Source organism: Martes martes (assembly GCF_963455335.1).
Source record: "Martes martes genome assembly, chromosome: 14".
Taxonomy (NCBI): domain Eukaryota; kingdom Metazoa; phylum Chordata; class Mammalia; order Carnivora; family Mustelidae; genus Martes; species Martes martes.
In genome coordinates, this window is record NC_137902.1 from 256,100 (window position 1) to 388,775 (window position 132,676).

The following is a 132,676-nucleotide window of genomic DNA, read 5'->3' on the forward strand; positions in this document are numbered from 1 at the left end:
AAGCAGTGAGGGCATCTCAGCTCGTGACCATCTGGTAAAGCTCCCTGTGGGTAAGGCAAGGCCAGCCAGTCAGGTTCATTGGGCCCCAGTCGAGCGTGCTGGTTTGCAAACTCTCTGTGGCTGCCATCGAGCCCCCACAGCAAAGCAGAGACTGGGGGGCCCCAAAGCTGAGAGAGTTTGCTGCAGGGCCCTTCACAGAGGGGGTCGCCAGCATCAGCCAGTTGTAAGTAACTTGTGGAAACACTTAAGTGACTTTGTGTATCTGGTAGTCTTTGCTGCGCCCTGGGTTTTGATGGGAAATTCAAATAAGCAAATGGAGTGACTCTGACCGGGTGCCTGGTGGCCCCTGTGTTTTGCAGCTTGGTGGAGGCTGTGAACTTGCTATGATGTGTGACATCATTTATGCTGGAGAAAAGGCCCAGTTTGCACAGCCGGAAATCCTGCTAGGAACCATCCCAGGTAAAGAGTGATAACGTCTCGGGCATGAACTCTCCCAGTCATTCTCCAGAATCTGCCCATGTCTCAGGAGCTTGTGGCCTCTTCCAGTCACAGACCAAACCGTGCAGCTTGCCTGTGACCAGGGACCCGGGCTGTGGTCTGCGCGCTGGATGGTGGCCGCCTGTCTGTGCCCATTGCTCCCCCTGCCGACCAGCACACTAAGCCCCGGGGACGCAGCGGCGCTCAGAGAGTGGCCCCGGGGGCCTCAGGTCCATGCAGACTCCTCTGATGACTGCCAGAGTGTGTGTCAGACGCTATTAGGGAAGGCTGGCCATATACCGCATTGTCACTGCAGTGATGCCTGCTTGTGACCCTCAGTTCAGCAGAGCAGGGAATCCGATCCCCCACAAGTAGGGTGACAGGAGCCATGGTCAGACAGTAACTCCTCTGTGCCCTGGGGGCTACCTGATGAGAGCTCTGGGCTTATAGCCCCACAGGGTCTCTGCCCTGCACGTGGAGCCTGGAGCCCAGGGCGTCTGCTGAGCAGCTGTCAGGTCAGCAGAGGGTGTCTGGGTCAGCCGAGGATGAGCACAGCCCTGTATGACGCTCTGCTGGCCGCTGGGCTCTCCCCGTCCCAGGGCCCAAGGCCTCCGCTTCACTGAGGCAGCGCCTGAGTCTGTTGGGTTGTGGGTGTCTCCATCAGGTTGTCCCCTTGGCTCACCTGGGCAGCCCGGGGTTCTCTGTGGGGCAGACAGCGGGGCCTGGGTGTCACCGTGGGGCGGGTGGACGATGGGGCCTCAGCGTCAGTGTAGCCACTGATGGGGCAGAGCTCTCCTGTTCCAGGTGCAGCAGGTCGGTTGAGCAGGAGGGTGAGCGGGGCACGTGGAGACCAGCACTGGAACAGAAGGCCACAGTCAGAGCGGCTTGGGAGGCAGAGCCTTTGCTCTTGCTTCAAACTCTGGGGGGAGCAGGCCATGATCGGAGGCCACCCCAGCTGCCCTCCAGGTTGGGCTGGGCCAGGGTCTGAGCTGCAGGGACCCCGTGTGCTAGGCATGGGGCCCAAGTATGAAAAGGAGCCTCGCCTGAGGTTTCTTGGGTGGCCGCCTCTCTGCCCACCTGCCCCACCCAAGGAGCCCGTCTTCATCCCTCAGAATTTGCTGGAAGCGTGTCCGTGCCATCTGGGCTTGCACTAGCCATGAGCCAGCTATGACCGGTAGCCCTCTGCCCCTGCAGGTGCAGGGGGCACCCAGAGACTGACCCGCGCTGTTGGAAAGTCACTGGCCATGGAGATGGTTCTCACTGGTGATCGGATCTCTGCCCAGGACGCCAAGCAAGCAGGTGTGGGCCAGGGCCACCCCACGGAGCCACCTGCATGGGGAGCTGAGTGGAGATGGTGGTGGGGGCTGCGTCCAGGTGTGCCCGTGGGCGATGAGCACGGTCATCTTGGGTGTCCTGAGAAGCCAGGGAACAAGTGCCTTTGTTTTTCTTTGGAATGCCACACACACAAGAGTAACTAAAATATACATCAACTTCAAGAGTCAAAACATTCCTGTTTCCCTAGCCCAACGTCAGCAGTAGGGGATCTCTGAGACCCTTGCAGGCACAGCCTGTCCCTGCCCCAGGGGACCTGCTTTCCCTCCCTGTTGGGGTGTCTGTAAGTGCCTCGTGGCCCCACCTCAGGGACGGTGTGGAGCCTGCATCCCCACAGCCCCTAGTTGGCCCCCAGAAGCCCCCAGCCCCAGGAGCAGCATTGTGACTCGGAGAAGCACAGTCAGGACCATTTGCACACCTATTTACCTGTTCGTGTTTTAGGTCTCGTAAGCAAAATATTTCCCGTGGAGAGACTGGTCGAAGAAGCCATCCAGTGTGCTGAGAAAATCGCCAGCAATTCTAAAATCGTACTGGCAATGGCCAAAGAATCCGTGAACGCAGGTAGGGGTTCTGCCAGGAGGAGGCGTTGTGCAGGCCGGCCGGCACGGGAATGGTCAGGAGCCGGGCTGCTGAGCCATTTTTCTTAGGCCACCCTGGACCGAAATCGGGAGGATTGTTAACGTCGGGATCCTGGCTTTTTGTAGAGTTCGGGTCTTTGGTTGCTTGCTCATAGACTCTCCTGAAATGTTCTGAATTGTCCTTGGTATTAGGACCCGAGAGAGGAGCCAGCCTGAGGGACAGAGAGTGACAGGCACTGGGTGCAGGGGAATGGCCGGGAAGGACAGGACGGTCCCTTAAGTAAAGGCGGTCTGGCTGCTGAGAAGCCCGGCTCACCTCTCGGATCCTGGTGGAAGATACTCTCTCCTCAGCCAGCAGTTGTGCCCGCAGCTGGTGGCCGCACGGGCTCACGGGACACCAGTGTGAGCCGGGACGGGGACCACGCTGCTCCCTGTTGCTCTGGACTCTCCGTCCTCTCTCTTCCGGCACTGCCTCTCTGAGCCGTCCCGAGAGCTTCTTGAATCTTAGTGTAGCAGATTGTGCTCAGCGTTGGGGGAGCGCTGCCCAGGGCCACTTGTTGAGAAGGCCGTGAGCCCGGGCTAGCTGCTGAGTCGCTCGGGTCTGTGTGCTCTTCTGTGGCTGCCCCCTCCCGGGCAGCCACCAGCCTTTCGTTGGCTGAGCTGGTGTTTGTGACGCATCCACAGGGATGAGCAGGTAGCATTTGCTTACACGGTGGACACTGCCATGCGCGGAGACGGCCAGCGAGGCCATAGTCAGAGGCCTCACCTCTCGCCCCAGGTGCTCAACCAAGAAAGACCCTTCACCTTCGCTGGCAGGACGACCCAGAGCAGGGGTGTTCTTGGTGCCCGGGACTCTGTTCCGGCAGACTGTTCCTCTTTCGGGTTTTCATCCTTAATTTTTATGTCTTTTAAAACATACTTCTGGGGTGCTTGGGTATCTCAGTCCGTTGAGCACCCGACTCTTGGTTTGGGCTCAGGTGATGATCTCAGGGTTGTGGGATCGAGCCCAGGTCCAGCTCTGCACTCAGCAGGGTGTCGGCTTACGACTCCCCCTCTGCCCTTCCCCTGCTCGTGCATACACATGTTCTCTTTCTCTCTCAGAATCTTTAAAAAATAAAACCCATGTCATTGTGCAGGCTCTCAGGTCCAGTTGTGATTACTGGACAGAGTTAGCCTCCACACCCTTTGCTCAGTTCCTTGTGCCGCTCCTCTTAGGGCCATGGGGGTCACAGCCAGGACGGGGCCTTTGAGAAGGGGGTGCTTCCCAGGTTCCCATCCAGATCACGGCGAAATGAAGGTTCACGTGGGTCAGTGGGGAGTGCTTCCTGTCACCATAAAAGAAGTTGGACGTCCCCACATCTAACCCTCGCTCCTGACTCCAGAATTCTCCTTTTCAGCCTTTGAAATGACGTTGACAGAAGGGAACAAGCTGGAGAAGAAGCTCTTCTATTCAACGTTCGCCACCGTGAGTAAACGTTCGTGCTCCGGCCGTAGAAATCACTGGGAACGTCCTTGCAGGTGTTTTCATTAAATGCCATTTCTCTTTGGTCAAACTGTTCGCTTTCCCCATAGCCAGATCAGATGTGTCCTGTCCACGAGCATGATTTTTGCAGATGAGTCCAGTGTGTAGAAGCTCACGAGTACCCGGGGTGACTTCCTGCTGCGTGAGGTCTGACGACTCACACGCTCAGGCAGCGAGCGCTGACATCACGTGCAGCGCATCCGCGCCCACGGTGTCGGTGTTCTGCATCACGCCGCTTACCTGGAGGTCAGGTGTATCCTGACACTGCCTCTGAGGCTTCAGGTCAGGGTTTTCTGGGATTTGCTAGTCCCTGAAAGGGAGTCCTTGTGAGTCATTAAAACCCACCTCTCCATATCAGAAAGTCATGTTTAGGTGTTTTGTGGAAGAGAGTAGAAATGACTTCAGCTGTTGAAGTGAAGGTGCGTGTGTGCATGTGCACACCCAGGGGATGAAGGCGTGAGTGACCCAACCAGGTGCGGCTGAAGTTCTCGGGGAATGAGAGTTTATCGGACACACAGTTTAGTGGTTCCTGAATGCTCACACCTAGGGACTGGGAGGGGCATGTACAAATGCCATTTCCAGGCCAAGGTCACGGAACCCAGGCGGTTCTCAGGTTTCCAGGTGGTCCCGATGCAGTGCCTCCCGCCCGTGCTCCCCCACTCTGTGGAAATGCAAGCTTTTGAGGACCCCGGCAGATGGAGCAAACCCCACAGACGGCCAGAGCCCCACGCCTTGACTCTCTAGGAAAACGTGACCGTCCGTCTCCTGTTTTCCGTTTCCCACCAGGAAGACCGGAGAGAAGGGATGACCGCGTTTGTGGAAAAGAGAAAAGCCAGCTTCAAAGACCAGTGAGCACCTCTGTCTCTGCCTTGAGCCCTCTGCTTACAGACAAGTTGCAGTCTGACCGTCTTAGAAGCAGATAAATCCTTCTCCTGTAAAGGGCCGCGTAGGGGGCACCAGTTTCTCTCCGCCAGTCGGGGCTCTTGCTGCCCGGGGCGGCAGGCCGTCTTCTCCCAGCGGCCGTGAGAAGCCACGTGGGGGTGTGTTCACGCTCTGACCAAGCCTGTTGTTCTTAATCAGAAATTACGGGGGCGCCTGGGTGGTGCAGTGGGTTAAGGGACTGACACTCAGCTCAGGTCATGGTCTCAGGGTTGTGGGATCGAGCCCCACGTAGGGCTCTGCTCAGCAGGGAGCCTGCTTTAGGTTCTCGCTCCCTCTGCCCCCCCCCCACTTATGTGCGTGCACTCGCCCGCCCACTCGCTCAAATCAATAAAAATCTTTCTGACAGCTCTGCTCATGAGCCTTTGGTGGTGTGTTTACATCTTTACTTGATTTCAGGCCCTGAGAGAGAGTTCAGTGCCAAACACTTCCTTTGTTCAGTGAGCGGCGTTGGGCTGGAAGCCTGTCCCCGTGTGGTCACTGTGTGTGGTCACCGTGCAGATTCACAGCCGGTGAACATGACCGCTTAGAGGGTCATGCTGCCGACGACGTGGCAGGCACTGGGCCTCTCTTCCCTGAAGGCCAGCGCACGTCTCTCTTCAGACTTCTGTTTCGTCGTGCTAGACCCCAAGCAAACCCGTCCATCGAGTCAGTCCTCCAGCACGCTCCCAGGTTAACCGTCGTTAACAGGTGTGTAGCTTTCTAGATGCTTCGTGCACACACATGCAGACACACACGGGATAGCTGCTTTCTTACAGAAAGGGATTGTGCGTCCACGCCTCTGCACAGCGCACTGACCCATTACCTTCTGCTCCGGACCCACAAGGGCACCGTCTCCTGTTTGCCCACCATCCCATCATCGTGGTGAAGTCTGAAACATAAAGCTCACTGTCTTAATGGTCTTTAAATGTCCAGCTCAGCGGCACCACAGCCGTCCCCACCATGTCTCCGTGCTGCTTCGTCCCCAGAGACACTGTCCCCATCACATGCTAACTCTCGGCCCCCTGCAAGCCCGGCGTACCCTCTGTATCTGGGAATTCAGCGCTACCGGACAGGCCATCCGGCTTGCTTTTCGTTGCTCAGCATTGCCCCTGTGAGCATTCCACTCAATGGCCCAGAAGTACATTAGGGCACAGGAATGTCCTTTATTTATTTATCCCCGTGGTGTTGGACATTTAGGCTGCGTCCAGTTCCTTGTTACCGGCACCGTTGCGGATGACTCGGCAGTGGCCGTTCTGCGCATGAATCCTTGCACTGAGGTGCAGACATGTCTGTAAGATCTGGAGAAGCGAGTCTGCTGCGAGACAGGGCCACCCGCGGTGGGGACCTGCCTGCTCCGCCCCATCAGTGGCCGTCAGCAGGGCCCCTCCCCTGGTTCTTCTCGGGGCCAGGCTGGCCGCGTTTCCAGGAGCGATGTTGGGACGGCTTGCATCCAACCCTCAGGTGTTTGCTTAAATCACGTGCCTAGACCTGGATCAGAGCTATGGGAGGCCCTGGAACGCGCGGTCTGCGAGGCATCCACTGGTTCCTGGTACCCAGCAGAGCTGTGCTCACGGCTGTGACACAGTGCTGTTTGCTGTGGGGAATTAACTCCACTGGCTTCAGACTCTGGCGGGCCAACTGCATCCCCTGATCCCACCTCCAGGGCACAGGGTGACCGGGGCAGCGGGAACCCCAGTTCCAGGAAGCCCCGTCCACCTCACCAAACATCTGCCGCTGAATTTGTGGCTGAGCCCAGCACATCGCTCTCGACCGTCCGTCTCTCCCGGCCACGGAACAGAAGTCTGGAGCGCGGGTCAGAGACCATCCTCCTCCTGCTTGGGAGGGCTTCATGGGTGCAGGGGCTGTCGCTGTCCCAGGGTGGGGCCCATCAGAGTATCCTCAGACCCTCTAAGGGGAGGTCAGGCCATGTGCATCTCGGCCGGCAGCCGCTGGGCACCAGGGGTCCCAGCCGGCTCTTGGCGCTGGTGCAGACGGGGCAGGTGCGGGCTGACTGATGGGCCCGCGTGAGGGGCGAGGCCGACTGCCATGGAACTCCCGTCCCTCACCCCATCGGCCCTGCTCTGTGGCGATGACCCCAGCTCTCAGGGAGAACCCAGGCCTCTGTCTCAGCAGGGACTCCACAGTAAGACCCGGACCTGGCTGCTCCGAGGGCTGTGCCTCAGAGCCCTCCTCCCTGGAGAGCCCGCTGTCCCTGAGCTCAGTGGTGCCCTGGGGGCTCCTGTTAGGGATCCCACCCACTCTGTCCTGCAGGAAGGTACACCAAGTAGTCCAGTGACGGGAACGCAGCGGAGATCCCAGGGCTGGGGTGGGGCCCCGACTGTGTACCCTCCCCCGCCCCCAGGAACTGAGCTGAACGCACCTGCGTTTGAGAAAGACCGGGAAGCACCGCCAAAGCTCTGGCTCCGAACCAACTACGTGCTCTCGCGCCATTCTTTGCACATAACCCTCAGGGTCTTGAACTGTGTGACACTTATTACGGAAGTAGGTACAAGAGGATTTGGGTGGCGTGGCTTGGGCTCTCCCTGCGGGTAGGTTGTCAGAAGGCTGGGCGTTCTTCCTGGTGACAGGTGTGGAAATACTCATTGATTAAAGCCGAATGCGGGGTGCCTGGGGGCTCAGTGGGGTAAGCGTCTGCCTTTGGCTCAGGTCATGATCTCAGGGTCGTGGGATCGAGCCCCCTGCTCAGCGGGGAGCCTGCTTCTCCCTCTTCCTCCACTCATGCTTGCTGTCTCTCTGTCTCAAATAAATAAAAAATATTAAAAAAAAAAAAAAAAAGCTGAATGCATACCTAGGGGTTTGTGCCAGGTGACATACAGCATATCCTAGATTCCAGTGCCAAAGGAGGACCTGAAAGGTGGGCTTCATTTTTCACGTGCCTCGGGAAGTGGCCTCTAGCATTTGATTGCACGACGGAGCCCCAGAGTTCTGCGGAGCTAGTTTTGATGGGCCCATGTGACACTTGGCTTCATACCCTTGCCTTAGCGGTGCTCAGCCAGAAGCCAGGAGATGGTTAAACCCTGAATCCATAGGCAAGAGTCTGTGTGCCTCAGAGGTCTGGCTCCAGAGCTGGGCAGGGACAGGAGCCCACCCCCTCAGCCTGGACCCGGTACGGGGGCTCCGGGTTGGGTTGCTGACTGCCCTACGCAGGACAACCCCAGGGCCCACAAACCCCACAGCGAGGTTCCCACCCCCTCTGAGTTTACGGACCTCTGGCCCCATGTTGTTTGGGATTTTGATTTGTTTTTAAAGGGGAAACCTTGGCTTCTGACCTGTGCCACTTGGGTGGCCCCCTTGCAGGCTGGTTGCCCTTCCCCCTCCCCGTCCCCTGGCCAGCTCCTGACTCTACTCTGCCCAGCCAGGGTCCTGCGTTCCTGGCCCCGCCGGATGCCAGGCTGCTTTCCAATGGACTCCCTTGGCCAGTTGGACTCCCAGGGCCCAGCAGGAAAACACAGAGACAGCTTTACCTTCTTCAGGTTTTTGCTGTAGTTTTGTGGTTTCTCGTGTACAAAGTCTTCCCAGGAGTGGCCTGGCCTCCCAGCACTTCCTGTCACCAAAGGGCTGGAGGCTGTGACAAAGCACTGACCACACAACCCTGAGTCCATTTGGGAATAAAGTGGAAGAAGGTGGGCTCCACAGGGAGGGAGCCTGGCCTTGGCTCTGGGTTGGACTGTCTCCTGCTGGGCCGGTGTGCCAGGCAGCCCCACGAGCTGAGGCCAGGGCCCGCTGGGTCTGCAGGGTGAACAATGAGGTTTGGTGGTGGGTCTGTAAGCAGGCTGATAAGCAGGCCGGCACACGTGTGGGCACCTGCGCCGCCATCTGCCCTCCAGCCTGAGTGTGGGAGAGGGACTGGAAGAGAGCAACCGAGATCGGAAGCCGAGCACAGTGTTGGCAGGGCTTGTGGCATCCATGTCAGCAGGGCCCAGGAGACTCCTGGATCCGTCAGCCATGTCTGCACAACTGTTCCTGAACTCAGTAGCTCAAGGCAGCGGTCCTAGCTGTTCTCACAGTCTGTATGGGTGCCAATGGGTCAGCTTGTCTTCACCTCACTGTGTCTGGGTCCTGAGTTGAAACCTTCTGACCAGTAAGTCACTCGTCTGTTGGTTGATGCTGCCTCCGCTGGGCCTAGCTGGGGCTAAGGGCCAGAATATCCATAGGGAGGCTCTCTGGGTGCCCTAGGCTTCCCGCCAATACCGTGTCTGGGCTCCCTGGACAAGCATCCTGACGAGAGAATCAGGAGGAAGCCATACCGCCTTTTATGACTCAGAAGCACCCTTTCCAGCACATTCTTTTGGTTGGAGCAATTACAAAGGTCCGCCTGGTTCACGGGAAGGGAAGAGAACCATCTCTCAGTGGAACGGTGCCCATGGCCCTCCAGGATGGCAGATGGAGTGTTGCCACCATTTTTGGAAAACAGCCTGACAGCCTGTGGGGTGCACCTCCGGGCAGGTGAGCATCTTCCAGCAGGGAAGTGGTGACACACAGTGGATAGGAAGGCACGGTATGGTTCGTGGTCCCAGCATCCCAGATCCCAGGTCTCCAGGGACAAGGGTCCAGCAGGTGGGGGCCTCTGGCCAGCTGAAGGCAAGGTGCGCCCTCCGTTCAAGGGGACGCGCTGTGGACCCAACCCCCACCCCACCCCCAATCTGGACACCCCTTCTTGGTGGGGTGGGGGGTGGGAAGGTCCAGTCCTGAGGAGGACGGGCAAGCTGGGGCCCCAGGAAGAAGAGGTCAGGTCACTGCTGTCCTGGGATGGAACACGGCACCCCACTCAGGCGAGGGGTGTCAGCAGGTTGGCGCCTGGGAGACAAGGTGGGGACCCCACAATAAGGCGCTCCCCGCACACCAGCTTGGCCCGGAGGCGGCTCCTGCCTGCCCTCCAGGGTTCCCTCCAGGGCAGGCCCGTGGCTGTCCTTGCGAAGAATGTTGGTGAAGAAGTCGGACGGGACTGGCCACCCGCTCCTCCAGGGACCCAGAGGGCTGGGGTTGGAGTTGGGGTGGGGGGGGTCAGCGAGGCCTGGGGGCGTAACTGAAGGGTGATGGGGAGGCCGCGAGGGGCGGCAGCGGGGAGCTCGGGTCTGGGACCAAGCGAGGGACGTGAGGCCCCGGAAGACGCCTGCGGGGTGTCGTCCCCGCCCCCGGTCAGCACGCGCGGGCCGCAGTCCTCCGTGCGTCCAGCCCTTGGGCTGCCGCGAGGAGACCCTCCCCACAGCCCGCTCCTGCCCCCAACTCCTGCCCCGCCCCTTCCGTCGAGGCCCCGCCCCTTCCGTCGAGGCCCCGCCCCTCCGCTCCAGGCCCGGAGATCATGGTGGTGCTAAAGGGCGTTCCGGCGCTGCTGTCCCCCGAGCTGCTCTACGCCCTGGCGCGGATGGGGCACGGCGACGAGATCGGTGAGGGGCGGGGACAGGGCCTCGGGACCCCCACCCTTGGGCAGAAGCCGGGCGAGGCGCGCGCGGGGCCCCCGCCCCCCCAGGCCCTGCAGGGGTCCCGACCCAGACTGTGCCCCCAGCCGGGGGCGGGGGGGGGGGCGGGTGACGACTCCCCAAGCCCGGAAAGAGCCGGGTTCTGGGGTGGAGGCCTTGGTTTGGCCGCCCCGTCCCACTTCCCAGTAGGACACCCCCCACCCACATTCTTTAGGAAACTGGGGCCAAGTTGGTTGGTGGCCAAGCCCCTGCCCAGACCTTGGTCGGCCCCAGGCGGTCACGAGGACGGTGGCCCTTGGTCCAGGCTGCGCCGTGTCCGGCAGGTCCGGCCCCTCCCCCAGCCCGGCTTTCTGGGGGCCCCGGGGCCAAGTTCCCAGCTGCGGCCTCAGGCCCAGTGCGCAGCTCGTTCTCCAGCCCCGCTCCCAGACGGCCCCCAAGGGGCCACACCCCTTTCTCTGGCGGTCGGCCTTTCCTGGAGCCCTGGACCTCGGGCGGGGCTGCACGGGCGGCGCCCCAGGGGTGGAACGGGGCGGGGGTCCGGAGTTCTGCCCGAGTCCTCAAGGCACCTGCAGCTTCTCCTGCTCTAGGAAGCTTCGTCTCCCCGCCCCCACCTCTGACGAGAGGCGTCGGGGAGGGCAGTGGGCGTGGTCTACCGTGTGCTGCAGGTGCCCCGAGGTCTGTGCCCCCCCACGCGGACCCACCCGGGGATGTCTGACCGGGTTGCGTGGCTGTTCAGTTTTCGCAGACGTGAACTTCCCCACCGCCTCCATATGCAGGTGTGGGCCGGAGGAGATCCGCGCGGACGGTGAGTCGCCGCCCTGGCAGGGAGGGGTTAGGCTGGAGGCGCAGTGCCCCCAGCTCTGCGCTCCCCAAGTGTTGCCCTGTGCCCCAATTCCCACTTACACCCCAGCACCCACCGGTGACCGGGGAGGCCCCCGGAAGTGACCCTGGGCCTCCCGCTCCCTCTCAGGCACCTCTTGGTAGCTCCTTGCAAGTGGGGAAACTGAGGCCCAGTGGCTTGTTGGCTGGCTGAGCACTGATGCACCCCTGTTCCCCACAGCCCAGGTCAGGTGTTTAGCTTTTACTCTGCTATAGAAATCCCGGTACTGACCTCACAGGCTCCGGGTGCCCACGTGCTCTGTCTCTGGGACCCTCCGACCCTCAGGGGTGGGTGGAAGGCTTGACTTGGAGGGGCCTGGAGCCAGGGCCCCAAGGTGGCGGTAGTAGCAGTTAGTACCAAGAGCAAGGGGATGGGGGTGTGAGGACACCAGCGTCCTGCCCTGTCCTGTCCCGCCTGGGCTGGCACTGGGCTTGGCTGTCCCCCCACCCTCAGCAACGCTCTGAGGGGACACAACTCTCCCTGCAAAATCGAGGCCACTGAGGCACAAAGATGTGAAATGTGGGGTAAACCAGCCCCTCTGGACAGTGGGCCAGTGGTCTGAGGCCCGTTCAGTGGGCTGCTGACTCCAGACCCAGTGACATTGGCTTCCACCCTCTGCTGAGGGAGATGAGCCAGCCGTGCCTCGGTTTACACCATGGGCCAGAGGACCCAGCACACTCTCCTCTCCAAGGAGGACAGGACAAGGTGGGCCATGGGAAGGGCCAGAATGCTGGAAGGTAAGGAGCGGCCAAGCTTCCGAGTGTCCCACACGCCCTGCGAGTTAGTGGACACAAGCGATGAGGAGTGAAGGCTGCGCGGACAAGTCTAACCACGGGGAAGGGCCGAGGAAACAGCAGAAGAAAATGCACTCGGCACAGCAGGTCCTAGCCGCAGGCTCGTAAGATGACAGCCGATTTCCGTCCTGTCCCCAGCCCCGTATTTCCCCGTTCTGTACAACCAGCACAAGTCCCTTTAACATCGAGAAACCAGCTCCAAAGGATGACAAGGACGTCGGGAACCAGTGGGCAGCCGGGGGCAGCCTGGGACAGAACAGCCTCTTCCCAGACCCCACTATCCTCGTCACAGGAGAAAGGTGGCCACCCAGGGCTCATCTGGGGGTGCTGGGGTCAGGAAAGTGACCCGGGTGCCCCTCCTGGTGGATGAGTAGGGGAGATCAGCACCAGGGACCTATGAAGTACGGTCTGGAGGGCAAGGTGAGCCCAGGCCCGCGATGGTCACAGGTGCTGTGGCAGGGAGATGCCAGTGCGACTCCAATAAGTGTCACCAGGCGGGCAGCTGGGGTCTGCGTCCCCCGCCCTGTCCCGGGCCCGAGGCCATCCTAGCTGGCCAGCTTGGTGAGGCCCAGGGTAAAAGGGGTGGACAGGCCCGGAGGGCAGGCGGCACTGTGGGTGGCTGGGTGGGACAGGGCTCCGGTCTGAAGCTGGCACTCTGCCCTAGGCCTGGGCATTCCACAGCTCCTGGAGGTTGTGCTGAAGCTGCTGCCACTGGACACCTACGTAGAGAGCCCGGTGAGTGCCTGTTGCCATGCTGCCCCCTCCCTGCTCTGGGCCTTGGTTTCTTCTTGGTCAGACCTCGGAGGACCCCTGAATTGTCCTCCAGTGGGAGGGAAGCCGGGACCAGGGCAGCTAGGTGCATAGGCCGCGGAGCTGAGCCCCCTCTGTCCTAGGCTGCCGTCATGGAGCTGGTGCCCGGGGACAGGAAGATCGGCCTTCAGACCCCGGTGTGGAGGAGCTACGAGTCCATCCTCCTGGAGGCTGGCTGCGCGGTGAGGCTGCAACCCCACCCAGGGGGCTCTCGGGGACCCTCTGCACCTCTGTGGAGGCCAGTGGGAGTAACACACAGGGCCCCAACCCCCCCTACAGTTGTGGCTCACGTGCTCACCCTCCACAGAAGAGTGACCCTGGGGGTGTGGCTGTTCCCGGCCCCCAGCCTCTCACCTCTCAGGTCAGGGACCCTGTCGTGGCCTGGGGTGCATCACCCACCCCAGCCTGTGTGAACGGAGCCAGGGGCAAGTGAGGCACCCCTGGCCCCTGTCTTATGGCCGGAAGCCTGGCCTAATGCTGTGTGTCACCCCTACACTATGAGAGGATGAACCTGTCCTCCGGGACCTCCCACCGACACGTCTTGGGCAGGACCCATCGAGGACAGGCCGCCCGGGACTCCTGTCCTGGGCAGAGGCCCCTCTGCCCTTAGACCAACTCCAAGAGACACAGAGCCCCAGGCAGCTGGCCACCACAGCCCCCTGTGTCCCTGCCTGCTCAGTCCTCACAGCTCAGAGGCTGAGCATCCTTGGGACCCCAGCCAGGAGAGCCAGTCGTGGAGCTCAGAGCGGCCGTGTCTCCTCATGCTCCTGGCGCCTGCTTGGGCCCTGAGGGTTTCTGAGCAAGGCCCCTCCACCGTGCTGTTTTGCCTTCCAGAGCACCCTGGCGAAGATAGAGAGGTTTCAGTTTTATGAGCGGGCCAAAAAGGCTTTTGCTGTTGTAGCAACTGGGTGAGTTCTGGCCGAGTCCGTGGGGTCCCTTTGGGTCCTGCTGGTCAGGGTAGCTTTGGCTGAGACTGTCTGGGTCTGGGTCACAGGGCCACTCCCCGTCCCCCCGCTCAGCCCCGGCCCCCCTGGGAATAGGATTGTCGAGGGATTCGCCTGAGGACTGGTCCCTGGACTTGCCTATTGGGTGGGATGAAAGTGGGCGGGACGGGTGGCAGAGCGGGGGACCCAGCTTGGTGCTCAGCTCAGTTCCTTATGCAGGGAGACGGCCCTTTATGGAAACCTCATCCTCAAGAAAGGTGTGCTGGCCCCCGAGGCTCTGATCTAGGCCTGGCGAAGACCCCTGGGCCCAGAGAGGAATCTGCATCTCTGGGCCAGACCATGGACAAACCGGCCCTGTCCTGCTCAGCCCAGACTTCCCCCAACTGGGGACCCCGGGGGCCAGGCTGGTCTTTGGGGGGCAGGGGGAGGTGCTGCTGACGGGGACTGGGACTCACCCAATTTACGACAATAGTGTGAAGTGTGGTGACTCGTCTCTGAAGTCAGAGGTTTCGACAACAGCCCCGTCCTCACAAAGACTTGTTCGGTGCCGAACACGAGGGAGGCCACTGGCTCCTCAGAGCGCCCCCACCCCCGTGCATCCTCAGGTAGGAAGGAAGGCCTCTCTCCTCCCTAAGGTCCGAGGCAGGTCCCTGGGTTCGGGACAAGAGCTCACATGAGTAGAGGTCCTCTTGTGAGGAGACCCCGCGGAGGGCTGGGCCGGGGGGCCACGACTGCACTGCGAGAGCCTGGGGGTGGGCAGCAGAGCTGCCCAGGGCCCTGAGTGGAGGGGGGTTCTGCAATCAGCCCCAGAGCTGGGGGGTGCTGGGCAGGGGTCATTCTGGGTGCTGGGGAGGGTGGGGATTGGTCATCTGTTCCCCCTCTCCAGTGGGTGAGTGCCTACTGAATACACAGGAGCCTGAGCTGTTCTGGGAAGTGGGCTGGTGGGGGTGGGGAGGTGAAGGACAGGAGGACGTCCCTTGTGTTGTCCAGCGGGCAGAGGGCCAGACTGCCCGAAGGCAGCACACGGAAGGGAGGCTGTGATGGCTTCGGCATGAGGCTTGGGCCGGGGCTCAGGGTGGGGGTAGCCTGCCATCACTGCTCTGGACCCCAAGGTCTCCCCAAACCTTCCCCTTCCCCTCCAGGCCTTCCTGTAGCCATGCGGGTGCTGTGCAGAAGCTGGTGTGAGGGGTGCCTGGGCCTCTAGGCCCCTCAGAGCCCGGGGCTGGTGTCCCAGGTGTCACAGAGAACCTGGGGGGCAGGCAGGCCCACTGGGCTAGGGGTCCAGGTCTCAGCCTGACCAGGCCCAGTCATTGCCAGGGCTTAACCTCAGACCCCTGACCCCACGGCCACCTCTAGCCACACAAAGGCCTTGCTTTAAACAGCTTTATTGAGACTTAACTGACCTATGATAAGCTGCACACATTCCAAGTGTACAGTCAAATGCCTTTGGATATTGTCTACACTGGAGAGCCTCTGGCCACTGCCAGTGTCCTGCTCACAAGGCTCGCACACCTCAACGGCCCAGCCCCGAAGCCCCAGCTCACCCCGCCTCCCCAGGCACTCTCAGCCACGTGGCTGCACCCTCGGGCTGGAGGAAATGCCCCTGGGGAGTCCTGGCTCTGGTGACGCAGGGGAGAGACGGGGCTACAAACCACCCTGGTCTGCCCAGGGCCGAGGCTGCCACTGACCTTGGATCTGAGCTGGGCACCCCCAGATTGCTCAGAGATGGCCACCCTTGACCTGACCGGTGCAGGGGGAATGAGCTACAGGCCTGCTAACCCCCGTGCGTGCCATGCGGGATGCAGTCTGGGGCCTCCCCGGGCACCTGGCTCCCTGGATCTGGGGCAAGAGCGGGTGCCGGGTACACAGTGGGGAGGCTGGGGCCCAGCCTGCCGCTGTTAGGGCAGGACCACGGACAGGTCATGGTCCAGTCTGGGATCCCTTCCACGGTGACATGAAGATGGCAGTGCCCTGGCCTGCTGGCACAGTGCCAGGTGGCGAGCACAGGAGTCACTAGGGAGAGCCTTGGGGCATGGGCTGCCATCCAGGTGCTCAGAGGGGACCCACGACAGGACACGGACCCACCCTGGACAAGCCTGCAGTCCCCGGAGCAGCCGCATGCCTCAAAATCGAGCCCTGGATGGCCTCTGCCCGGAGCTCTGTCCGTCCTAACCAGTGGAGGGGCTCAGGCCGGGGCGTGGAAGGCGCTCCAGGCTTCCCTCCTGAGGCAGAGGCGTGATCGCCACACACAAACCCCGATTGCCTTTGCACGCATACTCGACACACGTTCAGGACGTCAAATAGCCCCAGTGAGCCTGAGCCTGCAGCCGCAAGGTTGGGCCGTGCCCTGGGGTCCGGCCCCTCAGACAGCACTGGACAAGCACCCAGAGAATGGGGAGGACCAGGAGCCTGGGCCTGAGTCCTGCACCGCCCCCCAACCTGAGCCCCTGTGCACCTGAGCACCCAGCGACACACCCTCCTGCTGTCTTTTTTGGGCCCATCTGTGGGGAACTGACTGGTCCCAACCACTGACCTCTGCCATGCCCCGGGCCCCATCCCACCATCCAGGGAGGAGGCCTGAAGGGAGCTGATCATCCCAGGAGCAGGGGCACTGGGTTGGGGGAGCTTTGGGGGCTCTTGGTGTTTGGAGACAAGCCTGTGGCACCAGGAGGACACAGGCTTTTCCTTGTCCCCGACAGAGCAGGCTAGGACCATGGTCACTATTGCTGAAGACACATGTGGCCTCCACCCCTACGAGGTTTATTTTTCCAGTTGGGGAGGGTTCAGGGCCCCCCGGAATCCTCCCTGGGGTGGTAGATGTGGTCTCGGTCCTCCTCTGGCCCTTGAAGCACCTGGGGAAGTGACAGTACCCAGGGCCAAAGCCCTGCCTCATCCTGGGCCTCCCTGGCCTCCTCGGGCGCTGGGTGGTACAGGTCATCACGGTCCAGCTCAGGATCCCACCTGGGGCTTGGAACATGGCCCAGGGCGTCCTCCGTCCCTGCCTGGGCCTTGGTGCCTAAGGACAAGGAGGTGGGACGGAAGCAAGTCGACTCCACGGGGGCTCCGCTGCTGTGACCTTGTGACCTTGCCCCCCCTCCCACCTGGTGCCCACCTGACCTTGCCGTTTCTGCCACGTGGCCGCGGCAAGGTTCGGTGCCGCTAGCAGCCCCAGGAGCAGGTTGTCGGTTTTCAGAATGTCCACCCCACGGGCGCCCCAGGCCCTGCGAGCAGAGCTGGGTTAGGTCTACCTGTGCAGGAGGAGGGAGGAGCCAGGAGCCCCGCCAGTGAGGGTGCCCACCACCTTCTGAGCAGCCTAGAGGCTCTGGGCAGGAGATCTAGTGGGAGGTTGCTCCCCACCAGGGTCCTTGGTGGCTCTGTTCCATCCCTCGCCAGCGGCCCCGGGGGACCCCCGGACAAGCGCCATGGACCCCTCCACCGCCCAAGAGCTATGGCCAGGCAACCTCCACGGAACCCAGACCCGCCAGCCAGGCAACCGCCCCCTCTCCGCCACATCCCTGAGCTATAGGGGCCCAGGAAGTTCAGAGCGTCCCTTGGGAGGCGTCCTAAGTGTGTCCCCTGAGAAAACATCTTGGCCCAGCCCTGCATCGTGGAGACCTGGAAAACTTGGGCAAGAGCTCCCTCCTGTCCCAGAGGCCAGGCCTGTGCAGGCTGGGGAGTGGCTGTCTGTCCTCTGGCCTGGCCTGGCCTGGCATGGCCCTGGGGGAGAAGCCAGCCGGGGTTGCCTCATGAGAGTGCAGGGAAAGGGGCATGGCTTAGGAGTGCCTCTGCGGGGGGGCCCCGGGGGGCCCCTGGGTGGCTCAGTGAGTTAAACTTCTGCCTTCGGCTCAGGGCATGGTCTCAGGGTCCTGGGATCAAGCCCCGCATCAGGCTCTCTGCTCAGCAGGGAGCCTGCATCCCCCTCTGTCTCCGCCTGCCCCTCTGTCTACTTGTGATCTCTGTCTGTCAAATAAATAAATAAAACATATTTTTTTAAAAAAAGTGCCTCTGTGGGTAACTATAACCCTGAGCGTGGGGGTGGGGTAGCCATCCTGGAGGCTGCTAGGAGAGCTAGGGGATCATTCTGGAGCACCCCCCCCCCTTGTAGGTCTTTGACAGATCCCACATGATCCCATGCTGGTCGGAGCAGTGCCCCCTCCCCGAAGCTGCTGGGCAGGGCCTCCCCCGATCCACAAACACCCTTAGCCTAGAGGGTTCCCAGAAGGGGCAACAGCAGGGGAATGTGGCAAGGGCTGCTGGGGACACTCACTCCTTTGTGTCCCGCTCAGGACCCCCGACTTGGCCTTTGGTCTTGATGAGGACCTAGAAGAGGGAGGTCACAGGTGTGGGGTCCATGGTCAGAGAACACCTGCAGAGAGATGGCTCCAAGGCCCCCCCGGACCATACTTGCTGACTCCACCTCACCCTCTGGGGACAGGATTGAGGCCCTGTGTTTCCTGAAGAGACAGGGCCACCCCTGGGGCTGCGTCTGCCCACCCCTCCCTGGCGGATGGCCTGAGGGAGGAGGGCCAGTTCCTCTGAGTCCAGCCCTCTGTGGAGCCAGGGGAGCACAGGGCAGTGAGTCGAACATGACCCTCGGGGAGCCGTCGCTGTCTGTTGCCGGAAGGGGGTGGGCTTCCCCTTCCCTGCCCTCCCCGGTGTGCAAGTCGGAGTGGTCTGGACCCAAGGCGGGGTAGGTGGGAAGAGGGCTGGGGAGACACTGCCGGACACCAGTTACGTGCACGGATGACACCTGAGCGGCATGCACGAGGACGAGGAGGAGCTCGGACTCACAGGGCACATGAGTGTCATCAAGGGCCCCTCCCCGACCTGGACCAGCAGGTGGCTATGACAGGGGCCACTCCCGCTCAGCCTGAGGCCCTTCCTGGTGCCCACAGGGCCACCTGCTGCACTGGGTGCCCTTTCTTCACTTTCCAGGCCGGTGGGGCGGGGCTCGTGGAGGAGCACACGTACCTGGGGCAGGGAAGCCGGGTCTGCCTCCCCCAGCAGCAGAGCCAGCAGGCCAGTGACCAGGAGGAGCCTGAGGGGACCAGAGGGGACAGTGAGAGGCAGGCCAGGGCTGCCCCTACTCATCAGCCTCCGGACAGGACACCTAGGTAGGCAGCCCGGCGTGCTGGCAGCTTGGGTCCCAGCCAGGGAGGCCTGGGCCAGGGCCACGGGTGGTTTCATTGTGTCTCCATCCCACAGACCCAGGACACACAGGCACAGGGGTGGGACCGCCACAGGCCCACACGTGCTCCCAGGGCCCCTCAGAGCGGGCGCCACTGCCCCCTGCACCCAGCACTCTTGACAGACCCTCCACTGCGAGCTCGGGCCGCCAGGTAGATGTGATGGGCCGTGCGCTTCCCTGGCTCCCGGCATCCGGGCTGGCAGCCGCACACGGGCACACGCCCCCTTGGGCACAGAGCAGCGAGGGCTCCCAGCACCCTAGGCTGGGTGCTGACAGGCTAGGACCCGGGGCAAGATCTCAGAGCGCTCTGTGTCCGTGGCACCCGGAAGCTGTGCCCGTGGCTCCCTCAGGGCCAGACCGCCCCTTGCTCGTCTCAGAGCTGCGGCTGGACGGTGGTGCAGTGCCTGGGCAGGAAGGCCGGGAGGAGGCGGGCAGGACGGGGTGCTCTTTCCAGACACATTCAACTTGACCCCTAGGGTAGCCAGGATGGCCAACAGGGGAGAGGGGCCAAAGACCAAGCCCCAGGCAGGGAGTCTGAGGGGCCATGGCCAAAGGGAGGTGACACAGAAACACAGGACAGGAGGACGGACCCAGCTGTGAAGGTCCTGGACGCCTCATCCAAGACAGGAGAGGGGAGGATGGGAGACTGACGGGTGCCTGATTTGTGTGTGTGCATACGTGCCTGTGCGTGTCTGTGCGCCTGTGTGCATGCGTGTCTGCGCGTGCAAGTGTGTATGTGTGCACTATGTACGTGTGCGTGTGTGCGTGTGTGCATGGTGTGTGTTCATGATGCATACGGTGTGCATGTGTGACAATGTGTATGTGTCTTGTTAAAAAACAAGACAACACGCCCAAAATGGAACCGCTCACCCCGAGCCCCAGGTCACCAACCCGAACCCAGAACTGGATCCTTAGAGCAGTGAGGCGGGAACGGCCCGGTCAGCCCTGGGTGGGTCACCTGTCCCCCAGGCCCCTGCATCCGTCCCCTAAAGAAAAGTCACCGTGCACTGACCCACCTGCGTTTTGCTGCTGTGACGTCCTCGTCCCGCCCCCTCCTGCCTGTAATTCCGTGCGCAGCACCTCTGAGGGCCTCCTATCTGCTGGGTGGGACGCCCGATTCTAATTGATTTTGCCCAAATGAACTCAACATTTTAATATGCCTCTGTTTATCTTTTAACAGTCTGTGCACACAGGGCTCTTCCTGGCTCTCCAGGGAAGGGTTCTTTCTGTCTCTGCAGCTGGCAGGGTGGCAGGCCGGGCAGGGCTGGGAGGGGCCGGGGAGCCCCGGGGGTCAGCAGGGGCCTCAGATCAAGACTTCCTACAAGCTGCCCCTCCCTCCACAGCCACAGATGCCGGTCCCACAAAGACCTTTGCCTCTTCTCCAGGTGGCTCAGCACTTCAGGGTGAGGGTTCCTATGGACACCACGGGAGCCAAAGGGCGGGGGCGTGCCCTGGACTTCGGGTCGTGGACCTGGTCTCGTTCAGCTGCCCTGTCTCTCCAGGGCACCACCTCCCAGACAGAGGCCGGCTCCCGCGCCGGCAGGGGCTGCCCCTCGGACCCGTGCCTACGTTTCTGGACTCCACACCACCACCGTTGTGTCCAGCTCAGCCAGGGAAAGCACCTCATGGGAGAGGACGCTGTGGGGCCAGGGACCTGGGATCCTGGCTGTGGGCCCCCTGTAGGCCTCTCTCCAGGAGGACAGCTCTGGATTCCAAAGGGCTCCCAAGGCCCCCAGGCCACCCAGTGACCCACCTCTCCACAAGGGAGGTATGGCCTCTGGTTCACACCAGGGTTCCAAGGGGAAGCCCCAGAACTGAAGGACAAGGGGAGAGCACTGGCTAGAGGAGGAGGGAAGGGGACCCCCACAATGAAGGAAAGAGGGGACCCCTGCTTCCTGGGTGGTGTTCCCTCAAGGGACCATCTGACCCCCGCCCTCAGCCCCTGACAGCCTCCAGCCTCCTCTCTTGATCCAACCCTTTCTTTCTGGCAGTCACAGACCTGGTGCCTCCTCCGTGCCACACACAGGGGTGATTCCTTGCTGGGTCAAGGGACCCCAAGGGACAACTGTGCTCTCTCTTTCTCATGGAGGGCCCAGGGGTGGCCCTCAAAGCTGGGGTCTGGATGCAGACCGCAGAAGGGCCACAGTCACTGGTAGCTCCGGACGGAGAGCTCTGGCAGCCCTGGGTACCGCAGCCGGACACTGGACTGAGGACAGAGAGCCACCCCCGCCTGCCCGCCTGCCAACCTCCCCACCGACTCCCTCCCCTGCAGCCAGCCTGAGCCAGGAAGGAGGTGCCCCAGGGGCTAGGGGGGTCTGGCTTCAGGGGCATCAGGCATTACCTCCTCATGATGGAGTTCCCTTCTCGGTGTAGACGGTGCTCTCGGGGACCTGTAGTTCCAGACCCAAGCACACAGTGACTCGGACACCTGGCCCTGTTCCTCCCCACCCAGGTTCCTCGGGGTTTTATGGCTCCATGTGGGTGTGTCCAGACAGAGGTCAGAGACCAGGGATCCCAAATGCAACGGCGACTTGTTCTACCCAGCTGGCTCCCCAGCTACCGTCACTCCCACGGCCCAGCCCACACCCATGACAGGACGGATCCGAGGCAGCGGTGCCTCCTACCTCAGCACCCATGCTGGACCCTGCACGCCCCATGGCCCCTCCTTCTGGCCACCCACCTGCAAAGTGTTCTGACGTTGCAGGCCCGAGCTCTGCGACCCGGGGGCGCCGGACCCCAAACTGGGCTGCCTCCTTGGCTAGAAGCTGGAAAACCATCCCCTGCCCTTTGCGCACTGGCATTCGGGGCACAGTCCCCCTCCTGGAGCCGGGTTTGCTCGAACACAGGCAAGGGACAGGGCTTCCCACAGGTCGGAGTGAGAAACGGCTCTGGACCGAGGCCCGAGGCCCAGGTGCAGCTGAGAAGTGGGTGCTCAAACAGGCAGCTGAGCCTTGGGTCAGAAAGGGGGGTGCCAGCAGCCTCCTGGAGGGCGGTGGGCACAGAGGCTCTGCGGGGACACGTCAGGGAGGCAGCCCCAAACATACCTGCAGGCTCCCAGCTGTCAACAGAGGGCAGAGCCCCACGGACCGACTGAGCCCGGCCTCGAGCAGTGTAGGCACAGGAGGGACCCCGGGAAGCCAGGCGGCAGAGCCAGGGAGGACAAGAGACCACGTGCGGTCAGTGCACACAGCACAGGGGAACAGTGCGCAGATCCGGTCTGAGGGAACCACTGAACGCCCATCACCCCCAGGGGGAGACGCCAGAATCCAAGTGGCTACGATCCAGTTTGGGTTTTGTTTCTTTTTTTAAATGAAGAGAACTGATTTTTTGAGCAAATTTAGGTACAGAGAAAAATCTAGCAGAAAGTAGAGCCCTCACCCATCCACCCGACTCACCATTTCCCCACCATGGACACGGGGCATCAGCATGGCACCCTTGTTCCCTTGACAAGACGATTAAAACACGTATTTTTCAACCGAAAATTACAAGACAGGCAAAGAAACAAGAGAAGTGTGACCACAATTAGGGGGAAAGCAGGTAATGGAAAGTGTCTCTGAGCGGACCCGGGTATTGGGCTTTGGGAACAACAGCCGAGCGGAACCTGTCACAAAGAACTAAAGGGAAGGATAGTGAAATGTCTGAAGTAATTTCAACAAACAGAATTTTTTAAAGAATCAAATGGAAATTCTGGAATTAAAAAACATAATCACTAAAACTTAAAAATTCACTAGAGGGTTTAGTAGAAGACACATTTAAGCATTTAATATCTTTAAGTTAGATCCACTCTTAAAGACGGAGCGATAGAAATTGTCCAAGGAGGACGTCATAGGAGGCCAGTGTCGCCCTGACCGCAGAGGCAAAGACATTACAAGGAAAAGAAAAGCATAGACTAGTATTCCTCATGAACACTGACAACAAATTCTTAATAAAATATTAAAACACATATAAAGGAATTTATTTTAGGAAGGCAAAATTGATTTAATATTCAAAAATGAATTACTACGTTACAGTATACTGATAAAATGAAGGACAGAGGGGCGCCTGGGTGGCTCAGTGGGTTAAGCCACTGCCTTCGGCTCAGGTCATGATCCCAGGGTCCTGGGATCGAGCCCCGCATCAGGCTCTCTGCTCAGCAGGGAGCCCGCTTCCTCCTCTCTCTCTCTGCCTGCTGCTCTGCCTGCTTGTGATCTCTGTCTGTCAAATAAATATTTTAATATTTATTAAATCTTAAAAAAAAATGAAGGACAGAGAACACATGAGCATTTTAATAGACGCAGAAAAGGAATCTGACAAAATCCAATTCCCACCTATGATAAAGGCTGGGAACTAGGAACTGTTCTAGGAACATGCCTGATGAGAAGGCATGTACAAGACACCGCAGCAAACCTGAATTCCGTGTAGGATGGACAGCTTTCTCCCTAAGACTGGGTTGGAGATGAAGACGCAGCTCTTCGGCGCCATACAGTCGATGCCAAGCAGTGCGGCAAGAGAAGAAAACCGCTTGAACTGGAATGGAAAAGTAAAACCATCTTTATTTGAGGAGGATGTGATCCCATATTTAGAAAGTTCTAAGGAATCCAAAAAGAAATCACTAAAAATAAATAAACGAGTATCAAGATCTCAGGATATAGGATCAATGTACAAAAATCAGTTGTCTCTATAAACTAGCAATGAAAAATTTTATTGAAATTATGGGAAAAGTTGATTCATAATAACACTGGAAACAATGAAATAATAAGAATAAATCTAATGAAGGAAGCGCAAGGCTTGTGCTGAGAGCAGCTACAGACCTAAACACCCGTGCGGGACGCCCGGGGGCGCAGTGGGTTAGGTGTCTGACTCCTGATCTCAGCTCAGATCTTGAGCTCAGGGTTGTGAATTCAAGCCCCACACTGGGCTCCATGCTGGGTGGAGCCTATTTAAAAAAAAAAAACCAAAACGCATCATTCTTTTAAAAAATGCATCATTTTTAAATGTAAAAGCTGAAATTATAAAACCCCTGGAAGAAAATAAATGAGAAAATTTTCATCACTTTGGGTTAAAGAGTTCTTAAATACAACACCAAAAGCATGGTACGTAAAAGAAAAAAATGGATGTTGGACCTCATCAAAATGACCAACTTCTGCACTTCAGTAGACACCACCAAGAAAGTGAAAAGACACATCATAAACTGTGAGACACTGTTTGTGAATCATCTATTTGATAAAGGACTTGTATCCAGAATATACAAAGAGTTCTTGCAACTCAATAATAAGACAAAGATACCCAACCGAAAAATATTCGGAACATTTGAACAGGTATTTCACCAAAAATATATAAGTGGCTAATAAAACCATAAAGAGATGCTCAGTTAGCTTCATTAGTTATTAATATCATTAGTTATCAATAACTAATTCGTTATTAGAATCAGGTTCAAAACACAGTGCGATATCACTACATGCCCACTAGGTCAGTGTTAGGGCAGAATTGTTCCCCCCAAAATTCCCATGTTGAAGTTCTAATCTTCAGCACCTTAGAATGTGGTTGTATTTGGAAATGGGATCTTTAAAGAGATAATTAAGTTGAAATGGGGTCCTCTGGGGGGCATCTGACTGGCTCAGTCAGGGGAGCTTGCAGCTCTTGACCTTAGAGTCCTGAGTTCAAGCTCCAGTTTGCGTGTAGAGGTTACTTAAATGAATGAACTTGAAAAAAAAAAAAATGAGGTCATATGGGTGGGCCAAATCCATTCTGATTAGTGTCCTTGTAAGAAGAGATGAAGACAGGCACACGCAGAGGGGAGGCCATCTGAAGACAAGCCAAAGAGAGAAGCCGCGGAGGAAACCAGCCCTGCCCTTCGGATGGGGCTTGAAGCCTCCAGCATGGCAGGGAACCAGGTTCCCATGGCGTAGCCACCCAGTCCGTGGCACTCGGTCATGGTGGCCCTAGCTGACGACCGCCGATGGCTCTCTGGCTATTAACAAAAAGACAATAACAAGTATGAGCAGGAGGTGGAGAGAGTGGAACCCTCATACATTTCTGGTGCGAATGTAAAATGGTGCAGCCCCTTTGGGAAAAGGTTAGCATTTTCTTAAAACTTCAACCTAAGCTACCATCTGGCCCAGCAATTCCACTCTTAGGTACCTACCCAGGGAAGTGAGGCCAATGTCCACACAAACACAAGTAGGACGTTCCCTGCAACCCCGTCTACTGGAGACAAAGCTGGAGACCGTCCAGGTGCCCACCGGTGGATAAAAGGGGCCCAGCCAGACCGTGGCTTTATTCACATTTTATTCAACAGCAGAAGGGGCCAGTCACGGGTAACACGCTGTTTTCCTCTTTGCTGTCTTCACGGCTGGGAGCCGGGGGTGTGGAGCCTGACCCCAGCCAGGCGGAGCGCCGCACTCCATCGCTGGACAAATGCCTACCGGGCGCCTTCTCTGAGGGGGCGCGGCGCAGGGGCTCGGGCACAACGGTGCCCCAGAGGGACAGGCTGGGCCTGGGAAAGCTGACGGCCCAGGGGCTTCGGGCGCTGAGACACGAGGAGGAGGCCTTCCTCTAGGGGTGTGAAGGCCAAACCAAGGCAAGAAGGAAAGTCTGAGCGCCTGACCGAGGTCGGGGGGTGGGGGGTGGGGGCAGCCTGGATACCTCCAGGCCCAGAAGCCGCCCACGCTCAGCGGGCCAGGGTGAGCGCTCCCCTGCAGTGAGGTGGTGTGAGTGTGTGATGTGCGCGTGTAGGCTATGCCCCCCCCAACCCCGCACAGCTCCAGTGGGGGGGGCGCAGTGGCAGCGCAGCGGTGGCAGCAGACGCAAAAGCTCCCGTCCCTCCGCCCGCGTCTCCCGGGCAACAGCAGCCTCGGTCTCGCCTCGGCCCCTCCCCCGCCCCGCCCCGGCTGCGAAGCGTCTGGAACCGCATCCTTCCTCCGCATCCTCGTCCTGCGACCGCATCGTGCAGCAGCTGCCCGTTGGAGCCGCCTGTGAGCCATTTCCACCTTTCTCCTTGTGGAGCGGGGGCAAGGGGGGCTGAGTGTGTGCAGGGAGTGTGCATGGGTGTGTGAGGTACGTGTACAGGTGCGTGTGCGGTGCGTGTGCGAGATGCGTGTGCAGGGATGGGGGGGGCACTGCGGCTGACCCAATGGCGGCCAGGTCGAGCCGGGGTCCTCCCTTGGGGTCTCTGCTGATTGGAGCGGGGAAGCTGTCCGCAGGCCTCCCGGAAGATCGGGGGCCTCCGCGGGGTGCGCCACTGCCTGGACCTCCCTGAAGAGCCGTAGGTATCCAGCCTTGCACAGACCCGACGGCTGCCCGGATCTCCGCACAGTGGGGCAGCTTGGGGTGGGGGGTCGGACTGCTTAGCATCAGCGCGCCCGCCGCGGTCCGAGAGAGCCACTGGGAGGTGGGCGTCCCCGAGGTGGGCGGGGGGTGCCGGTTCCAGAATCCGTTCAGCTCCGTCTGAGGGTGGGAGAGAGCGGGGGCAGGGGGGAGTGGCGGGGGGGGTGGCGGGGCGCGGAGGCAGAAGGCGGCGGAGGAGCCAGACCACGGAGAAGCTCTGGGGCACCGACAGCGGGGTGGCCGTGGCGGGGGCGGCTGAGCGGCGGCCAGGAGGCAGGCCGAGGGATATTTCTCCAGAACCACCTGCCGCAACCCCTGGACGCGGGGCCACAGGTGGCTGGTGTGTGGGAAGCCAGAGCTGGGGGCAGCCCTGCGCTTCTCCTCCCAGGAGCCCTCCTCCCAGGGCTGCGCTCGCAGCTCATCTACCCTTGAACCAAAAGCCGAACCCAGGACCGGCCCAGGGCTGAGGCTGGGGCGGGGGGTGAGTAGGGGCGCGGGGGCGGAGGCGTGTGCTCCGCTGGCTTTCAGCAAAGCACGCAGTGCCCCGCGCTCCGCAGTGACATGCACGCTCCCGACAAGCGCGGGACGCTCGTGCCCAGCCCGCACAAGCCCGCGCCCCTGCGCACGGGCGCGCGCCCTTCTGCGTGACGCAGCAGACGAGGGGGGCGGTGGACGCGAGTCCGCGACCGGCGGATCTGCCGCGGGGTTTCTGTAGTGCGCTCAGCTAAGGGCCCTCGTCCCGCCTCTCCATCCATGCGTCGGTCCGTCCGCACAGCCTCCCCACCTGTCCCGTGCCCCCTCCCCAAACGTCGGAGAGGAGCATGCACCGCCCCCACCCACGAGTCCACGGCGGGTGGGAAGCAGATGAACCGCTGGAGAAGACACTATTACAGCGCAGGGTGGACGTGGGGGGCAGCGGGAGGAGTGGGGGCGAACCCCTAGTCCACGGAGTTCTGTGTCTGTGAATGAGCCCAGCCAGCCTCCCCGGAGGCCCCCATGACTCAGCAAGGGAGATGAATTCGGGGGAGGGGGTCGCACACGCAGCCCAGCCCCTTCCCCAGCATTCCGCTTGGGGCACGAGGCCTGGAACCAGACGCGGAGAGTCCAGAAGGCCCCAAATGGCTCCTTTCCTTCATGAAGATGTGTCATCCCCGGCTCCGTTTCCATGGAAACCCGCGATGACGCAACATAGACGTCACGCCTTGTCGGAGGCGTTGGAGCTTAGCTTTGGCTCGCAGCGGACCCCAGAGGCGGAGCTCCTGGTAGGAGGAGGCCTCCTGTGGGGAGACTGGGCAGACCCGGGCCCAGCCTTCCAGCGGGCGTGGCCGCCAACCCGAGGCTGGCGGAGCTGCGGGGCTGCGGGGCGGTCGCACGCTCTGCCCCTCCGCGCTCTCCCCTGCAAATGGCAGGCTGGACTGGTGAGCCGCGGGGGCAACGCCGCCAGAATGCCCCCAGGCCCCTCGCACTGGAATGGCACACCCCTCCCGCCCCTGCGGAGCTCCGCTGCAGCCCTGGGCACTCGCCGCCCCTCGCCCCGCCCCTCGCCCCGCCCCTCGCCCCGCCCCTCCCTGCCGGCCCCACCGCCGCGGCACCTGGCCGGCGGCCGAGCCCTTTTGCTCCTCCGCGGGAGAGCCCGACCTCCTCACATTTGTACTCCGATGGCTCCGTGTCCGTCTCTGCCTCACAGAGAGGGGACCTTGTCGCGTGGTCCGCGTGAAGAATAACCCACCGCCCGCCTGTCCGGGGCAGGTGCGGAGGCGTCCGGGAGTCCTCCCCAAGCCGCTCCCCTGCCAAGCCCCACTCTCCAGGGAAAGTCCTCCAGCCAGGGAGTGGAGTTGGGGGCGCTTTGCTGCCCTGTAAGGGCCCTGGGCCTGGCGCGTAAATCCAAGGAAGGGCCCCAGCTCAGGGCCCTAATGGGACATTCCTCCCCGGCGGAAAGCCCACGAGGGGGGTGCCCCCTCTTGCCCAGCCGGCTGCATCTCGCAGGGCCCACAGTATGGCTTCTGCTACCCGCGCCCCCCTGCCCCCCACAGCCCTGACCTCCCTGCCCAGCACTGTGCACACTCTCCATCCTGGGCCTCTCTCTGCTCTGGGTGGGAGCTCCCCCTCCGCAGTTCCGCCCTGCTTGTCCTGGTGTCTGGGTTGTGAGAGGCTGGGTCACCTCTGGGCCTGGTGGGCACCTGTGCTGGGGGCGGGGGAGGGGGGGCTGCTACAGGGAGAGGTGTTTGGGGCAGAAGTTCCGGGCTTCAGAGTCACAGCAGTCTTTGTAGGATGGGTGCAGGCGGTGGCCAGGAAGGGGAGCACAGCTCCTGGGGCTCTGCCCTTGAGTCCTCAAAGGAAGGTAGTCGAGGGACGACCAGGCCACCGTGGCCAAGGGGCTCACCTTCTCTGTTCAGGCAAACGTCAGGGTCCAAATCCTGGGGGAGGGTGTGGGGTAGCTGGGCCTCTGCCACCAACCCGCTGTCCTTTAGTTGTTGGTTTCAATCATTTGGAACAATTTTTGTTGTGAAATACAATGACTGTTCAGAAGAGGACATAAAACAGACGTGCAGGGACGCCTGGGTGGCTCAGTTGGTTAAGCAGCTGCCTTCGGCTCAGGTCATGATCCCAGCGTCCTGGGATCGAGTCCCACATCGGGCTCCTTGCTCGGCAGGGAGCCTGCTTCTCCCTCTGCCTGCCACTCTGTCTGCTTGTGCTCACTCTCGCTCCTCTCTCTCTCTCTCTCTGACAAATAAATAAATAAATAAATAAATCTTAAAAAAAAAAAAAAAAAAAAAAAAAAAAAAAAAACAGACGTGCAGCCTGATGATTGAAGGTACGTGCTCCCCAGTCATCCACCATCCAAGTGAAGACTAGAAATCGCCCCCTCCCTGAAGCTGCTTCCCCCCCCAAGCCCCTCCCCCAGACTCTCCAGACTGAGAAGCAATGAATTCCTCTGGACCCCCAGAGTGCATGTCCCTGATTTCCCATGATTCGTTCCTAAAGGTTATGGTTAGAGACGGCTTGTTCTTGAACCTGCCTTTGTGCCTGGCTTCTGTTGACCTCATCTGGTAGGCTTTGGGGCTGTGCTTGCCCACAGCTGTGACCCTTCACTGGGTAGGAATGCCCCCAGCCATTTACTTGCTTTCCTCTGGATGTTGCGTGGTGGTGAGTACTTCTGGGAACAGCGCTGCTCTCCACATTCGTGCGTGCCCCGTCTCTTTGCTGGGTGACCGCCTGGAGTGAGGGCTGGTCACAGTTGGACACGTGTGGATTATGTGGGTCCACACCACCTGTGTGGCATCTTTTGCTCCTTGAGCTCTCCTGGACTTGGATGGGCTTTGGTGTATCTCCTTAAGCTGGTTCTAATTTGTCTCCCTCATGGACTAATGAGGGGGGCAGCTTTTTAGTATTCATGGACATTTGAAACCCTTCTCTGTCCATTTTCCAATTAGGTTTCTCTTTCTTTCTCTTTATCAGCTCGAGCCGTTCTTCACACACTTTAGACAGACATCTGCCTGTCCCAGCTTCCTTGGGTGGCTGTAGTGCACGAGCACAAGTGGGTGGCTTAAAACAACAGACATTTCTTTGACAGGCGCTGGAGACAAGAAGCTGGAAATCAAGGGCTGGGAAGGGCTGTGTTCCCTTTGAGGCTCTAGGAAAGGATCCTTCCTGCCTCTCCCAGCTCTGGCAACCCCAGGCATCCCTTCGCTTGTGAATGCTTCCCTCCAATCCCTGCCTCCTTATGACCACCTCCCTGTGTGTGTCCAAATTTCCCCCTCTGTAAGGACACCAGTCATTGGGTTAGGGCCCCTGTAATCCAGTATGACGTCATCTTCACTTGATCTCATCAGCAAAGTCCCTGTTTCCTAGTAAGGTTACACTCACAAGTAGTGGGGGTTAGGACCTGAGCATTTCTGGTGGATGAGCCTCAGGTCCCTTGCCACGACATGTTCCAAATATCTTCTCCACTCTTGCTTTCTGTTTCCATTCTTTGAAGGCTATGTTTTGATAAGCGGGAGTTCTTAATTTTAATGTAGTCCTCTTATGGTTGATACTTAATTCTCATCTTGAGGAACTCTTTCCCTCCCCCAGACCAGGGAAATATTCTCCTGTGTTATTTTCAAGATGCCTTCCCCACTGAGGCGTACCCACCTGGAGTAGATTTCTCTGTGTGCTGGGAGGCAGGGCTTAGGTGCCCTGTTTTCTGTGTGGACATCTGCTTATCAACAGGTGGCCGTGCCCCCTGCTTTGCACAGCAAAGCATGGTTCACAAGTCCGTGGGCCATGCCTGTGTGTGTCACATGGGCTTTGTGCACCAACATCAGCACCACACAGACGTGTAAGCTGGATGCCTGCAGAGGAGCCCCCCTCTTGCTCTTTGACAAGATGTCACACGTGTTCTTGTCCCCAAAATCATGATGTTTGGCGAGTTCACACACGCAGAAATTCTGCTGGGCTGTCCACTGGCATTTATTCATCCTACAGATACAGTTTGGGGGAAAAGGACATGTTTAAATTTGGAACCTTCCAAAATCCATGACCGCTTTGTTCCCCACTCATTAAGGAAGTTGGGTCTCCTTTCGTCTTAGTCAATGATGTAGTGCCTGAGGTCTTTCATGATTTTCCATGTGGAATTCCCCCATTTCTCTTAAATCTGCTCCTGAGCATTTGGCATTTCCAATACTGTTTAAATGGAGTCTTTCAAAAACTTATTTTCTAATTTTCGTCACCGCTACATAGAAATATAACAACTCCTAAAAGCCTTGGACGGACCCTGCTGGACTCTCCCTCCAGTCTTGGTCACGGGTCCGCAGATTCACGTGGATTTTCTACACGCGTGACGTCTGACCCGTGAGCAGTGACAGTATCACCTGATCTCCTCCGGGCCTTATCGTATCCGCTTTTCCTCCCTTACAGCTTGGCTCAGACCTCCAGCACCATGGTCTATAGAACTGATAATAAAAGGCCTTTTTATCTCCTTCCTCATCTTGAAGGCAAAGCTTTCACTGTTCACATGCGATAAGGGTTGGTGTAGGGATTTTTGTGGCTGGCCTTTATCAATCAGATTAAGGAAGCCCCTAGAGTGCTAATAGACTTTTAAAATAATAAATGGATGTTGAATCTCGTCAAATACTTTTCCAGATATTATTGAAATTAATCAAATGACTTTTTAAAAAGATCTTATTTATTTAAGAGAAAGAGAGGTGGGGGAGGGGCGGGGGAGAGAGAATCTCAAGCAGACTCCCCACTGAGCAGGGAACCAGATGCGGGTCTCGATCCTGCGACCCTGAGATCATGACCTGAGCTGAAATCGAGAGTCGGACCATTAAGCGGCTGAGCCCCCCAGGCTCCCTGGGGTCATTGTCGTTGAGCAAGGTAGCTGCTCTCACGATATGCGCTAGAGCCTGCTGGCCCGGCGGAGTGTGCCAGTGTTGAGTGTCTGGGCATTCACCGGTCAGAGACACCACTCTGTGCCCAACTCTGGGGCCCATGGGGGACCAGAAGGCGGGAAGGGACAGAGGCCCAATTTGACCTGGGAGGGGGGCCTGTCTGTGCATGGCCTCCCTGCTCTGGCGTGATAACACAGAAACTTATCAAGAGAATACAAGTTCTTCTGGGCATCCTACCTTTAAGTGTCCACTGGGGCCAGCCTCACAAGCTCGCATGGACGTCTGCTAGGTGGTGAGTGGGCAGTGATGTGTGTCTACCTCCAGACAGGACAAGGACCACCGCTCACCATGGTGAAGTTGGGTTGCAGCTTCTCTGGCAAGCCGGGCAAAGATCCCGGGGACCAGGACGGGGCTACCACGGACAGCGTCCCTCTGATCAGCCCCCTGGATGTGAGCCAGCTCCAGCCGCCTTTCCCTGACCAGGTGAGGGCCTCGGCTGGCATGAAGGGCCGTTCCAAGCCTGCCCTGGGAATAGAGGGCCGTGGGCTAAGGGTTATTTAGATGTGGTCTCCCCCCCAACACACGGGAGAGCAAGCAGAGGAAGGGCTGGGCTGGGCCAAAACCCTAGTTGGCTACAGGCTCTCTGTGCGAACTGGTCAGCTCTCCAGCCGGTCACCCAGAGTCACCTGTGCACTGTGGGGGACTGGCTGCAGGCGACCGTCAGGACTCACATGCCATCTTGCAGACAGTGCCCAAATCATGGTGCCACCCGGCAGGGTCTCAGCAAGGAAAACGCCTTCCCTGCAGGCCTGAGGCAGGGTCTTTGGGCCGTGACTGAGAGAGCGCAGCTTTTGGAGGAATCTGGAGGAAGCAGGCCCAGCTCTGGAGTGGCCCTGCCTCACCCTACCTGCGCTCTGGAGTGTGACCATCCCCAGGCGTTGTCCCAGCAGGAGGGCAGGCGGCAGCCATCTGGACCCACGTCCGTCAACTTTCAGCTGGGCCCCCCCACCTCTCCTAGCAGGGAGAGCTGACACCCTTGGAGCTGAAGGCAGCCAGCAGACTGAGGGGCTCCATCTGTGGGCCCTAAGGCCGCCATGGCCCAGCAGGCACCCAGCATCCCTCTTCCCCTAGCCTTGGCTTGTAACCAGGGGAGCCTGGCCCACTAGACGGTCCTGGCGGCTGGTCAGCACCCACACCACTGCTGGGCAGCGGACCCCTGCACCCCCTCCTAGTCCTCCCAGTTTAGGGTCTTCCTGGGTCATCTCGTTCTGCAGGTGGTTATCAAGACACAGACAGAATATCAGCTTTCCTCCCCGGACCAGCCAAAGAAGTTCCCTGACCTGGAGGCCCAGAAGCTGGCCTGTAACCACCCAGAGGAAGGGCGCAGGGTAACCGCCCCCCACCCCGTCCCATGCTGCGCCGTGGTCACTTCCAGGGGGAGGCAGGGCAGGGGAGATGGGGAGCGGCAGCCGCAGGCATGGAGCCCAGACGCCAGCCAGGTCGGCTGGGGGCCCCTTGCTCACTCCCCTGCTCTCACCCCAGTCAGAAGCCTTCGACCTGCTATAAAGGGGGTGAGGGCAGCAGCTGCCTTCAGAGGCTCTGCCCAGAGGCAGTCTGGGCCGCCCCTGCTCCTGTGGGGCCCCCGTTTTTCCCAGGGGCTCACGTGTCTCTTCCTTAGTGACTTGGGTCCGGTATGCAGTAGGGAAGGTCACTTCTGCCGCATATCTGGCTAATACTTTTTTCTCACTAAACGACGGTTTTTGATATTTTTTTAGCATACCATTTCTAAAGCCGCTCGTTTTTCATCAGTGAAACCTGCTCCCTCTCCTCTCCTCCCCTGCTTGGAACTAGAAGCACCCCGGCCCCCAGGGGCCAGTGAGCCCCTGATGGCTGCCGCGGCCCTCGCAGGGCTTCACAACCCCCTCCACGGCGTCCTTCTCACCCGCCCCTGCAGCTGCCCACGGCGCGGATGATCGCCTTTGCCATGGCGCTCCTGGGCTGCGTCCTAATCATGTACAAGGCCATCTGGTATGACCAGTTCACCTGCCCCGACGGCTTCCTGCTTCGGGTAAGGCCTGGCGAGCAGCGGGACCGCTCGGGGAGTGGGGCAGTCCAGGCCTTCGTGCGCTGCGATGCCGCCCGCGGGCGGCGTGGCCCCGTGAAAGCCCGGGAGGTGGGCTGCCTGCCCTCCCCCACCAGGGATGACCCCCTCCGGCGCCGCCCGCCGCCCCTGACCCGCCCCCTCCCGCAGCACAAGATCTGCACCCCGCTGACCCTGGAGATGTACTACACCGAGATGGACCCCGAGCGCCACCGCAGCATCCTGGCGGCCATCGGGGCCTACCCGCTGAGCCGCAAGCACGGCACCGAGACGCCCTCGGCCTGGGGGGAGAGCTACCGCGCCGTCAAGGAGGGGCCCAAGGCGCCCACCCAGGCGGGCGCGGCGGGGGCGGCGGCGGCGGCGGCGGCGGCGGCGGCGGGGGCGGGGGCGGCCACCGAGCCCCCCAGCAAGGTCTCCGCGCAGGGAGAGAAAGAGGCCGCGGGGAAGGCGGCCGGCAGCGCCCCGCCCCCGGCCCCCCAGTGATGGCCTCGGCGCCTGCAGCCCGGGTAGGTGTGCTGGGGGCCGGGCGGGGACTGATGGAGGGCGTGGGGGAGGGGCGCCCCGCGGCCTAGAAGCGGAGGGGCGGGGGGCTCAGCCGCGCACTTCTTCCCACGCAGGTGGGCGGTGGGGGGTCACCTGCCCGCCTCGCAGCGCCCGCTCTCGCCCCTCCTCCCCTCTGTCTCGGCAGCGCCCCGCCGGCACCTGTGACCGCCCTCGCCCGACGCCCTCCCATGCTGTGGTCGTGCCCCTGCTTCCAGGACTCCTCGCTGATGCCCCTGCCCCCCAGCCCGAGCTTGTAGCTCTGTTGCTTTTCTCCAAGTAAAGATTCACATCCGCCTGGGTCTCGTGTTTCTCCCGCGCATCCTCCGACCCGCGGGCCTCGTTCCTGCCTTCCCAGCCCTCGCGGGAGTGAGCGCGGGCGTCGTGTGTCCCGCGACTGCCCAGAGGGACCCCGGAAGGATCCCGAAGAGCTGCGGTGGAGGGGCAGTGAGCCGGCCCGGGCGCCAAGACCCGACGCGCCCCCGCCAACCCCACTGGGCAGGAGCGGCTGAATTCCCCTGTTCTGGGCAGGCACCCGCGTGTGGTTCCTGACCCCAACCCAACTGCCGCTCCCACAGCAGAGAGTCACTGAAGAAATGAGCGGATGCATGGATCCACGGGGCCACGGAAGAGGGGATGTGAGCCCATTCCTGGGACATGAGAGGGCTCCCTGCTCCCAGAGCACCCCCATCTCCCATCCTTCGGAGCCAGAGAGGAGGTGGGAGGTCCCAGGGTGTTGGAGTTGGCAAAAGTCTCTTTACCCAGCCCACGGCGCGCCACCTCCCCCTCTGCTTCAGCCCTGTGAAGCCCGGGGCTGCTCCGGCCTCGCTAGGCCTGACCATGGCCCCTACTCCAGCACCTGTCCTCCTCTGAGGGCTTTGATCCTAGGTCCCGATACCCCACCCCCGGTGAGAGGTGAGCTCAGGCCCTAGCACTAAGCGCTGGGATGGGGGTAGGGACGACAGCCTTGGGAGCTCATGCAAAAGAAACAGACAGGAGAGAGACAGGCTTTTTCAATGGGGCCACCTAGTGTTGGGTGACATGGGTCAGAGTCCTGGAGGAGGCCCCCCTTGGCCCTAATGCCGTCCTGTGGGGGGACACAGGGCCGGGCACTCAGACAACGTGGACCATCCAGCCTCCAGACCAAGGAGGCAAGGTGAAGGGTCTGAGCAGCTTTGGAACAGGGGGCAGTGACCAGGAAGCGAGACGGGTGTTCAAGGTGTTCCGGGAAACCACGGACACACTGGAGGCCAGGTGGGGGGCATGGGGGTGGACAGGTCAGGGCTGGGCTGTGAGTACTATGTCCATCAGCACTGGGCTCCTGTCTGTCCAGCCAGCCCTCCATCCATCCAACCACTCACCCGCCAATCATGACCTGTCATCTGTCCCCCTTTTCCCGTCTTTCTCTAGCAGGTACCAGCTCTCTATCATCTGGCTGAAGTGCTTCTGAGCCTTGGAGAGGAAGTCGCCTTTTAACTCTTAAATAGCTCAGTGTGGATTTCCCAAGAAGGGCGTGTTCTTACGTCACTTCGTGCCATGGTCAAAATCAGGAACTTAACTTTGATACAATACTCTTATTTAATTCTTGTACCTTAGTAATATTTTCCCAACTGTCTCAACAATGTCCTTCATAGCAAAAAAAAAAAAAAAAATCTGGCCTGGGATGCGGTCCAAGAGCCCGGCCACATCCTCCTTACTGGTTTCTCCCCTGGGGCAGCTCAGTCTGTCTGTCGTGACCTTCACGGTGTGAAGCACGCAGGCCAGGTAATCTGTAGACTGGCCTCAGCTCACATGCGTGAGGCGTGTTGTTTCGAGCAGCCGGAGGCTGCATCCCCAGGAGTGATGCCGTGTCCCCCTCAGTGTCACATGGGTGTCACATCAGGAGCCACGTGAGGTCTGCTTGTCCACCCCTGTGGTTAACTTAGATCACTTGGCTAAGGTGGCTTTGATGAGCCTCATGACCTTACCATTTGCCCTGTGGAAATTAATACACATTTTGTGGGAAGATACTCTGAGACAATGTAAACATCTTGGTCCTCACCTCCCTCATTTAGCATCCACTGACAATTCTTCACGAATTTGCGTGTCATCCTTGCGCAGGGGCCATGCTAATCTTCTCTGTATCGTTCCAATTTTAGTATATGTGCTGCCGAAGCGAGCACATCCACTGACAATTCTTGTCTGACTCAGTCATGCTGTATTTTCCAAGTGGTGATTGTCTGAATTCAGCATTTTTTCTACTCTTAGCTAGGTGACATTCTATTCGTTTACCATAAAGAAAAGCTCTCGCTTCTCCCCTTTCATTTTTGTACATCAGTGTGACCCGCTGATTCCCATCTTATTCGATCGGCTAAATCCATTGTCATTATTTGTTTTTGTGTTCACATGTTCCAGATCCCGCTCAGGGAAGTCAGTCTCTGGGCATTTCCTAACTTTCTGGCACAAAGATGCTCCAGGCTTGACTGGTGCTACCGGGATCTGGGAGCCGGTCGTGGGCATTCCTTCGGCCCGCTCGGTGCATTGGGCTGGTGTGATCTATGTGATATATGATGCATGATGTTCACAGTCACACACACACATGACCTACATTTCCCACCTCTCCATGTATCTGTGTATGCACATATACACACGTGCATGGGTGTGTGAGTGTGTGTGCATGCACAGATGCAATCCCCACGAGTCCATACGACACGCACAGACGATACCTGTAGACTGTGTGCGCGAACCATGTGCACACATCTCCATGACTTCGTAGTGACACCTCTAATCCCAACCCCAAAACGTCAGGTTCATTCTAGTTCCCCCCTCCCTTACTGATAACTGCCCCTCCAACGCAGAAAAACCTGTTCTCAGTGTATTTGCTTAGGGTTAGAATACATGGGCGTCCTTTTCAGAACTGGTAAGCCATAGCATGAGTCTCATACGCGCAGGACTGGCGTCGGGGCCGCTCTGGAGTCTGTCTGCAGTTTGAGGGCAAAATTGTAGTCAAACCGCTGTGCTCCTCGCGTCCCTGTGGCTGTGCTGTCCCACTGACACGCTGCGGACTCACTATCGCGGCTTGCACTCTGTTTCTGGGTCCTTCCCCATTTTACTGATTTTATCCTACTATTTAGTATGTAAAACATTAACAGGATTCTGACAAGTGACCGGCTCCCTCCTGCCCCTGAGGGAAATCAGTTTCCCATTTTATTTGTCCCATTTGACATTTTTTCACTGTAAGGATTTTTCCCCCACGCAAAAGACAATCAATTTTCTGACACAACCTGGCCGACATCAACTCCCCAGAACTAGCACAGACCCCACAAGTGGAGGCCTTGGTCTAAGGAGCCTGCCTGATTCCAACGCCGTCACAAGCATCAGGTCTTTGGGCCACCCACATTTCCGTCCCACTTGACTACCAAGTGGGGGCATCACGTCTTGTCTTTGTTATGCCCCAATAACGGGTCCGTAATTAAAGGAGCGAGACTGATACAAAGCGAAGGTCAAGCAAAGCTTTATTTTACGTCTAGCATCAAGAATCTAACCGAACGTTCGGGGCCGCACCTCTTACAAGAGAGGGCGACCCTTCTCTGTTTCACAGTCTAGCTTTTAAGGGCAAAGGCCATGCGGTCGGGCCTGGCCACGCACAGGTGACCAATGAGATTGTAACACACACAGGAAACTCCACAGTGATGCTAGGTGACCCATTGAATTACAATTTACCCTAGTAGATATTTGAACCAGCCTATTACACCTTGATTAGGATTGGTGCCCAAAAGGCTCCCAAAAGGCAGGGCCCATACTCCTTGGTAGCTAGGGTGACAGTATGCAACCCCCCACCGATCGGATGTCTCCACCTGGCCTGACCCACCCTTGTATCTGGGCTTTGTTACCTGGAGCTGGTTTCCGGGACTTGTTTTTAAGTGAATCCCCTGGGGGAAGGGGAGCAGGGACAGTTTAAGGGTTAAACAACAAGGTTATTGTTTAACCTCAATGAAAGCCTCTGGCTAAAATATAAAAATATACAATAGGTCCTCACAGTCTTGCGATTTGATAACTCAGTAGCACGACTTAGAGAACTCCGGAAAGCACTTAGCGGAGTACTAGTTTGTTATAAAGTACACAGGTCAGGGAGAGGCACCAGGTGTGAGCACAGGAGCAGGGCCCTGCCTGCACCTGCGAGCTCATCGGAAGCCCCGATCTCCTTGCCCCAGAGCCTATAACCCGTGTTCGCCCCCTCCGTCCCACAAGTCCGCTGCGGGGCTGGAAGCCACGTCCGGAGCGGCCTCCGCACCACCTCGACCTATGTCCTTCGCATAAACTCCGGCGTGGCTCTGAGTCACGAAAGTCACCCGGTCTCTCGGGAAATCCCTAGTTTTAGGAGCCCTGCCATGGGCAAGAGAACAAGGGCCAAGAACACTTTTTATTTTTATTTTTCTCCAAGCTTTTATTTATTTATTTGACAGAGAGAGAGACCACAAGTAGGCAGAGAAGCAGGTGGGGGTGGGGAGGGAAGCAGGCTCCCTGCTGAGCAGAGACCCCCCCCCCAACCATGTGGGGCTCGATCCCAGGACCCTGAGACCATGACCTGAGCCGAAGGCAGAGGCTTAACCCACGGAGCCCCCCAGGCGCCCCAAGAACATTTTTTATTGCCACGCGGTCACTTCCAGGCACTGAAAATCACTGGCCGCCGGGTGTGAGCGCTCTGCTGGTTCCTGACCCGGCAGGACGGCCCCGCCCCACGCCCCGCCCCACGCCCCGCCCCGCCCCGCCCGACGCCCCGCCCCGACGCCCCGCCCCACCCGACGCCCCGCCCCACCCGACGCCCCGCCCCGACGCCCCGCCCCGCCCCGGGCTCGGCAGGCGGGCGCCGTGAGTAACCTCGCGTCTGCGCTCTGTGTCGCGCAGTTTGACCTTCGGCGCAAGTTCCCAGGCGCGGCCTTGCTGACTTAACGTTTTTCACTTCACAGAACTTACGGTTTACACCTAAACCGGGGTCGGGAGCGCTCCTTCCCCTCGAAGCCCTTCCAGCTTGAGCAAGAGCCGCACCGGCGCGCGACAGGAGCAGGACGAGGTCCGCCCCGCCGGCGTCCGTCCGTCGGTGCGCGCGGTCCCGGGAGTCCGCGGGCGTGGGCACTCCGAGTCGGGCGGATGGGGTCCGCTGTCGTCTCGCGAAGGGGCGGCCTGGGGCGGCACAGGAGGGCGTGGCTTCGCAGGGCGCTAAGAAGGGCCGCTGTTTGCCCTGCCTCGCAGACGGGTCACTCGGAGGAAGTCGACCTGTCCATCGCCCTTGCCCGGGGAAAGAGCCCCCGTCTCGGGTCTTCCGTGTCGTTAAGGGGGGGCAGGAGCATGTCCCGGGCCTGCAGGCTCTGGAGGGCCTTCAGCTCCCAACGACCCCCAGCCGGCCCGGGGCTGCGGGGTCTGTCCTGAGCCCCTCCCCCGGCGTTCCCAACCCTCCGACCTGGGAACCCAGTTACTCGTGCTCCGCAATCAACGCGCTGTTAACTGCATCGCCTGATACATTCAGTCTCTGCTTTTTGAAAGACCTTTCACGGACATGTGGAACGTGATTGATTAGGCGTCCCGGGTATTTCCGGCTCTGACCCTCAACGGGTAGAGCGCAGTCCCCGCGTTCTGAACATGGTGCGGACCTGCAACCCGCCCAACAGGCCTCTGAGCGTTTGTAAGCTGCTCGGCGTCGGACACAACCAAGTCCGAGCGAGTCAGATCTTACACTGAAATTCTCTCACGTGGCTAACACTAAAACCCAAGGTTATTGCGATAACATGTAACCCTTCAAATTGCGAGTTACTGATACTCCTCAGCAGGAGACAACAGGACTTCAGGGTGTTCCCAGGGCTGGGGGCAGACCTAGCCAGGGCTGCAGAAGCCAGCGCCCGCAGGGCCACCGGGCAGGCCTCCCGCCCTTGGCCTGGCTCCTTTCTCAGGGTCCCTTAAATTTTGCTCTCACCCAAATTTTACAGAAACCTGTTATAAAAACTCTTGCACAAACCAGAGGCCCTGGACTGCAACCCCATGTTGTTGACAGTGTCAGATAAAATGTCCAAAAGTTACAACAATTCTTCCACAAACAGACTGTGTCCCAAGTTCACGGGCTCCCTGATGCGGGTCCCACGGGATGATGAGATTCAGGGACCATGTGAGAAACTGTGTTCAGGGGGAGAAGAAATCCTGGACTCTCGGTTCGAGGTCAAACCGGGCACAGTCACGCACAGGGCACCGTGGTCTTTGGGGCCGGCTGTCCTTCTCCTGGACACGCCGCAGGCCCGGGGTGAGTCCTCTGTGAATTAATGCTGTGTTCGGGCCAGGCGGCCCTGGGCAATCAGACGCACAGTCAGCCCTGGTCCTCTGGTGCACATGTGAGGGGGTAATTTAAGCAGGACGTGAGTTTGGCTGGTGTGGCTTCCCCTGTGAACCAGCGGGAAACAGAGCGAGGCACCCCGTCAAGGACGGCGTTCATGCACGTGCACGCACATGCCCACCAACCCCATGAGGTTCACTGCGGTGCACCTACCCCCACCACCCGCCAATAAGACTCTCCCCAGTTCCTATCACCTCCTCCCATCTCTTCAGGGCAGCTCTCACGGGCAGCCCTTGGACACCACCCTCAAGGTCGTTTCAAGGTTACATGCCTCTCCCTGTCAGACAAACACTGAGGGCCAGGCCTGGGCATTCAGGGGCGGGATCCAGCAGGTGAGGGCCTCTGCTCAGCCGGTCATCACCCTCCCAGAAACAGACACAGCAGCGTGCCCGCTTATCATCCTGGGAGCACGGAGCCTCCCAGCCAGCCACCTGCCAGCCGCTGCTGAGCAGAAAGGGGAGCCAGTGCAGGGGGGAGTCAGGAGGGCGACCCAGCTCACAGGGGTGAGCCCACACTGCAGTCGGCTGCAGCGGCTGGAACCTCTTAGAACTGCAGGCTCCTGGGGGCCTTGCAGTGGGGCCCTGATGTGGGACCCACAGTGAGACCTTCCGCGTGTGACCCCCTGGTGAGAACCTGCCACGGGACCCACAGTGGGACCCTGAGGGGCTGCATCTTGAGGAAGACAGCGGAACACAGGCTTGTCCTCCCTCGGAGTCCTGTAATGTGGTGATGCTTCCAGGGCCCCCTTCGCACGCATGTGCCACACATGCACACAAGTGCACACTCACACACATGCACCTGGGCAAGGCACACGCGCATGCACGCTCACAGTTGCACGCAGACACGCACCCATGCATACTCACAAATGCACACAGGCAAGGCACGTGCACACATACATGCAAACGTGCGTGCACGTGTCCTCTCACTCTGGCCCCTCCCCCAGTGTCCCAATGGCAGATCCACAGAAATGTTCTCTGAAGGAGACCGTTTCCCTGGGTGGGGCAGCGGGGGAGGCAAGCAGAAGGTGGCAGGTGTCCTGGGGTGTTGAATAGGGCTCCTTGAACTGGCCAGAGTTAGACCTGATGCATTTTTTTTTTAAGATTCTATTTATGTATTTGAGAGAGAGCGCGAGCACGAGCAGGGGAGGGCAGAGGGAGAAGCAGACTCCGCTGAGCGGGGAGCCCGACAAAGGCCTCCGTTCCTGACCTGAACCACAGGCAGACACTTCACCAACGGAGCCTCCAGGCACCCCCGATCTGACGAGTGTTTGGAGTAGACACCACCCCTCCCCGCCCCCACCTCTCGCAGGCCAGCAAGGCCATCCGCACAAGATCCCAGCCAGAGCGGACCAGACACCCCCTGGGGAACCCGAGGATGACTCCGGGCCAGAGGCCAAGGGCCCCACAGGCTCAGCCTCCTTGGCTTTCCTGAGCCCACACAGTCTGAAAGCCGCTTGGATGTCCCACAGCCAGAGTAAAAGACCAACAGTCCTATAAAACGGTTCATTTAGGCATTTTCTCTTTATTGTGTGCACAAATACGTTATTTCATGACCTTAAAAATCATGGCCTTTGAAGGGACAGGACTTCTTTGTCCTCTCTTTTTCGTCTGTCTGCTGTCTCTGGGCCGCACGGCACAGCGCTGTGGGGTGGGGAGATCACCATCACCACGCAGTTTGCCCGAGGAGCGGGGGCGCTGTGTGTGTGTGGGAGGGGTGCAGCTAGGTGCAGCTAGGCCTTGGCTCGCAGACCCCCAGGGACCGTCCCCAGACAGAGCAGCAGCTGGCACAGCCTGTAGTGGGCCTATGAGGGCTATGTGTGCCCTCTGGGAGTTTGGCCCTGGCCTAGAGTGGGTATGGATGGGACTGTTGGGTCCTCATCCCATGCCACAACTGTGAGGGCTGGAGGGTCTCCATTGCTCCTGGGAGGCTCTTTCTCGGCCTCGGGCCCAGACCAGGTACCCTGCTTTGGACATCTCAGAGACCAGGTGCTGGCGCCCCTTGGAGTGGATCCTGGTGCCAAGCACTGCCCCCAAGAGATTTCTGGCACCCAAATCTCACCCCAGTGAGCCCTGGGGTTCATGCCTACTGGGCAGCTACTCTTGTGACCTGGGGTCCTACCTTGTGCCTTTCCTCACACTGTCCCCTTGCCCAGAGCCCCTCCCTTCCCTGTCCCTCAGCCGGCTGCCTCTGGCCAGTCTCCTCCCTGTGCTGTCATCACATCACATCACATCACATCTTTCTCACCAGGAAAGATGAGAACAGGCCAGCCTCCACGCTCCATTAACGCGTGTTAAGCGTGTCCAGGCTGCTGGGTGGGGACTTTGGGTTCAGCCACGGACCACGGGATCTGCTGTGCTTCCACGAGAGAAGTTGAAATAGAGAAGTCTGCCTCCGGCGGGTCCTGGGGGTGGTGCGCGCCTGCCCGGAGAGGCCACGCCAAGGCGGTGTGGTCACGGCCTGCTCGGACAAGGCAGGATCACAGCCCCAGGGTCTCTGGGGGGCGTGATCTGGGGCTCCTGAGCTGGAGCCAGACTGGTCAGCTCGAACCACAAGAGCAGGGTTTTGGGAAGGTCCGTGGGGTGGAGTGGGGTGGGGTCCTATCTAAGGGGCACATGAGAAGAAGACCTCTGGAGGCAAGCACACGGTTGACCATAGGGCCGCTCAGGGGTCAGTGAGGGACTTGCCGCCCTGTGGCTGTGGTCTGGGGCCCGAGATCTCAAGTCAGCAAACCAGCCTGAGCCAAATACTCAGCAGAGCGGCACCTGGCCACGGGCCCAAGGGCACCAAGGGGTGCTGGGGACATGGGCCCGGCACCGACTTCAAATCTAGCGGGAGATCCCCTGCCACCTGCACGTTTAGAGACAGATGAGCCGAGGCTCTGGCAGTGCCCCCCATTTCCAAAGTCCGGCCCTAGCTCTCTGCTGGAGCCGAGGGACCTCTGTGGAGCCCAGCTGACCCTCACGTGGGCGTGGGCATAGAGTGTGAGGGTCTCACCCCCACCCAGGGCACAGAGCAGAGGGGGCCGTGCCGTAGTGTCCCCTGTTCCGACCCCGCAGCCAAAACCAGCTCGCGTGTTTCACGTTCTTGTGTGCAGACCGCACTCTGTCCTCATGGCGAGAGTACCTGCAGATGACCAGAAAGCCCCGGGTGGGGAGTGGCGTCTGAGCTCAGGAGGCCGGCCTTCCGGGTGGGGGGGTGAGGCTGGAGAACGCACCACCCGGCTATGGCCACCCTCCTCTGGGAAAGGGAGGCTGCGGACAGGCGGGGGCAGGGAGGGAGCAGAGACCGGGGTCTGACCAGGTGTCCATGCTGAGGACACACGCTGGCCTTCTCATTCCCAGCCACGGTGGGGCTGCGGCAGGCCCCCGCGGGCTCCCAGAGTCGATGGCATGAGCACAGGCACGTGTGTGTGTGTCGGCGCCCTGACGGCACAGGGTGAACGGCCCGTGGCCGTTGCGCTCGGCCTGGTGTCCCCACACACCGCCAGCGTCCCCACGTGTCCCAGGAGGAGGGCCAGGTGTCTGTAAGAGCTGCTCAGGGGAGGGCCACAGGGAGTCGGCGCGTCTGCCCTGGCGCCCCCGGGACGCTAACCCGCCCTGCCGGCAGCAGCAGGGATGAGCTCTTCCCGAGGAGCGGGCTAGACCCGAAGGGGACCTGCTGCCTCCCCAGCCTGCTCTCAGGTAGTCTCGTCAAAGAGCCTCTTCCCAAACGGTCGGGCCAGCTGGGCTGACGTGGTCACTCTGCCTTCAGAGCAGCCCGTGGGGCCGTCGGGCCAGTGTGAGGGCTGTAGGGCGAGTGTCCTGACCAGACGTGAGGTCCTGCGTGCACCACCCGGGCCTCGGGGAGGCCACGTCCACAGGGCCAGCCACGGCCCCAGAGCCCCTCCGGCCGTCACACGGGGTTAACCCCAAGACCCTGGGGTTTCTTCAGCTGCAGAGACACGAACTGGCAGAAGCACAGGCCCAGGTCCAGGTGGCCCGGAGCTCCCTGGGCGTCCTCCCAGGCGGGGAAGTGTGCGTGGGCCACGCAGCAAGTGTAGCTGGACGAGAAGCGCAGGAGGGCCTCTCGGAACAGGGCCTCGCCGTCGGGGGCCTGCAGAAAGACCCGGCGGCAGTCCTCCAGCAGCACGTACACGAAGTGGAGCTTGTTCATGGTGTCGCAGCCCATCAGCAGCGAGTGGGGCGCCAGCAGCAGGTTGGCCTCGCCCACCCGGCGCGCCAGCTCCCGCATCTTCTCCCGAGAGAACCTCCGGAACCAGCACAGGGCGTTCACGCCCAGGACGGCGAGCAGCGGGCAGAAAAAGCCCGTGGCGGACACTAGGTAGAAGCGCTCGGCCGGCGGGCTTCTCTGCAGCCCCAGAATCAGGGGGAGGGTGAACGCTGCCAAGGAGAGGAAGATCAGGAAGATGCCCAGCGGGACCCTGCAGCCCACGTATCGGAGGCAGGACCTGGGGGACCGCACGCCGTTCAGGATGCCCAGGGCGTGCTTGTAGACCTCGGGGTCCTCCAGCACCTCCTTCAGGGGGTCAGGGACGACCAGGGTGCTGAAGGACCCCACCTTCCACGAGGGCAGGCTATCCCTGTTGATGCAGCTCAGGCTCAGCAGGGCCTTCCCGCTGTAGAGGGCGGGGGCCGGGCGCCGGGCGGGCAGAGCGCGCTCCAGGCGGTGGCTGGCGTGGCACAGCAGCTGCCCCAGCTTGCGGTAGAAGCGGCCGTCCGTGGCCTCCAGGTAGGTTAGGTGGCCGAGGTGCAGCGGGACGCGGCAGGGCCGCAGCAGGACGGGGATGACCGGCTTCCTCTCCAGGCAGTAGCCGAAGAGAGACAGGTCGGCCTCCAGGAGGCACCACCGGCTCTGCACAAAGTCCTGGCTCAGCACCAGCAGCACTTTCTGGCTCTGCTGGATGCACTCGGCCATGTTCTCCAGGACGTTCCGGCCCGGGGTGAAGTCCCGCTCGTGCAGGCAGACCCGCAGCCCCGGGAGGTCGGCCTCCAGCCTGCCGATGAGCCCGCGCGTCCACACCGCGTCCATGCTGCTGTAACTCACAAACAGGTGGAACTTCTCGCCCGGCCGCAGAGGGGAGACGGCCAGCGCCGCGCCTTCGTCCCCAGGGCCAGGATCCATGGATGCCGCCGGGAAATCCACCGCTGGGGAGCTGCCTCTGGTCTCCGGAGAAGGAAGCCGCCCTTGGACTGCAAGAGACGGAGACAGACTGACCCGGCGGGTGGACGACAGCAGACCACCCGCAAAGATGGGACTGCGGTCCACGGTCGGTGGCCACCAGCGCAGAAGCCACCGACTGCCCAAACCACTTGCCAAACCGCCAGGAAATGGTCCGTGACGGTGAGCTTTCCCTCCCAACTCAGGACCCACTGGAGAGCCAGCACATGCCCTTTACCAATGTCAAGGACACCCGTCTTCCAGCCCCTGTCCCCGGCTTCTCCATCAGGGCACCTGAGCCCCCTTCCCACCATGACGTCTCCCACTCCCCTGCGTGCCCCTCGGTCTCCGCCACACACACACACACACACACACGTGTCATGGGACCCCCAGTTCGGTGAACTCCGAGGACTCAGCCTTGCCGTTCTCATCTGGGGGCGCTTCCTTGATGTCCACAAGACGTCGGCTTTGAAAGGCCTGGGGCACACGGTGGCTACACCTTCCTGTCCTTTCTTTCTCTTCAGCGGTGGCTCATGTGTTTAACTGGTCGGGAGGGGCTGCTGTGGACTGGATGTTTGTGTCCCCAGACTCACGTGTGGAAGCCCCGACCCCCAGGTGATGGTATTGGCAGGTGATGAGGGCAGGAGAGTGGAGCCCCATGGATGGGGTGAGCGCCCTCACCCCTCCAGCAGCGAGGATGCAGGGGCAGGCCCTGTGCGCAAGCCAGCAGGTGGCCGCCCCAGACCCTGAGCGCACTGGCGCCCCAATCCCAGAGCGCCGGTCTTTGGGAAGTGACCGTCTGTTGTCGAAGCCCCCAGACTGTGGTGCTCTGTCCCGGAGCCCGAGTGGACCGAGTCAGTCCTCCTCCGTAATGCGCGCTGCGGGGAAGGCCGTCACACTCTCCAGAACGCGCTAGAACTCTCTCCGCGCGGCTCCAGGGCCACACGCCACTTCCTACTGCTCTGACTCGTGATCAGAGCACGGAGTCGCTGCTCGGCCACCGGAGCTCTGCCTGCCGTGTCAGAGGAGGGTCACCGAGCACCGTCTTCCAGGACTCGCGGCTGAGACTCTCCCCCATGCCCGCGGCTAGCTAAGGTGACCCTGCCCGGAAGCTCTGCCCACTGCAGCCCTGCACACCCATGTGGCAGCTGGTTTGACGGACAGCGTCATGGGCACACCGTGGGCCTCGATGCCACTTGGCCAGGCCGTCGCCAAGGGAGACCCCCCCCCCGCCCCGGTGAGCGGGAGCAGGAGAGTCAGGAGGACCACCGGCGACCTGCTCCGGCAAGTGCAGGAAGAAGGAGCCCGTCCGCCCACTCCCTGCTTCCGCAGGGACCCCGTCCCCACCTGCTCTCTCTGGTCACTGGGAAGGAGGCACCCACGTAGTGGTGATGGGGGGGACGCATCCCCCAGCCCAGCCCAGCTCAGCATGGGGCTGGAGCCTTCGCACAAGGCCACAGTGTCCACCTTCCTGCTGGCAAGCCCTGCCGCAGGCTGTCCCCCAAGCCACCCCCCTTCCAGGTGGCACCAGCACCCAAGGACTGTGGTTCTGGAGCACACAAGTGGAAAGCCTGGTTCCCCCACGCTCCCCCACGCTCCCCCACGCTCCCCCACGCTCCCCCACGCTCCCCCTAGGGAGGGCTGGCCCCCCCTTCTCTCACCAGTACCCTGCAAGTGGGTAGTAAGGACGGGCCCTTGTCCAGGAGAAGCCGGCCCCTGCTCCGTGGCGGTCAAGCTCTGTGACTCAGACACCGTCCTGGGCCCCGGGCACCTGAGGAGTGCGGACTCTGGGCCCGCTGGTTCCTCACTGCACTGTCCTCCTCCTCGTCCTTGTCCTTGTCCTCGGGGAGGCCTGGCCGGCAGCCAGGGACCCTCCCCCGGCGCTGTCCCCAGACAGAAGGAAGTTTGTACCCAATACCTTCTAGAAGCGTCTCCGATGAAGCCCAAGTAGTGGGAAACCGAAAAAAGGAAGCAAATTGAGGAAGGCCCCTCCTGTGGGAGGGGGATGGGTGGGCGGGGGCAAGAGGCATAGCCCTTCTGAGAGCAGATTCGGGCTGGAACTCTGGGGTCTGGAGATCTGAGGCTCTTGAATCTGTCTGAAAGCGACGCTGGGTCCTTACAACGCGACTTCGCCAGACCCACTGGGCTTGCTGGCTGCTGGGCCAGGCCCTCCGGCCGGAAGACGTGATGGGAAGGACTGGCCAGGGGCTGGGGTGGGAGGGCATCCTCCGTACCCGCGGGGCCGGCCGCACCCTCCGAGAGAAGGTCCCAGATGCTGCGTGGCCTCCCCAAACAGCTGCAGGAGGCTCAGGTCACCTCCCTGGCTCCTGCCCTCTCAGGCCAAGGGGACACAGCAGCCTGGGAGCTGCACCCCCCAACACAGCTTCCCGAAACCCCCCCCACACCCCATCACTGGCTCCTTCCCCAGTTCTACTCAGGACCCAAGGGAGTAGCCATCTGTGTCCCTCCGGGCCCTGTGTGCTTCCCCAAGACCTCCTCCCCCTTGAGCCAAGGGTGTGTCCCCAAAGGCTGGGCTCCAGGCTCATCTGTGATCACTTCACAAACGGCTGTTCACACTCCTGGCTGAGGAGAGACTTGAGTGCACAGACCCTGTCCCGTGATTCCTGGGAATCCAGCCGACCCAGGGCCACGGGGCTCCGGAAGCAGGCGGAGCCGGTGACGCCGGCACTCACCGCGGACGGCTCTGGGACACAACCCGCTGACCACGTCCCCCGAAAGGCGTGGAGAGAGGGGTCTGCCCTGTGCGGACAGAGTCCTGTGGGACAAGGTCACATGCCCGGCTGACAGAATCCTGCCTGAAATGACGGCACTTCGAGGGATGCACACGTCCAGCATTGTCCCTTTTTGGAGGATAAAGATGTTCTTTTCTTTAATTTTTTTTAAGAATTTTTTTTTTTTTTTTTTGAGGGAGCCTGGGTGGCTCAGAGGGTTAAAGCCTCTGCCTTCTGCTCAGGTCATGATCTCAGGGCAGGGAGCCTGCTTCCCCCTCTCTCCCTGCCTGCCTCTCTGCCTTCTTGTGATCTCTGTCTGTCAAATAAATAAATAAAATCTTTAAAAAAAGATTTTATATATATATATATATATATATTTTTTTTTTTTTTTTAAATTTGAGAGAGAGAGAAAGAGCAGGCACACAAGTGGGGGTGTGGGGAGAGGGACGGGGAGAAGCCAGACTCCCGGAGCCGGCTGTGGTGCTGGGGGCTTCAGGGCCCACTGGGCTGGGTGGGGGGCGCTCCTGGGCTCGGGGCTCCATCCCAGGACCCTGGACCCGGGGCTCCATCCCAGGACCCTGGACCATGACCCCAGCCACATAATCAGCTGAGCCGCCCAGGCACAATATGAATTAGATTTTCACAACTAGTCCTTCGAGGGGCTCACCCCTCCCTGCTCACCCTGCTGCCCTCCCACAATCAGATGGGCACGCAGCCCTCACTAACACCCAGTCTTCTGAAGCAAGTGTGGCCTGGGGAGGAGAGGGGCAGAAGCCTTTGGCCTCCAGCCTTAGGTTCCTTCTTCTGGTGGGCAGCGGCTCATGGGGCTCAGGCATGGTTTCCATTTGCAGGGTGCCTGGAAGGAAGGGAGGGAAGAAGGAGGGAGGGAGGGAGGGAGGGGGGAGGGATGGGGAGGGGAGGGAAGGAGGGAGGGAGGGAGGCAGGGAGGGAAGGAGCAGAGGGAGGGGGGAGGCAGGGAGGGAAGGAGAGGAGGGAGAGGAGGGAGGGGGGAGGAAGGGAGGGAGGGGGGAGGAGAGGGGAGGGAGGGAGGGAGGAAGGGAGGCAGGAGGGATGGGGAGGGGAGGGAAGGAGGGAGGGAGGGGGGAGGGTGGGAGGGGGGAGGGAGGGAGGGGAGGGAGGGAGTGGCAAAGACCGACTCCAAGGGAAGCCACTCAGCTCAGCCCCTGGGAGACTCCAGGGCTCTTTGCTCCTGTGACCTGTGCCCAAGAGTGGGGTGGTGGGAGTCTCACGCCCATGCCCCGGGCGGGGGGGGGGGGCGTCACAGTCAGAGCCAGAGGGTGGCCCTCCTGCCAGAGCTGGGTGGGAACCCCCTGACAGCTGGGGCCAAGGGCGCAGGGGGTCTGGGGCCCAGAGCCCTCCCGGCTGCACAGCCACTCGCACTCCTGGGTCCTGCAGCATTTGGGGACACCCTCCGCACTTTCTGCAGTCACTTACCCAGGTCTGGGTGGGTGCGCTGGTCCTGGACTTCATTTCCCCACCGGAGCCAAAGGGAAGACTGAGGACTTTTCCATCCCCACCCCCCCCACACACTCACACATACTCACACCTGGCCTGGGTCGGCGGGGCGGGGTAGGGGGGAGTGTGGGAGTGGGAGGGGGGGGTCTCAAACGGACCATCCCGTGTCACACACTAACTCGGCTTTCCTAGCAGACAACTCTTCTCCAAGGCCCGTTTGCTCCTAACCCTTAAGTGCCACGGGCAGGGTTCCCACAGATCCCTGGGGTCTCGGGGCTGCGTGACGCCCCCTGACCTCCCAGCCCCCAGGGTTCTGGTGTTTGCCCACCCAGTTCTGCAGGCCCCCCGCTCCTCTGGGCGTGGGAGTGGGGGATCCTGGGGGCACCCCGGTCCTGCCCCCCTTCCTTGGGCCTGGGCCCGCCCATCCCACCCTGACTCGGGGCAAGACACTGGGTGTCCAGCACCAGGAAGAGGGGTCCGGACAGGGGAGGGGGAGCTGGGGAGGCATTGGGGTCCACACAGCACAGCCACTGGCAGGGCGTGGGGGGTGGGGAAGAGAGATGCTTGCACCCCTGTCCAGGGAAGGTGACCCTCCCCGTCCTTGCCCTTCTGGGACACTTCCACCCCTCCCCTGCCTCAGGTCACGGGTCAAGGCTGCTCACTGAGTGCCCCCCCATCCGTAGCCAGGGAACCTCCGAGCAGTGCTCCGTTGTCCTTGGGGCCTTGTCAGTGACACAGGCAACATTGCACTCATAACCCGTCAACGGCCCAGGACAGGCATGGCTGCCTGAGCGACCCCCTGGCCTGCACCCGGCTCGGTTCAGGCCCCCCGGACCTCAGGGACCCCAGAGAGGGCTTCCCTTCCCGACTCTGCACCCTGCCCTGGGACTCTGCAAGCTTCCCAGGGACCATGAGGCTCACTTCTCTGTGGGCTGCTCAGCTCCCGACAGGGGACCGCCTCCTATCTGCAGTCCCACGGCAGTCCCACGGCGGTCCCTCTGCACCATGTTCCCGGTCCCCTCACAGTCCCCTCGCCATTTGACAGTGATTGATCGTCAAAGCCCCTGGAGATGGGAGCAGTTAGGGAGAGAAGAAGAGGCTGGAGGGGAGTGGGCAGCTGCCTTTGGGGCAGTCACGGGCAAGCTCGTCCCTCCCGCAGGCAGGGACTGACCCAGGCCCTGGGCCTCCTGGGCCAGTGCCGGTGGCTGGAAAGGAAAGCCGCAGGAGGGAGGGAGGAGAGAACCCTGTGCTGGGGGACGGAGGCAAGAAGGCAGGGAAGTGGCTGAGAAGGTAGTCCTCAGGCTGTTGGCTGGAGTCTGGGTGGCTGCGGCCCCTCAGCTCCCCAGGCCCACACAGGGACACTGAGGGCCTCTTGCCTGCCCTTCCAGCCAGACCCGGCTCCGGGTCGCCCCAGCCCTGAATGCATCTAAGGCCACCAGCCCTCGTGCACCCCTGAGCCCAGTCTGGTGGGAGAGCCGAGTGTAGACATGACCACATCCCAGGTTCTTGGATAACCTGGGGGCCCCCCACCCACGTGTGTTAGTGGGGACAGAGTCCGGAAAGCAAGCCTTTGCTCCCAACCCTTGAGACCAGAATGTGGAGGGCTGGGACGATGAGGCAGGGTGCTGCCTCATCGGGGTGGTCCCGCCCAGCAGCTGGCTGTCCTGTCCCTTGGTGGTCACACCATCTCCTGGCCCATGGCTATCAAGCGTCTGAGTTAGGGCTGGATCGGGGGAAGAACAGAAGTCCGAAGTCTCCCTGCGACTCTAGCTCCGCACTTACTATGCACGTGGCCCTCGGACAGAATCTTAAACTCAGGGGGCTCAGCTGGAAAGGGCAGATGCTGCCTCTCGGAGGTCAAGGGCAGGGCTTTGGCCAAGCAAGGTAGCCGGGCGCTTTGTTCGACCACAAGTGTCCGGGGTTTTTGTGGTTGTTGTTCTATCCGATATGTTGCCCACAATTTTAAAACGAGCAAGTTGGCCCCAGCACAGGTCCGGGGGAGCCCCTCCTTCCCAGGCACTGAGGGAAGTTCAGAGTCAGGTCGGGAGGCAGGGCCTGGCCAGAGGGCAGCTACGAAGCCCCCAGGGCGGGTCTGTGGTCCGTGGGAGTAGAGGACACAGATGCCTCTGCTAGGACACAGCCTCCTGGGCCCAAAAATGTGTCATCCCATAATGTTACTTATAAGATGGCACATTCCCCACAATGGCCAAACAGTGGGATCAACCCAGCTGTCCAGCAACGGAGGAAGGGGTCAAACCACACAATGGAGAGTGGCGCAGCCTCCGATGAACAGCGAGCAGCACGGCTGAGGCCCGGGAAGCCGCAGGCAGAGGGAAAGGGTCCGACGCAAAGACACAGCGTGTCTGCCTCTGCTTACGGTGGTCTGTGGAGCAGAGGAGGTTAGCGGCGGCCGGCGGCCGGGCCCAGGGGGAAAGGGAGTGGCAGCTCACAGGGGACGGGCTTTTACCAGGACGGGACAATCTTCTGGAATCAGAGAACCGGGACGGCAGCACAGCCCTGTGCATACGCTGTGATCCACTAAAGTGCGCACTTTAAATGGCAAATTTGATGTTCTGTGTATTATAGTTCAACTAAGACAAACTGAGACGGCCTCGGGAAAGAGAGCGCGGAGGCAGCGCACTGAGAACTCAGGAGTGGCGGGCAGCCTCGGGGTGGCCAGGCGGGGAGGACGTGCCACCTGCAGGAGCCGGCCAAGCCCTCTGGAGCTTTGTGTGTTTTCTTCAAATACAGCCCGGCGAGCGCCTGCGTCCGGGCCTGGGACCTGGGCTGTCGTTCTCCTCCCCTCCCCTTCTGATCTGGAGAACCAGAGGGTGAGCCAACACCATTCCGCTGCCTCTCGCTTCCCATCCCCCTTGACCGCTCTCTCCTGAGCTTGGTCCTCGCCTCCCCTGGAAGAACAGGCGGTTCCCCTCCTTCTTCCCCATTAAGGCTGGACCAGACGACCTCAGCCCTGCTGTCTGAGCCTCTCTGAACAGTGTCTGGACAGCCACGGGAGTCTCCTGGGTGCGGTGGGACCCCGCTGGCTCCAGCAGCGGCTCCTCCCCTGCCCCTTCACTCCCAGGGCCCCGGCCGTGCCAAGTTCTCCATCCCCGTGTCGCGGCTCTGCCACGCCTCCATCCCCTGGGCCGGGCGCCCTTCCCCTGGTTGCTTCCAGGTCAGGCTCTGCGTTAGGCTCCCACCGGCATCTCACATGCCCCCCAGCAGCGCCCAGCTCCTGCTCCCGGCTCACAGGCTCACCTGGCTCGGCCCCACCAGATGGCCAGCGTCCAGGGCATCTGTGTGTCCAGCCCCAGTGCAACCGGCCGGCCAGCAGCACGTGTGTTTGCGGAGGGAGGGAGAGAGGACCCAGCTCTGCTCAGCCCTGCCCACGACAGGCTCCTCCGCCGTGACTCAGCCGTGGGTCCTGTGTCCGTCCCAGCCACCCCAGAAGGATCCTTGCTTCAAAGGGCTCTGACGTGGGGATGGAAGGGGAGCCCCTGCCAGGTAAGGGCCTCCGAGGGACCAGGATCTGAGACTGCCGGGCACCACGCTCCACGCCGAGCCGAGACCCAGACCCAGAGAGCCTCTGCTGGAGGGAAGTCCTCACGTCTGCACGGCAGGCTCTGGGGCCTGCCCCCCACCATGGCTCAGACAGAGCTGCCTCTCACTTTGGGTGCACCCCAGCGTTCACTTCCTCTCCTGGGTCAAGGCCGCGGCAGGAGGCTGCCCTCCAGCCCTGCGTCAGACATTTCCTGCCCGGCAGCCACCAGGCAAGGCCTCAAGTTTCTGCAGATGGGGGAACCCTGGGCCCTGGGTCCCCTGGTGGCTGGTGGAAGACGTGCTGCCCGTAGCCTGGCTAGCTTGGCCAAGGTCACTGGGGTCACTCGGAAGGCCAGGTGTCCTCGCCAGCCACAGCCGTAGGAACAGCGAGGGCACCGTGTGGTCACAGCCCTGAGGCCCCAACCGTGGTCCTGGGGAACAGGGGAGGCCCGAGGCTGAGGGTCTCTCTCGGCACCGGCCCCTAGTCCTTCCTCTCGGGGAGCCCTCTCCAAGGACTCACTCCGAAGGTTCAAGGACGTCTCTAGCCCCACTGAGGTGCCACGAGTGTGTGCGGCCCCGAGTCCAAGGAGGGGGCAAGAAGAGGGCCGGCGCAGGGCGTGTTCAAGGCCTTTTCAGGGGGCCCCACGCAGCCCAGTGCACCCCCAGCTGGTTTCGTCCCAGCCGGACGGCTCAGGTCTGGGGGCGGGCTGAGTCCAAACACCACCTTAGCAAAGCCGGAGACAAGGCTGGGGAGCCTGCTAGCCTGCCGCTGGGCCGGGCTGGGCAAAGCACACCAGCAGCCCCCACGCCGCCGCTCCTGCTGCACAGAGAGCGCCCCTCGCAGCCCACCCGAGGGCCTGTGGGGTCCGCGCGCCGGGCCAGCCCCGGCGCCCACGGCCCCGTGCTGGGTCTGCCCCTTCCCGCACACCAGCAAGGGGGAAACACGCCTGCCTCGTCGGAAGCTGGGCTGTGCCCACGAGGGCAGGGCCAGCTCCAGGGGCACCCCCTCCCCAGCGACCGCCCCCACTAACGGCCCTGCCTTGCCCCCCAGCCCAGATTCGGTCCCCAGCCCTGCTACGCCTGCGGCTCTCCAGGCTGGGGCGGCCCTCCCGCCCGAGGGAGCCAGGTGCTGTCTGCCCTCCGGCTTGGCTGGCAGAGCGCCCTGCCTTCTCCGGGCTCTGTGGCCCCCGCGTGGAGATGTGTCCTCAGACTCGGCGCCGGCAGCCGGGTGCTGGCCAGACAGGGCTCCCGGGGCTCCGTCCCCGACTCCGGAGCAAAGCTACTCAACAGCCAGGTCTCCTCCCTCCCATGACCCCCTCCCCCGCATGCCCTCGGGAGGTCAAAGGTCAGGGGCGTCTTCAGCCTACCCCAGCGACCGAGATTAGGTGCTTCCCGCCAGCCCGCAGGAAGTGTCCCGCTCTCCGGTCCCTTTGCTGAGCGGGAGCCTGGAAGTCAGACCTGACCCTGTGCTCTGCCACCAGACCCAGAGGAAAAGCTCACACCTGCTCTGCCCCAACAAAATATTTGCTTTGACCTTCTAGACGGAGAGCAAAGTCTGACGCAGAACAGCGCCGCGGAGCTGGGCCGGCGCAGAGTGACGGGCCCTGGGAGCCTGCGGGCCGGGAGAGCCCAAGGGCCGGGAAAACCCGCGGATCCAAACCTATGGGTCTCCGGCTCCCAGCTGCACAGGAAGGCTCCCCGAGGCCACAGCAGCTGGTAGGATCCCAGGGGAGACTGGCCACCTTAGGGAACGCACACAATCCTCCTTTCTTCCCCTCCTTGTTCCTGGGAGAGGGTTTGGAAACAGGCACAGCTTGGCGCCGTCCCCACTGGGCCCGGAGGGGAGAGGCGGAGCTGAAGGAACCCGCAGATTTGGGGAGCCCGGGGCCCCAGACCTCGCCGCGGGTTCCAGCTTCATACCCCTGCTCGACCGCGTTATTAAGAGAGCAGGTTCATTGCCCAACGTACTTTTGACAGACGTGATAAAACTGGCTCCCGTGAGCAAACTCGGGGTGCTAGAGGGCTGTCCCACGGGCACAGCAGCCGCCACCACAGGACGTCAGTAGAACTGGAGTGACCGGTGGAGGGGACCACACTTGAGAGGACCAGTCCCTTCAGGCAGGATCTGCTGGGCCCAGGCCCCGCACCTCTGGCCCCATCTACGGTCCCCTAAAGCAGGATGGTTCCGGCCCCTGAGCAGGGAGGGGCTCAGGTCCTGGGCAAGATAGCGCAGGGCCCCCAGCCCAGTCCTCCATGGGGCCAGTGTGGGGAGGAGGGGCCTGACCTGAGAGCCCAGGAGCCCCTGAGCCCTCCCCATCTGAGGTCAGCACTTGGAGACGGTACTCTGCCGTCTGAGCTGTGTCCCCCAGGAGCCAAGGAGCTGATGCCTCGCTACGGGGCCTGGGTTCACCGAGCGCCTCCCATTGCCACCTGGCCTGGAGCTGGGCTGGGGGGTTGCTGAGGAGGGGGCTCCCTGGGAGAAAGGGCCTCTTGGTGCAGGAGCTGGACAGCCGTCAGGGTAAGAAGCGTGGGGAAAAGGAACCAGGGCTGGCAAGGCAGCTGCCATGCCTCCCTGAGGGGGACGACAGGTCCCAAAGGGGTTAAAAGAGAGGGACATCCCCTCCCGACACCCAGGGAGACAGCTGGTCGGCCAGCCACTAGCCCAGGGTCGGCCACAGCAGAGTGGAGGTGGGCTGCGCTGCGCAGGGAGGCCGGCCAGAGCAGCTCCCAGTCACCGCTGCCCCTGACAGATGCTCCAGCAAACCCTGGGCTGGGGGTATCCCTGGGATGGGGAGCAGCAGGTTCCAGCCCCGCCCTGCTTATGAGCACCAGAGCACCCTTGGATCTCACCAGTGGGCCACCGGCACTTTCCCCGGGGTCTGGACAGAGAACAGGCGCCCCCAGACCAGCACATTCCCAGGGCCCACAACCCTCAACACGTCCAGTCATCAGCAGATGGTTGCCGAGCGCTTCCTGGCTCCATGCTGGGGAGCACCAGGCGCACACACACACACACACACACACACATCCATTCTACAGGGAGACAGAGAAAAGAGACAGGGATCACCCTGTAAGTGGTCCTAAAGGCTGAGAGGGATCTGGTGGTCGGGGCGACCTCCCTGGAAAGCGACATGGGGCAGGGCTGTGCACGTGAAGGGACCCAAGGGGACCGGGGTCGGGGGGCCTGGGTTCCAGGTGAGGGCCTGGCACGTGAGGCGTGAACGGATGGTCTCACTCCCCTGGGGTGCGGTCACTGTTGGGGGGAGCCAGGGGGCCAGGAACCCAAGAACCAGAGACCCAGGGGAGGCCCGATGGGGGCATGCCCCTGGTCACATGACACCCTTGCGCTCAGGGTCCCAGATTTAGAGGTGCCTGCGGCCCCTCCTGGTGCAGTGCCTGGGCACAGTCATGAGGTGGAGGCCAGTGCCAGACCCGAGAGCTACCTCCTGGGGACCTTGTCCAGGGTCCCCCCACTGGGCAGAGGAACAGCCAGGGAGAGAGTCCCCAAACCGCAAGTGGAACCAAGATCCCATGCCACAGGGTCCTGAGGCTCACAGGGCTGCAGGAGGGCAGGTGTGGGTCCGTGGGTGTGGGGGGAGGGCAGAGCCACTGCCTGAGACGCCTTCCCAGTGACCCGAACCCATGTTGTTCTTGGACGCTCAGCGCAGGAGAACAAGGAAGGAAAGGAGGAGCCCGAGCCACGGCCGGGGAACGAGGCCTAGGGAAACCGAAGCAAGAAGCCCCTCCAGGACGACGTGTGGGTGTCCACGGGATGCAGCCTGCGCGCCAGGCCCAGGGCGCAGGCTCCAGTCTTCAGGACGTCCCAAGAGCTCCCCTCCACCGCCCCCAGGGGGAGAAGGAGGCCCCGGGCTGGCCTGTCCGTCTTCATTCGCATGAGGCCAACCAAGGGTGGGCCGCCGGTGGAGGACGGCAGCGGGCATCGCCTGCGCCTCCTCAGCCTGATGGCTGCCATGTGTCCCCAGACCCGCGTCCTCAAGACCAAGGCAAACAGGAGCGAGCTCAGGGATTTCGAGAGAGGCGCCCAGCCGCGCTGCCGCAGAGCCCGGGCTCCAGACACCTCGCTCGGAATTTCAAGTGGGAGCCCCGTGCCCATAGCCGCAGCCTCCGAACGAGAACATGCCAGGCTGAGACACAACCCCACCTGGTTGCCTCACCTCCCTCAGCACCTGCTCTGGCCCCGCCACCAGCGGCTGGCGGATGATTCCGGGACCCAGGGGCTTCTGCTCCACTGGCCAGTCAGGCTGGCCCAACAGGCACAGACTCGTCCATCAAGGTCAGTGGGCTCCAAGGTCTGGAAAGAGTGATGCCAGGTCTGGGGTGATGACCACATGGCATGGGATGGAGATGCCCTTGTCTGTCAGCCTCGGCAGGGCCTGGACACAGGGAGTGGGGGCAGAACCGGCCTGCTTCCCTCCACCTGCCGCTCTCCCCAGCACACAAGCTCACTCAGGGGCCACGTGTCCAGAAGGTGGTTTGTCTGGAGTCCACGCAGGGAAAGTGGCTGCTCTCACCGGGAAGATCAGGGCCATCGCCGAGTGCAGTCGGCTGCTCCAAGGGGTCCGAGAAGGTCACAGAGCAAGGCCAGAGCCTGATGCCCTAGTGTCTGGGGGGGCCACGGCAGCCTGAGCCCAGCATGAGTGGTGCTGGGCGGGAGGTGGCCTGTGGGGAGACACGGCCCTGGTGGAGAGGCTACAGGGTGACCGGGCTGGGCAGGGATTCAGGACTGCCCTGAGGGAAGCTTCATTCTTTGAGCTAACAAGAGGCGGCTGTCTCCTGGGCTGGGGGGCAGCCGCTGCCGGAACGCCCCTGGGAGCTCCGAGGGGCTGGGAGTCTAGGAGCCTGGACACCGCCCAGTGCCGCCTGGTCCTGGGTCGGTGCAGCTCGACAAGTGGCCATTGGGCTTTCCACACCTGTGTCTGCGGGCTCACTCAGGCCCTACCGGGAGGTGCCCCCTGTGTTCTTTGCATGACCCAGTCCCTGGACAGTGTGGCTTGACCACCCAGAACCCCTGAAGGTTGGCCCCCAACCCAGAATCCCAGGGCAGGCAAACCCCTTGTGCCGCCAGAGGCTGGGGGTGCCACCTGGGGCTGGGGCCAGGGTCAAGCCCATCCCTTCCAGGGCATGACCCCAGGGGTGTGTGTTCGATGCGAATGGTGAGTGAATGACGTGTTTTCCTAGCGCACACTGTGCTCGTGCGAGAACGGGGCATTCCAGGTGGGGAACACGCTCCCCAGGGACAGGTGTGCAAACAGCAGGTGCAGCCCCGCCAACGGCCCCCAGCTCCGCGTCTACTGGCCCTGACCCCAGAGGGCCGAGCTGGGGGGCTGAGCAGGTGGGGGCCGGAGCCCAAGAGCACTCCTGCCCCTGAGCCACAGCTGGAGCTCCTCACACCCGCCCCTCCAGGCTGGCCCAGCACAGCTTCTGAGGCCCGAGGTCCCATTCAGGGCCATTGAGGTGGGGGGTCTCCGTGGCTCTACGCCCTAAAGCTTCCAGAATTCTCCCTCTCCTTCCTTTCTCGTTCTTCCAACAAACACTAAAAACAAAGCAAAACGTAAGGAAGAGGACAAGAGCAGTGGGACCTCATGCTGCTCGTGGGCAGTGAGTCCTCGGAGTGTCACCGGGTTGCCTTGGGGCCCTAGGACTGCTGGCCACACTTGACCTCCCACAGCCTGGGGGGAGGTCCCGGGTTCCCCTCCCCCCCACCCCCCCACCCCCCCACCCCCCCCACCCCCCCACCCCCCCACCCCCCCACCCCCCCACCCCCCCCACCCCCCCACCCCCCCCACCCCCCCACCCCCCCACCCCCCCACCCCGCGCGGGGCTGGTTTTAATCAAGTGGAAAAGGGGCTGAAACCCCTTGGGCCAGAAGGCCTCAGGGGCCGCTGGGCGCTGGGTCAGCCCTCAGGGGGCTTCAAAGGAGCAATTACCCAAGGGGGAGGGAGGCGGGGGAGGGAGGAGAGCAGGGAGGCGGAGCAGGGGAGGCGGGGGAGGCGGGAAGGGGGAGGCCTGCAGCCTGACAGCGAGCCCTGGCCTCCCCCACCCCGGACTGCCCCCCCCAACCCAAGCGTCCCATAGGGCAGGACGCTCCCGCAGGGAAGCCAAGGGTCACCGGCTCCCATCCCGCTTCCATGAAAAAGGTCCAGCGCTGCAGCCAGAGCCGCCCCTGCCCAGTGCCTGCCCTGGGCCTGCACCCCCAGATTCGCCTGTTTCAGAACCGAAGGAGAACTCGAGGCAGGGGTGAAGCAGAGCCTGACCTGAAGCAGAGCCTGACTTTGCTTCACCGCCCACAGGAGAAGGGACACGCAGCAGCCTCTAGACCCTCCTGACCAAAGCCCAGGGTCCAGACCTGCCCGGCAGCCTCCTTCCCCCAGGGCTGGGAACCAGACGTGGGCAGTCAAGACCCGCTGCCGTAGCTGCCCAGTCTTTAATGACCTTCTAGACCAGGATTAAATTAGTTACTAGGTTGTTAATTACTTCCTATTCCATGATTTTCTTTATTAGAGAGAGAGAGAACACGAACTGGGGGAGGGGCAGAGGGACAGAGAAGCAGATTCCTCTGCTGAGCAGGGCCCCAGCCAAGCAGGACCCCAACCAGAACGACCCAAGCTGAAGGCAGACGCTCAACCGACTGACCACCCAGGTGCCCAGCCCGCCGTCTCGTTTCACTGTCAGACATCACAGTTCTTGGGCCACCACCCAGCCAGCCCCGCACAACTCCTGGCCTGCTGCCTTGATCACGAGGAGGAATCCTGCGGGCTCGGCCTCTCTGAGCAGAGCTCCCAAGTGCAGCGCCTCCTCCCCCATCCACCCCCACTGGAGGTGGGGAGTGGGGACCCCCCATGCCACGCCACCCGCTTTGGCGAAAGCTGTGAGGCGGGAGTGGATAGCGACTGCCCCGGAGCGGCCGTCGAAAGCTTCAAGCCCGGTCCTGCACACCCCGCCCCCCCACTTAGAACAGACCTCGGGGTCCCAAGGCTACTTTCCATGACCCCGGGATTCTATTTCCCTTTCGGGCCTCCTCCCGCAGTGCCAGCCTCGTCGGCCTCGCCTCTGTCCCCAAAATACTCCCGGCATTAGATTCTCTGCTCAGATTTCGTGATTTGGGTTTTCCTGACCACGCCCCAATGTCCTGCTCGCCCCAGTGGCTTGAAGGCTGTGGAGGGATGTGTTCCCTGCCCCTGGCGCGAGGAGTGTCCCTCACTCTGTCCCTGGAGAGGTCAAGTCTTGCCCAGAGGCCCGTATGGAGGGTCAGGGACAGGGACAGGGCCCTACTTCCCCTTGACCAGGCTTGGCCTAGGCACCAAGGGAGGCCAGGCAGACCGCCACTTTCTGGGACCGGCCTGTTCGAGCCTCACACCAGGATGCTGCCTCCCACTTGCCACTTGCAGGAACGGAAGTGGTCAGCTTGGAGGCACCACTCCTTTTCACGTACCTCCTGAGGCGGGATCAGTGCTCAGTGTGAACCCGAACTCCAGAACGCCCACAAAGAACCCCAGTGTCTCCTGTCTGGTTCTGACCCAACCAAAGTGGTTGTGCAGGGCCCAGCTCCGGTTTGTTTCGGCCCTGGACCTCGGCTGGGCTGCGGGTAGGGCACAGAGGGGCAGGCAAGGCTGGCCCGGCTGCCTGTCAGCTTGTCCTGGACCCAGACCCCCAGGGCCCCGAGGGGCTCAGGGCTGGGAGGTGGCCACTCGCCCGGCCTGTCGCCATGGCCGGTCTCAGCTGGGACTGCTGTGTGTGGCCTTCCTGCGAGCCTGCGGGGACCTGAGGTCCAACAGGATCAGGCCGGATTACAAGCCCCAGAAGCTTCCCCTCGGTGGGCTCAGGCCTGGCTGGAGCATCCGTCTGCCGGGAGAACTCCCACGTGTCAGTGGCTGGAGGGCCTCGGTCCGGAGCGGGCAGAGGTTGGCTGGAAAATCACGGTCGAGGCTGCATTTGTTCTGAGAACTCATGTACTTCAGTGAGGATCCGGCAAAGGAAGCTGTTAGTCCTTGAGGGTGTGGGGCTTCCTCCTCCCTTCCCACAGCTGAGAAGTTTTGAGGGGGTTGTGCTCGGGTCCTGTGCCCTACTGCAGGGGCGAACCAGCTGAGGCCCGGGCTGCTCACCACGCCTCGCTGTCCCGAGACCCTCCACTGGGACTTACAGGCCTTCCGGCTGCCTGGGACTCCTGGCAACCGCAGGAATGAGGTCTGGGAATCAGGTTTTCGGCTCCGAGTTCCAGGTCCAAGTAGAAAACGGCTCACAGGTCCCCAGGACCTTACTGGGGCCCCTCTATGGAGTCTCCCGGTGTCAGACGACTCTGCAGCAGATAGCGGGGAAGCCCTGGGTCGGCCTCTGAGCATAGCCCTCCACCCCAGGGCTCAGGCTGGCCAGCATTGTCCCCACAGACCACCCGCAGGAACTCGGCCACCCGGCCCTCAAAAGCTTCCTCTCCTGAAATGGGAGGGTTGGGCCGGCCTGCACATGGGAGGAACCCGTCACAGAAGCGTCAGGCCCTGTCTGCTCAGCTCAGAAATCTCTCCAGGGTTCGTGACCCTGTATCTGGGAAACGACCGAGAAGCTCTCCACAGTATCCCCGGAACAGCACGCCTTGCGGGCCCGAGACATTCATGCACTGAGTATGGTGTTGGCCAAGCGAGGGCCAGGTCTGGAGTGACCGTCATTCTCCTGGGGCCTCCCAGGTAGGGCTGACCTAGCAGACCTTCCCAGTGTGGGGACACAGGGAGTGGCCACCACTCAGCTCTGCCCCGCAAGGGGATGGGTGTGTTACTCTGGTCCAGAGGAAGGGGAGGCTCTGTGAAGTGGGAACGACAGACTCGGTGGTGGGTTTTTTTAAGTCTCATAAAAAAATATTAAATAAATAAAAATAAAAATAAAACCTCATCATTCCCAGGGTCCTGGCCCAGTTCAGGGTCTCTCTGAAGGCCGGTGGGCTTGGGGTCTTCCTGGGAGGAGGCCTAGCCCCTGGCCCAGGCCTCTGCAAGGATGCGCTGGGCCCTCTGGACAAAGGAAGTCAATTCCGGGTTCTCAGGGGCCGTTAAATGACTCTGCGGGCCCTGAAGCGATTTTCCGCAGCCAGGGAAGCCCGACTGTGTTTTCCAGCTCATTAAGCCAGCGCACAAAGCGCAGCCCTCCCCAGGCCCGAGCCCAGCAACCGAGTGTCCAGACCGTGGATTCCACAGGTCCCTCCCCGCCTGGAGACACCGCAGCCCATTGTCCCCGAAATGTACGGCCTGATTATTCAGGCCCTTTGAACTCTCATCCCGCATTGTGTGGCCAAGCCTGGGAGACTGTGCCCAGACGAGCCCTGCCCCCCCCCCCACCTCCCACCGTGGTTAAAGGGCAGGCGCCCAGGGCAGAAACGTGGATGCAGCCTTCCCGGGTCAAGGTGCTCTGACCCGTGCTTGGCGGAGGGGCAGGGGCACTCTCGGGATGGCTGGGGGCTCGGCGCTGGGCAGAGGTGCACGTGGCCCTAGCCCAACCCCACCCTCTAACTTCCCCATGGTGGGGGTCGGCCGAGGAGGACCCCTCTGTCTCTCCGTCAGGTGGGGTCTGGGAGGTCACCTTCCTCACCCAGGCTCCGGCGCAGCGACCACTGTGCGGCCATCCCTGTGGGCTGAGCCGTCCCTTCAGCAGTGAGCCGCGGGGGTGGGGGGGTGGGAGCGCACCTGGCGGCCTGCGGTAGACCAGGGCGGCTGCCCCTGCACATCACCCCCTGTGCACAGGCGCCCCCACCCCTGTGGGTGACTCCTAGGCAGCACCAAGAAAGCGGGGAGGCTCTGAACCCGGCCCGTTTGCCTTCTGCTTCCCTTGTTTTGTCGGGGAGTGAGGGCTGCGGCTCAGGAGTCCTGGCCATGACCCCAAGCTCCGGGCTGTCCCTTCACCTGCGGCTCTGGAGTCCTCATAGTACACCTGCAGACCGCACAGCGGCTGGAGGAGGCCACGGCGCCCCACAGCCCCACGACTGCCCCCGCGCCCCACTTGCCCACCACGCCTCACACTGCACCCACAAAGGCCTCCTGCCCTTTCCAGGCCGCCCCCACCAGCCCCTTCTCAGCCAGAGGGTCCTGATACTCAGGTCTGGGAAGAGCACCTGTTCCCACCAGTCAGCTGGAAAACCCCATGGTCCATGGGGTTTGGGGAGGGGGACAGAGGGCCCTGACTCAGTTAGGGGAATAGGCCTGGGTGAGCACAGCTCCAGACCTGCCTGAGGATCGAAAAGTACTCGACAGGTCCAGCTGTTTCCAGACAACTTACCCACATCCCGGAGCAAAACTCAAGGGCATTTCCAGGAAATGACAGTGAAACTGTCCACTCGCCAACAAGGTAAATTCATAAAGTGTAACATCTAATAAAATATTCCCAAGAAGCAAAAAGCAGTAAAATATGACCCTAGTGAAAAGAAATATCAACACTGACCAAAACCTGAAACGGATGAAGCACTTGGTGTAGCGGTTACTGTAGCAAGATCCCACTGCTCGGAACAGTGGGTAGAGACGTGACACGTGTCAAAAGACCCAAGTAGAATGTCTTGAGATGAAAACTGCCATGTCTGGGCTGAAACAAAATCAAAACCAGTAACAAAACACGTCAATGGCAGAACAGACGTCACAGAAGAAAAGGGTTCGTGAACTTGAAGACAGTACTAGGAAATAGCTCCCCCCCCGAAAAGGAAAAAGGTAACTTTTTAAAAATGATTTTTATGTATTTATTTGTCAGAGAGAGAGAGAAAGCACAAGCAGAGGGAGCGGCAGACAGAGGCAGAGGGAGAAGCAGGCTCCCCGCTGAGCAGAGAGCCTGATGTGGGACTCAATCCCGGGACCCTGGGATCATGACCTGAGCTGAAGGCAGAGGCTTAACCCACTGGCCCCCCAGGCGCCCCCCAAAAGGTAACTTTTTAAAGAATGGAGCCATCGAATGACTTCAAGAGGCTCGAGATGCGTGTGATTGAGTACCCAAGTGTGCAGGAAGTCAAGAAGAATCACTGAATAACGGCTGACAAGTTTCCTAATTGAATGAAAACTAAACTTGCAGATCCAGGAAGTTCAACAAAAACCAAGCAGAAGAAACATAAATAGAATCACCCCAAAGTCCATCATAACCATATTGCTCAAAACTAATGATAAAGATAAAATCTTAAAAGTAGCCGGAGAGGGGCGCCGGGGGGCTCCGTCGTGAAGCGTCCGCCTTCCACTCGGGTCGTGATCCCAGAGTCTGCGACTGAGCCCCGCATCGGGCCCCTGCTCCACGGGAAGCCTGCTTCTCCCTCTCCCACCCCCCCCCGCTTGTGTTCCCCCTCTCGCTGTGTCTCTCTGTCAGATGGATAAATAAAATCTTTTAAAAAAAAAGTAGCCAGAAGAAAAGACACCTTACGCATGCAGAAGCAAAGATAGCAAATGTCCACGACAGATCTCTCACTGGGGACAACTCAGACGGTAAGGAGGACAACATGTTCACAATACTTTGACCTGTCAAGTCAGAGTTCTGCTCCCAGGAAGATATTTTTCAAGATTGTAGGAAAAGAAACATGTTTTCAGACATACAAAACCTGGAAGAAGAGTTTATCTGCAGACCTACACTCCAAGAAACACTAAAGAAAGCCCTTACACAGGACAGTGACGACAGACGTAAGTAGAAATGTACCCAAACAGGTGAAGAGCACCAGAAGTCGTACCGATGTGAAGGGATAGAAAAGATTGTTTTCTTACTATTCAAATCTCTTTAAAAGATAACTGACCTTTAAACAGAAATGATATCAGTGTGGTGTGGGGTCTACAAGACATGGGAGTAAAAGGTGTGACAGCAGCAGCCCCAGGGCCTGGAAGGAAAATGAAGACACCAGACACTACAGTAAAGTTCTCACACCAGACACAAGGGGACGGTGCCACTAGCAGTTACGTTGTCATAAACTGAGTATGTCACTGTCGCCCTTACAGCAGCCCCTAAAGTGACAATAAGAAAAGCCTTACAGCCAATAAACCAACAAAGGAAATATGCTGGAATGACAAAGAAATTCAAATGATCCGAAAGAAAGGAAAAGTAGAACAGCCACAAATGGGGACTTACAACGTGATCAGTAAGCGCAGGGAGTGCGAACAGTGCAGCTTCCCCGTAAGGAGGCGGAGACTAGCAAAAGGGGCAGAAGAGCCAGACCCAACGGCCTGCAGCCCGCGCGGAGCACTGCTTGCTGTATTTACTTAGTATTTTTAAAGATTTTTCTTTTACTTATTTATTTCAGCGAGAGAGAGAAAGGGGGGGGAGGGGAGCGGCAGAAGCAGACCCCCCGAAGCCAGGAGCCTGACCTGGAGCTCAGCCCCGGCACTCTGGGATCCTGACTTGAGCAGAAGGCACAGGGTCAGCGGTCGGAGCCACCCAGGCGCCCCCACAAGGCATTTTTTAGGGACACCAGGTGGCTCAGTCTTTAAGCACCTGCCTTGGGCTCAGGTCATGATCCCCCATTAGGCTCCCTTCTCAGCGGGGAGTCTGCTTCTCCCTCTCCCACTCCCCCTGCTTGTGTTCCCTTTCTTGCTGTGTCCCTTTCTGTCAAATAGATAAAATCTTAAAAAAAAAAACAACACTTTTTAAAGACACAACTATATTAAAAGTAAAAGCATAGAAAAGATATCCCATACTAACACTGGTTAGAAGAAAGCTGGGGTGTCTATTCTACAATCTTAAACACTTACACAACTAACAAGACAGCTTCAAAATATACTAAGTAAAAATGGTAGAACCAGGAATGCCTGAGTGGCTCAGTCGGTTGAGCGTCTGCCTTCATCTCAGGTCATGATCTCAGGGTTCTGGGATCGAGCCCCGCGTTGGGCTCTCTGCTCAGCAGGGAGCCTGCTTCTCCCTCTCTCTGCCTGCCTCTCCACCTGCTTGTGCTCGCTCTCATTCTCTCTCTCTCTCAAATCAATCAATCAATCAATCAATAAATAATTTTTTTTTTAAAGAAATGGTAGAACCGCAGAGAGAAATCAAACCCACACCGACTGTTGCAGACTTCAGTTCGCTCTCCGTAACTGATTAAACAAGCAGGCAGAAAGCCCGCACGGCCGTCGTCCTATGTGCTTCATCCAAAAGACCCAGCTGACGTTTTCTGGACGCCCTGCTCTGCCATAGACGAACCCACGGTCTTTTTGAGGCAACAGAACATTGGCCAGGGTAGACGGTATTTGGGGCCATAACACAAGTCTCTAAATGTAAAAGGACTCATGTCCCAGGGCATCCCTGACCTCATTAGAAGTAAACTGAAAGTCAATTTAGAAACATCCCTGGAAAATGCCACAAATACTGAGGAGCTGGATGACACACTTGTCAGTGACCCCGGGTCAAAGGAGAAAGCGAAAGCAAAGTTAGTGTTTCGAACCGAGTGAAGATGAAATCATCCCAATTGCGGGATGTCACTACAGCTGTACTTGGGAAAATCTGTAGAACGGGATGTTCTATTAGAAAGGAAGACAGGTTTGAAGATCAATGACTCAATATCCCCCCTAAGAAACCCAAAAAAGGGGCGCCTGAGTGGCTCAGTGGGTGAAAGCCTCTGCCTTCAGCTCAGGTCATGATCCCAGGGTCCTGGGATCGAGTCCCATATCGGGCTCTCTGTTCAGCAGGGAGCCTGCTTCCTCCTCTCTCTCTGCCTTGCCTCTCTGCCTCCTTGTGATCTCTGTCAAATAAATAAATAAAATCTTAAAAAAAAAAAAAGTGAAAGATCTGTCTCCAAAGATTCCTTTCCTTCAAAAAAAAAAAAAAAAAAAAGAAACCCCGAAAAGAGCAAACAGAACCCAAACCCAGTAGAAGAAAGGAAACAATAAAGATTGCGGGGCCCATGAAGCAGAAGCCAGGAAACCATAGAGCGGGTGGATCCGAGAGCCGGTGCCTGGAGGCCCGTCGTACTGCCGGGCCCAGGCTGCCCACACAGCCGGCGCCCACACACTCCTGCAGGGTTCAGGTCCCCATCATGCCACCGTCCTGCCCTGCCCGGCCCGGCTGAGAACAGGAGCCCGAGGCCCTGGGTCTAATGACGGCTGCCTCTGGGGCCTCGGAGCGGAGCAGTGCCAAGCGTGGAGGGGCAGCCTGGCCCCCGTCCTGCACTCATCTTCCTCTGGCTTCAGTGGTCTTGTCCCCGCTCTCCACGGGCTTTTTTTTTTCCCCAAGGATGGCCAAAGAAAAGTTGTTAATCCTCAAAGCAAATATTGGGGCACCTGGGTGGCTCAGCCGGTTGAGCACCTCTGCCTTTGGGTCAGGTCATGGTCTCAGGCCCCGGGACGGGGTCCTGCGTCCGCTCCGCCTCTCGGCCCGCTGCTCCCCTGCTAGTGCTCCTAGTACGCCCTGAAGCCCTACCTCCGTGCCCAGGCCCCGTGGGCGAAGGGGTCACATCTGTTCATCAGCCCAGCCAATGCCGGGTGACGGGAGAGCCAGAGTCAGAGACAGAGAGACAGGAAGGCACAGAGAGGGAGACGGCAGAGAGAGAGAGAGAGAGAAGGTGCACGGCGGCGGCATCTGGGGCCTGGTGGAGGTGAGAAGAAGCCCCACTCCTGTCTGAGAAACCCGCCCTCCGGGCCTGGAAGGAAGCCTCCTCCGTCCTCAGGAGCCGCGCCCCACCCGGCCCTGGCGTCCGGAGTCTCCCGCCAGGACAGTCAGGTCTCGGGGTGGTGGCGGGCTGGCAGCAGGCAGACAGCCAGTCTTGGTGTGGACCGTTGCTTGTGCACGGGGTCCTCACAAAGGCACAGAGCCACCTGCCTTCTACCGCCTGGGTGTGGTCAGCCGGCACCCTGCGCCCAGTTTCTCAGGGTGGAGACACCTGAGAACACGTCCCACCTCAGGGGCCGTGGAGATGGGCTGAGCGCGGGAGCCTGGGAGGGAGGCCCGGGCTCCATGGGGAGGCGGGGCCGGAGAACAGGCCCCAGCGTCTCTCCTGGTGGCCAGAGACAGTGTCTTTCTTCACACACAAGACGCGGGTTTCTAGCTCCAAAGCCACTACATTGACAGCAATGGGGTCCCCTCTCGCCCTCCACCACCTGTCCCTCTGCGGGCAGGCCCCGGGGGTCTGAGGACACTGCCCTGCTGGAAACCTGTTTGTGCTGAGTGCTGGGGCCCGGATCTTCATGTCCAGACCTGGAGGCTCTCCCCAGCCCCCACATCTTCCCTCTCTTCTCCGCCACTTTGCTGGAACCCATGCCAGGCAGGGGCCTGGTCAGCACTGGCCCAGCCTTGCCCTGCTGGGAGGGACGAGCACCAGTGTGGACACCACAGGGAAGGACAAGACCTCCCAGAATGTTGGGACTGCATCTGGCCCGGAGACGCCCTCCCTCCCCCAGGCCCAGCCAAACCCCAGCACAGACTCCCACCTCACCCACCAGACGCCATTCGCCATTCGCCATTCGGAGGGAGCTGAGCAGACCTGGTGGGGCTGGGGCAGCTGGGTGTGACCCTCATGAAAATTCTTCTTCAAACACGTCTGTGAGTGTGCCTTGCTGAAGACAAGCTACCAGCAGAGAGTCCTTCAAAGAAAGTGCTTTCGTGATGCAATTAACTTCCTTCAGCTCAACATCTTTACTACATCAGAACGAGGCAGTCCGTCTCAGGTTGGAGAGCTGCCCTCGCCACAGACACCAGGCCTGGCCGCCCGCCCAGCGGGTCCCAGGCCCCTTCAGCTGCACTTCTAAATTCAAATTAATGGAGAAAAAAAGTTCTGATTGTATTTCTCTCGCTGAGCCAGAGAGTTAACTGTCCCCCAAAGCTGGATTTCATGAAACCAACTTTGGTTTTTCAAAAATAAAATAATATATATAATTATATATAAAATATATATAATATAAAATATATATATAATATATATAAATATATATATATAAATATATATATAAAATAATAAAATAATATATCGATCCAGGGTGCTGCTCCTGTGTTCCGGGACAGTAATCACACGTAAAGTCTCCCACAAACCAATCTCATGATTTGTTCTAAAACTTCAGGGAGAGACTGCAGAGGGGGGCCTACAGCACCCAAAAAGGTTTTTAAACCAAAGATCGGTCCAGTTTTGGAAAGGTGCTCTGAAGAAGCGCAGGTCTCCGCGGGGCTCGCAGGCACCCCCAGAAGCAGCTCCGGGGATGGGTCAGACGCCGGGGAGGTTCCTCTCCGGGGACCTTTCCTTGGTGCCAGGTCCTGGGTCCCGGGACCTGGGACGATTAGGGTGAGCAAGTGCGGAACAGGAGGGGCCTGCCTGTGTCCCAAGCCTGGCGCCTGAGGCCGGTAAGAGGGTGCCCCTGCCATCCTCCCTGCGGCCGCAGGCCCTGCCCAAGGACCTTCGACGCGCCGGGCTGGCCGCTCCTAGGGCCGGACCCTGGGACACTCGGGCAGTGCGACGGGCGACCCCCGCCCGGGAGGGCGCCGCGCAGCCACAGGTGCCTGAAAAACCATTCAGGGCCAAGGCGACTTCAAGGGGACGGAAGCAGAGTCGCCAGTTCAGGCGCCGGATCCATGATATGCGGCCCCAGGGTTGAGAGTGAGCGCTGGGGCCAAAGCAGCAGGCGCCGAGGGTTCCGGGTCCGGGCTGGGGCGCAGGAGAAGAGCGGGCGAGCCACAGGGGGACGGCACTGCCTCTGATGGTGCTGCGCTCTCCGCGTCGCAGGATCCGCGCTGTCAAGGCCCGTGTTGCCCTCGATTGCGCCCGCCGTCGAGTCCTCCCTTTGGGGAACCTGGGGCCGGCTCCGCGTGCTCCCTGGGTGTCCCAGGCACCTCCTGGGCAGAAGGAGCGCGCGCCCGGCCGGCAGAGCTCCGGGAGAGGCCGGCGGGCGCTGGGAGAGGGACAGGGGCGCGCCAAGCCGGCGGGGACCTGGGGCTTAGGGTCCCCAGCGGCGGACCCGCCCCTCCCTGTCCATCCCGCGCCCTCCCCCCATCAGGTCAACGAAGCCAATGGACACGCAGGCTCACGCTGCCGCGGCCGCGGCGATTGGATGGCGGCGCATGAAAGGTGCACCGCCTCCGCATAGGGTTCCGAGCGCGCGGGCGCCGCCAGGCCCTCGGCAGCCGTGCCGCGCGCTACCCGCTCGTCGCGTTTGCCGGGCCCCGCCAGCCCTGCGCCCGCCGGCCGGCGCATGGCCCCGGCGTCGCTCGGCATGAACCCCGCTGGACTCAAGACGTGCAGCGGGGGGCGCGCGGGGCCCGGCTCGCTGCCCTTTAGCGTCGAGTCGCTGCTGGAGGCGGAGCGCGGGCTGGACTCGGAGCCCGCAGAGCTCCGGGAGGAGAGGCCACGGGGCACCGCGGAGCCCTGGGCCTGGTTCCCCACGGCTGCCCGCTCGTCCTCCCCACGTAAGTGCCCCGTCGCACGGTCCGGGCAGCGAGAGAAGCCCTTATCCGGCCCAGGCTCGGAGGACGAGCGCCGGAAGGGAGCTGTCGCTCTTAACTTCGCAAAGTAGCGGCTAAGGCGCCTGGCTGGGGGGCAAAGAAAGAAACGAGCCCACCCGACCCTCGCGCGCGCGCGCCAGCCCGCAGCGGCTCCTGCGGCCCAGGCCAACCCCGAGGCAGAGCCCGAAACCCGGGAGCCGGCGGCTTTGGGGCTCAGAGCTTCCCGGCCCAAGCATCCCCCGACCCCGTCCGTCCCCGCGATGCTTAACTTGTGCTTGCTGTGCTTGGCCGAACCCCCCCCCCCCCCCCACCAGCTCGCCGCTCGGTTCCTGCGGCCGCCTCCCGCCCAAGCTTCTCGCTTCTCCAAACGGGCAGAGTTAACCTCCTCCCCGGCGTGCGGGGCAGCCTACTTGAGGAGCAGAGCTCGAGTCCGGTGCCCACCGCCCCGCCCGCGCGTACGGTCTCCCCGATGCCTTGTCCTCCGGCCCCAGGGGCTTCTGGAGTCTCGACGTCCCTCAGGGCCGACACCTGCATTGGTAACCGGCCTTTGCGGGGATTCCAAAGTGTCGGAAAGAGGTGCGCACTGCTGGCGTCCGAGCGCCCGCTTTGTGCTTTTCTCTGCTCCCAGGCGCCCCCAGCCCTCCACCCTGCACCCCCCGAAAACACGAGACCAACCGCAGGCCGCGGACTCCCGTCACCACCGCGTAGCTGCTGGCGCTGAAGCGCAAGTTCCGCCAGAAGCGGTACCTGCCCGTCGCCGAGCGCGCCGAGTTTTCCAGCCGCCTGAGCCTCTCGGAGACGCAGGTCAGGATCTGGTTTCAGAACCGCCGCGCCAAGGCCAAGAGGCTGCAGGAGTCTGAGCTGGAGAAGCTCAAGCTGGCTGCCCGCGTTTGCCTTGCCCGTGGCCTCGGGCGCGCCCCTGCCTGGCTCCCCGGCCCGGTCCGCTGGAGCAGTGGGCACCCTGCCTCAGGTGGCGGGACTCCTCGCCGCGCCGGTCGCTGCCTACCGCATGTACCACCTGTCCTAGGGCAAGCGGGGAGGGAGGGCGCGGGCAGGGAGCTGCTGGCTTCCCCGGCGGGGCCTGCGAGGTGGGTCCCCCGCGCCAGGGGCGCTCAACCCGCGGGTCGGTGGCCTTTCTCAGAACGGCTGCCCTGGGGAGGCCCCCAGCGCTTCCTGTTCTGTTTGGTTTTTGTTTTTATGTTTCTGCTGTTGTTAATACATATGTGGCTGATGCCTCGAGCTTACTTGGGGTATCTTACGGATCTTTTAAAATGAGTTTTTAAAATCACATCCCTACAAACTTCTCTGCAGGGAACGTGGGCGGCTTCATTGGAGTCCTCGGAAGGGGCCACCGCAGAGCTTCCCATTTTGGGCAGAGCAGCTAGTAAGGTGCTCTGAGGTTTACTCTGTGGCGTGTCTCCTGCACCCTTCCTACCTTAAGCAGGACCCTCAGGACTGGCTCCATGGTTTGGGCCTTCGGCAAGAAACTGAGGCCCGAACAAGGAGGTGAAAATAATTTGGTGCCAGGAGTGTTAAATGAACTTACTAGTTACTTCCACTGACCAGGTTTGTTGCCATCCTGACCAAAGTTCACGCTTATTTTAGGGATTTTGCCCGCATACTACTGTTTTCGTGGAGAAGGCCCTGCAGCCTTCGGCGAAATGCTGTCTGTAGGAGTGTGTGTGCATGTGTGTGAATGTGTGGGGGTGAGTGCCTGTGGCAGGTGTAGCCCTGTGGGGGCAGCACACTGGGGGGGGGCACAGGAATGGGGTAGCTCTGCGGGGGCAGCACACTGGGGGGGGGCACAGGAATGGGGTAGCCCTGCGGGGGCAGCACACTGGCGGGGGGACACAGGAATGGGGTAGCCCTGCGGGGGCAGCACACTGGGGGGGGGACACAGGAATGGGGATGAAGCTGCCCCTGGCACTACCCTGGTCGCAGGACCCGAAGCTCCTGGGTCCTGTTGGTCGACCTGCCTGCCCAGCGGGGGCGGAGGGGGGTGACGGCCAGGGACCAGTGGCTCAGCCTGCCACCGCTGCTTTACTAACCCAGGAATTGGGTTGAGGAAGCCGATGGTGTCCCTCTCAACGTCCTCAACACTCAGCCTCGGCCCAGGGGGCTGCTGAAGGTGTCCACGAAAACCCACAAGGCCCATTTCCTGCCCTCACTGCGGCTTGGGGCTGCCGCAGCCCCCTCTGGTCCCGCCCGCCCTGCGCACTGCCCACCCAGACCACAGGGTGGGGGGAGTCCAAGCCTTTCCCTCCAGACAGGACCGCAGGGTGGTTGCCCGGGCTGGGGTGCTGCCGGCCCCAGGAGGGGGAGGACCTGGTTTTACTGAGCAGGAGGCTCCCCAAAGTCCTAATATTGCATGAACTTGCCTATTAGTAGCCATTATTCTCCCTATGTTTCAGGGAAATAAGAATTCACGATGGATTTTAAAGGGACCCCACCCCAGCTGCTGCCAGTGACAGTGAGTGACCAGGGAGGGAGGGAAGCCCCTCCCATCTGTCCGTGCTGCGGAGAGGTGCTCCTCCCACTATGCTAGCTCTGAACCCAAGTCCAGGTGCGGTGTTCAAGGTGTTCAAGGGCACAGGTCCGCAGATATGCCAGAGACGCGGCTGGAGGACCCTGCACAGGGGCCAGAACCCCCAGTCTGGACAGTCCCGTTCAGCCAGCACTGATCTCGTCACACATCTGAGGTCCCTGAAAGTCAGGACCAAATCTTATGGGCAGACAACAAGGCTCATTTTGCAAATAGTTTGAGGATCAATGTGGTCGTTTGGGATGAGCCAGGGCAAAGGCGACAGTGACACGAGCGCAGGAGGGAAACCCCCATCCGGCACCCACTGCCCAGCATTTCCCCTTGCATCCCCTGGTCTCCGTTCTGGTGGTGCTCTCACCATGGAGCAGGGGTCTACACACACGTCTCCACACTCGATTCCCACGGTCCTGCGCAGCCCAGAGCTGGCCAGCTACCGTGCTGACTCAATTTGTTAATATTTCTCTGTAACCATTTTCAGCCCAAGACACCTGCCTGGTCAATGGCCCACTCGCCCGGCACCCTTGTTGCTTGTCAAGACCGAGTCTGTCTGCTGTTCTGGAGAGGGCTACTGCCTTGGGCAGGGCCTGTCCCTCCTCCTGAGACTTTCGCTGCCTGTTTGCCCTCTCCCAGAGGACTCAGATTCCTGCATGTCCTGGGCCGGATCCCCAAGCCATGTGGACGTGCTGGTCTCTCTTCCAGCCAGTGTGTCTCTGATGGAAGTTCTTAGAGGCCCAAAGGGTGTCCCAAGCTTGCCAGCGCCAACATGGAAGGGTTCACCCAACAGGAACCTGCACGGAGGCCTGGGGCCTCTGCCACCCTCGTCTTGGGACAGACACCCTGATCTCCGAAGTCATGCCCCACCCCGGTCTGTGCCCTCTCATGTGTTCCATGCCCAGCTGCTGCTGGTGAACTCAGAGATACCAGCCCTGCCCTTGGGAGACCAACCAGATGAGGGGGAGAGAAGCGCCGTTCAAGGCCAACCACACCTCTCTGGGGGGCCAAGAATGGGTCGAGCTGTGCAACTGCGTGGATTGTGGGTGACTCTGGTAGGGGTGAAAGTAGGTGCTGCGACTGTGGAGACCCCAAATGGTGAGCCACCCCAGCAAGCCTGGGTGTCCCATCAATCTCATTAAACGAGTGGTGTAATCATAGGCCCGGCTGGTCTGGATGGACTTGGCCCCGAGGCTCCCAAGTCAGTGTCCTGCTGGTCCAGTGGCTGGGTTCGGGCCGGTCTGGCTCATTCACTCTGGTTTCTGGGCACCTCCATGGCACAGTCAGCTCTTGGAGCCCCTGCCACAGCCTTGCCTGCTGTGTTAAGGGTGCTGCTCTCGGCCCATCTCCGATGTGGACCCCCAGCCACAGGTCCCATGTCTGTGGGCCCGCAGAGGGTGGACAAGGACCATTCTGTTCCAGTATTTCTCTGGGAGGGACTCCCGCCGTCTGACCGTGGGTCCCAATGATCACAAAGAAGCCATTGCCTAGAGGGCAGAGGCTCTTCATGGGGCTTCTGGAAACGGGACCCCAGGGTCCTTCTTAAGCTGGGCAGTGTGGTGGCATCTACCGTTCCCACCAGGACATGTGACTTCACATGTGCGTTTGCACTGCAAGGCATCTCGTGACAAGAGCACACTACTTTCTGGCGGGTGCAGTGATTGCTAAAGAACGCCACCGTCTCTGTGTCCTGGGGTGCAGGCACGTGCTCGGGGGGGGCTCCCCCACGGCTTCCTTGTGGCCCCAGGACCTGCCCAGGCCTCAGTCTCTGCGTGTTCAGGAGGCATCTTTGGGCAGACGGGCTGCACTGTTTTTTGGCGTGACGATACAAGAAGCTGTCCGGATGGCCTCGAGTGCTCGTGCTTTCATTCTGACGTCGACGGAAGTGGGGTCTCCCTCCCCTAAATGGACAGTTTTCGCTGTTGCTGGTGCTCCGCACTATACGCTGCCTTCCGCTGATGAGGCCGTTAAGAACGAGTACTGTGCAGCGCTGAAGCGGACACGACTCGTGAAGCTCGGCGCTCGGCCGCAGAGGCGGCGCAGGTGGGGGGACGGAGCTCGGCGTGTGTGGGGCGAGCATCTGAAACCCACACCCAGCGGCGACACTAGTCCTTTAAGCGTCCAAGGGTGCTGGTTTTTTCCAGGTTGTACTTTGAAAATGTGTAGAACGCGGAATGACGTACTCACCCCTGCCCTCCCGGGCCCCTTTTTACCGCTTGGGACTGTGAGTGCCGCCCCGGAGGCCCAGGGGCCCTGCGACCCTGCGGGAGGAGGGGAGGCCATGGGCGGGAGACCTGCATTCTTACTCTGTTGCAATTTAGTGTCGGCGTTTCCATAAACGGAGCTGAAAGTACACACAATGGGACGTACCCTTAGCTCTTTTCCGTCACTGGGCAGCTAGCGCCTCTGGCCTCGGTGTGCACAGAAGTTGCTAGAAGGGGCATCTTGGTCTCATTCTTGATTTTTAAAGGAAATATTTTTAACACTTCACTATGAGCATAATATGCATGTGGTGGGTTTTTTGAAACACCTTTTCCAGGTGACTGCAGTTCGCTCATGCAACTAATTAATACAAACTTTTATCCTCAGTGAATGTTGTACTTTTATCAGATTCTTTTCCTGCATGTATTGATTGAGATGATGTGTTTTCCCTCCGTCTGTTAATGTGGTAAAGATTCTCCAATGTTGACACTAGTGTGAATTCCTAGAATAAACCTGGGAGGGGGGAGATTTGACACATTTAGGCAAAAAAAAAAAAAAACTGTAAAGATAACAAATGAGGGATTGACGCTGTAACTGTTAAAGTCAGGTCCAACAAAACAGCACCAAGCCCACCGCACAGCAAGGGAGCGGCGTCACGCGGTCCGCCCGGGAGAGGAGGCAGACACACCTCCCTCCCTGTGTACGTGTCCGCATGCATTTCTGGAGACGGAATCCTATCCTGTGGACTGCACGTGTGTGCACGTGTGTGTCTGGCTTTGTCCGCTCAGTGTAATGTTTTCGAGGCCCTTCTGTGTCATAGCAGGTAATAGCTTCATTCCTTTTTACGGCCAAATAATATTTCATCATTTGAATACACCACATCTGTTTATCCATGCGTCAGTTGACGGATTTTTGTGTTGTTTCCACCTTTCTTCTTCTTTTTTTTTTAAGATTTTATTTATTTATTTGACAGACAGAGATCACAAGTAGGCAGAGAAGCAGGCAGAGAGAGAGAGGAGGAAGCAGGCTCTCCGCTGAGCAGAGAGCCCGATGCGGGGCTCGATCCCAGGACGCTGAGATCATGACCCAAGCCGAAGGCAGAGGCTTAACCCACTGAGCCACCCGGGCGCCCCTGTTTCTACCTTTCGACTACTACGAATAGTGCGCAGAGTTCTGTGTGGACACGTATTTTCATTTCTCGGGTGCACGCCCCCTTCTCTGGCATGCATCCAGCTGTTCCGGTACCAGGTGTTGGGAAGACCATTCTGTCCCCACCAGTTGGCCACAAGTGCATGTGTTTGTTTCCAGACTCTCAATTCTATCCCAATAATCTGTGTGTCTTTCTGCAGGTACCACAGGGTCATGGTTACTGTTACTTTGTAGTAAGTTTTGAAACTATGGCAATTTTGTTCTCTGTCAAGGTTGTTTCGGCTATCCCTTGCAACTCCATATGAATTTTAGAATCGAGCTCGTTAACTTCCACAAAGAAGCCCACTGGGATTCTGATGGAGATCCCTCTGCCTCTGTAGATCAAGAAGTATTGCCATTTTAACAGTATCAAGTCTTCCAATCATGAGCATGACATTTTCTCCAGTTCTTTAGACCTTTAATTCTTTGAGCAACGTTGTATAGCTCTCAGAATGTGCGTTTTATACTTTGGGGGAAAACTTATTCCCAAGTATGTTACCTCTATTGATGCTATTGCAAATGAAATAGTTTATTTCTACTTTTGGATTGTTCCTTGCACGTGTGTAGAATATAATCGATTTAGTATATTGATCCTTTCCCCTGCAACCTTGCTGAGCTTGCTGCTTTCCATCATTTTTCAGCGGGTTCCTTAGGACCCTCCGTATACAAGATCATGTCTTCTGAGAATAGAAATACTTTTACTTCTTCCTTTCAAATCTGGATGTGTCGTCTTTTTCTTGCCTCGCTGCCCTGGCTAGAGCCTCAGCACGATGTTGGACAGAAGTGTCCTTATCTTGCTCCTGAGAGCGTCCAGGCTTTCACACTACGTATGATGCGAGCTGTGGGCTTTCACAGATACCCGTTATCAGATCAAGGAAGTTCTCTTCCAACCTTAAAGTCTTTTTATCATGAAAGGGTTTGGGTTCTTGTCAAATGATTATTCTGCATCAGTGGAGATGACCCAGTGCTTTTCATTTTTTATTGTATTGACACTGCTATGAGGTAGTACATCAACCGATTTTCTGGTGTTAAAGCGACCTGTCGTTCCTGGGTTAGATCCCACATAGCTGTGCTGTGTGATTTTTTTTTTTTTTAACATGTTGTTGATTTGGTTTGTTAATGTTTGCTGAGGATCTCTGCATCCGTATTCACAAGAGGTATTAGATTACACTTTTCTTTGCTTGTGTGTCCTTGTCTGGTTCTGATGACAAAGCAGTACTAGGCTCACAAAAGGGAGTTGGGAAGTGTTTCCTCCTACGCTATGTTTTGGAAGACTTTTTAAAAAATTGCTATGAATTCTTTAGGTAAATGGTAGAACCAGAGAAACTGTCTGGTCCTGAACTTCTCTGATTTTCTTTACGGGCAGATTGTTGTTTACTAATTTACTTTTTACCGGTTACAGGGCCATTCAGACTGCCCATTGCTCCTTGAGTCGGTTTCAGCCCGTGTCTTTCTGGGAACGTGCCTGTTTCATCTGAGTTATCCGAATCTGTTGGCACAGAACTATTCATAACATTACTTCCTAGCTCTTCCTCTATCTATTAGGTATGTAATAACAGCCCCATTTTCATTCTGATCGCTGGATGTAGAATTCTCGACAGCTTTTCTCTTGAAGCACTTGGAATAGGTTATCCTCCTATCGTCTGGCCTCCATTACTTCTGCTGGGAACTCCTCTTAAGTTTACTGAGGTTCCCTTGTAATGAGTCATTTGGTCTTGTTGCTTTTTAATTTTTAAAGTGGGCTCCACACCCAGGATGGCATGCCGAGATCAGAAGTCGGACCTTAACGGACTGAGCCACCCAGGAGCTCTGGTCTTGTTGTTTTCAAGATTTTTCCTTGTCTTTGACTTTCAGCATTTTTATTATGATGTGTCCAGCCGCTCCCTATGTTTATCCTACTTGGAATTCACTGAGAGTCCTAGATGTGAGGTAACTTGTTTTTCCGTGAGTTTAGGAAGTCTTCAGCCATGAGTTCTTCAGTTTTGGCTCCTTTCTCTCCTCCTCTAGTGTCCCATCACTGGTGTGCTGGTGTTCTTAAGGCACCGCCGTCTCCCCTGAGGTTCCCTTCGTGCTTTGTCATTATTTTTCCTTCCGTTCTTCAGCATACACAATCGCAACTAAGCTATCTTCATGTTCATTTATTCTTTCTCCTGTTAGTTCAGCTCTACTGTGGAGCCCCTCCAGTGGGTTTCTTTTTTTTTAATTTCAGGTATTGTACTTTTCAACTCCAGAATTTTCCCTTGGTTCTTTTTAAAATAATTTCTATCTCATCGTTGACAGTCTTCATTTGATAAGACATTGTACTCATCCCTTCCTTAATCATTTTACCATAGTTTCCTTTAGTTCTGTGAAATGTTTATGATGGCTACTTTGAAGTCTTTTCTGATAAATCTGACAGCCTGTCCTGCCCACAGTTTCTGTTCCTTGCTGTCTCAGATACACGGGTTGTACATTCCTTTCTTTGCATGCCTCGTATTTTTTTGTTGGAAATTGCACATTATAGTTAATATATCACAGCAACTCTGGGTACCAGTCCCCCTCTTCTGGGGCCTATTATTATTTACTTGATTATCTGTTTAGTATGTGGCTGGATTATTTGAGTGAAGACTATTCCTTTCCACCTCCACACCACCAACATGCTGGTGTGTCCATAGGACTGTGCAGCTTTGGGTAACCCTCAGACCCCTCGGAGAATAGTGCTTTCCCGGGACTCACCTCCTCTTTCCCTGACCACTGCTTGCCAGCTGATTGCTCTACTGTTGTCAACAATGCCCTGGGCACAAATTCCTCTACAGACTAAGCCAATCAAGTTCTGGCTTCCTGGGTTTCAGAGGTCAGTGTTTCATATTTATTGACCCCAGGAGGTTCCTCCCAGTTTCCTTATTTCTAGGTTCTCTCCTATGAACTGGCCTCTGATTCAACCTTTATCTTGACTCTTCTCCCACCACTCTTCACCACTATTTCACTGCTTTGAGAATGTCCTGGGGCTTGACATTTTTTGTTTTAAAGAATCACTGTAAGGGGCACCTGGGTGGCACAGTCAGCTAAGCATCTGACTCTTGATTTCAGCTCGGGTCATAATCTCAGGGTCATAGGACTGAGCCCCATGAAGGTTCTGCACTCAGCACGGAATCTATTTAAGACTCTCTCTCCCTCTGCTTCTGCCTCTCCCTCCCAAAAATAAATAAATCTTAAAAAAAAAAAAAAAGAACCACTATGAGCTCAAAGGTTTAAATATATTTGATCTGTTTCATTCAGCTGCAGCTGTGATTCTCACGGATGAGCAAGCTGCCCTATCTCTGGACAGGCGGACCCTAGCTGAGCTGGCTCCTGAGTCTGACCTCAGCATCCTTTAATAACTTCCTTGACTTCTAAAAATGAATCCAGTCTTTTCAGTAAAAACACTGATTTAACAATACACCCATATTGGAACATGTTAAGTATATGTAATGAGCATATAGCAATGCTTCTAATTCAAATTTAGGACTACAAGGCGTCTATTAAGTTCATTGATCTTAAATCTGTATCTTCATTTTACCATGCCAAAAAAATTCAGTTCTCAATGCTATTTGGGACACTTGAGCTGATTTCAGTCTTTAGTCATTAAAAATTTTACTGAATAGGGGCGCCTGGGTGGCTCAGTGGGTTAAAGCCTCTGCCTTCGGCTCAGGTCATGATCCTAGGGTCCTGGGATCGAGCCCCACATCGGGCTCTCTGCTCAGCATAGAGCCTGCTTCCTCCTCCCTCTCTCTCTGCCTGCCTCTCTGCTTACTCGTGATCTCTGTCTGTCAAATAAATAAATAAAATCTTTAAAAAAAAATTTTACTGAATAAAATGCCTTTTAAGGGCGTCTGGGTGGCTCAGTGGGTTAAAGCCTCTGCCTTCGGCTCAGGTCATGATCCCAGGGTCCTGGGATCAAGCCCCGCATCGGGCTCTCTGCTCGGCGGGGAGCCTGCTTCCCCTCTCTCTCTGCCTGCCTCTCTGCCTACTTGTGATCTCTGTCAAATAAATAAATAAATAAAATCTTTTAAAAATGCTTTTTAAGTAGAGCTTTTGGATTCTTGCCAATGTGTATTTAGGATCTGTCTTTAGAAACATATTTGCTGTGTCAAAGGGTGAACGCAAATGCAATTGTGTTAGATATCGCCAAACCCTCTTCTCGGGGCTCCAACACTTGGCAGCCCTGACAGTGTGTGCAGTGTCTGTTTCCATATGGCCCTGACAACAGAGTGTGACCAAACTTTGGGGTTTCTGACAATTGAATGTTTAAGAAAAGGCCTTGAATTATTTTTATTTCTAACTCTCTTGCTATGAGTGAAATGAGAGGGTCTGTTTCTCTCACTGTCACATTCTGTTTTGGCTGAGGGCCATGTAAAGGCAACACAGAAAGAACATTTGTAGGAAAAGTGGGACTGAGAACCCCTACCCAATGATTCCTCTTTTTTTTTTTTTCAAGATTTTATTTATTTATTTGACAGACAGAGATCACAAGTAGGCAGAGAGGCAGGCAGAGAGAGAGGAGGAAGCAGGCTTCCCGTCGAGCAGAGAGCCCAATGCGGGACTCGATCCCAGGACCCTGGTATCATGACCTGAGCTGAAGGCAGAGGCTTTAACCCACTGAGCCACCCAGGCGCCCTGCAATGATTCCTCTTAAAGTGACCCAAGATTGAGAGCACCCCTGGTCACAAGACAGAAGCAGATGCTAATTTTTGCTGGAAGAATTCAGACATGTCAGAGAAATTCCAGAAGAAAAGTTCCAAAAAATATAAACTCACAGTCAAAAATCACAAAATTCACCAGGAAACAAGGCAATATGAGTGAGTCAGCAGAAGAAATGGGCAAAAGAACCCACAGAATCTTCACTGTAGTTACAGGTACTGTTGATGCTGCCAATCAATAATGTAAAATTAGTTTAATACATTTAAGAAATGAGAATGAATTGAAAGTGTGATGGACAGGGATGACTGGGGGGCTCAGTGGGTTAAGCCGCTGCCTTCGGCCCAGATCATGATCCCAGGGTCCTGGGATCGAGTCCCTCATGGGGCTCTCTGCTCAGCGGGGAGCCTGCTTCTCCCTCTCCTACACCCCCTGCTTGTGTTCCCTTTCTCACTGTGTCTCTCTCTGTCAAATAAATAAATAAAATCTTTAAAAAAAAAAAGAAAGAAAATGTGATGCACAAAAAGCTATAAAAATACAAGAAATTAGAAAAACAACAAAGAGCTGACAGAATCGAAGATGATAATTATTGAAAATAAAATTTGAAAGAGTTTAACAGCAAATCTGATATAATTGGTAAGAAAATTTGTGAACTGGAAAGTAGGTCTGAAGAAATCGTCCAGAACGAAGCAAAGACCACACAGGAATGGAAAATACGGAAGTGCTGGTGAGAAGCACTGCTGACTGAGGGGGGTCCGAGGCACGCATGGCTGGAGTTTAAGAAGGAACAGAGAGCGCGGGAGAGGCGGCGCGTGAGGCGCTAAGACCCCAGGCTCGCACAACGGAGGGAAGAGCCGGCAGCGCACGGATGCAGCCCCCTCCCCGTCTAGGGAGCCGCGGAACAGCAAAGACGGAGACCAGACTGAGCCCTTCTGAGGAATGGGGACACGACTGGCCACGGAAGCCTCGGCAGCAGCGCTGAGATGAACACGACCCACACCCCACTTGCTTAGGGAAAAACCTGCCAACCGAGCGCTGTATTCCTGACCAAACTATTCTTTGAGAGCAGAACAGAACTTCTCCCGGCAAAGAGAACTGAGAACTTACGACTGCCGACCCTCACTAAAGGAAATTCTAAAGAGATGCACTAGGCAAACGACAACCAAACTGGGTCTGAGGCAAGAGGAAACACCCAGCCGAAGCAGGTGCGAACGACGGGGCCGTGGCAGGACACTCCTGTGGGGACACAGAGAGGACCCAGACGCCAGTGTGCACCTCTCATCACGTACACCGCACCAGACGGTGGAGGTCAAGTCCACACTCCTTGTCCTGTTTGGGGGAAGGGAAACAACACTGGTTCATCTTCAATCCCAAGTACTCACATATTAAAATTTCTAAGACAAAACGAGTGCCTAACTTCCCAAATGTCAGAATGAGAATACAAACCCACTCCATCCAAAGTAAGGCCCAAAAAGAGAAAAGAAAGAAAAGGTAGGCCAAGGGGCACTGAGCTGACTCATGAGGTTCTCAGCATGATTTCGAGGAACTCGGCAAAGGCTGAGGACGTGGTGCCTCAGGATGAGAGCAAAGCCCGGTGCTCTGCTCTGCTCCCTGCGGGCGTGAGCACTGCACACACTGATTAGGGACAAATGGGGTCACCCCGATGGGCTCCAGTCTCCCAAATAACAAAGTGTTGACTGTTTCATGTCAACTAAGCATAATAATCCCATTTCCCACCAAAAATAGACTAATGCAGGCTCAGCATCCCCAAATACTTGCTGACAGCCTGTCCTGATGTGTGGCTGCCACGCACCCTGCAAACGAGCTCGTCGTCGACGGGTCCGATCGAGTTTTCCCTTGACACTGGACCTGGAAACCACACCCAGGTCTGGCAGCAGAAACACTCCACACTGAAGTCTGACTCCCCCCATTTCTCAGAAGAAAAACCAGGACAGACTGAAGGAGCAGCTTTCTGGGTTGGACTGAAGCGAGGACTGGAACCCAGGATGGTCAGGTCCCAAAGACTACACGACAGTCTCACAGGGGCCGACGCTGTGGACAAGGACGTTCACCAGAGCGAGCCGCAGTGGAAAAGGCCAGAGGCGGCGGGGCCACGCAGGAGCCACGCAGGAGCCGCGCAGGAGCCGCGGAAGGAAAGGTCTCGGAGGGGAGGTGGATAGAGACAGAATGGGACTTTTGTGTGTTTGCGTTTTTCTCCATGTTGTGCTTTTCAAGAGCCAAAGAAGGGACTCTGGGGCAGCCCTGCCACATCGCCCCTAGCCGTGGCTGGACACTGCCACCCCCAACCCATGAAGCGCACACTAGGTCTCTTGCTGATGGTCTAGGACCTGTGCTTTAGGTTTTGGGCTTTTCCCATAAGCACCTGGTAACCTACCTTTAGAGCTTTTACTGCATGAAACATCTGGTGTGACATGCCAGCCCTGACAGTCCCTTTGCTCCAGACTCCGGAGAGCGATAGGTGTGGCTCAGCAGGAGCTGGGGCGGCAGCCTCCAGGCCAGGAGAGCCACGGATGGCCCCCAGCGGCCTCTGGCTGAGCCCAGAGCCTGGCAAGGACAGGCTGGAGGTGCGATGGGGAGGAGCCCCACCCTCCTGCTGCTGGCTGACCTGGAGCCCTCAGGCCAGCCGCCAGCCCAGATGTGCCCCAGGCGCACGCGTGATGGGGACAGGGGCCCCCGCTCAGCCAGGCCCCGAGGGCCCCGACGGATGCCGCTGCTTCTGTTTGGGTGCTTCTAGTGCCCCTTTCCCGGTGGCGACCTTAGCTCATCTGTGACAGGGAGCAACAACTCCGCGCCGTTGCCGCAGGGCACAACTAGCCAGGCGCTGAAGCTCCGGCCAAGCCCCCTCCCTCGCCGCGACACTCCCTCCTCTGCGCCATGACAGCCTTTCCTTGGAGAAACCACCCTGGCCACACTGCTCTCTGCGGCACCACGCGCCCCGGCCGAGGCACACGAGCCGTCTCCGGTTCTCACCAGACCCATCAGGTCCGATCACTGATGTGGTGGATGGGTGGCCCAGGAGCTTCTCGCCAAGCCACGACCATCAGCGACACAGTGCTGCGTGCTGCCCCTCACCCCCGGGGGGTCTGCCACTTCGTAAATCTTCCTGAAGACGGAGCACCGAGAACAGATCAGCCGCGGGCAGCCGCTGCTCACTCTTCTACCCAGCCCAATGATGCACAGGTGATGCCGGGGACTGCCAGAGGCAAGGGTTTACGTGTTTACAAAGCACAGCGTCCCGGCCCTGCAGAGGGAGGCAGGACGGCGGCCCCCATTTCATTCCCCAGACCACGTGCTGGGGCCACTTCTGGAAACGGTAGGCCTGTCACTGCTTCTGCGGTCACACACTGGTCCATCAAGGGACTGGCATTGAGGGAGGCAAAAGCCCAGGTCCTAGGGTGGCCGCACAAGAAGGCGATAGAAACCGCACCACGGACGCCGCATCCTGCCAAAGGCAACCGCCCCCCCTCCCCAGGGTCTGCTGGAGGCCCGTGGCTCTCTGTCCCTGTTGTCACTGGTGTTCCTTTCTTTTCTTGGTGCTTTTAAATCCTCGTGACGCACCTTGACCAAAACAGATGGTAGAAGGTATTCTGAAAAGGAAGAGAAGTCTTCGTACTAAACATCATGGTTTTTGCCAACAAAACACCCCACTTGTAAAAGCAGCATCGTGAGGACAAGCTCTTCTTGTTCTGGGGGCTCCTCCTCTTTCCCTTGTGGGGCACTCCACACGTGGGCTCTCCTTTCCCTAGATGCCCTGTGCCCCGGGCGCCGGGGCAGCTCCCTTCCTGCGGCTGGCCAGCGGCCATGGACCTGCTTCCTGAGGGAGACGCTCCCAGCCAGCAGGATGCTTGCCTGGGACCCCTGCTGCCAAGTTTCCAGGCCCAGGCTTCTTGCGACCCACCATCTGGAAAAAATCCTGACCGCCACGGGCCTCCAGGACCCACCTGCAGGCCCAATCTGGGTGGCTGCGGGAGGGCGGCGGAGGGACAGGAGCCCACCTTCCTGCCCGTTCACGCTTGTTGGCTCTCTCTTTCCTTCCGTTTAACATTTTCCCCAAAATGAGACTTGGAATCAAGTTTAAGCCAATAAGAGCATAATTAGTATGAGAAAGACAGACGTGTGGATCGTAACTTAAGCAACTATGGCCGGTGTTCATTCTGTCCCAGGTCAGGCCACGATACAAAGCGGAGGCGGCACGCGGCCTTCCTGGTCCTGACCCAGAGCGCGCCCAAGAAACCGAGACGTTCAAGAAAACACATCGTCAGGCTCGCAGAGGCCGCGGAAGGCAGCGCTCCGACCCAGCGTCCGCTCCTCTTAGTGCGAACACTGCCCGAGGTCAAGCCCAGCATCACCCTCATAAAACACTCATCTGGAACTTGCTGCGGAAAGACGCCAGATACTAACCTGTGGCTGTACGTCCGCCGCTCGCCCACAGGTTCTGGGCGGGGGGCTGCGTGCTCAGAGCAGACTTCCATGGCGTCCCCTCCCGACGGCTCCTCGTCCTCCCCCAGAGCTTCCGCCGACTCCTGGACAGCGGCCCCCGGCGTGGCCGGGCTGTGGAGACAGCGACGTGAGTGGCGGCCCCTGTGGCCTTGTCTTCCCTCACGGGCCCCCTCACCACCCGAGGGCTCCTTTTTCTTGCAGAAATAGTTTCAAGCTATTCTGGTGTGGTGTGATTCTCAGACCACCGAGACAGACGAGGATGACGACACAGCCCTAAGCGAACGCTTATATAGCTGGTCCCACGTTTATAAGCTCAGTGACAACTACACTTAATCTCCTGGAAACTGGAGTTCCGGGGCGCCACGTGGCCCCTGCCTTCCGCGTGAAGGTCTTCTCACGCCCTCACGTGAGAACTCTACTGACCTGAACTACAGGGCACGGAGCGTCTCCTCCCTGACCCTACTGCACGCAGCACTGCAGGGCTTTTCTCCTTGACATGACCCCCCCAAGAGGAGAGCGACCGCACCTCCGAAGCCTCCCCCTGCTGCCCTGCCCTCTCAGAATTCCATTACTTTAAGGGGCAAAGTCCTGCGGAGAGAACCGGGTCTGAGAAAACCTCAAGCTGCCCAGTTCCGGCGGCTCTGAAGCACCACTCAGAGAATCTCTTGAAAGAGGCAGCGCAGCGACACGGGTCCATTTTCCCGGGTGTGCGCTCAGCCGTGCGAGCAGCAAAGAGCTTTACGGTCAAGTCACCCACCAGACCAAAAAAAGTCAGGGTGGGTGTGAGGGGAGGCCTCGCAGCCTGGGACAGACTCCCAGGGGCGGTCAGCACCAGCCGCTGGGGCCGGTGCCTGGGAGGGGAGGAGGCGCAGGGACAGCGGCAGCGGGAGCACAGAGGTCGGGCCAGGGGCAGACACCAGGGAGACCCCAGTCCCTCCCAGCAGGGCAGCAAAACGCTCCCCTGCTGGTTTAAGCCCTGCAGACCGACGACCCCACGGCAGCGCCTCCGCGTCCGCAGCTGAACCGGACACGAGGCAGACGCGTGGCCGACGCGCCCGCGCCCGCGCCCGCGGCGCCTCCACACCCGAAGGCTCGTCTCACTCCAGGGCCCGCCGCGCGTCCCCCGCCTCGCGCACCCTCTGCTCGTCCTCGGTTTGTCAAACCGGAAGTCCGCCGGGTACAGGTGCCGCCTCACCAGGTGCTCCTTCCGGTCTCTGCTGCTCCGGAACCTCTCCGCGCAGCCCTCCACCAGGCACTGGTACTGAAACACAGAGGCCGTCACCTCCGCCCTGACCTCCGTCCCCGGGGTGCCCCCTCGCCTCGCCCCTGACCCCCAGGGCACGGTGCCCACGAGGCAGACAGCTCAGCAACAGCCCCCCCGCCCCAGATGCCGGCCCTCGGGCCCAGGGCACGCGGACGTCACCCACCATGTCCTGCCTTTCCGACAGGATCTGGAACAGCGAGTCGTGCCACTCCAGAATGTGGACGTCCAGCAGGTGGACGGACGGGAAGGCCCGTCTGCAGAAGGAGCAGACGTTCCTGTGCAGAGTGTGGTAGTGGTGCTCGTAGTCCTCCAGCGAGTCGAACACCTGGCAGCAGCCCGCCACCTGGCAGGTGAACTCGGGCACCCTGGCGAGGGAAGCCCCCCGTTGGACGGCCACTCGGCTCCTGGCACAGGGCCTCCGGCTGCCGGGCCGCACCCGCCCTCTCCGGAGCCTGGCAAAGCTTTGAGGGTTCTTTCCGGATCCCAGATCCCAGTATTCGCAGGCCAGCCACGAGGCGGCCAGGCCCGACAACAGGGGCGGGGACGGTGGTCGGGCAGACGGCGGGGGAGCAGGGCACCCGGGAGGGGCGGGCGGGGCTTGGGCGGGGGGCGGCGCTGGGCCCAGAGCCGCTCACCTGGGCCTCTCGGGCGACCCTGTCACCTGCGTGAGCACGTCCTGGAGGTAGAGGTGTCGCTGCACATCCCCGTCCTGCTGGACACACGTGTGGTGGCCGGGGCCAGGCGCGCCAGCACTGGCCCCCCCATCGGTCCCGCCCCGCAGGCCCGCCCGTCCAGCTCCGCCCCGACCGCAGGCTCCGCCCCCGCCCGTTGGTCCCGCCCCTCCAGCTCCGCCCCGACCGCAGGCCCCGCCCCCCCCCGCAGGCCCCGCCCCCCGCAGGCCCCGCCCCCCGCAGGCCCCGGCCCCGCCGACAACTGCCTTCTGCTCCTCGGCTCACACACCTCGAAGAACTCGTGGTCCCGCGGGAAGCGCACCCGCCGCGCCGCGAAGTGGAAGGGCGGGGCCCCGGCCGCCGGGTTCCTCTCCACAGGCAGCGGCTCGGCCGCCCCGGGTGCCCCCAACAGGCGGGAGTGCAGCGCGGGCGGCAGCTGCATCGCCCTGCGCGCCGGCGGCCCCACAGCCTACCGGCCACCGTCCGTGAGCCGGGCGGGGCGGGGCCGGAAGTGACGTCGGGCAATTTCCGCTGCCGGCGCGGGCCGCGGGGCTTCGGCGGGCTGGGTTCGGACGCGCGGTGCCCGCGGTGAGTCCGGCCGGGGGTGGCGGCGCCTGAGCCTGGGGGGCGGCGGGGCGGACGCGGCCCTCGTTCCGTGCGCGCCCGGCCGGCTTGCGCAGCGCCTCCCCGCGCCTGCTGCCCGCGGCTCGCCCCCGGACCGCGCGCTGTCAGACCCGGACGCCCGCGCGCTGGCGCCGCCCTGGCCGCCGCGCCGTCCCGCCGACCGTAGGGTCCGCGCGCGGGACCCGCACCCGCGGACCGCCGCCCGGGGACGCCCGCACGGTCCCTCCCAGCCTCCCTGCGCGCGGCGCGTCCGCCTCCCGCGGGCAAGGCTGGGGCGGCCCCTGGGCCGTTCTGCCCCCGAGCCGCGCACCGGACCCGAGCCCGCGCGGTCGTGGCGGTCCGCGCTCCCTCGTAGCGCTTCTTGTTGGACGAAGCCGCTCCGTCTCCTTGGCCCAGTGGCCCTCGCTTGACCGGCCAGGCCCTGTCAGTCCGCCTGCCTTCCTGGCGTCCTGCGTCCCGCCCGCGCCCGAGACGTGCGGGGCCGTGCGCCATGCGCGGTGCCCCCGGGGGGACGGAGAGGCGGGCGCGGCCACCCTGGAGCCTCTGCCTGGCTGAGGAGACGCCCGTCCGGCTGGAAGACGGTTCCCCACTGAGCGTGGTGCGGAGCTAAGGGGCGCCGGGTGCTGGGGGCCCTGGGCGGCGGGCGGGTGGCTCTGAGGCCGACCCCACTGCTCACCCAGATGGTCCCGCCTGGAGTAGGGCGCACACGTGCTCGCGGTGGGCCGGGGGACGGGGTTCTGTGTCTTCAACAAAGGAAAACGTACCTTTGAAGTGTAATTCTGAAGGTACAATGACCTCACCTCGTTCTGGAAGGAAAGGCTTGTGCCTGTGTGCCCCGTCTGTCCCGTCGCGGCCGGGAAGAGCTCTGGACCGACCGTTGCTCATCTCATGAAAAAGCATTGAGAGTCCTGACTTTCTCACAAATTGTGTAACGTTTTCCGGGCCCCTTTGTGCAGTTGGCTTTGAGCCCTCAGCAAAGACCCGCTGCGACTTCTCTCTGCCTCACTCACTCCCGGGGAAGCAGGCACCCGGCCCCCTCCTGTACCCCGCTGCTGGCTCACGGTGGGGAGGGGGTTCCGCCCCTCCCCCAGGGCTGTTTGGCCGCCAACAGAGGAGCTCAGGAGCGGCAGAAAGACGTCAGAAAGACGAGTGGGCCCTGGTGACCAGATGCTCCTGAGCTGTTCTCAGTGGGCGCCGTTGCCGTTTTCGGTGGGATGCGTCTGTTGATGGTCCGGTTCTCTGGCCTCCTGCCCACTAAATACCCAGAGCACCCTTCTGGTGGCTGTGACAACCGGAAGTGTCCCTTACACACTTCCCGATGTCCTCCTGGGAGGTCCTGCCCGCCGGGGAGAGCCACAGTTAGTGCCGGAGTCATCCACATCCCCACGGAGACCTGGCTTCCTTAGGATCTTTGTGACGAGGGCGTGTCTGTGCTTGTATTTTTACCACAAACACAAGGTTTCCTGCAGATAGTTCCCTCGGATGATCATTCTTCTGAAGGGCTCTCCCCCTGCTTGTACCTGATGGACAGGTGTTTTTTTGGTGGGAAGCGCAGTGTGCTTGCCATCTGGCGTGAGGAAGGGCCCTCAGTCCAGCCAGTACGGGACAAGCCAGATTGTTGAGGACCCCTCGTAGCGCATGGATGAAACTGGATGCCCTTAGATTCGGAGAGGTCAGGGGGAAAGTTCCCGTGTCCTCTTTGCTGTCTTGCTTGTACGTTGCACTGCCTGGTTCCAGGTCCTCTGTGATTAGTAAGGTGCCTGATGGTTTGGGATGCTGTCAGTTCCCAAACTCGGATCCAGGGTTCCTTTTGCTCGGATCCAGGGTTCCTTTTGTAAAACCAGCCTGTTCTCTAGTGACGACGCCACTGGAACTTACTGGGTGTGGGCTCTTTGGTGCTTTATAAGGGTGATTGTGCAGCAGCTCTGTGGGTAGGAGTAATAGTCACTTCTTGTCAGAAGCCCAGAGAGGCCAAGTTCCTTGCCTAGGGCCCCACAGCTCAGAGCTGGCCAAGTCAGGGTTCAGACTGGCTGGGACTCCACAACCCATACCCTGCTGTGCCTCATGTCGGTGGCTGTGGTTACCATGAGCGCCTCCTGATTCGTAAGTGTGCGTGTTTGTGCTTAATTCTTCTGCTGTTACCTTTGGAGATGGCCTGGCCCTGGCCAGTTCTCAGTGTCTGCTACAAGACTAGAGCTTCACTTTCTCGGTGTGGAGATGCAAATTAATACTCATTAGTTAGCAAACGTGGCGTGTGTGCCGAGTCTTTGCTTGATGCTCGACGTTGAACTGGGGCCGCCTCGTCCTCACCAGACCTGTTAGCACAGTTTTGTTTTTATAAACAGCTTTCCTCTCACTTTTAGGAGAACCTGTTGTGATGTTTAAGAGCCAAAACTATGAGTGAATTTCGGATTCACCACGACGTCAATGAGCTGCTCAGCTTGCTGCGTGTCCATGGTGGGGATGGGGCTGAGGTCTATATCGACCTGCTGCAGAAGAACAGGACACCCTATGTCACAACCACTGTATCTGCACACAGTGCCAAGGTGGGTTCCGTCCCTGGTGCTGCGCTGGGCACCGGGCAAGCTGGGCCCCGTCCTGGTGTAGCTTGTGCACAGAGTTCACAAGTTTCCTGACGGAGCAGCCATAGCACCACCAGTGTCGACGGCAGACAGTACTTGTGGAAGGCTTTTCTTGGACCACGTCCTCTGCTCAACTCAGTGCTTCTGATGATTCCTCATACAAGCTCTTGTTACCCACCCTGTTGTACAGATGAGTAGATGAGGCTCAGGGAGAGTGCTGGGATGTCAGCCTAACCTCAGAACCCAGGTGCTGGGTCCCATGAGGAAGGAGATTCATATTCCTCTGGGTGGAAAGGAGGCTCCCTGTGGCGCCCGGCTGGCTCAGTTTGTGGACCAGCTGGATCTCGGGGTCATGAGTTTGAGTCCCACAGTGGGCGTAGAAATTACTTAAATAAAAAACTTGAAAAGAAAAGGAAGGTCCTGGTATTAACTGTATTGAAATCCCTTTAAAACAGGTTTTTCTATCTTTATTCAAATAATGTATAATTCAAAATTATGCGTTTTCAGTAAAGAGAATTTTTAAACTTATTTCTAGAAACACACTATGAACCTTCAGTTATTTAAATAGGTTAGTAACGGCACCAGGATAATTAGGAAAATTTACTGAGCAGGCGGTGTTTGGGAACACAGAAGTGAGTATAATTTATTACAAAGGGAACACCATAAATCAGTGAGCAAACATAACCCAGAGCCCGTGCCTAATTCCAGAGGGAAGAGCACTGAATGTATGAAGCAAATGCATAAAATGGTAAAAAAAGAAAAAAATCCAAGTGGCTATTTCCTGATCTCAGGCTGAGGAAGCAGGAGGGAAACTGCAGAGGAGTATGTAGGGCTAACAGCGTTTGTTGCATTTAAGTCTTGTTTCAGAGGTATGTGATCATTTAGCCTACCTAGTTGCACTGTTTCGGTTTTTGTGTTTAATTTTCTGGAAGATTTTTTTTTAAGATTTTATTTATTTATTTGATAGAGATGACAAGTAGGCAGAGAGAGAGGAGGAAGCAGGCTCCCAGCTGAGCAGAGAGCCCGATGTGGGGCTCGATCCCGGGACCCTGAGACCACGACCCGAGCCGAAGGCAGAGGCTTAACCCACTGAGCCCCCCAGGCGCCCTATTGTTACTATTATTATTTATTTCGTTTATTTATTTGACAGGGAAAGAACAAGCGCACAAGCAGGGGGAGTGGCAGAGGGAGAGAGAGAAGCAGACTCCCCGCTGAGCAGGGAGCCCAATGTTGGGCTTGATCCTAGGACTCTGGGACCATGACCTGAGCCAAAGGCAGACACTTAAGCAACTGAGCCACCCAGGTGCCCCTCCGGAAGATTTTTTAAAAGTTGTTTGCTATTGTCACTGAATCTCTCATGTTTATGCTTTTGAGGTTAAAATAGCGGAATTTTCTCGTACTCCAGAAGATTTTCTAAAAAAGTATGATGAACTGAAATCTAAAAACACAAGGAACCTTGACCCGCTGGTATACCTGTTATCAAAACTCACGGAAGACAGAGAGGTAACGGCTGTGTGGGCTCGTGTGGGGAGTGTCGGGCAAGGCGACTGCGATGCGGGTTTCTGACGAGCTCGTCCGCTGGGGTTGCTCTGATGGACACTCACGAGATTTGCTCCGTTGACACAACACCTCTGACGGCACATTGCTGCCCACGTGTAGCTTCTTTCCCTGCCTTGTGCCCTTTGACGTGACGTAGGAACGTGTCTGGAGCTTCAGAAGGGACAGTGACTCACGCTGGCAATAAACTTGAGGGCAGCACAGCTGTTACCTCCCAGGGTGGGGGCCTTTATTTTTCATCTTGTCAGGTGTGTTTTCGTGCGTTGTGCATTGCACGTGTGCTGCTTGCCACACTAAGAAAAGCACTTAGTGTCGAGGCCGGCGGAGCCGCTGCACCCCCAAGCGTCCAGGGAGGTGATCGGCCCTCTCCCTCTGCAGGCCCAGGGCCTGTTCAGGGGTACAGGGTGCAGCTAGGCCCATTGGACTGTCCGCGCTGGGGATGGACAAAGGGAAGTGGTCTCGCCGCGGCCTGGGAGACTGGCAGAGTGTCGCGAAAGGCCCATGCCCTTGGGAGTGGAGTTTGGGAATTGGCTCTCGAGCGGCCTTGGGGTTATCCTCCTCTCCTGCGTTGGAGCTGTGGCACCTCGCAGCAGGAGACGCTGAGAGACGGGACTGCAGCCTGGGGGCTCACGGGGGTCCTGCCGTCCCTCCGCGTGGAGTCGGGAAAGAAGGGAGCCAGGGCTGGCCCGTCTTGTGTGTTTCCAGACTCTGCAGTATTTACAGCAGAACGCGAAGGAGCGCGCCGAGCTCGCCGCCAGTGCTGCAGGTGGCGCCGCCAGCTTCAGCGCCCCGGCCGCGACCTCCAGGATCTCGGCGCAGGAGCTGGAGGAGCTGAGGAAGCAGCTCGGCAGCGTGGCCGCGGGCTCCACGCCGCAGCAGGTATGGAACCCCCTGCCGCCCTTGCGGGGGACAGTCCTGGACCACAGGCCTAGACGACAGTGCAGGAAGGTTCTGACCCACCAGGCTATCGGGCTTGCCTGCTGGGGACCCTGGCGGGGCTCTCAGCCTCCGTTAATTGTGATTCTTCCTTTCCCTCGATTAGTTTTTTGACAGCTTGTTTGTGTAAGATTGTACTTTATAGATCATTTTCTCTACGCCGTCTTCTGTCTCTCGTATCTAAAAACTGCTTCCTCCTGCTCTCAGTTTCACGTCCTGCCACAGCCTCCTGCTGTGCCTCTGTCGTGGTCCCCGTGACCTTCAGGCCCCTCGGAGCAGCGCCCCGTGAGGGCCTGAGCAGAGTCTCTGCTTGTCCAGTTCAGTGGCTCCGACAGGCACGACGGCCAGTGCTGGTTGGGAGTGTCTTACATCAGCACCTCAGGTGTCCTCACTCTGCTACCCTGTATGACAGATGAGGAAATAGTTGGCACCCACCCTCTCTCTGGCCACCCTTGACCTGGAACTTCTGAAAGCTGGGTCCCTCGAACTGCCCTGGTCAGCCTCCGGTGGCCCGTGCCACAGGAGGACCACTGCTCTGGGCATGTGCTGCAGGTGCCGGCCTCTCCCCCTGGCCCTGAGGGGCCTAGGTGGGGGCCCCCTTCTCCAGTTGGCCGTCCCTGGGCCCTTGTCTCCACCCATCAGGTCATGTCTAGACTTTGTGCCACCAGGATAAAGCCATTGAATCTATGGAGGTGTGCCCAGGAAGGGTGCAGCCCGTTCCTGGTGCTCCTGGTGTACCTGGGGGTCCTGCAGACTGAGAGCCTGAGGAGGGGTGGGGTCCCTGTCTTACAGCCAGCGCCTTGCACCGTGACGGGCCTGGAGATGCTCATCTCTTCACATCTCTACTGAGCCTTCACGTGTTGAGCGATTGACTTCTCCCGTGGCCTAGATGTCTGTTTTAAGTGTTGGTACTGAAAGTGTGTCTCTCTTTGTTTTTGAAAATATCGTCACCAGTCTCTGGAACTTACAAGAAAGCTGCTTCGAGATAAGCAAAACAAAAAAAATTCGGGCCAGCGCCTCCCCGTCTTTCCACCATGGGTATACGAGAGACCCACACTGGTTGGGGATTTCCTGACTGGCTCAGGCGTGAGCACAGACACGGCCGTGCCGATAGGTATGTGATGCGCGTGTCCAACGTCCGGGCGCCCTTGAGCGGCGCGGCCGTCCCTCCTGAGCTCTCATCCTTGGTGGCGCCAGGGTCTTAGGTCCTCGCTGCCTCGGCGCGTCCCTTTCTCTCCTGCTCCCCCCGCCCTACCTGCCAAGTGCGTCCTCCGGGCTTGCTCTCAGGTCTTCCTTGCTACTTTCCCGTTGCAGGGTGACCTCGTTTGTTTTAGGGAATCTTATTGCCTCTGTTGCAATCCCAGATCTCTACCCCCAGGACGTCTCCCTGAATTTTGGTCTCCCGTGGGCATCCGTCTGTCGTGTGTGCCTGCGGTGGGGCTCCTAACTTCCCTCTCCCTTCCACTTTTCACATGGTGACTGGTGTCACAATTCACCGGGTCCTGGAGCTGGGGGTGGCACCTGTGTTTGCTTCCGCCGCGGCACTGACCTGGTCCCAGGTCCCCCACCTCCCTCTGCCTCTCTTGCCCAGACACGGTCCTTCTGCTCTCACTGGCTTGGGGCTCAGCACCTCCCCAGAGCTCCCTGTGGTACAGGAAGGTCTGGATCTGCCCTGTCTAGTGCGGTGCAGCTCGTGTGGCTGAGCAGTGGATGTCTGGCTCCCTCTCACTTGGCCCAGGTAGCCGGCGGCGTGGGGCCTCGCACCCAGCCCTGCTGCTGTCATTGCAGAGCTAGCGGCTTTGAGCCTGCCTCTGGCCTGTGTCCCTCATGGCCTGTCTGGTGACTGCCCCAGTGCTGGCAGACGGGCCTCCTGGCCACGTCTCACCATGCAGTGTCCCTCACCCTGGCTCGTTCCCGTGTCCCTTCAGAGCTCAGCCTCCAGGCCGGCTGTGCCGCCCTTGGCTGTTCCTTTCCTCGGCCTGTGACCTGGTCCTTTTCCACGTGCGGGCAGGGTGCTGGAGGGGCATGGTGGCATCTGCCCCCAAGGCCAGGGGCCCTACCCCAAGGCCAGCTGACCCGGTGCTGTACCCCTCACCCCCCTCGGAGAGCGTCCACTGGGGCTCTAACTGGGGCTATGCTCAGATTTCAAGTGAGTGGTGGCGTGGCTTGGTGGCAATTCCTGGACGGCACCCCCGCGCTTGGGGAACAGGAAGATAACCCTCACTGCTTCAGTCGGAGCCGTGAGCGAGCTTGTCCTGACAGCTGCTGGCGTCGTGGAGAGGAAACGGAGCTGGAAGTTCACGTGACCCGTGCCACGCACGGACAGGTGGCTGCTGGGCTCAGAGCCTGTGTCCTGCCGTCAGCAGGCTGGCGTGCGGGTGTGTGATGCCAGCTGAGCTTTTGTGAACGGACAAGTGTGGGACAGTGCCATCCGGAGCCACCAGGCCTGGGTTCTGGGATGCCGTGGGGCTGACGGGGCCACCCACTGGGCCAGCTGCGCAAGGCTGGGCTGCGAGGCAAGGGCACGCACGGAGACACCCTTCTGTCACTGCCACCTCTGGCTCCCCACGTGTGGTGGTCTGTCCCAGCAGGTGCTCAGGAGGACAGCGAGGGTTGTCCTGGGGCTGTGAACCGAGAGGGGCAGGGAGCTGCCGGGGCCAGGAGGCGTTTGGCCGGCGGCCTTGGTTGATGGCATAGGACCGTGCTCAGTTAGGTGGTGGTAAGGAAGCCACCTCGTACAGTGCACACATGCTAGAAATTGTCACTGCTTTAAAGTCTTCAAAGACAGTCTTATTCCATGGCAACGCAGACCTGTTGTAATAAGTGCTGTAAGAGCAGCTTACATCAGAAATGCTTCTTCAGTCCTTAACTTTATTCTCTTAAATGTCGAGCTTTTACTTGTGTCCAGAGGGTTTTGTCTGCCTGGTGCTTTAAGGCTGTGGCACATTGCCCAGGCCCGACCTGTCCTGTGCTCCTGGTGCTTTCAGAATCCCGGCCTTTGTGCCTCCCTGGGATGAGTCAGATCCCAGTGAACAGCCAGATTCTCATGGCCTTGAGTGTTTGAGGGAATCACGGGGAAATCAGAAGGTGCCGGAGTAGACGAGGTTAGGAGAAAGGTCAGTGGGAGTGAGAGGCCCTGGAAGTGAGGCCGTGGCCCAGCTGTTGTCTACGGCCCACAGGCACGCTGCCCCTGGCCTCCCAGGAGTCGGCCGTGGTGGAGGACCTGCTGTATGTGCTGGTGGGTGTGGACGGCAGGTACATCACCGCCCAGCCCCTCACCGGGAGGCAGAGCCGCACCTTCCTCGTGGACCCCAACCTCGACTTGTCCATCAGGGAGCTGGTGAACAGGATCCTCCCCGTGGCTGCCAGTTACTCCACAGTGACCAGGTAGGCGCCCGACCGGCCCCGAGGCTGGACGCGGGCCTTCCCGGGCGCTCTTCACCCTGCGGCGCACGCTTTGCGTCCGCGAGGGCCGTTTGAATCCTCTCCTAGAAAGCGTCCTCGTCTTGTTGCGACCCGCTCTCATGCCTGGCACGGTTTTGAAGGGCCTGGGGACGAGTGCAGGGGCTGGTGTCTAAGCGCTTGAGAGGGGAGGGGGCTCAGAACATCTGACCTCTAATCGGAAAATGTAGCCTCCCCTGCTCATGGGTCCCGGGTGCTCTTTTCCCTCCTAGGTTCATTGAAGAAAAGTCTTCCTTCGAATACGGACAGGTGAACCACGCCTTGGCGGCCGCCATGAGAACCCTAGTGAAGGAGTACCTGATCCTGGTCACGCAGCTGGAGCAGCTGCAGAGGCAGGGCCTGCTGTCCCTCCAGAAGCTCTGGTTCTACATCCAGCCGGCCATGCGCACCGTCGACATCCTGGCCTCCCTGGGTACGTGCCTGCCCCCCGCCTCGCTGCGCCGGCCAGGCCCTGGGAGAGACTTGGGGCAGCGGGCAGGCACGTTCCATGGTGGAGCGGGTCGTGGCGTGTGGAGGAGAAACTCCCAGGCCGGGCACGAGGCATCCGTTTCTTCACCAAGGACGCCAGGGTGTGAGGCCAAAGCCTGTATTGCTTCCGGTTTAGTCTGTGGGAGGAAGACTCTGGAAGCCCTTACTGACGAACGCTCGTTAGTGGTTTCGAGCTTACGGTTTGAGTGTCTCCCACAGCAGCATCGTCTGTCCCTAGAAGGAGGTCCTGGTCTGTTGTCACCTAGCTGGGGCAGCCACGGGCGCCCCTTCTCAGCTGACTGCTGCCTCCCCTCCTGGCAGCCACCTCGGTGGATAAAGGCGAGTGTGTCGGGGGGTCCACCCTGAGCCTTCTCCACGACCGGAGCTTCAACTACACGGGCGACAGTCAGGCGCAGGAGCTGTGCTTGTACCTCACCAAGGCCGCCAGTGTGCCTTACTTTGAGATTCTGGAAAAGTGGATCTACAGAGGGATAATCGATGACCCGTACAGGTAGGGCTCGCGGAGCCTGAGGGAGTCGGGCACGACACCCACGTGCAGCCACGCAGCCCAGAGAGGCTTCAGCACGCCGAGGGGCGCTCCTGGCCTCCGCCGTGGGCTTCTGTCCCGGCTGCCGAGGGCTCCTTCCCAGTCTGGGGGTTTCAGTACCTTCAAGGAGCCAGGCGGCTCGTGGACAGCTCTGTCGCGTTGAGTACTGCTGAAGTACTTTCAAAGTCAAGGCTAGAAGTAGTGTTTTTGTGCTGCTGGTTCCAGTAACAGTCTGAGGGGAGGGCCTGACAAGGAACGTGTTTTAAAACCGTGCCTCGCTAAGTAACGTCTGACACAGGCATGAAGGGGTCGCGCCCCTGCTGTGGGGACCGGCTTGTTGCCTGGTTTCGCATGGGAGGGAAGTGCTGCATTTCCCGACGGGTGGAACCAAAGAGAGGTCAGCCTGCAGCCCCGTAGCCCTGAATTGCCTCACAGCCTCCGGGCAGGCGGACAGCTGGGCACTGACAGGTGACACTGCTCATGGGCGTGGGAGCTCCTGAGCCTGCTGGGCTGGTGAGCTCGGCTTGCCGCCTGAGAGCGTCCTGTGCTCGCCAGCGAGTTCATGGTGGAGGAGCACGAGCTGCGGAAGGAGAAGATCCAGGAGGACTATAACGACAAGTACTGGGACCAGCGGTACACCGTGGTGCAGCGGCAGATCCCCTCCTTCCTGCAGAAGATGGCCGGCAAGGTGCTCAGCACAGGTGAGCCCCTGCCCCAGCCCAGTGCACGCTTGCCCTCTGTCCTGTGGCTCTGTCATCGTGTGCCCTGCTGCAGGGCAGGTGCCCTGCTGTGCACAGGGCTGGAACAGCCTCCGCAGAGCCTTCCTGCGCCTCGTCGTCCTGTCCAGCTCCTGTGGCTCTGGGTGCCATTGTTTTGTTCTCTGGCCCTGGGAGCTTGTCTCACAGATGACTTTTCTCCACTACTTTGTTTCTAGAACTCTGTTAGCATTGACAGGAAAATTTCTTTCCTGTTCCCAGCCGGCCCCAGACACGCAGCTTTTCCACACCAACGTCCAGCTCTCCTGCTGCCTGTGGACACCCGCTGGGTGTCCCGTGAACTCACCCAGTCCCGGCACAGACCACCCAGGGTTGGTGGGTGTGGGCTCCCCGGCCTCAGAGCCCAGGCTCTCAAGGCGGCCCCCGCGTCTACAGTGTCGGGTCCCTAGGCCGCCTGCACTGCCGTCTGATGTGGCTGCGCGTTGGAGGTTCCCGGGACGCCCCTCTGCAGGGTTGACGATTTGCTAGGACGGCTCACGGAACTCAGGGAAACACCGTGTTTTCTAGATCACCGGGTTGTTAGAAAGGACGCAAGTGAGCAGCCAGGTGAAGAGGTCCGCGGGTCGAGGTCTGGGCGGGTGCCGAGCGCGGGAGCTCCTACGCGCCTGGCTCCGGGGGCGCCGCCCACGTGTGGATGTGTTTGCCACCCGGACACGCGCCACGCTGCTCCGTTTAGGGGTTTTAGGGAGGTTCCGCGACCCAGGCGCCAGTGAGGGAATCTTTGGCCGTTGGTGACTTCTTCCGCCTCCGGCCCCTCCCCATCCCCGGCCCCAGGGGACGGGACCAGACCTCCAGCCTCTGGTCACAGGGTTGGGTCCCCGGCACGCAGCCCCCATCCCGAGCTGTCCGGGGACCGCCTGGAGTCACCTCGCAGGGGCAAACTCAGCTGCTCGAAAGGGCCTCCTGGGTCTTGAGGTCGCAAGGGTTGTCGGAGCTCGGTGCCAGCAGTGGGGACAGAGGCCAAGGGTCCGTGTCCTTGTGGGTCACTCTCATACACCACCACAGGAAAAGCGGTCAAGGACATGGGCCTCAGTGGCCCAGCGGTGTTCCAGTCGCCATCACATGGGCTGGGAACCGGAGTTAGCAGCACAGAAGGGCTGAGGTACTAGACAGGTTTAAGCCAGGGACTCGGTCAAGGATGCGGTTGGAAGATGACAGGATCTCATTCTCCGAAAGCTTCTTGGAATTATTTCTGTGCTCTTTGTCAGAAAACCCTGGCTAAGAGAGGGCCCAGCCCGTTAGAGGATTGTGCTTCTGTCCTTCGTGGACATCAGTTGTGTTTCCCTGCCTTGTGTAAAGGACTCTAGAACCGTGTTTCCAGGCCCCAGCTAGTATTGGGGTCACAGGATCCGAGGTTCAGGCCTGTGGTTTAGTGTCCGTATATAGTGAAATTTTTAATCTGTTTTTTCCTTGTCTTTTCAGGAAAATACCTGAATGTAGTCAGAGAGTGTGGTCACGATGTCACCTGCCCCGTGGCCAAGGAGATCATCTACACCTTGAAGGAGCGAGCATATGTTGAGCAAATCGAGAAGGCTTTTAACTACGCCAGCAAGGTCCTGCTGGCCTTCCTGATGGAGGAAAAGGAGCTCGTGGCACACCTGAGGTGAGCTTCTGCCTTCTAGCTCAGCTCGTGGAGCCCTCCCGGTGTCTGACTGAGGCCAGACACTGTTAGCGGCCCCGTTTTGTCACTAGAAACACGAGCACGCTGCCAGGTTGTCTCCAGCCTAAGAACCTTGCACATTTGTGACCCTGCCACCTTGGTCCTGCTTCCCAAGAGGCCCAGTGGGGCCGTGTCTGCCAGTGTTACCTTGTCAGAGGTGGTCCAGCTTGCCAGCCTTGCCCCCATGCAGGGCCACCAGCCCCTTCTGGGCAGTGTTTCTTGCTGTAGTTGGACACCGAGGTCCTTCACCCATGCCTAAGAGCTGTTCGTTTCTGCTCTTTTGAAGCTGACCGCCGGTCTCCCCTTTCTAACGTACTTCTCTGGTCTATGGCCTTAGCCCCCTGAACGCACATGATCTTGTCTGATCCAAGAAGCTGAGCAGGGTTGGGCCAGTTAGTACGGTCTGTGTACTTTTCCGTGGGGAGTGCTGCAGGCCTCGGGGCTCACCCTCCCTGGGCTGTGCGGCCCAAGCCCACCCGTGCCCACCACATCGTCCAAACCGCGGGTGGTGGTGGGAGCCGTGTGTCTGCGCGCAGCTCTTCCTTGCCGGCTGCCTGTCGGTTTTCCCGAGTCTGGGCCACTCCGCATGACCTCCGGGCCCCACCTGCCCTTCAGGTCCATCAAGCGCTACTTCCTGATGGACCAGGGGGACTTCTTCGTGCACTTCATGGACCTCACTGAGGACGAGCTGAAGAAACCGGTGGACGACATCACACCCACCCGTCTGGAGGCGCTCCTGGAGCTGGCCCTGCGCATGAGCACGGCCAACACGGACCCCTTCAAGGATGATCTCAAGGTGGGCTGGGGGCCGGGGCCGGGGCAGCACCCTCAGACCCGCGCTCCTGTGTCCAGAGGGGTGGAGCGGCCGCCTGAGCAGGACAGCCTACGTAAAACCCGGGGGGGACCTGACTCCTGCCGGTGCTACCGCAGCTCACCCTTGGGCAGCACGGGTGTGAATCGAGCAGGCGTGCTCACGTGCAGCTTTTCTCGTCGGTGCAGTGCAGTGACATGAACACATTTCCTTTTTACTAACATTTCCTCCTTTGTAGCTTGCTTTATCGTGAGGACACACCCCGTGCTACAGCGCACGAGACACGTGCTCATCACCTGCGTCTGCGAGCCTTCCAGGCAGCTGTAGGCTGTTCGCAGTCCGGGTTAGGGGAGGTCAGCAGACCCCCGTGGGTTTTCAGCTGAACCAGCATGTTCACAGTCAGCCATGACTTGCTGTGTAGTTCCTCGTTTACACCACTGGGTAGCTTACGAATAATCTCTGCGCTTCTCTTTTTTGGCTTTGGCGGAGGCGGCTGAGGCCTTACCGGCAGGCACTTGTTTCGTAAGCCGCCTTCCTGACGCACAGTCTACCAGAGGAAGCTGTGTCTGTCCTGGACTTGCTTCTCCAGCTCACGCGGCTGCTGGGCTGCGGCGGCAGGCAGGACGCAACGCTTTTTTTTTTTTTTTTTAAGATTTTATTTTTTTATTTGACAGAGATCACAAGTAGGCAGAGAGGCAGGCAGAGAGGGGGGAAGCAGGCTCCCCACTGACCAGAGAGCTGGATATGGGGCTCGATCCCAGGACCCTGAGATCATGACCTGAGCCCAAGGCAGAGGATTAACCCAGGTGGGTGGCGACGCTTTTTTCTTTCTTTCTCAAGATCGATCTGATGCCTCATGACCTCATCACTCAGCTCCTGCGGGTTCTGGCCATCGAGACCAAGCAGGAGAAGGCGATGGTCCATGCCGACCCCACTGAGCTCACGCTGAGCGGCCTAGAGGCCTTCTCTTTCGACTATGTCGTCAAGTGGCCCCTGTCGCTGATTATCAATAGGTGAGCGTTGGTCCTTCCGGCGCTGGCTTCCGTGGACGTGCTTCCAGGCTTGCAGAGAAGGCGGGTCGTGTCCGCTCAGCAGACCGCTCAGAGCAGCTGTGTGTGGTCACTCCTGTGCAGGGTGGGCTGCCTGGCTCCTGGGGCACAGGACGGCATCAGTGGCGTAAGAGCCTCTGCCGCCGTGTGCCGTGAGCATCACGATGTCCAAGGCCAGCGGCGCCCACCGGGTGTCGTTCAGCATCCTGTGTGCCCCTCTTCTCGCAGGAAAGCACTGACGCGCTACCAGATGCTCTTCCGGCACATGTTCTACTGCAAGCACGTGGAGCGGCAGCTCTGCAACGTCTGGATCAGCAACAAGGCCGCCAAGCAGTACTCGCCGCGCTCCGCGAAGTGGTGCGTCCCTCCGCTCCCCGTACGCCCTGCCCACAGCTCTCGAAAGGCGGCTTGTCACCCGCCTTGTCGCTTTTTGATCCGGGACAGGTTTCACACTGCAGTGTGGGGCCGTGGCCCCCACAGTGGACGCTGGCTCCGTCCCTCTGCTGTCGGTCACTAGCTGGTGACAGCAGGTGCCGTGTGTGCCTGTGTGTGGGCGCTCAGAGGAGGGGCCCCAACCACGGAGCGGGGGGCCCGCGGCGGCTGCAGCAGGAACCACCCTTGTGCTCACGCAGGTTTGCGGGCGCCTTCACCCTGCGGCAGCGGATGCTCAACTTTGTTCAGAACATTCAGTACTACATGATGTTTGAGGTGATGGAGCCCACCTGGCACATCCTGGAGAAAAACCTGAAATCCGTGAGTCTGAGCTTAACACGTTCCTAACACTGTAAAGGCTCTGCACCAACTGGGTCGCACCAAGTAGGTTCTTGGAGGGACGGAGGGTCGGACGTTGGGGGGTGACGCTGCGCCTGCCCCGGACTGGCGACAACGAGAGAGCAAAGCCCTCCGCACACAGAAGGCGTTTCCTTAGGAACATGGCCTGCTTGTGTGTGAGCCAGGCTGCGAGTGTTGGGGGGCGGGGAGCCTGGGGGCTGGGGTGGCTGTGTGCTCCACCCACACCCCTGCACACTCTGGGCTGTCAGCACGTCCCAGAAGCGCGAAGGGACAGCAGCAGCGTTTCCTTCTTAAGAACCAAAACCCTGGACTTTTGGCAGCACGTTGAGCATCCAAAGCCATTGGGTCACGTAAGGAAGGGAAACAACACAGAAGTGTGCAGAGCCTCAGCCTGGCCTGTGTAGGGCTGGTCTCCTTGAAAAGTCATGCTGCGAGCAAAGGCGGGTGCCCTCTCTCCACACAGGCGTCCAACATCGACGACGTCCTGGGCCACCACACGAGCTTCCTGGACAGCTGTCTGAAGGACTGCATGCTGACCAACCCCGAGCTGCTCAAAGTCTTCTCCAGACTCATGTCCGTGTGTGTCATGTTCACCAACTGCATGCAGGTGCGCCGCCCACCGTGCGCAGGCCCGTGTCCCCGAGCCCTCTTCGACCGCCAGGGGCCGGGGCCAGCAGCTGCCGCAGCTCTGTCCTCGGCCCTGTGCTGGGCACCTGGCATCTTTTTGTGCCGTTGCAGTTACTTGATTCAGTTACGAGTAGCTGCCTCAAAAGGCTGGTACAGAAAGTAAGTGTTGGGAGGCAGAGGGGGTGACGCGAGGTTCACCAGGGCTCTAGAGCCTGGGGGGTCGAGCTGGAGAGCATGGAACATGGTAGCCAACCTCTGGGGCCAGGAGCCTGGGAACCAGATCTGTCTGGGGCTCGCCGTCCTTTCAGAAGCCTGTTGGCGAGCTCCCGGACGGGCACCCTTGGAAGCCGTGTGGCCACACTGCGGCTCCCTGAGTTCACGTCTGCTGCCCGTGTGTGCTGCTCCGAGTCTGTAGATGGTGCCTCGGCTGTGCAGTGGCACATACTTTACTTGGGCCGGGTTCCTCGAAACTAACTGCAGCATTTCTTCCTGACCCCAAGAGATTTACGCAGAGCATGAAGTTGGACGGCGAGCTGGGCCGGCTGATGCTGGAGCACGGCACGATGCTGGGGCCGCCCACGGAGGCCGAGAGGGCGGAGGAACGTGCCCGGAAGGAGCTTGCTAGGAAGGTGTGTAGTGTCCGGCGCCTCCGCAGGCCCGCTGCTGGCCTGCGCTCTGTTTTCCTTTTGGTTAAAAAAGGCTCATCCCAATTAGGTTCCAAAACTGAGCTAGAGGATCTCCTCTCCAGACTTGTCCAAACCTCAGCTTGGCTGTGCTTGAGGGTGAGGGCACAGTTCCCCAGAGCAGGGCTTGGGGTGTCCACGGAGGGCCTGCCACGCAGGGCCCTGCAGTCGGTCCAGTTAGAGCCCAGCCTTAACTAGAAGGGCCGGGTGTGTCTGCCTCCTCAGAGGGGATGCTGGGGATGCGGCCTGCAGCGCCCGCCGCAGCTCCGGAGGGAGTCCAGCCCTGTGCTCCCGGCCCACGCCCTTGTGCCGAGAGGGAGCCAGGAGAAAATGCTGCAGCCCCTTGAAAATCTGAGCCACGTAAAGAACCCACGAGGTGCGCGGACTTGCCGTTTCCGTGTGGTGGGAGCAGGGCGGGGCGCCAGCTGCCCGAACGGAGCGTGTCTCTGTGTCCCACGGCCTCAGGAAGTTTTATGTCGCCTTGACTTTTATCACATGAAAACTTGCCCCAATCCCTTCTATTTTCTTTTTTTTTTTAAAGGAGGGGAGAGGGAAGCCAAGCTGGTGGGGAGAGGGCCGGGGTGGGGCCGGGGCGCTCACGGTGTCCGGCTGTGTCTTCCAGTACTTGGCTGAGCACGTGGACGCCCCCCAGCTGACCTCCAGCTTCGAGGCCACCATCAGCAAGTTTGACAAGAACTTCTCAGCGCATCTGCTTGACCTTCTGGCCCGCCTGAGCCTCTACAGCACTAGCGACTGCGAGCATAGCATGGCCAGCGTCATCTCCAGGTGGGTGCGGGTGGCCTCCGCGCACTGCCGAGGCACCGTCCTGTGCCCGTCGGGCCGGGGGTCCCAGCCTCCCCCCACGCTGCATGTGCTCCCCCACCGTGGCCTCAGGCCCCCTCGGGAAGGAGTGACTGAGGCGGGGTCTGCTGGGGCGCGCGGCTTCGCCCTTCGCCTCCGTGCTGCTGCTGGTCGCCTGAAGTGACAGAGGCTCGTGCGTGGCGGTTTGTGTTCAGTCGTGAGTGTGCACCAGTGTGTGCCAGGCCGCCCCGTCAGTGCCCCAGCACCGGTCCCTGTCTGTGTGCTGGGCTGGGTCAGCCTCACCCAACACTTGGCTCCCTGAGCCAGGACCCAGGATGCTGGCAGGGCCCCCCCAGCTCCCAGCCCTGGGCCGTGCATGGCAGCAGCATCACCCCGTTTTCAGAAGAGCAGCCAGGAGGTGGGCGAGGACAGGGCCAGCGGTGCTGCTCAGGCCAGGAAGTCACTGGGGGCAAACAGTGGGGGTCATGGCAGTGCTTATTAAAGCCTGCAGGTTTGGGCTCTTGGGACTAGGTGGGTCTTGTCACCACTCTCAGGAGCCGTAATGGAGCATTCCTGTTGACTCTGGGAGGGGCCCATTGGGGAGGACAGTGTAGGAGCGGTGAGGACAGGTGCAGGGGGCCAGCCAGTCTGTGGTTCTGGGGCCAGCAGGTTCCCATGGCCTGTGGAGCCTGGCAGTGTCCTGGATGCCCCGCTCTGCAGATGCCCCACTCTGATTCCCAAGGGATTGGGGGGTTGTCTGCCTGGGAAGCTGTCAGACAGGCGTCTGATGTCCTAAGTACAGAGCCTGGGAGGTGCCCACAGCCTGTGGCCCCCTCAGGCCCCTGTGCCAGGCAAGGCCGGCCCCGACATCCAGGGCAGGGGGGGGGGGACGGGTACTCTGCTGGAAGTGCTTCTGCCTGAACTCCAAATGAGGGGTTTCTGTTGTGCAGTTCTTGTGTTGCATGTGTGTTTACATTCTGCTGTCAGCACTGCTTGAACTGGGAAGGCTGTGTGGGCAGGTGTCCCTCGCACCGGGGGCAGAGCCGACCCTTCGCCTGTGGGGTGGTTGGCTTGCCTGGCCTGGCCCTGCAGGGCGACCCTCCCGGTGCGGCAGCCCAGCCCTCTCCTCCCACAGACTGGACTTCAACGGCTTCTACACGGAGCGCCTCGAGCGTCTGTCTGCAGAGAGGAGCCAGAAGGCAGTCCCCCAGGTGCCCGTGCCACGGGGCCCCCCGGCATCAGCACCCAGGGTCGCTGTCACCGCACAGTGAGGCCGCCGGTGCTGGGAAGAAAAGAGTTTGGAAGCTTTTACTGGAATATCGCCAAACCACCTGTTGTTTCTGTTTAAACATAAAGTTTGAACGTTGTCCCTGCCCTGCTGGCCTCAGGTCTCAGGGTCCTGGGTTCTGCTCTGCAGCGGCCACCCAGATCTGGGTGGGGGCGGGGGTCTCCACAGCTGTGCTCCTCTGTGAGCTGTCTTCAGTTGAGCAGGGCCACTTTTTAAAATGTTTTTCTTCTCAAATAAAGACAAAGTGAAAACATATGGTGTTTGAGCAACATGAAAATAATTACCAAGGTGCCATGCAGGGGACAGGGTCCAGGTGCCCACACATGGTCTGGTACACTGGCCTGGACCCCCAGAAATCCATCATCATGCCAGGACGCTCCTGCATCATGCCAGGGCTCCTGGCACTAGGGGGCAGCATGGTCCTCTAGCTGTCACAGGGCCTGCCCGAGGCTGGGTCAGTCCTGAGGACACCGGCAGGGCTGGGGAACCTGACCCCGGCCTGCCCTGCTGCTGGGACCCCCACCACAGTGCTCTGCGGTGCTCCTGCCGTGCTGCCCACCTGCCAAAGGTCATGTGTCACTGTCCCAGTTCAGCTCTGAGCACCTGCTTCCGGAGAGGGGTGTCCTGGTGGGCAAGGAGGAATGAGAGCCAGAAGCAGGCTCCTGGAGGCAGCCTGGGTCCCCCCCCTTGCAGCCAGGGTGTGGGCAGCCTCAGCCTGTCCACTGCCTTGCACAGAAGGTACCGTGGAGCTGGGGGCTCCCGTTCAAGCCACAGGCTGTTTCCTCTTCCAGTCTTTTAAAGCCTGTGGGGGGTGGCCTGTGAGCCATCACAGCCAGAGCCCCGGTATCGTGCAAACCTTGCGCCGTGAGCAGAGTAGCCCGCTGGCCCCTGGCTTGGGGCCCTCCTGCCCTGCCCTGAGGCCCAGAAACCTCGTGTCCCCATCCTGGGCTCTGGGCAGGAGGCTTGCCAACTGCACCTCAGGGCTGCAGGGGGTGAGGGGGAGGGCCGAGGTGCACGTGGGGTCCTGGTCCAGGCTGCTGACAGCAGCTGCACGTGGCCGGTCCGAGCTGCCCACGGAGCGGAGCTTGGGCACCCACAGCAGCTCTGGTTTTTGCCTTTTACTTTTTGTTCTCAAGAATTGCCACATACGAGGAAGGAAGAGATCGAGATCGCCGGGGCGTGGGGGCTCCTGTACCTCGTTTCAACACAGGAAGTGGTGTGTGAGCAGGGGACAGAGCCCGTGTACGCGGACCATTTCCATGGCCTCTGTTGCCTTTGCCTGAGACGCCTCCACATGCACGAGCACCTGCTGCCACTCGCTCTGGAGGAAGCAATGATCCGACTCTGCCCTCTGGCCCGGGACTGCTGGTGGGCAGCACAGGCTCCCACGCTGCCGTCTCAGGGAGCTTGTCCAGAAAGCAGCTCCGGAGCCACATGGTTCAGCTGCAGGCATCTGGGTCGGCAGGTGACAGGGACCCACCCGAGGAGCCCGGGTGCCAGGCCAGCGCGGGGGGGGGGGCACCTCCCCCCAGAGCAGGAAGAGGCACCGGGGTGCTGCGTAGGTAGCTCTCTGTTGCGCAAGAAGTCTGCGCCCCCCGAGGCCCCCTGCCCCCCCCCCCCATAGAGCATGTCCAAGCCACTCTCCGGCCAGCCGGCCCCTGGGCCAGGCCAGCTTGGGCTTCACCTGCGCAGAGGGGGACCTTGCAGGAAGGGGCTCAGATAGTCTGTCCGCCGCCCCCTCCCTTAATTCGATCGGCATTTATGAAGCTTGTTGCTCGTGCTGGACACCAGGCGCTGCTCACGAGCCCGCAGGGGCCCAGGAGTAGACGCGGGAAATCCGCGGGGCGAGGCGCCTCTCCCCGGCGGGTGTCCAAGCACCGCCCCTCCTGGCGTCGGAGGGGCCGATAGGCTGCGGGCCGGGGGCTGGTCTCCGGGGCGGGGCGGCGGGGCCGGACCTCTTCCCCCGCGCGGAGCCGCCTCCGCCAGCGAGGCGTCGGTAGACCCCGGACCCCAGACCTCGGGTCCCGTGCGCGCCCCCTGTTCTTGGCCCGGACCCCAGTGTACGCCCCCCGAGCGCGCCCCGGCCATGCGCGGCCTGGGGCTCCCGCTGCTCGCCCTGTGTCTGCTAGGTGAGTGCTGCGGTGAGGGGCGCCTCCCGGGGCGCCGGCGGGTCCCCTGGCCTTCCGCACCCTGCCGAGCTCTGGGTCAGTCTCCGGGGTCGGACGCACCGAGGGGAGCCCTCACCGGGAAGGCCCAGGGTGGCAGACGGAAACTTCAAAAAGGAACTGCGGGGGGAAGCCGCCTGGGGCGTTTCCCCAGCGCTGGTCCCGCTGGGGACTCAGGGCACCGGGGAGAACCGCGCCGCGCCCCATCCACCCTGGAGCTTTGGGATGAGTGCCCACGCCCACCCAGGTCCCCCGGCCTGGCAGGGAAGGGAGGACCGAGGAGCGGTGACCTGAAGCTGAGGGTGGGCATTGGGGGAGGAGGGCGGGAGCGGGTAGCCTAGCCACTTGGGACCCACCCTGGCCTCCTCGTTCCCCGCTGCTCTGGGGAGCTTTCTGGGCTGAATTCCGTGGTGGCCCAGACCCCAGCTTGGGGGGCCTCTGCTCTGGTAGGCGGAGCCTCTCTCTGCGGGTGCTCTGCTAGATGAGGGTCTCAGAGACACAACCATTAATGCTCTACAACCGAAGAACCTTGCCGGGTGGCCGCTCTCGGGGCCTCACCCCACTCCCAGGGCTGTTTGTTGTTGGATACCTGGCAGCTGCTGGATCTGGGCTGTGCGAGCGGCCTGCGGGTGGGAGGGCAGACCTATCCCCCACCCAGGCCGGAGGGGAGGGGAGGGGGCGGGAGGTCAGGTCAGGTCTAGGTCGGCCCGGTGGGTTCCACTCAGGGCCGGGGAACCCCATCTCCGAATCCCTGGGGCTCACGCTCTCTGGTGACCCCTCAGGGGAGGAGGTGCAGGCCCACCACCGGCCGGCTGACCCCCTTCTCGCCCACAGTGGCAGCCCCCAGCACCCCACTGCCCCACGTGGAGCAGTACGAGGTGGTGTGGCCCCGACGCCTGCCAGCACCCCGTGCCCGCCGAGCTCTGCCCTCCCGCCTGGTAAGTCTGGGCGAGGAAGCCAGCCTGGGGGCCCCACTGGCTCCCCGGAGCCTGTCCTGTCTGTAGCTCCCAGCGTGCCCACCGCTGGTGAGCAGCGGCCCCACGGCCTGCCGGCAGGGCTGTCTCTGCCCGCACTTCCCCCAGCCCCAGCCTCCGCTCCCTGCATCCTGCCGCAGCCTGCCCCCGGCGGGTGGGGCGAGGTGAGTGGCTTAGGCGGAGGGAGGGCGCCTGGGGCTGCTCCGGCTGCCTCTCAGCGGCCCGAAGGCTCAGGGCACGTCACGGTTTCACTCACTGGCAAGATAAGTCTGATCCCTTTCAGGCCAGAGGGGATGGCTCATCTGGGGCGTGTCCCCAGCCGGGTTTGTGGTGACTATGATGACGCACCTTTGTGGGGCATTTGGAGCCGGGCTGGGATTCCCCGAGGAAGGCTGCCTGGAGGCATTCCTGAAATCCCTGTGGGACCGCCTGTCCTGACCTTGGTATCTGGAGAAAGCCTCCTAGAGGTCAGCAGGCTGGAGGCCCTCCACTGGGGTGCTCGGTCCTGTGGCCCTGTCTCCTCTGCTACCTTGGATCTAAGGGCTGCCGGTCAGGGCCCTGTCTCCCCGTCCCCCTGCTTCCTGGGAAAGGGGATCCTAGTCATTACGTGTGTGGACAGATGGGGAAATTGAGGTCTAGAGCTCCAACCTGCCCAGCCCCAGCTTCCTAATACTAGCCGGACACTGAACGACCCCCAAGGTCCTCTGAGGGGGCTTTCGGATTTCAGGGTGCCCCGGCCTTGGCTGCACCCCCGCCCAGCTCCAGCGCGCCCAGGTTTGAGGCGTGTGTGCGCTGGGTTAGGGCCCCTCACCCTGGACCCCTCCCCGTCCCCTGGTTCAGGACCTGTACCCGGAGAGCGTGAGCTACGTCCTTGGGACCCAGCGGCACAACTTCACCCTGCACTTGAGGAAGAACAGGTACGTGGAGGCCCGGCCACTCTGTCAGGCCAGAGGCGGCTTTAGTTGGGGGCAGGCGGGGCCCTGGGAACCACAGTGGCTCTTTTCCAGGGACCTGGTGGGCCCGGGCTACACGGAGACCTACAGGGCTGCCAATGGCTCCCAGGTGGTGCAGCAGCGACAGACGCAGGTAGGGCCCAGGACAGCCCCGGAGAGGCCAGCGGCCCCCGGAGTGGGGGGGGGGGGCAGAGCCGCAGGCCCCTCACGCCTCCCCCCTCCTGCAGGGTCACTGCTTCTACCAGGGCCACGTGCAGGGACACCAGCACTCCGCCGCCAGCCTCAGCACCTGTGTAGGCCTCAGGTGGGGGCTGCAGACCTGGGGGGGCGGGGGTACCAGCTCTCCCCCACTTGCTCCAAAGAAGTCGTCGGAGGTCAAGAAGAGAGGGGCTCGGGGTGGCGACCTTCCTACACCGGACTGTGGCCTGTTAGAAGTCACAGGTTCCCTGGGCTGGGGGCTCCCCTCGGGCCCCGCATCCTGTCCCGTAGACCACCGCCCCCCAGGCCATCTGTCCCAGTGTGGTTGGAGCCCCGTCCGCAGCAGCAGGAGGCCCCCATCCTCCCAGGCGTCCCCCGTGGGGGGGTGCGCTGATTCAGAACCGCCTGGCTTCCCTCTGCCCTCAGGGGCTTTTTCCGGGCTGGCTCAGATGTCCACGTGATCGAGCCCCTGGACAGGGGTGGCGAAGAGGGGCGGCACGCGCTATACCGGGCGGAGCATCTGCAACAGAAGGTCTGGACCTGTGGGGTCAGCGACACCAGCTTGGAGCAGGCCTTGGGGCCTCGGACCTCGGCAGCCTTCAGGCCCCGGGTGAGGCGGGGAGCCCGGACCAGCTGCATCACCCCCGTCCCCTGGGACTGCATCCCGCAGACCCCCCCCCATGTGCTCTGCTGGGGGTCCCCATGGCCAATGGGCCAGGCTCTGCCAGTGGCTACCGAGTTCGCTCCTTGGCCTGAGCTGGAGCCTCCGTGATGGCACCCTCAGTCCTGAGCAGGGGCCCGGGTGCCCGCTCCAGGACCCCGGGAGAGGGTCAGTGTGCGAAAACTGGGCCCGGGCCAGGACTGTGGCTGGGGCGGCTGACCTGCGTCTTGTGCCCCCAGAACTGGCCGCTGCCCCGAGACACCCGCTATGTGGAGCTGTATGTGGTCACGGACAGCGCAGAGGTAGTGAGGGCAGGGCTCGGGGGCAGGGCTGGGGCTGGCTGGTGGGCTGCGTGCTTCTGAGGGCCTGCCGTCCTCCAGTTCCAACAGCTAGGGAGCAGAGCAGCTGTGCGCAGCCGGGTGATGGAGGTGGTGAACCACGTGGACAAGGTGGGTAGAAATCTCGGTGGTCGAGGGGGCAGGCCCCGCAGGGAGCGGGGCTGTGTCTGCAGCCCTCGCTGTCCCCGAGCCTGACCCGGGGCTCCCCTGCCCTCCCAGCTTTATCAGGAGCTCAATTTCCGTGTGGTCCTGGTGGGCCTGGAGATGTGGAACCAAAGGGATGAGATTCAGGTGAGCTCGAACCCCGACACCACGCTGGACAACTTCTTGCGGTGGCGGACGCAGAGGCTGGCGGGACGGCACCAGCACGACAACGCACAGCTCATTACGTACGTGGGCGCCGGGCGCTAGAGCCGGGCCTCTGCGGCTGGGGGGCTGCGTGGGAGCGCCGGGGCGCGTGGGAGGGAGGCGGTTTCGGGGCGTCCCCCTTGCCCACTGCTCTTATTTCTAGCGGGGTTGAGTTCACCGGGACCACCGTGGGACTGGCCAAGGTGTCGGCCATGTGCTCCCAGGACTCGGGGGCTGTGAACCAGGTTTGCTGGCCTCTGGACGGGGAGCCCTGAGGACTAGGTCCACATGCTTGTCCCCACGCTGTCCCCATGGGCTGGAACACCTGGGGGCCGCCACCCCTGGAGGGTGCAGGGATGCTTTGAGAAGTGTTACTGGCGGGACGGGGTGTGGCTTTAGCTGGCGCGGCCTCTCCCGGTAGGACCACAACTTAGAGAACCCTGTCGGTGTCGCATCCACGATGGCCCACGAGATGGGCCACAACCTGGGCATGGACCATGACGAGAACGTCCAGGGCTGTTACTGCCCCGTGCCGCGGGAGGGCGGCGGCTGCATCATGGCGGCCAGCATCGGGTGAGGCCAGGGGCTGCCCGGGGAGCGGGGTGTCCTAGGTGCCCCCGCACCCTGACCGAGGCTCTGCCCTGCGCCCCCAGCTCCAAGTTCCCCAGGATGTTCAGCCAGTGCAGCCGCGCCGACCTGGAGATGTTTGTGGAGGAGCCTCGCACGGCCTGCCTGGCCAACGCCCCGGACCCCAGCCGGATGGTGGGCGACCCTGTGTGCGGGAACCAGTTTGTGGAGCGCGGGGAGCAGTGTGACTGTGGCCCGCCCCAGGTACAGGCCAAATGCCCGCCACCCTCTGCCCACACGGACGCCCATTCATGACCCACCAGCCACCCCGTGTGCCACGGCCACACAGCAGAACGCTTCTGTGCTCTGAGCACTGTCACCACCCGGAGGGGCCTCTGGGGAGGGGGCCCAGGGTCCGCGCTGGAGCCCACTCCTACCTCTGCCCTCCAGGCCTGTCGGAACCCTTGCTGCAACGCCACCACCTGCCAGCTGGCCGCGGGCGCCCATTGTGCCCAGGGTGCCTGCTGCCGGGACTGCAGGGTAAGTCCTGGGCCCCCAGGCCAGTCGGTGGGGAGGGGTCCCAAGGAGATGGCTGACAGCGCACGTGAGCTCTGCTTTGCTGGGCAGGTGACGCCTGCCGGTGAGCTGTGCCGTCCCCCAAAGGATGTGTGTGACCTTGAGGAGTACTGTGATGGTCAGCGGCCAGTGTGCCCGGAGGACGTCTTCCAGGAGAACGGCACACCCTGCCCAGGGGGCTACTGCTACAATGGGGTCTGCCCTGTGCTGGCCCAGAGGTGCCAGGACCTGTGGGGGCCAGGTGAGGCATGTGCACTCTGGCCATGTGCCCACAGGCTTGCGGGGGGTTGCGGGGCCCAAGCCAGAGGACTGACCCCCTCCTGGCCCCCTGCAGGCTCGCAGGTTGCCGAGGAAACATGCTACACCTATAGCATCTCCCCAGGCTGCCAGGGCAGGCCCGCGCACGGTTCCAGCAGGTGAGTGGTCATCTGTGGCCTGACTCCCCTGGGTCGTGGGCCACAGGAGTCCCTGGAAGTGGGGCTGCCCAAGAGGGTCTTCTGCACAAAGGAGTCTGGGGTCTGGGTCAGAGGGTTCTCCAGGGGGTCCACCCTGCCCTCCAGCACCCCCAGGCCCGAGCATCTGTCTGCCCTCACGGGAGGGAAGGTGTGTCGCTGTCACTGGGGGTGGGGTAGGTGCCCATCAGAGGGTCCTACGGCCCATCCGAGGGCTCGGGGCCTCGTTTCCTGCAGCTCTGCAGGTCCTCCTGAGGGAGGGCCCGCAGGCATCAGACAGGAGACCCAGCAGAGCTGGCCGCGCGGCTTCTCTGTCCACAGGGTCGACGCGTGCGGCACCCTATACTGTGAGGGCGGACGGAAGCCGCCGGAGCGGAGTTCCTGTACCCTCACCTTGCACACGGGCACCTGCCAGGCTCTCGCCCTGGAGGGAGGTGCTGCGTATGAGCCAGTGCCGGAAGGCACCAAGTGCGGCGAGGAGAGGGTGAGCGCCCCGAGCCCCTGTCTGCTGCAGGGCACGCCCACTGGCTGCAGCTTGTAGGGGCTTCTGAGGGCTGTGACCCAGACGTGAGCCTGGACGTGCCCCATGTGGCGGTCCTAGACACACGTCCCGCGGAGGCGAGCCCATGTGGTCCGAGGGCTGTGCAAACGGGCTCCTGTGTGTGCTCAGTCGAGTCGCTGCAGGAGGACGGGAGGTGCTTAAGCAGCCAGTCCTCAGCTCACGGGGTGTGAAGACCATTCTGCTCTGCAAGCCCACACCTCCCTGGGCGTGGGGGACGCCAGCCCTCTGGCCCCGGTGGCTGCTGTGGCTTGGCCGGCCTGGGTGTGATGGCCCCGGCCTGCCTCTCCCAGCGCTCCCTGTTCAGGCCGAGGGTCTGCGTCAGCTGATGGTAGCAGTGGGGACACAGGGGCTCCAGGCGGCGGTTTCGAATGTCTGCCTGAGGAGATCCCCTCTGGCCTCCAGGTTTGCTGGAAAGGACTCTGCCAGCACCTGCACGTTTATAGATCCATAAACTGCTCTGCCCAGTGCAGCAACCACGGGGTACGTAAGCCCATGGGGCATCCCACCACGCGCCCTCTCGGGCTGAAGGAGACCGGTAGGCCGTGCTGGAGATGAGCCCAGGCCCAGCAGGGGACGCTGCCAGAGGCTGGTGGGATCTGGGTGTCCCATGTGAACACCGAGGCCCGGGGCAGTGGTGCCGGTGGACGCATGGGCTGGGGCTGGACAGACTTGAAAGCTCTCAGCTGTCAGTGACGTGTGTCACGATGTGGGGACAGTCAGCCGCTGAGAGCTCGAAACACCAGGGCTGGGGTGCTCCCTTCTGACCCCCAGTCTCAGGGAGGTTTGGCGCCATGCCCCAAGGACAGCCCACAGGAAGCCGCCAGACGAGCTCACCTTGCTGGCCGCACGTTTGATGGGCGAGGCGGCGGGTATATGGCGGCCTGGTCCTCACACTGAGTCACCCTCAGGTGTGCAACCACAAGGGAGCGTGCCACTGCCACCCGGGCTGGGCCCCGCCCCACTGCACAGAGCTGCTGCCCCATGTGCACACAGGTAGGCCCGGTGACCCCGGGGCTTTCGTGCCTGCACGGCCTGATGGGGTCCCGTGCAGGTCCCGTCCTTCCTCAGACCACCTGGGCTGGGCTGAGAAGGACACCACGTGCCCTCAGGTCCTTCGGGCATTGTTAAAGATGCAGGTACGCAGCCCTCGACCCTGGGCTTTCTGACCCCACGGCTGGCGCCTGGGCTCCACACGAGGCAGGCAAGAGGCCCGTCCTAGAGGGAGGGCACAGTCGCGGTGACAGGACACCAGCCGGTTTGCTTCTGAGCGTAGGAGTCTGAGGGCCCCCCACCCCCGCAAGTGTCTTCTCCAGTAGCCCCTGTGCACACGGCTGCCCACAGCAGCATGGCCTCCTGAGCCTGGCCAGACCCTGCTCACGTCGCCGTGGGCCAGGGGCCGGTCACCACCAAGTCCTCCAGCCCCTCATCTGAGAGCCCGCAGGGCTGGTGTAACAGACTCGATCTCAGTGCTGAGGCTCCTCACGTGGGCACTGGGGTCCTGGGTCTCTGCCTGAGAAAACGGTGCCCTCCTCGGCCCTGGGGCCCTCACTACCCTATTGACACCTGGTCTCCTGCACCCCCACAGGGTCCAGGAGCCTCCTGGTGGGCCTGCTGGCATCTGTGGTGCTGCTGGTGGCTCTCCTGGCAGGCGTGATCTTCTGCCGAAAGGCCTGGAACCGAGGCTCTTGGAGGTGAGTGTGCTCTGGGGTTGCAAGGAGCACTTCCCGTGCGTACACAATTGGGAAACGTCCTGCTGCTGTTTGAGGAAGAGGAACAGCCCTCTGCACAGAGCTTGGGCCTCTGCCTCTTGAAGTCGGGGCAGGTGACCGGCGAGGCCAACGGGTGGGGGTGGTAAACCCAGACAGAGCCCCTCCATCCCCACCCTGGTCAGTGCCAGAGCACTTGGTAGGATACGGGCTCTGCCCGTCGTGGGCAGCTGCCCACGGAGTTGCCATGGGACCTCACCCCATCTTGCTGGCTGCAGGACACACCCAGGAGCCTGATTCCCTGGGCCAGACCCCAAGGCCAGTACACACTGACCAGTCTTGCTTTCTCCCCAGGAGCTCAGTGCCCAAGACTGCCAAGGGGCTCTCCAACCCCCTGTTCCATGAGGGGCCCAGTGTGCCAGCCAAGGGTGGGGCTCCAGCCGCCACCACCCACCCCAGCCAGCCCACCAGGCCCATGGTCTCCAGGACGACCCCTAAGCAGCCGCCCCGTGCTGTAAGCAGTGCATCCCACCACCCCTGGGCCATCCCCAATCCCTCCCAGCAGGTCTTAGAGCTGTCCCGCAGAGGCAGAAGCAGGCTTCAGGGTGGACAGTCGGAGAACCCGCACGAGCCAGCGACAGAACAGACCTTGGACTTGGACGTGAGGCTCTCGGCCTCTGCAGGGTGGATCGAGAGGCGTTAAGGCCCAGATGCCCTCCGTTCCTGCCCAGCATCTCTGGGCCCCTCCACAAGGCTGACAAAAGGGAGGGTGGGAGTCGCACCTGGGCGCAGCCTTGGGGACCCGTGGGGCAGGGCAGAGCCCTCCATGCACACTTTACTCTCCCTCCTCTGGGAGGGGTGGGAACCTCGGGTTCTGGGCTGGGAGCTCCAAAGCTGGGCTCCCTGGACATAGCCTCCCTGTGAGACCCAGGCTCTCCACCCTGTTCCCTGCAGCCTCCAGTCACCATGTCCAACCCACCCTTCACCATTCCTGTGTACACCCGGCCGCCCCCAGACCAGGTGAGCAGCAGTGGGGCCCAGCAGCCAGGGCATCTGGGGGCACCAAGTGGGTCCTAGGCGAGGAGTGCAGGGGCTGGGGACCCCAGGGCAGCAGCCGCTACACTCGGGAGGCTGAGGGCCCAGCCCAGAGAGGATGTTTACTAAACCCAGGGGGCCGAGGGGGCCTGACTGCCGCTCCTCCCTCCCACCAGCTCAGACCTCCTCCTCCGGCCAAGCGCCTCCCTGAACTGAAGCCCAAGCAGGTGAGAAGCCTCTGCCCTCCTGGAGACCCCTCCAGCGGCACGCGTGCCCTTCCCTGGCTGCCGGGCCCCTCCCGGCCAGACCCTGTGGTGTCCTTGGCTTCCTTTTGGAGCTCGAGTCTAGAGACGGCTCCGGAGGCGTGGCGGACGACTCCTTCCGCTGTGATCCCCAGGGTCTGCCGCGTCCACCCGGAGACCCTGCCGGGAGCCACCGTTACTGCGGTGTTTGCTTCATGGAAATTCTCTTTTTTAACTTTTTGAACTAATTTTAGATTTACAGCAAAGCTGCAGAAATAGCCTCGGGGTTTGAAAGGAAAAACGGACAAAGGGGCAGAAATGGGTCAGGGAGCGGCTCCAGGGGAGCTGTGCACACCACGGGTCTTCCCTTGGAGGGGGGTGGCCAGTGCCCACGCTGGGCCTTCCTTCCTCCACCCAGATCCTGGGGGCACCTGCCCTGCCTGCCCAGAGGAAGCTGAAGTGTAAACAGATGCCAACTTTAGTGGTGAATTCTCAGCATTTGAACTTCCAAAGACCCACATTCTGGCCATTTAAGAGCCTTTTTTGGGAAATGCTGGGGTGGGGTGGGGTGGGGACGTTGAGGGGGAAGGGGAGGCGGGGAGCCAGAGTGTGGCTGGTGGACCCAGGAGGGGGTCCTACCCCGGCTGGGGGCACTTCTTTGTGGAGAAGCCTGCAGGGGGGTCGGGAGCAGAGCCAGTGCTGGGGAGGATGGGGTCTTCGGCGGTGTCCAGAGTCCGCTCTGTCCCCCAGGGTGCGAAGCCGACCTTCCCACCCCCGATGCCTCCAGTCAAGCCTGGGGCAGGAAGGGCCACCCCTGGACCCGTGCAGGTGAGCCTGTCTCCCCCAGGGCGCTGGGCAGCAGGCGGGCGGTCTCCCTGGCCGGGGCACTGCCCCGGGGTCACTGTCCACCAGGTTTGTGTCACACCCACTTGCCCCTGTCGGGACTTCTCCGCGAGCCGCCCCTGTTGCCCGTGCATCCGTCCCCCCTGTCAGCCAGGGGACCAGGCTGGGGTCGTGGGGGTTAGGCCTGTGGCGGTCGCCGCCGGTGTGGGCCGCGGTGACCTCCGTTTCGAGGAACGCACGAGGAAGCCTGACTCATCGGGGCCCTCGGCCGCGGTTCAGCTCCGGTTCTCCTTCCTCCTCCCAGGGCGCCGCTGGCGCGAAGGCGGCTCCGAGGCCCCCGGTGCAGCGGAGGTGACGCGGGGCTGCGGACGGCGGCCCGGGTGGGGACCGCGGCGCCCTCCCCGCGGGGTTCGGGCCGGCCCGTCCCCTGCCCCCCGCCCCCGGGGACCCGTCCGGCCTGAGGAGCGCGCGCAGAGGAGCCACGGCCGGCCGCGCCCCTCCCGGGACCCCCCGACGGGCCCCCGCGCCCGCAGCGGGGCCGGAGCTGCCGTGAAGTGTTTTCGGATTGAGTCACCGACCGGGTGCTGAATGGTCGGGACCGTCATTAAACCGACGCAGGCGTGTGTGCGCGACCGTGTGCAGCGCGAGTCACGACCCGTTAGGGGCTTGTTAACGCCGGACGGCGCCCCCCTCCACCTAGCGGCGCCCCTTCCCCGCCGGAAGTCGGCGGCCCCGCCCCTTCCGGCCGCCGTTTCCCGGCAACGCCCACCAGCACGGCCCGCCGCCCCGCCCCTTCCGGCCGCCGTCTCCCGGCAACGCCCACCAGCACGGCCCGCCGCCCCGCCCCTTCCGGCCGCCAGGGCTCCCCGCTGCCCCTCGGCGGCCTCCGCGCCGGCCGGACGGGCTCCCGCTCAGCCGCCCCGAGCGCCACCTGGCCCGGGACTTCAGCGGCGGCGGTGAGGGCGGGGCGGCGGCTGAGCGAGGGCCGGCGGGGAGACGCCGGGCATTGCCGGGGCGGGGGTCCCTGGCGGGCCGCGGAGGTGCAGGCGCCCTTGGGGGTACCGGGCCGGGGAGGGTGGAGGCCGCGGGGCCGCCCGTCAGCCGTCGGCGAAGGGGCCCCAGCGGTCGGGCCGCGGCCCGGAAGCGTCCCCGCGGCGCGCGCCCCCTGCACGTGCGGGAGACCCGGGGCGGGGCGTGAGGCGACGCCCCGAGCGGCCCCGCCGACCCCAGGCCGGCCCGCCCCGCCCGGCTCCTCGGGCACCCACGCGCCGCCGGGGGGCCTGCAGCCTGGCCGCTGGGGCCGCTCGCCCGGGACGGGGCCGGCCCCCGGCAGGGCGCCTCCTCCTCGGGGGCCCTGGGCCGCTGACGTGTCGGAAGCCGTCCGGCGGGGCCGACCTTGCGCCCCGGCCCGCGGCCGTGCGGGCGGAGACTGGGGAGCTCTTGCACCGCGGCTGCTGGGCGCGCTCGCCTGCGGACCCGGAGCTGGACCGGCGCGCTCTCGGCAGCCGGGCTCCCGCCCCCCCACCCGCCCCTTGCTCTCCGCGGGCGGCCCTCCCCTCCCCTCCCCTCCGGGCCTCTGGACCACGGTTCTCAGGCCGCTTCCCTGACCGTCTCTTCGGTGTTTGTGTCCCTGTCCACTGGAGCCACCTCATTCCGCCAAGAGGACAGCGCGGTCAGCTTGAGACCACCCCCACCAGGGCATCAGTCCTGCCCCCTGGCCGCACCTCCGGCTCACTGACTCCCCGGTAATTCCGGGCGGCCGGCTCTGCTGCAGGCCGTTGCCTTCATGGGGCTGACCGGCTGTCCAGTGGGAAGCGTCCGTCGTGATGGGCGATGGGAAGCGCCAGGACCCTAAGTAACAGCGGAACGAGGAGTGGGTGATCTAGGGGTGCTGCAGTGGGGAGCAGGGTCCCTGCGCCCCTGAAGCTGGGCAGGGGGGAGCTCAAGCTGCTGGGGGCCCCTGGAGGTCGAGCTCAGGACCTCTCTGAGCCTGAGGGGATATAGGAGGGACTGTGGGGCTGACACCTGGGCAAGTTCTGGTAGGACTCCTTTCAGAGAACTGAGAGGGAGAAGGGGACTTGGGGGAGGTGGAGGCAGGGGGGCTGCTGCTCAACCCCAGGGGTGGGAGGGGTAGGCTCGGGGGCTGGTGAGGAGTCCCGATTGCGAGCACTTTGGCGGGGGAGCCTGCAGGAGTTTCTAGCCAAAAGGTGAGCTCTCCCTCGGGGGCCCAGGCTGGGGCAGGCCTGGCCTGAAGGCACAGGGCACTGAGCACTCTGGCCCCGGATGGCACTGCTGGGAACAGGATGGTTGCTGGGTTTCTGTGGGTGCAGGGCGAGAAGGCCCACGAGCCCCAGCCTGTCCTCCCAGGAAAGCCAGACCCACCTCGTGGCCCCACCAAGCTGCTGCTCTCAGGCCTGCACCCCCAGGTCCTTTGCAGGAAAGTCTTTCACAAGCTGCATTTGTGGGTCTCAGAGATGGAACTCCAAAGGGTGGTGGCCAGCTCGCCCGGGGCCATCGAGCCCATCTTGTGTACCCCGAAGGGAAGGGTGAGGGACGGCCCTGCACGGCAAGCCCCAGGCACAGCAGCCGTATTTGTTGGGGCCCTTGTTGTGTGGCCTTTGCCCTGCTGTGTTGGTGGTGCAGTGTGGCCTGCAATGATAATAGCATGGGTGATGAAGGCCCTGCACACCCACGGCCCGGGGTGCAGATGGAAACCCCTGGCCCTTTCCCGGCCTGACCCACCGGCCCCAGGGCAGCCCGGGGCCATGCTCTCTCCTCTCCAGCCCCCTCCCACCCACCTCTGTGCCTAGAAACACAGGGAGGTATGTTGGCAACAGGCCCGTGAGCAGCACCTCCTGCGCTGGCCCTCACTGTTCAGCCTTTAAAACCTTGGCAGGACCCAGGACCCTCCAGTGCTAATGCTGGCAGACCATGGGCAGAGCTCGCCAGCCGGGCACACACGGTAGTACCCAATCCCCGGGTCGGGGAACTGAGGCCCATCACAGCCCCCTCGGGCCTCCCACAAAGGGCGGTGTCAGACAAGGCTTGTGGCGCTCTTGACTTAACACCTCCAGAAAGGCAGATCCTTCCTCTGAGGGGACGGTCAAGGGAGTCCGGGGTCCAGGGCCACCCAGGCCACAGCTTCCCGAGTGGGAGCCCACGGCCCTGCCCACGGTCCACACAGGCCTTTCAGAGGCCTCCGGGGCTGTGCTGTGGGTGGATGTCAGGGCGGTGCCCGCGTCGTGCACCCCCGCCCCGTGCCGCCGAGGGGGCCCAGCCTCCTCTTTGAGCGGTCGCGTCTGCTTATCTCACAGAGGGGCTGAGCTCCACAGGGCCCTCCAGCGCGAAGACCCTTCCGAGTCAAAAGACTCCAGAGAAGACGGGCCACTGTGTGCACAGGGTGGGCCCCTGACTCCCGACCTCAGCTCTTCTCCCCGCACCCGTCCTGTGTCAAAGGCCGGGCGTTTGCTTCTCCGGGGGCCCCGGGAGCACCTGGAGTCGGCTGCAGGAGCTGCTGGAGAAGGAGCAGGCCCTGGCCGTGCTGCAGGAGACCCTCAAGGGGCAGCGACCTGGGGGCCCCTCGATGCCCAGACGCCCCCCAGAAAGCAGATGGGTTGCATTCCTTTCTAGGAAGCTGGGCCCGGTGTGGGTGTGGCCGTGGCTGGGGCAGGCAAGGTTCCTGACCAGGGAGAACCCATATTTAGTTTGGCTACCTAGCAAACCCCTTAACTGTGGAACATTCCAAGCATACCCAGAAACAGAGAGCAGAGTTTGGGGGACCTCCGTCCCCCATGACTCACCGCCACCCAGCCTTGGCCATTCCCAAACCCCAGGGCCCATGGGGACTATGGACGGTCACAGGTGCCACCACCCAGAGGCCCACAGGCTGGGGGCTCAGGGGGGCAAACAACTCCCCCCAAGGCACACACCTGGTTCCACGGGGGCGTAGCTGTTCCTCTGCTCTTTCACTAAGGGTCTCCCGTGCTCCTGCGTGCAGGAAGTGCTCAAGTCCCTCGCTGACATAGTGCCCTCCCCCATGCCCACCCGCACCCCCACCCCCGTGGGAGCGCAGGCCACAGGTTTGGACTTGAGGCGGTGCAGGGAGCCGTGAGGAAGTGTGAACACAGCCTGGTTCCCTAGCGGGTCTCCAAGTCACGATGAGCTGTTCTCCTGAGGAAGCAGGAAAGTGATATCATCGTGCGGTTGGGATTTGCTGAGGGCAGCAGAGAGGAAGCGATGAGCAGCGTAGGGGCCGAGGTTGCCGTCAGGCCCTCGCCGGTGGCACTGGTCCATGTGCCAGCAAAGCGCTTCGTAACCGTTTGACTTCACCGTACTGGGAGGGGAGCCCCACTGCGCCTGCTAGTTGAGTGCGGGGCCGCGATGGTCACCGATGGGAGATCCTCCCCGGGAGAAGAGAGACCTGCAGGGGAACGTGGGGGAATTCCTTGGTTCTGCCTGTTGGTGGAGCAGCTGCCTCGGGTCTGGGAGGGAGGCTGTGGGTCCGCCGGGGTAGGGCGGTAGGAAAGTCCCCCCGCCCCCGGGTGGATGGTGCTCGCTCTGCGTGTGGCCCCGGGTCCTCGCAGCTCGTGCCTGGGGACTGAGCATGGGGCCAGCGGCAGGAGGTGGGGGCATGCCAGGTCCCATTGGCCCATGCTGCCCAGGGCTCACGGAGGGGATGTGTCTGCTGAGACGCGGACTTGTTGCCTCGACCAGCGGGAGCTGTTTGTCCATGGCGAGGGCGTGGGGCTGTCGCGCCACCTCGTCCCGCAGCACCTCGTGCCTGGGGGCAGACAAGCTTTTGCTCGCTGCTGGGGTGGGCCTGGGTCTACGCTTCCAGGAAGGGGAGGTTTGTGATGTGCCCAGGAGCGCCCACGGCCGGACAGCCTGGGGGGTGGGGCCTGGCCGTTCCTTCCGCACCGACATCAGCATGGGGACGTTTTCTTGGCTGTTAACTTTTAGAAGAAAACTGCACATGCTGCCCAAGTGCCGTGCGTACGTCCAGTCAACCAGCATGTCCATAGGCATGCCCCCCAAACCTGCCAGGGGCCCCGCAAGCCCTTCCGGCAGGGCGGGGCTGCGTGAAGTCCCGGCAACGAAGACAGCCAGCGCCTCCCGAAACCCCCCTCCCCGACTCCATTCCTGCCGCCAGGACCCCCAATTGCGTGGCCCCCCCGGGGGGTGTGGAGCTCAAATCTGACAGAGCCTTTCCCTGGGGCCCCACTTGAGGGCTTTTGACTGAAGCACCAGCCACATGGCCCTCGCAGGGGGGCTAGCTGGACCCGCAGCCAGGGGTTGACCCTGCCCGGCCCCCCACAGGTGGACAGGGCGCTGCCTCGCAGATGCGTGCCGTCCTGCAGATTTTACAGATGAAGGTGGTCTGGCTGGAGCTCCTGGTAGGGCTGAAGGACCAGCAGGTCAGAGAGCTGACGAGACCCAGTGACCGAGAGTGGCCGCGGAGAAAGGATCCAACGAGAGGCCCGGGACACACTCCTCCCAAGGCCCCTAGACCTAGAACTTGAGGCTGCACGGAGCGCCCCCAGACCAGGCGTTCTGCACGTGGCTGCGCAGTGCCCAGCCGCGCAGAGTGGACACTTGTGTCCGAATGCTGCGGGGCCTCGGCGCGTGGGTGTTCAGGAGGCCGGGACTGCTCGCCCACCACCGAGACCTGTCTGCGTGCAAAGACTCTGGCCCTGCTCCCTTGAGCCCCTGTGCCGTGTTGTGGTCATTGCGTCCGTGAACACAGAAAGTTCTTGTCTACATAGACTGTTGTGTTGGCGCAGTGGTGGTTGGGGGGGCCAGCCATGTCCTTCATCAGCCACACTGGGGTCCTGTGCAGGATTCTGTGCTCTGGGAGGTGTGTTCCTGGGGTCACTCCACTGTGTGTGCAGGGAGCACGTGAGGAAGGGGAAGGGCCATCGGGGCAAGCGTGCGGGGGGCTGGCCGCCGGCCCTGCCTGGTCCCGGGTGCCTCGCAGTGATCCCACAGGATGGCTTGGGCCCTCCTCTTGGCTCCGTGGCCGCCTCTCTGCTGGCTAGGCCTTCCTCGGTCCTCGTGGAGCCCCCGTCCCTGGGTTGGGGACTTCAGGCCAGCACGCTGGTGTGGCCAGGATGGACCCAGACGCTGTGGTTGGCCTGCAGCGTCCTGCTGGGACACACCCCGGAGTTTTGGTTCTGCTCTGGCCTCCCGCTGCCATGCCGCCCACCCCCCGGGGCCTGAGCCTGGCCCCGCGCTGGGACCCGGAGCCACAAACCGCCTCCAGGGCTCCCGAGTCCTCCCCAGCCCCCGGTCAGACTGCGTCTCTAGGCAGGTGTCAGTGTTTTGGGGTCAGAGGCGGGGTCTGGGGCCTGAGAGAGAGAGAAGGAGAGAAACATGAACTGGGACTGAGCTGTTTGGGAGGCGCGGCCCGGCCAGGAGGCACGTGGAGACTCAAGGGGAGGGCTGGGGGCGCAGGCAGGGAGAGGGGTGTGAGCCCCACCCTGGGTGAAGGAGCTTGGTTTTGTGCCTCCGGCACAGGCTGGAATAAGGAACAGCCCTTGGTGGGTGTCTGGGATTCGGGGGGGAGGGGCACATCAGACCCCATCTCTGGAGGGTCTGACTCCAGGGCCTGAAGCCCCCTCCGGCCAGCCCAGCTCCTGGAGGGACACCCCCTCTCCCCTGCCCTGGACAGCAGACCCGGTGGGCAGGTTAATGGGCAGTGGGCAGAGCTGATCCCAGCTGTCCCCCACCCCCGGGCAGTGATGGGGGAAGCTACCAAGCCAAACCCCATAGGGGGCAGGACCGTGGGCTGGTGCTCGCCCCTCCAGGCTCTGTATGGGAAGCCCTGCCCCAGCAAAGACCCCAAACTGAAATCCCAGTGATGGTTCCTTCGGGGCCTCCCTCTGGCCCAGCAGCACCCATGACCTTGGGTGGCCGAGGTGTCACAGGACTTAGCCTCTGTGGGGCTGGGGACTGATAGCCAAGCCTGGGTGCTGGCCAGGGTACTTCACATGGGACCCCAGGTCAGGAAGTGGGGTGGGGTTGGAGCCCCCTGTGGAGAGCAGACTACTAGTGCCCCCCTCAGCCCCCCCCCCAGGGTGCTTGCATCTTCCGGTGCCGCTCGGAAGAGGCTGGCTGGGGGTGCAGGTCCTGGAGGGGATGGTGTGTGCCACTGCAGAGTTGGGGTTCCCCGGGGGCCAGTGCAGAGTTGACAAGTGAACCGTGGGGGTGCTGCTGTGGGCCCTCCCCACCCCATTCTGTTTACCTGGGACCCTAGGGTAACCTCATGGCCAGGCCGGCACAATCTCAGGCCCAAGTGGCTTCTGGATCCTTCTCCAGGAAGGCGGGGCGCCAGCACAGTGCCCCAAACTCGGGTCTGGGAGCCCCAACCCCAGGCCACAGGGAGCTCTCCAGGGGACCACCAGCCCCTGGGCTCTCAGGACTCGGGTTCTCCTGGAACTGGGAGTGCAGCCGAGGGTGTGACACCTCTCACGCCCGCCTCAGGGGCTCCTGCCGATGGTCAGCAGCTTGAAAGTCGCGGTGCTCTGCACGCCCGTAGTGCGGGTGCGGGCCTGGGTCTCCTGTGGCCCCCCCCGCCCCAGGAGGCAGATGTGGAAGAGTTGCCTCGGGGCCGTGCGCTCACAGCGGCTCCCAGGGGCTCTCGGTGGCGGCGAGCCGGTTGCTGGCCAGGCCTCCTCGCGGAGGAAGCCGCGAGTGACCCCAGCCAGGTGCCGTTTCCCAGGTAACCCTACAAGGGACGGAGCCTGGGGTAAATTTAGGGCAAAATCAGAAGCCAGGCCGACCCCACCCTGCAGGGGCTCTTCCTCTAGTTCACGGTCTAACTTTCCGCGGAAGCAGAGGGTGGGCAGGTAGCCTCCGCCAGGCCCACAGGCCAGCAGACCTCAGTTCCTGCCTGTGATGTCTGTGCACGGAAAGTGCTAGAAGCAAGTGAGTGCCTGCAGAAGGGATTCCGCGTGACCCAGAGCTTCATTCCTGTGTCCGGAGATGAAGGCCGAGCAATGTGGGCCGAAGGCGGGTCTGAGCGCAGAAGCGCCCCGCGGCGGCCCCCTCAGGGGCGAGGCCTTCCTTGCACAGCAGCAGCAGCGAGGCTCTGGGAGGCCCCGAGCAGCCCCGTGGACACACTCCCGGCGGTGCCGGCGCGGGCGTTCCCACACACGCAGCCCTCCCTCCACTCCGCCCCCGGTTTCTGGCCACGGGCGCACCTCCGCTGCGAGTGTGGGGTTAGCGAACTCCGGCTTTCTCCCCCGGGGGCAGCAGCGCCCTCCCGCCTCCTCCTGCCCAGGCCCGACAGCAGGCGGTGGGCGCGGGGAGCCCGGCCGCCCGTTCAGTGGGCAGATCTTTCTGCGTGTGTTAGTTCATTTTCTAGATGTTGTAAGGGAAAACCCTAGGAGGCACAGAGGTGTCGATGTGGACTGATGACTGGAAACTTGCTGCCCAGGAACGCTGAGTGTGCCTGCGGCCTCCCCGGGCCTCACCACAGGCGCCCACCGCGTCTGCTGTCTCACCTGCCCCCGCCCAGGGTCAGCCAAGATCTGGGGTGGCTTGGGCCTCGAAAACCCATTTCCTCATTTGTAAAATGGGGAAGCGAAGTTGGCAGGCGGTGGGGTGGGCCGGGCCTCACTCCCACTGCCCCCACCCCACCCCTGGGGGCCTGTCCCGGGGGTGACCCCATGTGGCCTGTGCAGGAATCACGCTTTCTTGACTCAAAAATGGGCAACACACTGTTGGGGTTTGTAAACACTGCTGCTTTGGACCTGAATGACCAGCAGGCCCGACTTCCCCATTCCCTTCCCGCCCGAAAGACCTGGGGATTTCCGCTTCAGCCGGAAACCTGTGAGCAGGTGGTGGGCAGAGACCCGTGCGGCCCCGGCTTGGTCTGTGCTCCATGGGGAGCCCCTGCCCGCCCGGTGCCCCTCCCTGCCTCCAGGAGTCTATGTTTTCATGAATTTTGAAACAACGGATCCAACTCTGTGATTCTTTTGCACCCACTTTTCCATTCCCAGGTGTGTTTTCTGGCGAGGGCCGGAGTCTGGGGACGTACTGCGCAGTTCCGAGCTGGACACACGGTGGGGGGGGGGGGCAGCCCCAGGAATCTCACGGGCCCCACGAGCTCCTGATGGCTTCCGTTCAGGCAAAAAAGTCATTTCACGCGTGTGGTGCCGGGGCAGGGGTCGGAAGTGAGGGAGGAAGACCCTCTCTCTGCCGGTTTCAGCCCCCAAGCACTCCTAGGAGCAGAGACGCATCCCCACCCTCCGGGCACAGGCCCTCCAGCGGCAGAGGGAGGGAACCACAGGCAGGATAGGGAGTGGGGGTACCAACTGGAAATGGGGCAGGGAATGGAGAAACAAGAACAGGGGCCTTGCAGAGGGGTGTGGTCAAGGAAGAAGAAATGACTTGAAGAAAATGAGGTGGATGGTTCAGGAACTGCAGCAGGTACAAAGGCCCTGGGGCAGAGAGCCAGGGGTCAGAGGGCTCTTGTCCTATGGCCTGCGGGCTAGTGGGTTGCGGCTTGGGGAGACTTTGCTCTGAGAAAGGTGGGAGCCATTGGCAGGTGCTGGACAAGCGAGGGGCTCAGCATTCTGTCAGGGCCTTGTGAGCCCAGCGGGTCGGGGCCTGTGGGCTGGGAGGCCCCCCAGACAAGCCCGGTGGATGAGGCTCTGCAGACAGCCCCAGAGGTCTGAGAAGTCTTGCTCTTTGGAGGTGGAGCCAGCAGGACCGGCGGTGAAGGAGCCCTTGGACAAACGCCCTCCGCGTCACTGATGAAACACGTCCAGAATCCCCGAAAACAGGGAAAGGGAGGCTTTTGCTAAAAGTGCCGTCCATAAAGCTGTTCCCAGGCAGAACTGCATAAAGCAGTTCCCAAGGTCCAGGGCTCGTGTGGGGGCCCAGACGCTGTGCGAGCTGCTTCGGTTATACTTCTGAGCTGGGGACGGGTGGTGTCAGCTTTGGGTTTGTGCAAAGGGTTCCTTCACAGCTTAGGACTTTGCATATCTTTTTGCAGGGTTAAATATTTTGTAACTTTTTTTTTTTTAAGAGAGAGGGAGGGCGCACAAGCAGGGGGAAGGGCAGAGGGAGCGGGAGGAGGAGGCTCCCCACTGAGCAGGGACCCTGAGATCATGACCTGAACCGAAGGACTGAGCCACCCAGGCGCCCCTATTTTGTAACTCAACATTTTTTAAGGGAAAAAACACTCAAGGATGCACAGAAGGTGTGAAAACGTGAACTGATGATTAGAAATGCACTGTTGGACATCCTGCTTCTGTAAAACTTCAGAAATTTACTTAAAATACAAAGTTTAGATTGAAGTTTGAACGACTGCAAGTGCTGAGTGAGCGGACAGGGAGGGAGCCGCCGGGGCGTGCTCAGGAGGAGAACTCGCTGCGCAGGAGCCTCCCAGGCTCAGACCGTCGCCCTCCCTGCAGGGGTGCCCGCAGACCGCCCCAGGCCTCGGAATCGCCCCACCGCGGGGGCCCCCCAAGGAGGTGAAGGGGTGCCTGGGAGCGAGGCTGGTCGGAAACCGGCCAGGGACCCGTGATGGCTTTTGGGCCGCGCACGGTCGTCTCTCCGTGTTGCTCTGCCTTTCCCGGCAGCGGTGCCCTGTCACTGGGGAGAAATGGAAACCGCCGGTTCTTCCCGGCTTGCCTGGCCGATGCGGAGATCGGACCCCCTGCCCCGGGCCCCACTTGACCAGCAGACACAGAACCTGGTGGCGGGGGTGGAGGGTGGTGATGGGGCATCCTGCCGGGTGGCCCTGCCCCAGGGGAGGGGTGGGGCCCGTCCAGACCCTCTGACTACTCCCGCCCCCCGGTGGCCCGGGAGGGAACAGCAGGTCCGAGTAGGGGAGTGGCGGCCGCAGGGGGGATGGGGCAGAGATTGTGGCCATCGCCCGGCTGTGTCAGACCCACCCCTAGACTCCTGACCCTGCTTGGCACGGTGCCAGCTTGCCCACCCTGCCCCCTGTGTGCGGACCATGCTGGGCAGCTGGTTGGTGGGTGTTGAGCCCTCTCGGCTCCCAGAGGAAAGCCCACCCTTCCAGGCTTGGCCCCAGGAGTGACAAAGCAGGGCTGAGCGTCGGGATTCAGTGGGTGCCTCCTCAAAGACCATGACCACGCCTGTCTCCCACTCCTGGGGCCTGGGGGGCCAGTGTCTCAGGAAGGGCCCACCCTCCCCGCACATCGCCCCGAACTTTCCGATTCTCCCATACCCCTTCTCCGCGGTGTCCTGGTTGGCCTCAGCCCTGGGCAGCTGCCCCAGTCACTCTGTCTTCCCTGTGTCCTCACTCCCCCATGGGGAAGAAAGCAGGGGCTCTGCTCACATGCGTTTCCAGGCCCAGAGGCCCCTGACCCCATCCTCGCTTCCCCAACACGCCCTTCACCAGCCTCCCCCACTCAGGGGCCCGGACCCGGTGCTGCTCACTTATACTCACAGACACACTCCAGGTGCACACATGTGTGTAAGGCACACTTGGTCGCCAGGGCGCCCTCCTTGGCTCCCCCTGCCCATGGTCTCCCGCCCTGACCGTTGGGACTGGTCCTCTTCTCCATGAGCCAGAATTGCACAGAGCCACAGGTCACAGAGCTCCTCGCCCCGTGGCCTTCAGCCCTGCAGCCAGGACAGGCCGGCCCCAGCCCAGCCCCTTCTCCAGATCCAGGGTCCACTCAGCCTTCCCAGCTCCCACCCAGGGCAGGGGGCACCCTCCAGCTCCCACCAACCCAGCCAGGCAGTTTCTCTGTTTACAAGGAGCGTGGGAAGGGGACCTCCGGAGGAGCGCCTGGAGCAGGGAGACTTGTTTCCAACCCAGCCTGGCCCGTGTCCCTGGACGCTACGCTCACCTTGCCAACCTGGGCCTCGGTTTCCCCCGCAGCAAAGTGAGGCCGAGGCCCAGGGCCCCACAGGCCCAGCCGGAGCGGATGGATGCAGGGACTGGCCGTCCGGCCCGCGGTGTTCCCAATTCCTAACTGATCCCCAGACTTCTGCCGAGGGCCTGCACTACCCTTGGGCATCCCGAGCCAGAGCCTGAGGAAGGGGATCTCTCTGTGGGTCAGCTGGCCAGGCCCTGAGAAGGCCCCCGGGAACGGCAGCAGCCATTATGTGGGGGAGCTGGAAGGTGACAGGCCCCTCCCTACACCTGGGGGGCAGAGCCCCCTCCCCGTGAGAAGGAGACCCTGGGCTGCCAGGTCGTGTTTGGTGGTGACTGAGCTGGGGTTAGGGTCAGCAGCTGGGGACCTGGGCCGGGCCGGGCGTCTAGACCCCAGGCGACTGGGTGGGAGAGGGATGGGCCAAGTGTGTGCGGGCGGGTGTACGAGGGAGAGACCTGAGCGCGAGTGTGGAGTGAGTGTGCACACACACGTGTTGTGTGAATGTGTGTGCACGTCTGTGAGGCAAGCCCAAAGACCCAGGCTCCGGGCTAGGAGCTCGGAGGGGCTCCCAAGGGCTGAAGGTTGGGCTGCCTGGTCAGCAGTCCTAACAAAGGACCGCAGTTCCTCCCGGGGTGGGGGTGGGGGGTGGTCCTGGAAAGGCCAAGGGTGCCCTGGGAGGGGTTTGTGCACAGTGGCCTTGGAGGGCAGAGGAAAGTTCCCATGGCCGGGCCAGCGTTCTGATACGGCATGGGAGGGGAGAAAGAAAGTATCTAGAAGCTGTGATTATCTCCCCCGGAGAGGGAGTCCCAGGACACAGCCTTGAAACCCTGACGCAGAGAGAGGCATGGCCTCCCAAGCCAGGCTTAACCCTTTGCTTCCCCCTCCCGTCCCTCCCCCGAGGTTCTCCTTCAGAGCCTTTGGGCACAGGCCCCACCTGGCCCCACCCGGAGCACATGTCCCGGGGACCTGGCACCCACACATGGCATCCCGTGAGTGCCCAGGGCCACAGGACCTTCTGACTGAGGTCACACTGGCCTCAGGGAACCCCCAGGAGTGCAGGGATCTCTACCTCTCCCAGCCCAGTGCTGAGGATGGAGGCCCAGACTGGCTTCTGGTCAGTCCGCGGCCTGAGCCCCGGTCCAGGCCATAGACGAGGGCGTCCGCACCCCAGATTTAGCAAATCGAAATACAGGACACCCAGCTCAACTCCAAGCTAGATCAATGAGCAGTTTTTGTTGTGACTCTGACCTCTGCTCCCCACACCTCTGTGAAAGGATGTCCTCGCTCTAGTCTGTTGGGGGCCAAGGCTCTCAGTCCTCTGGGTAGGCACCCGGGGGTGGGCACATAACCTTTAACCTCATGTCTCCAGAGGGCTTGGCCATTTCCAGCACATCCTTTGACAGGTGGGGAAACTGAGGCCAAGAGAGGCAGCCCATGCAGTGGTGCCGTGATGAACCCTAATCTAGGCCTCAGCGGCTCCTCTGTGGAGAGGCGGCCCACCCTGCCTGACTGGGCTGGAGAGAGCCTGCAGAGCCCAGAACTGCAATGGATCCAAGACAGTACAGGGCAGGCTGGGGTGTAGACAAGCTGGGGTGTAGAGAGGCTGGGGTGTAGACAGGCTGGGGTGAGGGCAGGCTGGGATGCGGCCAGTCTGGGGGGTGCGGGCAGGCTGGGGTGCGGGCGGGCTGGGGTGTGGCTAGGCAAGACTGAAAGCTCTGTATCCGACAGACTAGTGGGGTACCCTCTCTGGGAATAGACTAGGAGAATCCAACAAGAGTTAACAGCAGGCTACCTTCTGGGGGTTGGGAGCCCCCAGAGCTGAGCAGACAGCTGTGGGAGAGCCCCTCCCCACCCGGAATAGAGCTGAGGGAGGGAGCGAGTCGTCTTGAAGGCCACCCCTTATCGCCCAGCAGCTCAGAGCCAAGCACGTCCTCCCAGGGCCAACAAGGATATTTTCTGTCTTGTAGGCAAGGGAGGGTCAGGCCCAGTGCGTTTGGAGTTGTAGGGGCTGCTCTTGGGGTCCACGGCGCCCAACGTTTAATTGGACCTGGCAGGGGGATCCTGCCCCAGGTGACAGGGACCAAGGCACAGTGCCCGGGCCTACACGGACTCGGAGGGGCTGGCCAACGGGAAGGCTTCCTGGGGGGGGAGGGTCTGTCTAAAGGACCCAGGAGTGCTGCGAAGACCCCACACGAGTTGGGGCTCCACGCCTCTTCCGGCCTCCCTGGAATCCAGCCTCTGTGTCCGCCCATGGGGAGCTGTCCTCACCACTTGAGGGGGGCGGCGTACTGGCATGCTGAGAAGTCTGGCCTGGGGTGTCCCTGGGCAGGTGGGATCTGGGCTGTGTGGCCCCGTGTGCAGGGAAGCCTGTGTGCCTGGGGCCCGGTCTTCCTGCTCCAGGTTTGGGTTTCACTCAGAGCAGGGAGGGGGCCGGCGGCGGCTCTGAGCAGGATGGCAGGCAGGCCGCACCTGTTGGGCAGCGAGCAGCCCCAGTGTCCCCTGCTTGGGGGCTCCCCAAACCTGCCAGGCTGACGCTGTCCCTCCGTCCCTTCCTCCACCTTCGGGACCACCGAGCTTGTAACTGCGGGAGGCGGACGCCCCGAGCGTCGGGCTGTCCAGGGGCCACAGCCAGGTGGGCTCCTGGGATCGGACCCCCCCACGGAGCACCCAGCTTCTCAGCTGCCTCCTCCCTCTGACCAGCTCCACCCGGCAGGCCGCAGAGGGG

The 132,676-nt window shown here is 61.0% G+C and overlaps 6 protein-coding genes, 1 long non-coding RNA gene and 1 pseudogene across 13 annotated transcripts in view; 7 read left to right on the plus strand and 1 right to left on the minus strand.

Annotated features, from left to right (window-relative positions):
* Window positions 1-5,209, plus strand: part of ECHS1 (enoyl-CoA hydratase, short chain 1) — a 7,676-nt gene extending 2,467 nt beyond the window's left edge. The window contains exons 4-8 of the mRNA XM_080822301.1: window positions 360-459; window positions 1,672-1,776; window positions 2,251-2,370; window positions 3,785-3,852; window positions 4,696-5,209. Of these exons, the coding sequence (XP_080678427.1) occupies window positions 360-459; window positions 1,672-1,776; window positions 2,251-2,370; window positions 3,785-3,852; window positions 4,696-4,761 (459 nt within the window). The 3' untranslated portion in view covers window positions 4,762-5,209. The remainder of the gene's footprint in view (window positions 1-359; window positions 460-1,671; window positions 1,777-2,250; window positions 2,371-3,784; window positions 3,853-4,695) is intronic.
* Window positions 5,210-10,122: 4,913 nt separating this feature from the next.
* FUOM (fucose mutarotase) lies at window positions 10,123-14,177 on the plus strand. Its single transcript, XM_080823200.1, has 6 exons — window positions 10,123-10,238; window positions 11,008-11,076; window positions 12,610-12,680; window positions 12,839-12,937; window positions 13,590-13,663; window positions 13,919-14,177. Exons 1-6 carry the CDS (start codon window positions 10,154-10,156, stop codon window positions 13,983-13,985), a joined length of 465 nt encoding a protein of 154 aa, XP_080679326.1. The 5' UTR covers window positions 10,123-10,153; the 3' UTR covers window positions 13,986-14,177.
* A 17,735-nt stretch (window positions 14,178-31,912) lies between these two features.
* CALY (calcyon neuron specific vesicular protein) lies at window positions 31,913-34,148 on the plus strand (the record flags this gene model as incomplete). Its single annotated transcript, XM_080823373.1, has 4 exons — window positions 31,913-32,047; window positions 32,839-32,952; window positions 33,519-33,632; window positions 33,816-34,148. 4 exons carry the CDS (start codon window positions 31,913-31,915, stop codon window positions 34,146-34,148), a joined length of 696 nt encoding a protein of 231 aa, XP_080679499.1.
* A 19,146-nt stretch (window positions 34,149-53,294) lies between these two features.
* LOC308355179 lies at window positions 53,295-59,148 on the plus strand. Its single transcript, XR_013967935.1, has 3 exons — window positions 53,295-53,435; window positions 55,013-55,187; window positions 57,135-59,148. It is a non-coding gene; the product is annotated as an uncharacterized lncRNA (long non-coding RNA).
* A 420-nt stretch (window positions 59,149-59,568) lies between these two features.
* Window positions 59,569-88,314, minus strand: ZNF511 (zinc finger protein 511). 5 transcript variants are annotated; one of them, XM_080822398.1, is made up of 6 exons: window positions 88,103-88,304; window positions 87,778-87,851; window positions 87,306-87,507; window positions 87,015-87,139; window positions 85,840-85,989; window positions 59,569-61,788 (listed from the first exon to the last, which is right to left on the minus strand). In XM_080822398.1, the coding sequence occupies exons 1-6, from the start codon at window positions 88,253-88,255 to the stop codon at window positions 61,779-61,781; spliced, it is 714 nt and encodes a 237-aa protein (XP_080678524.1). In that variant the 5' UTR covers window positions 88,256-88,304; the 3' UTR covers window positions 59,569-61,778. The 5 variants fall into 5 exon arrangements, with proteins under 5 accessions (XP_080678524.1, XP_080678521.1, XP_080678522.1 ...); XM_080822395.1 differs by lacking the exon at window positions 59,569-61,788 and adding an exon at window positions 83,624-85,025 and having other exon boundaries at window positions 88,103-88,314; XM_080822396.1 differs by lacking the exon at window positions 59,569-61,788 and adding an exon at window positions 83,624-85,025 and having other exon boundaries at window positions 87,778-87,818; window positions 88,103-88,270.
* On the plus strand, window positions 70,589-71,865 carry LOC308354746 (homeobox protein MSX-3-like; annotated as a pseudogene). The gene is made up of 2 exons: window positions 70,589-70,802; window positions 71,467-71,865. The product of its transcript is annotated as a homeobox protein MSX-3-like (transcript).
* TUBGCP2 (tubulin gamma complex component 2) lies at window positions 88,296-106,721 on the plus strand. 2 transcript variants are annotated; one of them, XM_080822390.1, is made up of 18 exons: window positions 88,296-88,401; window positions 90,801-90,983; window positions 92,394-92,522; window positions 93,282-93,455; window positions 94,467-94,626; window positions 96,692-96,899; window positions 97,187-97,386; window positions 97,764-97,953; window positions 98,545-98,690; window positions 100,188-100,368; window positions 101,041-101,221; window positions 102,077-102,249; window positions 102,514-102,642; window positions 102,918-103,038; window positions 103,541-103,684; window positions 104,205-104,333; window positions 105,010-105,173; window positions 106,324-106,721. In XM_080822390.1, exons 2-18 carry the CDS (start codon window positions 90,834-90,836, stop codon window positions 106,457-106,459), a joined length of 2,715 nt encoding a protein of 904 aa, XP_080678516.1. In that variant the 5' UTR covers window positions 88,296-88,401; window positions 90,801-90,833; the 3' UTR covers window positions 106,460-106,721. The 2 variants fall into 2 exon arrangements, with proteins under 2 accessions (XP_080678516.1, XP_080678517.1); XM_080822391.1 differs by having other exon boundaries at window positions 88,381-88,401; window positions 90,783-90,983.
* Window positions 106,722-108,507: 1,786 nt separating this feature from the next.
* Window positions 108,508-118,528, plus strand: ADAM8 (ADAM metallopeptidase domain 8). Its single transcript, XM_080823703.1, has 24 exons — window positions 108,508-108,605; window positions 109,476-109,579; window positions 110,456-110,532; window positions 110,623-110,701; window positions 110,796-110,872; window positions 111,193-111,376; window positions 111,667-111,729; window positions 111,808-111,876; window positions 111,985-112,154; window positions 112,277-112,358; window positions 112,535-112,686; window positions 112,767-112,944; window positions 113,131-113,220; window positions 113,308-113,497; window positions 113,591-113,672; window positions 114,030-114,192; window positions 114,673-114,750; window positions 115,179-115,272; window positions 115,856-115,961; window positions 116,331-116,490; window positions 116,931-116,996; window positions 117,188-117,238; window positions 118,004-118,081; window positions 118,401-118,528. The coding sequence occupies exons 1-24, from the start codon at window positions 108,563-108,565 to the stop codon at window positions 118,449-118,451; spliced, it is 2,487 nt and encodes an 828-aa protein (XP_080679829.1). The 5' UTR covers window positions 108,508-108,562; the 3' UTR covers window positions 118,452-118,528.
* The last annotated feature ends 14,148 nt before the right edge of the window (window positions 118,529-132,676 follow it).

What these genes read in the sequence shown, in the direction of transcription:
- ADAM8 (XM_080823703.1), top strand. Translation starts at nt 108,563, where the DNA reads ATGCGCGGCCTGGGGCTCCCGCTGCTCGCCCTGTGTCTGCTAG. An exon ending in GAGCTCTGCCCTCCCGCCTG is followed by an intron (nt 109,580 to 110,455) that starts GTAAGTCTGGGC and finishes CCCCTGGTTCAG; the next exon opens with GACCTGTACCCGGAGAGCGT. An exon ending in CGGCAGCCTTCAGGCCCCGG is followed by an intron (nt 111,377 to 111,666) that starts GTGAGGCGGGGA and finishes TTGTGCCCCCAG; the next exon opens with AACTGGCCGCTGCCCCGAGA.
- FUOM (XM_080823200.1), top strand. Translation starts at nt 10,154, where the DNA reads ATGGTGGTGCTAAAGGGCGTTCCGGCGCTGCTGTCCCCCGAGCTGCTC. An exon ending in GGAGGAGATCCGCGCGGACG is followed by an intron (nt 11,077 to 12,609) that starts GTGAGTCGCCGC and finishes ACTCTGCCCTAG; the next exon opens with GCCTGGGCATTCCACAGCTC. An exon ending in TTTGCTGTTGTAGCAACTGG is followed by an intron (nt 13,664 to 13,918) that starts GTGAGTTCTGGC and finishes TTCCTTATGCAG; the next exon opens with GGAGACGGCCCTTTATGGAA.
- ZNF511 (XM_080822395.1), bottom strand. Translation starts at nt 88,255, where the DNA reads ATGCAGCTGCCGCCCGCGCTGCACTCCCGCCTGTTGGGGGCACCCGGG. An exon ending in GGGACCACGAGTTCTTCGAG is followed by an intron (nt 87,852 to 88,102) that starts GTGTGTGAGCCG and finishes TGTGTCCAGCAG; the next exon opens with GACGGGGATGTGCAGCGACA. An exon ending in CGGCGGACGTACAGCCACAG is followed by an intron (nt 85,026 to 85,839) that starts GTTAGTATCTGG and finishes CTTCCTTTTCAG; the next exon opens with AATACCTTCTACCATCTGTT.
- TUBGCP2 (XM_080822390.1), top strand. Translation starts at nt 90,834, where the DNA reads ATGAGTGAATTTCGGATTCACCACGACGTCAATGAGCTGCTCAGCTTG. An exon ending in AACTCACGGAAGACAGAGAG is followed by an intron (nt 92,523 to 93,281) that starts GTAACGGCTGTG and finishes GTGTGTTTCCAG; the next exon opens with ACTCTGCAGTATTTACAGCA. An exon ending in GGAAGGAGCTTGCTAGGAAG is followed by an intron (nt 104,334 to 105,009) that starts GTGTGTAGTGTC and finishes TGTGTCTTCCAG; the next exon opens with TACTTGGCTGAGCACGTGGA.